Source organism: Patagioenas fasciata, chromosome 7 (genome assembly GCF_037038585.1).
Source record: "Patagioenas fasciata isolate bPatFas1 chromosome 7, bPatFas1.hap1, whole genome shotgun sequence".
NCBI classification, from domain to species: domain Eukaryota; kingdom Metazoa; phylum Chordata; class Aves; order Columbiformes; family Columbidae; genus Patagioenas; species Patagioenas fasciata.
Genome location: NC_092526.1, coordinates 33,972,658 through 34,116,147, shown reverse-complemented (window position 1 = coordinate 34,116,147; position 143,490 = coordinate 33,972,658). Strand labels below are relative to the sequence as shown.

Sequence of the window (143,490 nt, the reverse complement as noted above, 5' to 3'; positions counted from 1 at the left end):
CCAGGACAGCCTCCAGCGGAGTAGACAGAGACAAAGAAGGCATTCAGCAATTCTGCCTTCTCTGTGTCTTCTGCCACCAGGGCACCCACCTCATTCATCAGTGGGCCTACATTGCCTCTGGTATTAGTTTTATCTGCTATGTATTTGAAAAAGTTCTTCTTGCTGTCCTTGACCCCTCTCGCCAGCTGTAATTCTAAGGAGGCCTTGGCTACCCTAGCTGCCTTCCTGCATCCTCTAGCAGCAGCCTTATATTCCTCCCAAGTGGCCAGTCCTTGCTTCCATGACCTGTAAACTCGCCTCTTCTGCTTGAGCATACCCAACAGATCCCTATTCAACCACACAGGCCTCCTGGCTCCCTTCCTCGACTTCCTACGTGTGGGGATGCTCTGATCCTGAGCATGGAAGAAGCAATCTCTGAATGCGATCCAGCTCTCTTGGGCCCCTTTTCCTTCAAGCAGTCTTGCCCATGGGATTTCCCTCAGCAATTGCTTGAAAAGGCCGAAATTAGCCCTGCCAAAATCCAGGGTTGCAATTCTACTTGCTATTCTGTTCCTGCCACACGAGATGCTGAACTCCACCATCTCGTGGTCACTGCAACCCAGGCAGCCCTCAACCTTTACTGCTTCGACCAGACCCTCTTTGTTAGTGAGGATGAGATCCAGCAGTGCACCTCTCCTGGTCGGCTCCTCCACCATCTGCATGAGGAAGTTATCATCAATGCACTGGAGGAACCTCCTGGACTGTGGCTGGCTGGCTGAATGGTCCTTCCAGCAAACATCAGGGAAGTTAAAATCCCCCACAACAACCAGGGCCTGTGACTGCGAGGCCACTCTCAGCTGCGCATAGAAGGCCTCATCAACTTCCTCAGCCTGATCTGGTGGCCTGTAATAGACACCTTAACTGCTCTCCCATGTCTTTCTGCAGCATTATGCCTCTTGTGCAGGGGGTGTCCCCTTCCTTGATTTGTGGGAGATTGCAGACATATGCAATAAATAACACCAGCTACTTAGCTGTTCTTTCAAGGGAACTTCAGGCTTTCTCTTGAATAAACATTACCTTTAAGCAGTGTTTTCTTGGATTTGCAGAGTACATATGCAGACGTTTCAGGGTGGAGATGGGTTATTTTTAAGCTATTCTGAGGCAAGGCATGCACAGCATGGTATGGCAGAGTGATGCAATCTGTGGCTTGCCAAGTTTATTTGTTACCACCTGCTTCCTTTTCAAAGGAGTAGGAGCTAAAGGGTGAGGAAAGGAAGGGTTGGCTGAAGTTAAGATTCTGTGCAGTTGATGAACTGCAGATACTCATGATGGGACAGAAGGTCCTTCCCTCCTGAGTGTTAGAGGTGCTGTTTTATGTTCTCAATGGGAGGTGATAAAGGATGACAAACCTGGGCAACAACACTACTTCTGTTGGAGGGCATCTGGTAACCTTCAGATGTGAGATATCTGCAACCTCACTAAGTTGGTCTAGTTAGTTGATTCATGAGTAAGTTGGCTTAAAAAAAACCCCAAGCAAACAAAGAAGATGACACCAAAACCAACCAAACAAAACCCCTTTGAGTTTTGAGTATTTACCTGAGGATGAGATCAGGGAGTGTTTGCTTGGCTTAGCCTAGTGGCCAAGAGAACAACCAAGTCTAATAGCTGAGTGCAGGATAGAGATCAGGTGTGCTTTATGGGGCTATTCAACTTAGGCAGTGAAGTCTATTGAGAACTTATTTTAGCGGTAGAGCTATAACTGCATGTTGTTCTGTAGGTGTGCTGTGACACAGCTGGTGCTGCTGGACTTGGTGTGGAAAATGGGGCATACCAGAAGAGAGAGACTCTTGGCTTTGTGTGTTTTTGTTTGTTTTTTAACCTCAAGCAGTTTATAGCTACTCAGGATACATACGACTTTTACCTTTGAGATCTGAGTGCAGGTGTTCACATTATCAGAAACCATAGATGAATGGCGAGTGTGTGGGTATGGTGTCTGTGAGTGTTGCTCAGAAAAAAATCTCTGGGTCATAATGTGATCACACCACTGTATTGATAAAACTACTGTCCAGAAGGTCATGCTCTAAATTTGGTTTCTGCAGGTACTGGCTTATTCTAGATGTTTCTGAGTGTAGTCTCAGCACATGTTTGTTTATCCATGTGTTTGTGGAGGTGAGGATATACACTCACTACTCATTTTTTCTTTCCAGATAATGATTAAAGTTATTTTTTCTTTTTTATTATTGCAGTTACTTTCATAGTTAAGTCTTCATTTTTTTTGACAGAAAGTCTAGTGCTTATTGCTGCTTAATGTATGAGCAGGACATAGAGGAAGGTTCTGTGGTGGCTCTTTGTCTCACAAGCAGTGATTTTTGTTTGGACTGAGGGGATTGCTATCAACAGCCCTATTTTCTCTTGTTAAATATCTGTGAAGAAAAGCCGTTTGGGAGTATTGTTGTCCCTTTTTGCACTTTGTTTTTATCTGATAGAACATGTTGGCTGATCATAAGGAGAGTATAAGCACTATAGCAGAGCCTTTTTTAATCTTGTTAGTTCCTAGATGTGCAGACGTGGATGGAAGTGCAGAAAAGGCATGGCTGGGAGTTGTGAGCTTACAAAACTTTTTTCTGGAGCAGCTCCAATGTATAAGAGCCAAGATAGCAAGATTAGAATCAGAAGAAATTTCATGGTGGTAGGGAGTCCATTGTTTCCATCTGGACACTGCTAAAGGAGAAAAGTCATGATACAGTTGGTGAACCTGAAAAAGAAAAACATGGCAAGAATCTCTGTACTCAGGTGGGGCAGGAGTGAATATGATCTGTTTTCTTGTTCAAATTTCTCCCTGTTCCCTCGAGCAGCCCTTTTCAGAGTATTAATGTTCTGCTCAGTGGAGAACAGGTACCTAGATATTTGTCTAGGCAAGAAGTCAGTTCCGAGCCTCAGCTGGATGGTGGTGAGTTTACCACAAGGACCTCACTTACCTTTCCCTGTGAGAAATCTTAGGAGCAGCCAGATCTTTCTGAGTCCTCATCCACCCTACAGCCTGTGCGTTCACACCGCAAGAAGAGATGTTTATATAAAAGAAAACCATGCCCAGCTTGAGGAAACAGAGGGAGATCTGGCCTTGAATGAGAAGTGAAAACATGTTGTTAAGTAGAAAAAGGCTGAACAGCAAATCAGTGGATTATAGCATGATTCTGGGAATGCCATTAATTTATAGAAATAAGACCTAACTTGGCCTCATTCAGAGCATCCTAGTTCTATGTAGAGATTTTCTCCTCTGTGTTAGCATAGGGAACTGTCATATGTTCAGATTCTCCCTGTTCCTGTGCAGATAGGGAGGCAGGATCCTGTGAGAATTTATTATGTGCTTTGTGAGATTCAGCTCAGTAGAGTTAATATGCAATATTTTGGACTTCTTTGGAGAGCAGCTTCACGTGCTTGCCTTGTTTGGAGTTAATATGTCAAACACTAGTTTTTCCTGAGAAGTGAGAAAGATTTGTGTTCTTGGGGCTACACGCTCACATGGCTTTTACTTCCATTTTAGAGATCCCTTAATATTTATTGTACTTGGAGATTTTCTTGTCGCTGTGTTGATGGAAACCCTCATTTTTTTGTTCTTATAAGCTTAGAAGTCTTTCAGTTTTTATGCAGTGAAGATAATTCCCCACAATGTAATGCAAGTGCCAAGTGGATGTTTGAGAGGTTTGAAACCCTTTTTGTGAATAACTGATTCACATAGAGCATTAGAGATTTCATTCCCAGACATTCTGCAAAATACGAGTTTTCATTTCTCCTGTAGTATTAGCTGAAGCTGGAAATACTCTGCAGTGATAGCAAAAAGTCAGTAGGATATTTCAACTGAGCTAATGTCTGGGGGAGGAATGGAAGTCTTTCATTTGCTGTCTTAGATCTATGTTTGTTTTAAATCTTTTGGCCTCAGCAAAAGGCTGAAAAAGAACAATGTGTTTCTGTAGTTTCCTAGGACTGTCTCGCCTCAGGGGCAAGAGGTCTCTCTTTAAAAACCATTTCCCTTTCAGTTTATCTCTTAAGGGTTTCATCCAGTTCCCACTGTAGGCAGTTAAAGTCTTTTGACTTAAGTGCAAGTTGATTTAGATCAAGATATGCGATTTTAACAATGTGGAGGAGTTTAGTAGAACTGACTAATTAACACTTCAAAAGAAGGGTCTTGTGGGCTCTGCTGTGGCAAGTAAAATGGATTTTTAATTCCAGCTGCTGCAAAGATGTGCTGTAATACTGACTCTGAAACTTTTAAGTTTCACTGCTGGCATTTTCTCACAATTGGAAGTGACAGATGATCAGATTCTCAACACTCGTTTAGTCCACTGGGAAGCTAATGATTTTCCCTGTTTTTTTTTCCATAGAAGGGTACAAATTGTTACTACAATGCTTTTTTTTTTTTTTTTTTTTTAATAAGCAACTTCACTGTTTTGCTTTAAGAAAAAAAACATTTCAGGGTGAGCTGAATGATCCCACTATGAGATGCTGCTCCAGAGCTGACAAGCAAGGAAGGATGTGGGACTGGGGTCAAGTTCAGAGAGTTTTTTCCCTTTTAGAAAGTTCTTACTGTAACTTGCACTTCTCCAATTTTCAGGTCTGTCTTTGTATCTGAAGAGCTTTTAATGAAGCCTCAACTGATTCTTCACTAGAACAAGACTCTTTGTAGCATTTGTAAAAGTGTTCTTAGAGTCTCAAGAAAAAGCCATTTAGAGTGAATCTCCAGTTTATTTTAAATTTATCTATGTTCCATATTTAGTACTCAGAATACGTGGCTGTAGAAAAGTCACTGCAGTAGCTGATCAGTCTGAAGAAGGTGGGAGAGCCTTGGAAAGTGCTGTAGGTTGTTGGGTGAATTCCTTTAAGGGTAAGGTGTTTCCCTGTTAGCAGTATCACCAAGGAGGGTCTCAACGACTAGCTAATAATGTACATATCTGAATGTGCATTTGTGTCTGTTTCTTTGTATCAGCACTGAAAACCAGCCTTGGTCTCATTCCCAGCATTCACCTATAAGCTTTGACTCAAACATGCAAAGCTGCCAGATGCCTTTATTGCAGGGTGTCTCTGGATTTGCTCTGAGTTAGCTGGAGGGTACATAGGTCTCAAGCCAGTGTTCTCTGGGTAGTTGGTTCTTGCATCTGGCTCCTTTGTCCTGCTCTTCAGCTGTTGCTGTGATTCTGTCTTGAGACCAGAAAGACACAATTATGGTGGGAGTGCACAGCAGCAAGGGGTTGCGTTTAAAAGAGTTCAAAGATGAAGACTTGCTTGTGAGCTGTGACCCCAAGTGTGCGATAGTGCTTGTCCAGGAAGGCACTGAGGTACCTTGGTTGCGGTGCCTGTACCAGATGCGTGGACATCCCTGCCTGCCCAAGTGGCCCAAGGCTGCTTTGTCACAGTGCCACCCTGGTAAAGAAAAGCAGTGACAGTGGCACCAGTCCTAGCTACGCAGCCTGTCTGCAAGCAGCGAAGTATGCTTATACGTATGCTGAGCTCTTCAGAAAGTGAGGCAAAGCAGATGGGGATCTACAGAACGGGGGGAAAGTACATTAAAGTGATTAGTCTTTGTTACCTAGTTTCTTCCAACATCTTTGCAAATATCGACAATGAGTCATTCTGAAGCCTTGTCATTTTTCCTGTGGTTAAGAGTTCCCAGACTTTTGTAAGATGCGTCCTGTTAAAAGCATGGATCTGCTCCAGGCTCTTTTACAGTGATCTAGGCTATTATAAACAAAAGTCAAGAAACCTTAGCTCACAGCTTTTTTTTTTTTTCGTTGTTTTTAATTAAAAAATGCATGAATACAGTCAAGGTAAGTATAAGCGGCAGTGTTCTCATTTATGCATGGATAGAAATCAAATCCTGGTTTCCTAGACAGGAATTAAAGAATATGTATTTACCTATTTGTATATCCATCTTCAACACTTCAGAAAAACAATTTGATGTTTACTTATACTATGCTGTTTGTGGCATATGTGCTTTATTTATTCTTTTTGGGAAGAAAGCAGGAATTGGGAGTTGGCTTCACCATTTATAATTTGAGACCCAACCAGATAGTAGGAAAAATACATCCTCAAAAGCATGTGACATATAAGATGGAGATCTATTCCCATTGAAACCCACAGGAAGTCTCCCACTGACTTCAGAGAGGACAAGGATTCCCACCTCCAGTCTAGCACAACATCTAGAGAACACATCTGGCCAGATGGCAAGAGGAGAACTGCGGTAAGGAACTTTGCAGGCTCTGCTTGGAAGCCACTGAGAACGAAATTGCGTAAAGCACAGAAAACAGCACAGGGTAAAGGGGAAGCTAAAATAGATGTAGACATGTTTAACATGTTTGTATGAGGGAGAAGGTAGTGTTGCTTTCCCCTATTTCTCTACATTTCATAGTCTTTAGGCACCTAGTAGAGAACTTAATTTTTGCTAAATGAGAAAATTTCCCAGTTATAGACACCAAGAATATTAAGTGAAGGAGGCTGAACTCCGGAAGTCTTGGCATATCGAGAGTCTGATCAATTTAACAGCACACCACAAGACCAGTTTCTTCCCTGTTGTATTGTATCCAACACAGTGACGAATGATGTTTTTCCCAGTAACAGCCTTCCTGGGCAGCAGTCATTCAGTGGGAGGGGTGACCTAAAGAAAAAACTTCTTGACTCCAAGAGAAGTCTTTCTACTCAGGTACTGGAGATAAGACTCTCCTTGTATATCACAGATGCAGTTGTCAAACCCTGTAGCATTTGTAACAGAATTTGACATGCTGCTCTGACATCCTTGAGCATGTGTGTTTGAAACCCAGTGGTTTTTTAGCTGTTTGTATTCTATATCTGTTGGCAGAGCTGGTATCAGCCCTTGCCACTGCAGCATTTGTGTTGTAATGTGTGGAGTAGTCAGTTCCATCAACAAAATCGGTCAGTAGGAGAAATAACTAGGGAAATTCAAGTCATCGCATTTAAAACATTATCATTTTAGCATTCTGACTTGGAAAATTGCTTATTCAGGTAGCCCAAATTCATAAAATGTAATAACAGTTGCAGACAAAGAGATTGGGGCTTCAAGGATGAGCTATGATATTTAGTAGTATATTGACAACACAAGTATGTCACTGGGGAAAGGGAAATGTTAAGAAATCCCACAGTTTGGAGTACCTCCCCCACATACCCCTCCCTCCTGTTTTTTTGATGTGATGTGTCACATTTTTGTGTGCCTAATTGCTCTGGACCCTATGGAGGGATGCACCTGAGATGACAGGTGAGATGAATTTAGCTGGAAGATCCTGGGAAAGGAGCTTAGAATTGGAAAGATAAGACTGTATGGACACAAAAAAAAATTTCTTGGGAAGGTTATTAACTCAACAAAGGCTTATATCAAGTTTGAGATTTGATTTAGAGCTGGTTCCTTTGATTTTTTTTTTAATTATTTTTTTAACTAGGTCGTGAGGATCTTTGCAGTTTTGCAGCCCTCTCAGATGCACGTTGTGAATGAAACAGAAACCCTCACGGTTAGTAGCTCGGGGATACTTTGCCATGTTTGCAACACGTGAAGAAACATGAAAAGCTACCTTCTGTTTAAAACTCTAGATGGTGATTGTGTCCACCTGGACACCTTCCTGTGTAGCCTCATCTAGGTGTTCCTGCTCCAGCAGGGGGATTGGACTGGATGAGCTTTCGAGATCCCTTCCAATCCCTAGCATTCTATGCTTCTATGATTGTGTTCAGGTGCAGAGAGAAGGCTGGCTGTAGCCTGCATGCTGAGTTTTTGATTACTCGTTGCATCCTTGTGTCGGTGTAGCGCGGTAGCACATTGGGGAATGAATCAGTGGGGAGAAGGTTATTGTGAACAATTTTTACCCAATGCAAAACAGAATAACTCTTTCAGCTATTTTGGAGCTGTGTTGACTCATGCCAGGAGGGGACTTTTCTCTAGTTTTTCCCTGTCTCTTGGGCTTATTTGTTTTTGTTATAGTGGTGGTTTATGTTGCCTGGACTGTAAGTAGAGAGCGGTCTGCCTCTGACACATCTCTGCCTTGCAACCCTCCTGCTCCTGGAGACTACCACTGGCACAAACCCCTCCTTGAAGAGGTTAATGAAACGGCTGTGGTGGATTCATTGCAGGATGGGGCTGGTAGGAAACTGAGTGGTGTGCGGTGCCAAACCCATGATGCGTGTGCTCTTTCCATTGGGAACACTGAGTCATAAATGAAATAAAAAGCTGTTACATTTCTGCGTGATTTAAAAAACGGGTCCCAGTCTGGCCTCTGTTATGCACTCACACAATCTCTGTCCAGTGAATGCTTTCCTTGTTATAGGTTATGAAACCTGGCTCCCCTTGGTAGAAATTCAATTTATTTCAGCTGAAAAGAATTGGGTGTCACCTCGGATGGACCTTCTCCCTCACCCCCAGTCAGGGCCAAGCACTAGTCTTGTGACTTTCTAAATACTATCCATGTTACTTACTTGCTGTTATTTTAATTCAGCCGAGAAAAGCTTGGCAGTGTCACCATTTGGTTGTGCTGTCAGCTGGTTGTGTTGCTGATCAGATGTCCAAGGTATGCCTGGTAGAAACTAGAGAAGGAAGCATTTCTAATTCCTGTTTCAAGTGCAGAGTAAGACTGTAAGATGTACAGGAGAAGTGGATCAGATAATTAGAGGCAAGGAAGCTTAGGAGAGAATGTGAATATTCTCACTTTGTCCATCATAAGCTGCAATAGTTAAGTGCCAGGTTTTATTGCGTGATCAGTTAGATAGTGATTGCAATGTAGTGTTAAATCTGTGCAGTTTTCTTCACAGATAAGTAAAGCTTAGGAAAAAACATCTAATTATTGTAGTTATGAACTGAGATACACAGTTAAGTAACAGTTTGTATTACTGTGACCATTGATGAGCCATGGTCTCAAACTTAGATTCCTGCAAATGCCTCTTTATGTTGCCTGAAAAATGAACAAATGGAGTATAATTCAAATTGTGTGACAGAGCTCAGACTACCTTTGGTAGAAGCAGCATAGCACAAGGCGAACAGAATCTGACAAGAAGGAATAAGGAATGTTTTGCTTTATGTTAAGGTTCAGATACAGCTGAAGGAATAATTGCTCCTTGTGCCAACTATAAGAGTTGATCATTGTGTTAGCTGCCCGGAGCCTTAGCTGGAACCTGCTACTTGTGTTTTGTGCAGTCTGGGCATGGCCACTCAGCTACTGTGGTTTTGCTGGTGGGGTGGTAAGTTGTTGGGACAGTGTGACTTGATTGTTTGGACACTGAGTAGTAGGATGTCTGGAGTGATGCCATAGAAGCAAGACCTAGTTATACAGTAGCTGACTAGCTGGAATACTCGGAGTCCAGCCACTGTCTGTCAGAAGTTTTCATGTCAGGAGTAGCTTCATGGATGCGAACTTGCAAAGAAGGTTTTTGTGCTTCAGGGGATGCTGGTTTTGCTTAGCCCCATACTGATGAAGCTTGTGGGTGAGCAGGAATGCCCACTTGACAACCCTATCTCCTTGGCCCATGCAGAAAGTCAAAAGAGCAGCCAGCTGCATAGCTGAGAAGATAATTTGGAAAGCCTGGGTGGTCATGCTGTACCCTGGCTGCTGGCTCATAGGTAGGTGTCACCCATCACACTTGCTTGTATCAGCCACATGATGTGGACATGAGGCATGGCAAAGCCCTTCCTTGGCTGAATCCAAAGTATCAGTGGGAATCAGGTGGCTCCTTCATTTTGTGCTGCTGGTTCTTATCACCAGGAACAATGGCTTTGATGCATTTTGGATATATTGTGAGCTAAGGGGAGTGAAATCTAGGTGATGTAAGGATGGCCTTGCTGTTTTGGTAAGGCTGATTCTTCCAGGCCATGTCTCCTCTGATGTACATGCATAGGGGAAGTTTGGCTGTTCTGCCATCCAGTGGGATGTATGAGCAAGATTACAGTTACTTGGTGATGACTGGATTTCTCTCCGGTGTCCTGCCTGAGCCACTAAATTCACTTCTAGCTAGTTTAAGTTGTGCTAGTGAAAAAAATCTTGTTGCTTTGATTGGACTTTACTTGCTTTAACCAATATGTTTTTTATGTGTTCTGGGAACACATCCTTGCTTTTCAGTTCAGCATTCTGGATAAAACACTGAAGTTATCAGTGCATGTGAATTTCTGGAGGCTGGATGGTTTCCTGCTCACCATGGGAACAGAGTTAAGAGCCGGAAACTCTATTTAAATTCCCTTTGTTATTAGCAGAGTGCACCGTGGCTGTTGGCACTCCCCAGTTCTGCTTCTCCATCTGCAAACTGCAGGTAATTATGGTACCTACCATTTGTGGGAATGTGAAGGATTACTTGAGATGTATACAGCCTCTTTAAAAATGTAAAGTGATACATCTGTTGAGTATTAATGGTTTGTTAAATTTATTGAGCGCTTTGGGACTGTTGAATGAAAGACCTTATATAAACGGCACTTAATTATTGTTATTACTAGAGAAGGACTAGCACAAAAGCAGCAGTTATCTGGGAATCCATGAAACAAAGGTCTGGAGCATACTGCCAACATCTGCTACCACTTAAAACTTCAACCCACTTACAACATGAAGCACTCTAGCTTGGAGACACACACAGTGGAGTAATTTTGTGATCACCGAGTTGTAGCAGTCCTTCTGTCAGGCTGTTGATCTGAATATATTCTGTACACCTTACCCCCTGGGAAGTACTCTGGTAGGATTGTCACAGGGATTCCCCGCAATTCGTACCACAAGTCTGCTTTAAACATTGCTGTTTCCTTCCTCACAGAGTTGAACTGAAATGTGCACTGATGTTTTTCGTGACCTCGAGTGTCCTCACAAACATGGGCAGGACTGTACTGTAGAGCACAGAGCAAAGTTTTCCAAGGCAGGTACTGAAGCTTTCTATTTCTAGGAGGCCTAACAGCTATTTCAAACTGCTGGGTTTCGGCATGCGGAAAAATCGGTTAGTGTGTGGTGTTTGGCTCTGGGTGCACAATCTGCTTTGCTTCTGGAGCAGTGGGAAGCTCTGCCCCTCAGTCTGAAGAGAAACTGGTAAACTTGCAACACCAGTTTACTGCAATGCATCTACCCAGTGGCTTCAGTAGAGGATGAAGCCTTCTGCCCCTCATGTTGATTGCCAATGACTGTGGCAGTCTTACAAGCCCCATTTTCTAGCAAATTAACTGATGAGCTTGCTTTCTTCTAGCCCTTTCTGTGGGGTAAGAACAGCAAAGGAAACAGGGCAGGGCAATGGGATTTTTTTTAATGGTTCTATTTATGTTCATGCTGGGGACCAATAAACGTCAACTGACTGTGAGCAATGGTGTTGGTCATGAGGAGCAGGTAGTGTAAATGACTGGTGGAAAAGTTTTGTATGGTGACTGAACTGAAATAAATTATTTCCAGAACAGCTAAAATGGATCACTTTGCCATTTTGAGAGTATATTCAACTAAAAGAAAGCCCACAATTCATGCAAGAAGATGCCACTGCTCTTTTTAACCTGCTAGTTAGACATAATCCTGGGGCATGGGAGCTTCCAAATCTTGTCCTGATAGCTATTTATGGATTTCTGTATTGGACAGGACCAGGAGCCCAGAATATCATATGTGTGAGCAGCCCTTCTAGAGCACACAAGATCCAACTTGAAGTTTAGTTTTCTATCAGGTTGAGGAGGAGTTTGCATCTTGGAGGTCCCCCATGTCACATGGATTTCCTAATCGCAAGAGGAGGAGAAGGGAGGGCTCCATCTCCTCTCTGGTCTCTCAACCACCCTCAAATGCTTTAGGATGCTTCATTTAGATCCATCTGCTGTTTTGCTGTTGTGTTTGTTTTTCTTCCAGCAATGGTCATAATGACATTTTAACCTCCATTTTATACATAAGTGCTTTATTATTGAGCAAAACCTTTTGTTAGTGGTTGGGAGGAAAGAGGACAGATGCTAAAAATCTGTAATTTATTTTTCTATGAGATATGTCTTCTGGCTTTAGCAGTTTAACTACAAATGGAGGCAACAAATAGCTATGAATAATCTAAGTACTTTTACACCCATTTGATCCTCCCTACTCTTACGACATTTTTTTTGCTCTTTCCACCCTGCATAGATGTAGATGAATGTTTCCTCCCGCGTGTGCCCACCCATGAACCAATACCAGCAAAGGCTTGTGGTTGCTCAGCACACATGCATCAGTAATATTTTGGCTAAGAGTAATGCCAGTCACAGGAGTCTCCTGTGCTCAGGACACATCTGTGATTGTTCTTGCTCTGCCAGTATACTAGGAAGTAAAATTGCTTTAATAGTTGGCAGCATCGTGGCTCAGGAGAGAGAAGTTATCCTTCCCTTTTCCTACACCTGTCTTCTGTGCAGCCTCACTTCACTCTGTGCAACAGAAAGCCTTGCCGGAGTGAAGTATGCCAAAGATTAATTGGTTCCCAGGTAATTTCATGGTGACAGGAGCTTTAATTTCCACAGATAAATCTGTGGGTTCTGGTTTTGAGCGTGAGTCCATGGCTTTCCTGCTTGTGTGCTGGACTGTAAGAGCGCACAGTAGGGGAAATGTTAATTTGGGCATGGAAGGTTAGTCCTTCTGCCAGTGGCTCGGGAGACTGGAACTTGGTATTTGTGCACTGATGTGAACTCTTGTTTTGCAGAAAGATTGTTGCTTTATGGAGCGGTGGATACGTATTCCAAAGGCAAGCAAGAGAACTTTTCACTTACGACTCGTCTCTATTTGACAAGACTTTGAGAACTGACTACACTTCAAATTGTGTTAAGAAATGTATATCATGTGTCACTCACAATTCAGACTGCTTGATTTCACTGCTTCATGATCTACTCTACACAGTTATTGATGTTTAATGAGATAATTCCCTCACTTAATAAGGAACTATTTTTTTTTCATCCTAGTTTTGACGTTTCCCCTTAGGAACAATTGAAACTGACTCCTGATACTTTTTTGACATTGCCTCTGATACTTTTCTGATCAGACAAGGTCTTAAGTAAGCATTGCTGGTCCCTAGTGGTTTAGAAACCATAAGTCAGAACCTCAAAGACTGAAAAATTAAAACAAAATTCCTTTTTCTACATCATCTTCTAAATATTTCAGGGCTTGTTAGTTCCCATTCCCAAGGCCTTCCTGAACTGTAACTGCTAAACTGTATTTATTTTTTTTTCCAAAACATAAGATGACTGCCAGAACAGCATCTTGAATAAAACGTTAGGTATTGCAAAAGTTGACAATGTTGATTGTGTGGAGTGTTGTTGCTTTATTATACAATTCTAAACTATTCAGTATGCTGAATATTGCTCAGACTCTGATTAAAACGTTGATGTGCCCATCCTGAAGTTGTCTACATGAGAGGAGAGTACCTGAGCTGAAGTTCAGGCAGATGGATGACCCTGCCATGAGCTTTCCAATGTTTAAAATGGAGGCTCTACATGTAGCACACTGATCACCCCCCTCCTGTACGCATTCCCTAGCAGGGGAGCTGAGGTCAGGACAAGCAGCAGAGCGCCTGGGAAAGATCATTTCCAGTCTTGTGCCAAGAGCACGTACAGCTACTGTAGCCCATGATGTCAGGGAGAAATAAATCCTGTGCTGCTGCAGCTCAGTTTGTGCTCTAGTTTTTTCAAATGGTTGTGATCTCTCAGGCCCAGCTACTGCTGAATTTGTTCCTTGGGACCATTCAGCATAGCTATATTGGGGATTTTATTTGGAACTGGAGGGAAAGCTGATTCTTCTGCATTTCACGCCCTCTTGGATCAAGGGCTGGATGAATTTTCTATCTTCCTTTGCAGTAGTTTCAGGAAATGTTGTTTTGTTCCTGGTGATGTTCCATCAGAGTTGCTCTGAGGAGACGCTCCGGCTGACACGCAGCTCAAGCTTTGGCACTTGCTCCAGAAACTCTTCTGCCAAATGCCTCACCACTGAGTGATGGCTCCCGAGCGCCAACTGTTTGCTTTTTGCAAGGTGGGGAACGGCTGGGGAAGGGAAGCATTTCGTGAGTCACAACTCCCACGCCTTTGCATACCCACCAATTCCCAGCCAAACTGCTTTCACTCTTACGCTAGATACCTGCAGAAGGCCGCTGTGCATAAAGGAGATGAGAGACTCTAGGGCTTCTCTGAAAAGACACATGACTGACCTGAAGCAAGAAATACAATTTTGCCTGCATCACACGTTTGAGTTACCTTACTTCTGTTCCTGCTGTCAGTCGCCATCACCAACACAGGGGTGACAGCAGAAAGAAGGCTGAATTACCCATCATTTTGGCTGTAGGAAGATCTTGCAGCTTGACAAGAAGCATTAGCAGTTTTTTTGAGTGCTTTTAGAAGATTTCTCAGCTCTGGTAGCTTTCAGTGATACTGTGCTAATCCTTTACTGGATGCATATTCAATAGTAAGCCAGAAAGAACATTTCCTCTGAGTCTTTAGCTGTGTAGTGACAGGCAGTTGTTGCAGTATGGCCTATTTTAAGCACCTTAAAGCATTTGCTGACTGGCAAAAGACACTTTAAAATGGCTTGATTTTAAGATTCATGTGTGTTGGTGCCAGACAGGATCCATTAAATAATTCATCTAAGCTCTTAGACACTAGAAAAATTGTCCTCAGTGTAACAGATTGTATTGTGCTTGTGCTGCTGATGTGAGTGGTTAAAATCAGAATTTCTCAAAGATAGGACAGGTCTAAGAGGAAAGCGCTTCCTGGGTCTGCACAGGGCTGACTATCAGAAGTGAAACTGTGTAGTGCAGAGTAAGCAAGTTGGATAACATCTTCTGTAGCCCCTTAGGCAGTGAAGGAGGTGAGGTGGGTGATGTTTCTACCCCTGAGATTTGAGGCAGAAGTATCAGATCCAGGGTGGAAGTGACATGTGTGGAGACCTGCAATCTGGAGCCACCAAGCCAGAAGCTATAAAGGTTGATCTGAACTCTTCTGCTGGGCTGGGCATGGAGCATCTTCTGGCACAGAGTCGATGTCAGAACATGGCACCAATCTGAATCTATGGTATTTCATGGGATGCAACCTCAGAAAATAGGAAGCATCAAGTCAGATATTTTCTCCATAACTGTTTCAGCTCATTGTATGGAGAAAAGGCAGGTAAAGATGGGCATTTAAAGGACCTACGTGTGTCAGGTAACACCTGAAGCTCTTCTGATCTTATGAGATTAACAGAGGCTGGAAAGGAAAAGATTGTGGGGTTTTTGCTGGTATGAAGTAGTGTAAAAAAAAAAAAACCTATTGTTGCAACATTAATCGTGAAGATATAAGGTCTTGATAGCCCTTTCTGTCTTATGTAGAGGTGGTGAGAGCAGTGTTCTTGCTACAGTCCTCTTCTTTCTTTTCCCATATTTGTGGAATAAAGATGGTCTACTTACTTGTTAATTTTCCTAGATGTAATGGAAAGATATTTGTCCTGTACTTTGAATTGGTATTTGGATACCCAGTGAGGTGAATGGGAATTAACTGGCCAAATCCCACTAGGCATATTTTGTCTCAAAGAGGGTTGAATCTGCTAGCTAAAATAAGTATTACTCAGATACGAATAGAACCATTTCAGTTGGGTTGATGACGTTGGAGGCTGGTAGACATGACTGCAGCTGGCTCATGCTTTGAGGAGGCAATGCCAGGCAGGAGTTTGTCATGAAATAAGTGACTGATACTATTCCCTCCACCCTGCTCCCACCCCTCAAGCTAAAGCTTTCCATGGAAATTTCAGCTGTGCTGGCTCTGGCTGAGATTTCAGGCTTAGCAACATCCTTGCACTTCTGCTCAAATTCAGGTCTTTAATAAAACACTGCAGTGAGCCAACCACTGTAGGCTTACAGTCTGGTTAACGTGGCCTTCCAGTGATTGATGGATAAAATTTTGGCCTTGGCCCCCAAGATGGTGATTATTATTTTCTTTATGATCATGCCTAGTAGTCTGCAGGGTGTTCAGGTTACAGAAAGTGGGTGACTCAGCTATATCAACATCTGAACTGCCTTACAACATTGTCTGACTCTTTATTAACCATGTAAAGAGCTTGAGCAAATTGGGACTGGAGCTCAATGTCTGCAGTTAGCTGGGTTGGGTCTTGGCCATGGTGAGAGGCAGCTTCTTCTCTTCAACTCACTGATAAGCTATTAATAAGTTTGGCTGGCACTGAGGATCAGGAACCTTTGTTTTAGAAATAAATCTGGTGCTAGAAAATAGAGTCAATATGATTATTTTGTTTAGGACTGAGATACAGAGAATTTCAGGATGTGGTTCTGACTTTTTCTCGACCACAGAGTAGCGTTTTATTTTAGTCACAACTTTATTTAATGTGACTGGCTGCTCAGGCTTTAAAGGGTTGGTTCAGCCAGAGTCACATTTTCAAGAATCTGCAGAAGTTCACACAGGTTGTCTGTGGAAGAGGTAGAAATAAAACCCGCATCTCTTGGAGACTTCATTGTCATCACTGTAAGGCAGTCTTGAGGTGCTTTGTTTTTCCTGTGTTACATGAAAAGAAGGCTAGATCAGGGTCTCTGCCTTGGCAAATCTTTTCATTTTTGTGATATTCACTCCTTCCAATGGCAATGAGGTCTGATTTCTGTTCTAGCACCTTCTACTTTCTTACATTTTCATGTCAATGCAGCATTAATATTTTGCAGAAGCTGTGTCTTTGTAATTATTGACATGTAACCTGGAGGAATAATAATGTTGTTATTCAGTGGAAGCAAAGATCCTTTGGAATGCACCTAGCATTTTTTGTATTCTGGCGCGTGGTGCGGTGTTACAGTTGATTACCCTGTGGCTTACGCTGTGCATTTGTGCACTTTGCAGTGCACACCATGAGGGAAGCTGTGTGACCCCAGGTAAGCATGGGATTAAATGATTGAGAGGAGAGAGAGAAACATTACAAATAGTTTAGAGAGCTACTAGAAAATATTCCAGTTCCTTAATTTGGTTTAAACCCCAACTTTAGTAAAAATATTTATGTCAAAAGAGAAGCTATACTACTTTCTTGTCCTAAATTTGTGCTCTGTCACGTATTTGAAACTTGAAGTGCATTGTTGAGGATGTTATTTTCTGATTGTGCCTACATCCTTTGTAGAGAGTGAAAAATTCTGAGTGTGTTTAGCAGGCATGTTTGGAACACAAGTCTGATGAGGAGCAGCTGAGGGAACTGGGGCTGTTCAGCCTGGGGAAAAGGCGGCTGAGGGGAGACCTTATCACTGTCTGCAACTGCCTGAAAGGAGGTTCTAGCATGGAGGGTGTTGGTCTCTTCTCCCAAGTAGCAAGAGATAAGACAAGAGGAAATTACCTCAAGTTGCACCAGGAGAGGTTTAGACTGGATATTAGGAAAAATTTCTTCATGGAAAGGGTTATCAGGCATTGGAACAGGCTGCCCAGGGAAGTGGTGGAGTCACCATCCCTGGAGGGGTTTGAAAGACACATGGATGAGGTTCTCATGGACATGGTTTAGTGACAGTGTTAGGTTATGGTTGAACACAATGATCTTGAGGGTCTCTTCCAACAAAAATGATTAAATTATTCTATGATTATAAATACACAGGAAAAAACACAGTTGTGGCCTTGGCAGCAGCCTGGAACATACGGCAAGTACTTAGGTTGAGTGTGGGGTGTGATGCCATCCCTTATTACCCCTGCAGTAAAGGCTTTCAGTCTGTCTTCCAGTGACTTTCGGAGGCCTCCTGGGAGCAGAGAGCTCCACAAGGCTATGGGGGAATGCTGTGGGATTTCTCTAAACCGAACCAGCTACTCGTTAGCTGTTGGGTTAAATCTCTAAACCTGCTCTGCTACCCAAGCTGAACACGCTCCCCTGCTCCAGGCAAAGTCCTGCAGCTTAAGGCACTTGAATTAGAAAGCAGGAGACACTTTGCCTTTATTTATTTATATTATGTAGTACGACCTTTTTTTTTTCTTTACCCCCCCTCTTCACTCTGTTTTGGGTGGGGAAGAGGTTTTTTAGTAGGAATGAAAAAAAGATGAGTTGTAATTCTTTTTCCAGTTGAAATCTGACGGGGTAGAAATCACACCTCTAATAAAAAAAGGATAAAAGTATGTTATTGGACTTGTTGAGGACATGAAAAATTTCTTACATTTCAGTTCAGCTTCAACAGCTTGGAAAAAAAATCTGTAGAAGAAAGAAACATTGTTTTAAATGAAGCCATTTCAGGCTCTGAACTTGGAACTTTTTCCTTGAAAAATGTTGCAGTGAAACATCTTGAGAAATCTGAAACTTAAGACTTCTCTGGAATAACTCTTTCCTATGAATATTTTCATTTTCTAATAAGGTCTCTATTTGCTCCAATGTTTCAGTGAAATATTCCTAAATAACTCTTATGCCCCTAAAGAAAGTATCTCTTCGCCACATTCAAACCGACTGTTACTTAAATAATGTTTTTGATGAAGGGAGAAGATACGGCAAAGTGTATTTGCATTAGGGACCACTTGAAGTTCAAAGCCCCACTCAGTCACTCTCATTGTTTGGGTGATACTATATACTTGAGGCTGAAGAGACCAGCATGCTGAAAGCTTAGTGCCTTGTGTTTTTCCTTCTGTTTTTACATTTCTGGCTACAAACATCACAGAAATTGCTGCCATGCTTTAAATACTCTTGGGTATCAGAACTTGGTCAAACTTTCCCATCAGTTGCTCTCAGGTACCCAAGGTACTTCAGGCCGGTGTGGAGAAAGGTTCCTGTTGGGGCAATTTGGAGTATCTGGAGTAGGTTTCTGCTGTGCCTTGACCTCTGAAGTGGTCTCTTTCTCTGGTGATTGTAGAGAATCTGGCTGGCTGCACAAGATCCCCGCACAAGCATGATGTGATAATCTTCCTGTTAAATCCTGGCTTGCTGAAGTGGTGAGAAAGTCCCCGTTCACATCTGTGCACCCAGGGTTTCACCTGCAGCCACAGAGCGTGATGTTTTTATTCCATCCAATTCTTTTGGGGGCTCTGTTTGTTAAAAGCGCAACCACAAGGAAGACATCTGGCGTCGTGCCTCCTGGGTGACGTCAGGGACTGTGATTCTTCAAAGGCTGCTACGTGTACGGGAAAGAATTTGATCTTGTACGAACAGAAGAGCCACACGCAGTTATGGCCAACTTGCGTGTTCTGCTCCCCAGTGAACCTATGCTCTTCAGATGAGGTGCGTCCCTCTTGGGTTCACTTGCCAGCACCTTTCAACTGGCATCGCAATCACATGAAGGCAGCACAAAGTAGGAACTGTATTAACCAGTTTCTCTGTTGTTTTTCTTTGATCTTCTGATTTTGTCTTCTTCTATTTCTCTCTGTTTACAGTTTGATAAAAAACACTTCAAATGGTAGCATACTGTTTTTTTCTTGGTTTTGTCATTAGCTGAAGATGGTGTAACGCTCTAAGCATGTGAGCAGAGAGAACAGGACTCTGAAAGGTGGTGCTAGGAATAATGGGACTGTGGCTCTTAGTGTTTAGACCAACTAGGCTGCTGTCATCTGTCTGGCTTTCCCTCAGATTGCCATTGAGCAAGAGGGACAAAGCAGGACCCTGTGTGACACTTGACATATGCTATGTGAACTAACCTCGTCACACAATTAAGGAGGTGACTGTAAAAATCCCTGATGAATTGTGTCCAGAAGAACCTGTGCATGTCTCAGCAACCAGCGAGGGAGCACTGGGTACCAGTGATGGTATACTGATAGACAGCTTGCATATCACAGCTTGGGGAAGGCTAGGTTAAAGCATTTACTTGCAAAGGCTGTATGTGAGCTTCATCAGTCTGACTCAAAAATTAACGTGAGCCACTAATAGGAGAAAGCAGAAACTTTTCTGCATTTAAGAATGTAAGAATGGCTCTGTTAGGTCAGATGACAGGTCTGCCTGGTTTGGTGTCTTGTTCTAGTGTGATCTGGGATTAGAGGTCTGGCAAGAGCATAAAAATGGAGCATGTGTATAGCATTACTTCCCACAGATTTCCTCCAGATCTCCCGCAATTGTGGCTGGGAGGCTTCCTGAGCCAGAGATGCTTTCTTCGTGTTACTTCTCGTCTTGATTTCAGAAAATGCTTACGCTCTTCTCCAGCAGAGAGAATTGCAATTCCTGGGCTATGGAAGCTGTGGCGTAACTACCCTGCCCAGATGCAGCAGCATCTCCTGAGCAGGGCTGCTCAGCAGCTGATCTGCACGCAGGTCTGCTTTGTCCAGTTGCTGTTGTTTGCCTGGCAATCAGATGGTGAGGACAGCTCATGGTCATGGGGTGCAGGAGGTGCCAGGCTGTCTTCCGTTCCTGGTTGTGATGCCAGTCCAGGTTTGAAATCAGTGAGGTCAGTGGAGAGTAGGTGCTTCAGCCTCGCTCAGGAGTATCAGGCAAGGAGAGGGCAGCACTCTCAGCTCTTAAACTGGTAAGTAAGGAAACCCAGGCTGTGGTGTATCTATCACCATAATTGAAAAGACTGCTCTCTGCAGCGGCCAAATTAGCTCTTAAGTTAGGATATCCAGTTTACTACTGCCATGAGCAGCCATGTGTGTGCTGTCTCTTCATGAAGTTACCTTGGATGCCTTGGCTTTGTGTGTCCATAAGATGGAACATGACCAGGCTTTGGCTTTCACCAGGGCAGCAACACCCCAGCAATTTTACAGGCACTTTGCAGTTCAGATTAAGTCTAATTTGCATTAGGCATCACAGGCTGATGAAGTCAACATATGTAGGGATAATGCCAAGCAATAATCCTTGCCATATCCCTGGATTGCACTAGAAGTCACTCTTGTTCTGCAGAGGCCATTCCAGTTAGTTCTGGCAGTTAGTAAAGATACTACTGGCAGTTAGTGGAGAAATATGTCACCATTAAGGATGCCACTAAGCCTAGCCCATTTGTCTGCTGATTGAGACATTCTTTGTCTGGCTTCCTCATGAATCACAGGGAGAGTGAAAACTTACTTGCCAGGCCTCCTACTCAAATTTTTCCTGAGAGTATTAATCTGGGGTCCTGATGCTGTTCTCCAAAAGCCTCCTGGGTAGCCAGGCCAAGAGAACAAAAGGGACTGCAGGAGATGGTCCAAAGTCCTACAGCTTCCAACCTTGTTTGCACGATGAAGTTTCCACTGTGGCTTTGCAAGACCCGAGAGAGTCCAGGCACCAAAGTGACCAGTGTAGAAGCTGCAGCTCGCTAGTTTCAGTGCATCGCAGTTGGGTCAGCGGGATCCTGGTAGAAAGGCACAATTTTCCTCTCTGTTCAAACTGTGATATGATATAAAGAGCTTTAGGTATGATTCCCAGAAACACCATGTACTACTCTTTTTTTTCCCCAGGTAATCGCTGTGAAATCAGCTCTATTTTTTACTCTATCTGCCTCTAAAAGAAGTTCTATAATATTTACTTCCCCCTATGAATTTACAGTTGTTTTATTGCTTAGGAAGAGTGGATGAAGATGCAGAACTGAACGAATAGAAAGGTCTTAGGGTCAGAGTTTGCATCCAGTAGTCCTGAAGGACATGTACATTTTCCAGGGTAGTTTCAGGAAGATTGGAGTAAGTACTTTGCAAATGGGTGACTTAAATCTTTTGGGATTTTTCTGTGTCTTGGTGAGCTACCATGCTAACAGAAGTACTGTTACTTTAATGATTGATGCCTTCCTTTCCTTTTTGTGCACAAAACTAAATGCTAGAGCCTCAGCCACAAGTCTTGCTTTAATTAGGTCTGCTTCAAACAGCAGACATACACACATACTATGAAGAATTATGGGCTGTTGCTGCCAAAGATGCCATCAAATGACTGAGTGAAAGGGAAAATTTACAAACAAATAAAACCTGTTATTAAGGGGATTATTAATGAAAGGCCTTCGAAGAAAATAACCCACTCCTCCTCAAAGTGTTTGAGGTCATTTTTTGTAAGCTCCTCATTTTTTCTTTTTAGTAAGCCTCATAGGAAGATAAATACCATACAGTTCCTCCAAAAGAAGTGACTGAAGAAGCAGCCAGCATCACATGGGTCAGTTCTTTGGGAACTGGAGGTTTTGTAAGAGCTCATGTCATATGTCTGCCCAGTCCTGCCATTTTGCACAGATGTTGCGAACTTCAGTCTGCTCTGATTTGCACCAAGCCTGATGAGGAGCTGTAGAGTAGGAATTCAGGAGTAGGGGGATGGAGAAATATAATTCATTCTGTTATTATTTAGTTTTAGTTAGCGAGGGAAAATGTTCGCAGGACTGGAAAATACGACTTGGCACTTAAGGCGTCATTTAGCCAGTGGGGTGAATAGCTGGGAGACAGGGCAACTGATGTGTTTTCCTGGGTTACAGATCATGTAGGCAAGAGTTACTTGTCAAGTTGTCTTTGCTTGTCTTGCTAGATATTAAAGGCTTGCTGTAGTGAGACTGAGCTGACAAGGTTAGATCAGTGGTTGCTTGCTTTGTTTTGCACCTGGGAGGTCACTGCTCCCAGACAGAGCAGCAGCAGCGGGTGTCCTTCCCCGGCAGCTCCAGTTCCTTATCCAAAGTATAGTGCAATTTCCTAGTGAAAATACCATCAGCAGGTCAGCAACTCCTGGTCTGTGCATCCAAGAGAGCTCTTCAGACACTAGGCTGGATATAGCAGTGCCTGAGGACCAGATGTTTTCTCTTTTGTGCCATCTTTCCTATGGAAAGAGCAGAAAGGAGGAAAGAGAAGACCTGAGAAAGGAGCTGATTCTTTCTGTAAACCTTTTAATCGGGTAAGTGGCAATGTGGAGAAGAGAACCCTCATCCCCTGAGGGTCTATCTGCCTTTACACCTGCTCAGCCAGTTGCTCATAGCCTGGGTTACAAGGTGACTCTAGGGCTGATGGACCAAGTTCAAAGGCACTTTTGCCTGCAGTAAATCCAGTTCATCTACAATAGCTTATGTTGTTGCTGAGGAAAAGGACAGGTCTTGCTGAGCAATTTTGACTCTCCAAGGGTGAGGTGATGCCCTTCCCCATGCTGGTGTGCTGTGGGCAGGGCGAGGGAAGCACATTTCTGAGCTGGAGGGAGACGGGGCTTTGCTGGGAAACTCAGAGCAGTTTGGCAGATACTGGGGGGCTAGAAGAAGTACCTGAAGGAGAATAGCAGGAGCTGATCAGTGTAGAGAAGAAAGAGGGCAAGACCAAAGTACTTGGGAATGGAGGAGGCAGCCTGTACTCCAACAAGGGACCTAACTTGCTTGTGGAGCAAAGGGAGTTGGGGTCCTGCAGCTCCCCAGTACTGCTTATGAACTAACTCCGGTCATGAGCTCAAACAGCTGGTAGAAAATGGATGATGCAGAAGAAGCATCTTTGGAGTTGGAAGCAGTAGAAAGCTTGGCTTCTTCCACGGCAAATGTTTCCGGGAATAAGAATGGAAAAAAAAATTTGGCTGGATTAGGAGTGTGCAGCTGGGAGCAGGGACCCTGCCAGTTCCTCCCTCCTTGCTGTCACTGCAAAGGAAAGCAAGAGAACGCATTTGAAGGGATTTCACATGATGCAATTGCATCTTTCTTGAGGTTTGGGAGACAGAGGCCTTGCTGATGTCTGTCTTGCTTCCATCCGATGCCTGTGCAATCCAGCTACGCTTTGCTCCTGATAAAAACCTCTGGTCCAAGCTAACCAAGGAGCTGAGCTGCTGCTCTGATGATTGAAGCACCTCTCTCATGTGTGGCACTGCACAGCTTAGTGGGACCCTGTGAAAGGGAATAAATGGGATTTGCTCTCTGTTAGTGCTCACCGTTGCTTTTTTCTCATCTCTGTAACCTTGTAGTGCACCCAAGAAGCCTGATTAAATGCGTAGTCCTTTCCACACTTGTGTGCACCCGTGTCCTGTGTCACTGAAGCTGTGCAGCTCCTACAAATGCCTGGAAAATCCCACCTGCTGAATGTTGCTATCTCTCCCTGCCTTTCTACGTATCCTCTTTGGCAGCTTTACATTTGCTTGAACCCCTCTGAGCTGTTTGTACAACTGATGTCTGAGCAGCACACAAATCTTCGTTTGTGACCTTCATATACAGTCAACCGAGGACCATGTGCCTGCAGCACTCTGTGATTGAGGCTCCTTGTAATTCCACTCTTCAGTGCTCCATTGCAGGCTAGAAAAGAAAGCAAGCCTTGATGTAAGGCCATAGAAGAAAACAACATAATCAGATTTATTATTGGTTTTTTTGCCCCACTCTCAGGTTCAACTTGTCCAAACCTGTCCCCTCTTTGTTCTGGTCTGCATGCAAAGAAAAGCCCTTGGTGCCAGTGGGTGCATACAGTGACTCTGTCAAACAGGGTTAAGTTAGTACACAGGAGTTCCATGGGATCCCCTTGCACCTGGGCCTGATTCTGCCACCTCAGGTGACACCATGGTGGGTGCACAGCTGAACAACATTTGTTGAGTTACTGTGTGTTAGTAAGGGTAGCAGAAGAATGGAGGTATAGTAGGTAGTACTGATGGAGAATTTAGGATTTGGGTATTTTTTTTTCCCCAGATATGGTTTCTTAAGAACTGTTCTTTGAAAAACTTTAGATTTAACAAATCAAAGTTAAAAAAACAAACCAACCCACCCAAACCCAAAAAGTAAGGAAATAGGGTTTTGTTTTGTTATGTTCTGTTTTTAAATTTCATCTAATTGATAATCTGACTGCTTTGGAGAAAAATAAGTTTTAATGTGAAAATATCTGTTTTGGTCAGAATAAATATTTTCCACTGGAGTAAAGACAGATGGAATATTTTCACCCATTCCTGCAGCAGTGTCTCACTCCTGACTGCCTGTAGTTAGTTTGGAAGAATAAGCTTCTTTAAGGGTTCAGACTATTAAAAACATCTGCTTTCCCATGTATCCTGAAACACTGCGATATTTGCAAATGGAGAACATGTATCATGCTTGTCCTAGCCACCATAAAACATCGGCTCCACAGTTTAAATTGTGGGATTTTAATTATGGTGTGGATATATTATTCAGTCCTATGTAATGCACTTCTGGTTATGGTGCTGTGATCTCTTTTCCTTGGTTGGAACTGGGCCATCTGACCATACTTGCAGTGTGTGGCCAAACATCAAATGCATCCGAATAAGCAAAGTAACCACTTCCAGACTAAACACAATTCAAATTTGTCTAAAATATTGAACAAGCTTCATCACTGGGAGATGTCTCTCTGTGACATCAAGCCCCTATGATGTGTCACTGCTAGTGCCAATCTCTTTTTCTTGTGTTTAGGTCTGAAAGCACTGGGTTCCCTGAGCTCCACTGAAATCTTCCTTTGACTGCGGTAACTCTTGGCTGAGCGCCAATCTCTGTTTTACATCTGAGCGTCTCCAAGAATTAATAGCTACGTCTTCAGTGGCCCCTGTGGAACAAAGAGTTGTAACAGTTCTCCTTTTCTTTCAGATGGGAAAGCTGGATTGTGAACAGACAATAATCCTCATCTGTTTAGCTTGGAATGACTTGGGGGAAGCTGGTGACAGCACTAGAGGAAAGCAGAGAATTGTCACTAGCTGAGCTCACTGCAAGACCCTTGTTTTTCTAGCAAAACTGTTTGCTGGTGGTCAGGGAGAAAGGGAAGCAAAGGTGCTTCAGCTCTCAGCTGTGCTGGAAGAGCAAGTAGAGCCTATTTATGTGTGTGACTTTTATTCCTTCCTACTGATACACACTTTAACAGTTAGGAATTTTTTAGGTTTTTTTTCTGTTTTATTGTTTAGTCCTGATGCTATCCTGACAGCACGCTCTTCACTTCTTCTTGCTTTCTTTGCCTTTTAATTTAATTCACCAAGGCACTGAGGTAGAAGTCTGTATGTTTATATTGCATTTTGAAGACGGAACAGCGAGCGCTTTATCTGAATCGCAACATATTCTACATGCATTCAGGTGCTGATCTAATCGTGTCTCATCCTGTTATGTGTGGTACCAAAGGCAGTGAGGATGTCCAGTGCTCGCAGAGCCTCTTGTAAGTGGTCCCACAGCAAGAGGGCAGCAGTGCTGCTGTAGATGCTGGCCAGGAGATGTGATGCTTGGCTAAAGCTCTGCTCGTGTTACTGAATAAGGGTAGGACAGTACGGCCCTCCTGCCTACATATATGCTCTTTTGCTAATTTGGCTGTTTTCTTGCTGGCTACGTTTCTGCGGTTGTGGAAAGAGTTTATAATGCATCTGTGGTCCTTAAAAATTCTCTGGCTCCCTGTTTCTCTGAAGTGAAGGGTGCTATTAAATATAACCTCCCACCAAATTCCAGTGACTAATCACACGCAGACCGTAGTCCCAAACCAGCCATGACTCAGACACCAACGACCCTCTGAGTAACGCTGCAGGAAGAGCTAACACACTCCTTCCCTGGTCTAGCACAGGCAATGGGAATGCTGAATAAGAGCAGATCAAATAACAGGGCTGGTTCCTAAACAAAAAAAAAAAAAGGGCGTCTGCAGCCACTAGATATTGCCCAATGTTAACGCTGAGCTTTCACGTGGCCACAGCCGAAGCGTGGTGAAGAAGCTGAACACGGATGATGTAAAGGGCTGGGGCAGACTCACTTTCTCTGAGCAGAGGTGACAGGAGAAGTCTTCATCGTGAAGCTTTCCTTTGAGTTTAACAAGACATTTAGGCAGGACAGAGAGGAGGCCTTGGTCCCAGTGACACCATTTGTGTTTAAAGTCAGGCGTAAGTTTGACCATCCTGCTGGTATCATACTGTGGATGAGAGTTAAAGGATGAGTTCCTGAATGAGCGTATTCCCACCTAGAGATGCAGTTTTCATCTTAGACTTCTTAAGTTCTTTACAACTGAACTCCACCTTCCCTTTTCAAAATAATTTATCTTGAATAGCAATGTGGTCTATCTGCTCCTGTAATGCTCGTGCTTGCTGCAATTATTTTTGTACGCTCCAAAGTGTCATTTTTTTTTCTCTGATTGTACCTAAATAGTAAAGGACACATTGAAGAACATGACACATGATTGTTTCAAAATTGTTTGAATACAAGAATGAAGATAGAGAGTCTGTGGCAAGTTGCTGTGTTTATGAATAAATGGGTTCAAAGAAATTAGCTTCCCAAAGCAAGTGCAGACATTAAAAAGTCCTTCTTAATGTTTCTGGCTTTTCTGAACACATTCTTATCAGTATGCTTAGTTAGAAAAATGCTTTTATATCTACTGAGAAATGTCTATTCTGATTTTTCAGAACCTGAAGTTCTGAAACTTAAAACAGAAAAAAGTGCCACTGTTTATATTCCAAGAGCATTCGAGATTTTCTTTAAGAAGTTGCTTTCCTCAAAGTTTTTATTTTGTTAAGAAGAGGGTGTTCAGAGCTGAGGCTGGATACACAGTTTTGTCATGTTTATGAAGTCTTGAAAGCATCTGGATACAGTATGGAAACCTCAATCAAAAACTTTTTGAAGTCTCTTTTTAATATAATCATCTGGGCTTACTCCATTAAATTATGTATTTATTGGATTTGTATGGAAGATGAGGTAAGAATCAAACTGATATTGTTGAATTTAAGAGCGTTGCTAAGATTACATCGCTTTGAGGATGTTAAATTGTGCATGTTAAGAGTATGCACTTTCAGTGCCTAATTGCTACTTCTACAATTGATTCACAACCATCACAGGTGTCAAACATATCAACTAGAGAGCAATGTCTGTCCAGTGTGCACTTAAACCAACATCGTGGCATGTCCTTTTCTTAAGTATCATGGAGCAAAGAAAGAAAGTAAACTTCGTGCATGTCCCCGAGTTTGCAACACATCACTCATGCTTGACATCATTGGCATCAGTTCCTTAATTACCAAGTGGGAATGTTTGTAAAATGAAATACAAAGTTTCTGTCTTTACCCGGTCTTTGTCTCCTATAAAATTATCAATGATGTTCTAACTGTTCTTCTTAGTCTGTTATAATACTGTTACTTGCAGATGTGATGATACCCACCCTGATAAGAAGAGCTGTATTAGATGGGCCCAAGGGTCCATCTTGCCCAGCATCATGTCTACAGCAGTGACTGTGAGTGGATGGCTGAGAAAGATGAAGCTCAATGTTGGTATATATTATATTTCCCCCTTACACTGTCCCACTCTACAGCAATTTTCAATCCAGGTTCTAACATGCTTTTTTACTATGTCTCTGCCTTAAAATTTTTGAGATTTCACAGATATACCTACAAGAATGTATATTTCCAGGCTGAGCAGAAGAGTTCAATTAAGCTTCTGATTAGTGTGACTTTGAGTTTTTCTACGTAGCAGGGTCAGAGCTGCTTAGTTTGTAATGGGAATTACACCTCTGTGAGTGTTTCCAAAGAAGCCCTTGAAGTAAACTACTTGAAATGATACAGTGAAAAAATAATGTGATAGCTATAACGTTTATTTCTTCCGGCTTGCAAGGCCAAAAGAAACTGGAAAAGAAAGAAGAAATGCAGACAGAAATATACTGGAGTGTGACCATTGTTGACTTTGACTTTGTTCTTCCTGTTGGGAAGTTTTCTGCCATCTGCCCACGCAGACGCCTCGTGTTCCCTCCACACACAAACCCTTCACTGAATATCAAGACTGATAGCAACAAAATGGTGCCAGCTTACACCAACTTATCTTTGGTTCTATGGTTATTCTTTGCTTTTGTTTCTTCTGAGCCAGTGCTGAAATTGCTAATCAGTGAAAGAGCTAATTACTAGGACAAACCACTCGCATGGAGCAATTATTTTCCTGCTGAAATGCTAATGTTGGAGAAGGTCACATTTTCTGTGTGTTATTCAAGTAGCACACAGGTTTGAAGTGCTTCAGTTTCTTGCAATCCAGCTACCCTGTTTCCCTGAAAATAAGACAGGGTCTTATGTTAATTTTTGTTCCAAAACGTATTGCTTTTTCACACGTATAGCTGCCTGGGCACTATGTAAATTGCCGTTTTTAATGAACTGTAACTAGGGCTTATTTTTGGAGTAGGGCTTATATTTCAAGCATCCTCAAAAATCCTGGAAAATCATGCTAGGGCTTATTTTCGGGATAGGGCTTATTCTCGGGGAAACAGGGTACAGCATGGTATAAATAACTTCAGTTGTGCTCTGCAGGGAGAAGAAGTGGTCAAAGAGAATAAATACATTCTGTACTACAAGATGGGAAGTAACCTGGGACTCTTTCCTATGACATATCCTTGGAACTGAAGCCAGCCAACACCTGGAACAGAGCTCCTAGCCTCTTGAAATTCCCAGTCTTAATCCAGGTTTAGGAGGTTGCTGGACTGTAATAGGTAAAGGAGACCAGAGCAAAGTTAACTGCTACCTGCAAAGCTGCTGTGGGAAAATGGCTTGTATCTGCACTGAAAATGGGTCAGGAGCTGGTGGATCAGTGCCCAACAGCAGCCATGGGGATTGTCTGGAGGAAGCGGCTGAAAGCAAACAACCATGGGGTTTGCATTGTGTCCGACAACTGGCTAGGTCACCTGCTTATCTGTGATTTATGTATCTCGTGAACAGGCCACTCAGCTATCTGAATGAGAGGACTCACTGCCTTGGAATTAAAGCTGGGAAATGGTTTTGGAAAAACAGAAGATGTGCTGGATGAGGATAGTGTTGTCCCTCTGGCCTGGCAGGTTCGTAAAGGTTTTTTTTTCCATTAAGAGGAGAAATTAATTGTATTATTTGGAGAGAGTTATTCCTTGGAAAAATGATTATTTAGTTACACAGCATGTACATGGTGTCCTGTTGCTATGATCTCAAAAGAAACAAACACTTTCCTTGTCAGAAATCTCCAGCTCTCCTCAGCAATTTCTGTGCGCTAAAAGCTCTGTCTTCATTCTTATACGTGCCTGCATCCTGCTGCTTCTTGTAGGATTTGTCCTTTGCTGAGGTACTTGAAAGACACATTGCCTTGCCTTTGTTTAGGTCTGTGGTTGTCTGTGGATCTCAGAGTCAGTGATTACCAGCTTCCAAAGCGATAGTGTTTTTATAATATTATGGCAGATGGAGATTTAGCCCTGGAGTACATCAAGAAGACATTTCTACTGACCTTTCTTTCGCATTTGACTCTTTGGACTATGTATAGCTCTTTTCACCAGTTTGTAGATACTTCACCCCTTGTGGACTTCAGTGTAAGAGTGAAAGACAGGCATGATGAAGGATAATTTAATTAAAGCCAGTGTTTGGTTGAGGTAACGTGACACTTCCTTCTGGCCTTAGTCTCTGAATTTATGACTACAGGACATGCAGTGCCTTGTGTCAAAACTGTAGTGGAAAGTGGCTAGGTGTGGAGGACAATAAGTATGTAGCAGCAAATTGCAGGACAGAGACTATCCTGTAGCAAAGTGGGATAATCTGGCCCAGGTGGGAGCACATGTGCCATCCACAGTGTCTCAGAGCACCGCTATTGCATGAACTATGTTACATTACATTATTGCATGAGCAGACTGTGCTCATTCATTTCAGCTCTGTTCTTAGGGCTGATAATAGTGAGTAGTTTTGTGCCAGCCACAGCTCCCTGGGGATTTCTTGGCTGTTTGTGTAATCCCTTATGTGCTGGACCAGATGATCTCCAGCAACATGGATCCTCCCCTTCCTAAGGTGTTTGCTGTTTGCTCTGGGATTTCCCAGCATATCCAGGCAGCAATGAGTCTGCTTCTTGCATGGAAGGCTCAGATCTCCTGTGGATGCACAAATTGATTGTACGGGCACGTGCACAGCTCTCTGAGAGCTAGATTTCACTGAGCTGCTATTCACCATTGTGCAAGGCTGTCAGATACTTGCTGAAATCTTTGGCTAATGGAGAAAATCTTAAGTGCCTTTCAGATGTGGTCTGTGGACAGGAAAAAAGCATAAATGTTAAGAAATACGTCTGTGCCTCTTTAAATCCCACAGACTATACATTGTGACTGATTAATATTCTGTGGTGCCACCTGGCCTTGTCTGAGCTGCAATAGAAGGAAATTCGCCTTCCAATCAAAGTCGTTATATGTGTATCTATTTCTGTGGAAGCAAGCGGGAAAACCTTTGGGTCCCATTCAACAGGTTGAGACAGAGATGAGTCAGTCACCAAACTTAGACTCCCAGCTGAGCTGGTCACCCTGCCCCAGTACATACAGTATTTGACACAAAGACTGATTTCTGCTGGCTCACCTAATGAGAATTTTTATGTTGCATGTTGCAAAATAATGTCATGTTAATCCCCTGACAGCTTCTATTTTCTGCTGTGCACTGTGATGCAAGATAGACCTTCATTACTCTCTAATGTATGATGAGGAATGGGCAGTTTCTAACCTTACCACATCTGAGCCTCTTCCTTGTCGTTCCCAGGTTCCACGGGACATCTTTTGAAACATCTCATCTCTTATGTATAGCCTGTAATGGCAGACAAGATTTTCATAAACCCCTAACAGCTGTGGGATGTAAGATGGGATTTTTCCAAAACACCCTATGAACTCCACTTCTTTTGAAATCAGTGGTGAATGATCTCAATTTCCATGGGTCAGGTTTAGAGCAACAAAAGGAGTTTTGTAAAGTCCTACAGATGCAGCCAAGATTTCAGCAATCACCATCCAGAAGTCTCTTTAAAGATAAGAAAGAAAATCCCATCAAGAGACTCTAAATGAACATTAAGTCTTCTCTATTAATTTCAGCACATAATGTGGGAGGAGAGAGCTGTTGTAAATTTGCCTGAATGTTCCTGCCTCTGTTTATCGTGTAAAAAAGATATAAAAGAAATAATCTGAATGACAGTTGATGAACTTTTCAGATATGTGATCTCGAGTTAAAGGAAACTTTGTCTTGAAGTATCAGGACTTCTTGTGAGAGACATTAGCCCTAAGGAAAATGGGTTTCTGCTAAAATTCCCACCAGTAGCAATGCTGGAACTGAAATCTCTGTCATTAGGCTGCAGAGTTATATACAGAATTCAAGTCGCATCAAGTACGAGGGTACATTCACCAGTTCAGTGGGTGTAGTATCTACAACCTGTGGTCTACACTCCCACCAGAATCCACCGCAGGCTGACCTAGCTGCCTGTGGTTGTCTTCTCCATTGGCTTGAGGAAAGACAGCCCAGAGTATGATGCTACATCACTTGCTAGCCCAGAGGGCCATTAAGCATGTTTGACTGGGCTCAGTTCTTGGAGAAAGACTGAACTTCAGTTTCACTGCTCCTGGAACCAGCTCCTTGAGTTCCAACCAGAAATTGTTGTGCCCCCTCAAAAAGAGGCGATACAACTTTTTCCTGTAGCTGATTAAAATAGTTCAGTGTTCTCAATATCACCTGGCTTGGCAAAAAAAAAGCTTGAATGAAAACTCCACTAAAGCAAACTTTCATTTAAGTTCTCCATCTCCCAGATGTACCACTGTGAAGACTGAAGCTGCCTAAGCAGGCAGAGCAGAGCTGCCGCTCCCTGTCTGTGTGCAGTGTGTGTTCCTGGCTCTGCATGCCTGTGTGGTAAAAATAGCTGTATTTTAAATCTATTGGAAATATTAAGGGCTTAATTATCATCTGCTTTGGAGCTTTTTTCAGCCGAGACTGGGAAGATATAAAGAATTTGGCTGCTGTTCCCCGCTCCTGCACCACCCAGCCATAATGAGAGCAAAAGCAACTCAGTGGCTACTGTATTTTTAGTGGCCCCTCTGGCAGGAAGAGATTAGAGGGAATGCAGCTACTTCAGTGCCCCCTTGTTCCAGGCATATGTCTGTCTGTCCCCAGCAGACCCCTTGGCTGTGAGTAGCTGTTGTAGGAGCTAGCTTTATATGAAAGAGGAAAAGTAAAATATATTTATAGGCAGTCTGAGCAGCACATTATTCAGGGCTAGGTTGTTGACTCATACCCATCTGATATCATTTAAAGGGTTAGGTGTTGCCAGCGAACAAAAATAAGTGCTATTACTGCCTTCTAGTCAATAGAATTAACTATTCTTAAACTGACATTTGCTTTTATGGCAGAAGAAGCAACGTATCTCAAGGGTCCTGTTATAAACTTATACATTGCTCAAAAGGTGCTAATCTGGATTTCCTTGGGATTATGGTGATGGAGACTGAAATATGAGGGCAGCAAAATCAGCTCCTTTGTCTGTCGCTTACGTTCATCTCTATTTAAAGGACCTGCAGAAGTCAAGGGGGAAGGAGACAAAAGGCAGCCCTGTTAACACCAAGGGTTCCTCCTTTTCCACGGCGGAGTCTTGGAAAGGCACTTCCCTCCTCCTCCTCATCCCAGCCTGTCTCAGGAGTATTCTCCTTGTTAAATAGAAACCATTCTGTTTCCTGTCTGTCTTGAGCCATTGGCTTTTGGCACGAGTTTTCAAGCCCTGAATCACTCTCTGGGGATGCATGCTGGAAAGCTGATGGGAACCGATTGCCTATCAGCAGCTGAGATGCGATTCTTGGCTTTGCTCTTCTTGGGAATCACAGTGTGCAGACCTGGACAGCATCATGTGCATAGTGTAAGAGACCAAGCACCTCTTGTGGGCCGAGTGCACGAAATCCTGAGGCAAATGCTTATTGCAAACTTCAGGGCATGAGGGCAGCAGGAGGGAAAAAATGTCAGCTCATAAAGCTTTGCCTCCTGGCTCAGGAGCAGGGAAAGAAATACAAAAAACAATTACAGTAGTTAGTTTTCTTTTTTTAGGTCACAATTGAATTAAACATGAGATATTTAACAGTAAAGTGGAGGAGGAAGCTGAAAAACTAGGAGAGTAACTGCTTGAAAACTGGTGAGCCAAATGCTTCTTTCCAAAGAGAAAGATGCAGGATTTGCTTGGTGTAAGGTCACACTTACCAACAAGATCCTTGTCTTTCTTTCCCACAGCTGAAATAAAGAAATTGAGGCCAAGGCTTGAGGCATCCCGCTTGAAATGTAACTTAGAGAGGAGATGCAACAGGCAGGTGGGGAAAACTGACTGTGAAACAGGCCTCCCAAATACACCTTCCACTGTGGCTCAGGGCAGTGGCAACAGTATTTTGATTGCACTGTTATAATTAAGGCTAATCAACACCAAATGGTGTTTTGCTTGTAGTACAGATTCTCTGTATCATAATTGTAATAGCCTTCTCATAAATATTCCTGAAGAAGTTTTGACTTTCTCCCAAATGAGAATGGGGGCAGAGAATGGCGCTTATAAGAGCGAATACCCTAATAAATCCCAGCATTTCATGGGGTCTGGAAAGCTGCCTTTAAAGTGCTGCTTTGTCTCATCAGACACATAAAGCAAAATTCAGTCTGCTGCTTCCCAGGTTAGCACTGCTGTGCTCCTTACGTCTAACTAGGAAACTTATCCTGGACCCGAAAAAAAACCTTCCCTGATAAAGATAAATAAAAATTTATTTTCTTTTTTTTGACAAAATAAGATTTTCCATGATGTGAGTGGGAGAAAACTGTATCCATAAACACATAGCGAGAAAGCACATCACAATAATATCGGCAAAGTAGTCATCAACAATTAGAATAGTCTCTTGGAGAAGGGCCCGAAATAGAAAAAAAGCTGCTGTATTTGTGATATGTTGATTAATGATGTGCTAATAGCTGAGACATGTCTGTTATAACTAATTGGTTTTAAAAAAAATTAAGTGGAGCCAGGATCCTCTTTGGCTGAAAGGGCATTTATGGTTTGCCAGCAAGGCAGACATTAGGATCATACCCAGCAGATCTGGGAAATCACAGCCATGGATCAGCAAAGCCCAGAAAGCAAATGCCTAGCCCTACCCTTCCTCCAAAAAACTTGTGGTATATATAGACAAGACAGAGTAAAAGAAACATTGCTGCCATTGGAGAAAGAGGGAAAGATTAAGTGAGTAGGCCAAGTCAGGCAGGAGGCGCGTGTCAGAGCCAGGAACTGAAATCACCTCTCCTGAGGACGGTCTTTAATATCATTGCCAAAGGCAGGCTCCTCTCTAATCGAGAGCTGACCTCCCTGAGTGAGATCCCCCTGCTCTGCAGGACCCGCCACTTGGATCCAGCTTCTTGCTTCTATCTTTTCTGCTCTTCTGCCCTCGCTCGGCTTTCCTAGTGGACTGCGCTACAATAACCATCAGCAGTGAAAGGCTGTGAGATGTCTTCTCCTACTGGAAAACAAAAAAACACCACAAAGCTCCTTCTCTGTTCTTTTTAACCCAAACTCCACGAACAGTTTAATACCATGATGGAGAACTAGGTTGTGCAGTGTGGCCCAAAAGGTGGGGAGGAGGGGGAGAGCAGGAATTAACCCTGTGGCACGAAGTGAGCAGAGATCCCAGCACAGGGCAGGGACTGCCAGGATCTGCTCTGCAAAGGCTGGGGAAAGTAGATGAAAGCTCAGCCCTGCCTGCAGGCAGGAGGGAGTTAACTGAGAATTAACAGAATTATCACCTCTTTGCTCTTCTGCTCCTCCCTTTTAGGAAATCCTCAGTCTTGAAGAAAGGAGCTGGTTTTACAGAAGCAGAGGTGACCCTAGGAGCTGGAGAGGCTGCTGGGACGGAATGGCTGCCTGCTGGAAGCCCTGCACCAGAGGCTGAGGCTGCTCCCTGGGGCACAGGAGGTGAGTGAGCAGGTTGAGCCAACGCTGCTGTGCTTGATGGTGATGAGGAGCATGTCAGCAGCAGCAGATTGCAGGGTGGCCATGCCTGAGCAAGCTCCCATCCTGCCACCTCAGATGTGTGCAATAGGAAGGGTGGGCTCATGCCCCTGGCAGAGAAACGGGTGCAAGTCTGCACCCTGTACAAGCAAGCAGTTTTGGTATGTTGGTAACAGACCCCGTTCACAGACCAGGTGAGAGCAAGAGGCATAAGGAGCAGTGTGAGAGGAACTAATCTAAAAATGAACATTTTCAAAGGAGCCAAGCCAGTCCACACTGCCCCAGGATGTTCACCTTGCCTTTCAGTGGGGACGCAGTCCCTGACGAGTTGCATTTGCCCAATCCCTGACCTTTTAGGTCAGTGGGAAGAGTCCCAGGCAGTCAGCAGACTTGGGAAGAAGCCCCGAATGACAGAGAAAATTAGACTTTGGGATCTTTGAACTGTTATTGCTGTTTGACTCATGGCTTTGGGTATTCTCCTCTGTGTGCAGCTGTTGGGAGAACTGGGGGTGGCTACTAGGAGATGATTGAATACATGTGACATCCCTGAGGTAAAAGAGCTCTGTGGTGAGGCCTTAAAATGTTACAGCAATCCTAACAACCAGCAACTCTGGTAGGCGTTGCTGTCCTGCAGGACTGTGTTTGGGGGAGCAGACATTGGCTCTGTTGTGAAATTCCTTGAGTTATTTGCAAAGTGATAACACTCACCACCCCCAGTGTTACATGAGCAAGGTCAAAGGAATGGTCTGTTACCCCCAAGAAATTTACTGCTTATAAAAAAAAAAGAGAAATAAAGGGGCTGTTGTAAGTATGAAATCCTGAAAGGAATACGGGTGGTGAAGGCCAGGCTCCTCTAGCTGCTTTTAGGTGCCTTCTCAAATGGAGCTGGCTCTTTGAGAAGGGTTTTACTGAGGTGAAACAATGAACTCATCTTCTCCAGAAGTTAGGACTGAGTGTACCTGCATCCTTGTGTAGCCACGTCCTTTCTCAGTTGTACAGAGAAAGAGGCACTTCGCCTCTGACTGCTGTCAGGCTGCAGCTAAGGCAGCCGCACGGCTGTGCTGCTCGCAGCTGCTGGATCCTCTCTCTTCCCAACTCCACTTCTAAGAGGGGTCAGAGTCAGGGCAACAAAATGCCAGGGAAAACTTTCAGCAGTGATAGCTGTAGTTTCCCCTCCATCTGCAGAACTGAAAATGGAGAGAGACCAATAAAAAGTCTGCAACCTCACAATGATAATAATAATCCCCAATTCCCTCATAGTCAGTCTCATCACACCCCACCCTTTATTTTCTTCTCCAGCAGGAAAATGTTTCCCCAGTGTTGCTGGCACCCCTAGCAGGACAGATCCGGTGCGGGAGTTGTGCTGGGGGTCAGGCAGAGAGATAGCATGAAGGGCTGGGATGGAGCGCTGGGTTTCTTTCAGGACAGTGATTCAGATCATTGCTTTGCCAGATCTTTTTCCACGTGACCCTAAGACTGCCTTTTAAAGCCCTCTCTGCCTCCATTCTCTGGCAATTAAATAGGATAGTACTTTTGTCTTTGGCTGTTTGGGTTATGAGCTCTTCATGGCAGAGGCTGTTCCTTCTTATGCTTGTGTACATCTCCTGGCGTGCCTGGTCCTGGCTGTAGATGCTACTATGATATCCCTTTTAATGAGAGAGAATAAGCACATGTTCTCTCTCTGCTTAGGATCACCCAGGTCTTGCCCTTAAGCTTTCCTGTCATAGCAGTTGCACCAGGTTCAAGAAGACAGGATTTGATTTTAAATTGTCCACATGTTAAAGCACAGCATGTGTTGTACTGGCCAAAGTGTTCAGCAACCCTGAACTTCACGCAAACCCATTGCCCGAGCTGGAGGTGAACACAGCAACTTCTTCAATATAAGCCTAAATAGAATCGCTGCACAGCACAAATTAGCCAGGTGAATTTGCAAAAAAAAAACCCATGGGGCAGTCTCTGCTCAGAGAGGGAGATCCCTGAAGGTTGTGTCTCAGCCCACAGCATGCTTGGGGACAGGCTGTGCATATGCTGAGCCACTGGGTCCCTCTGGACCGCTGGGCTCTCACTAGCAGAGCTGGCTGTAGAGCTGTGAACAGGTGTTGCAAATTTTGCTTTTTATTTTTTACAATCAAGGCAAGACCATCTGTTATGCTCTGAGGTCATTAATTATTTCCAGGATTGCCAGGAAATAGAAAATACTTCTGCAGTGTACAATGTGTAGGGCAAACAAATAATATACATACATATGCAGGGAAACAGGCCAGGGTGTAGTACTGTATGAAATATGACCGTGGAGTGGGTTCCAGCAGTTTTGCCTTAGGAAGCTGCACAGCTGTTTCAAGCTGTTGAGCACTTGGGGAGATGATCTGTATTTGCATGACAAAGGCAAAAACAACATAGTTGTCTACCTTACCTCCTTTTTCGTGCCACATGCAGGGGTGCCTTCCAGCTCCTTCTTCAGGTAGGGGCCAAGACTGTCCCCACCTGCAACCAAGGATCTCAGAGGTGTTATCTTGTCCCTCACCTCAAACCCATCTCCTATCTGGAGACCTTGGTGTTTTGGGCCGTAGCCCAAAAAACCAAATGAAAGCTTACTGAAGCCAGCAGGAATCTTTCCATGAAATGCTCAAGGGTTTGCCTTGGATTTCAGTTGCTTTCTGCAAATCCAATCCAAAGCCAGTGGAATGACTCTGCTTTGGGATGCTCACACTGTCCCTTTGAGGAATGTTTCAGATGTTAGGAAGAGCTCGTCTCCAGCTGGGAAACAGGGCCCTACCAGGAGCATGTGAGGTCCCACAGACTTAATCACCCCTGAAGCCTTAACGAAGCCCTTGTACAGGGCAAGGCCACTAAATGCTGTCTAAAATCGGGTACAAACCATCCCCTGCTCACGAGGCAGCCTGGCGTGCTGGAGCAGGGCTGTGACGTGCTATGCTCACGCAGTCTTCCAACTGGCCATCAACATCTGTCTCAAGGAAGCCATTGACCTCTCTGGGACAGGCAGGATGAGGCTGTTCTCCTGAAGCAGTTATCAGGAGTCTGACTCAAGTGGGAGGTGAAATGGCTTGTGATAAAAATGTTTGGATGTTTCATTTGCAGCCAAGAAAGGGAGCTTAGTTTTCCTAGGCTGGTGCAGGTCTCCTATGCTTTCACAGTTCGGTTTTTTGTTTTGACACTATCAAGACATTTCATTTTTATTTACTACTTTACTTCTTTGATGGAGATCCGTTTGTTAGAATATTACTTCAGTATGCTATATGCCATGCTATTTTTATAGTATATTAATAGTCTGTTCTATTTTTTTTAGTGTTATTGCAACAAACTATTTCTCCATCATTGAAAAGGAGAAGTTTTATGTTATTGGAAAAAAAATCAGCATTGCTAAAGCAAACTATACTGATTTTTTCTGTTTTGTTTTGTTTTAAGAAACTCACTGATTAATTTCCACAATACATTTTTTATTTAATTTGCCTTATTCCATCTAGGAGTTTATACAAAAACTTTGAGACTTTTCAGAGAACAAAAATTACACCTGCCAACCCACCTGAGTGTGATTTTTATTTTATTTTATTTTTGTCAGAGATCAGGATGCATCCATTTCACTTGTGCAGGAGTCCCTTTGTTAAACCTATTTCTTAATCCATGTGGTTTGGCAATAAGATAATGCAGTAATTTAGCATTACTGCTTTTGCATCAGTTATTAAACATACCTGTTACAACAGCACACAAGGGCTTTAACTGACCCTGAGGCTGGACACTGTACAAAGAGTCCCTGACTAGAGTAATTTCATAAAACAGCCAAGAGAGATGTTATTAATCCTCCTGTTTTACATCTGGGGAGCTTGGGAATGGAGAGAAGAATTACTTTCCAAAAGTTGTGCAGGGAGTCAGAGGGAGATGAAACCCTGAAGTCCCTGGACTTCTATGCAGCAACAGGACTCCCAGCAGCTCCAGCAGGTGCTACCTGTGTTTCCTCCTCTGTCTTGCTGATGGTTTCTCCAGATCCCAACCTTCTCTAGTGAGAGACCTTGTAAAGCTGTTTCAGGAGCAGCCACTCATTCCTGTTTAAAAATTTTCTTTTTCCTTGAGGAAACAGAAGTTTTCCTCCATCTCTTAAAATGTGTGGTATCTTCCTTCTAGCATCACAGGAAAACAGTCATAGAATCATTTCAGCTGGAAAAGACCCTCAGGATCATTGAGTCCAACCATAAATCTATATGATCCTGCATAAATTTGTATTCTCAACAGCTTCATCCCATCCAAAATTCTTTTGCTGAAGGTTATCCCAAGAGTGGATTTGTTCAGAATTAGTGGCTTACCAGAATTATTCCAAACTTACTATAAAAGCCAGATTTGGGAGTAAGAAAGTGCCTGAACAGATTATTGCAGTTTGATGGTCCTGCTCAGGTGGATAAGTCCATCTTTGTACCATTTGTGTGGCCTCTGATCCACTTCATCCGAAGGACAACCTGACTCCACTGCCAGCAAACTTTTTAACTCCATGTGGGTGAAAATGGATGAAATTATGAGGACTGGCCTGTCATATTGCAACACAAAGGTAAGGGTTGCAATATTTGTCTCGTGCTGAAGTAGAAATCTGGTGCAGTGGAGTTTGTCTTGAGGTGGAGACTGTAACTCCTTCCTGCTCTGGATATGGGCCTGTGGCCCCACGTGAGGAATCTGAGGGCACTGTTAGTAGATGCACAGCACTGTTAGTGCTTTAGGACAGATTTACACATAGGGTGACTGGAGACAGACTACCCTGCAGCATGGTTTGTTTGGGTTTACAGATTTCAAAGTGTTCTAATCGCCTTTTAAACAGCTATTTCTTTATTCAAGGAAATCTGCCTCAGGCTTTCTCAGTTTAAATTCCAGATTCCCATGGAAATACTGGAGTCTGGGGACATTTCAGGCTGACATTTTTAAGTTGTGATGTCTTGCCGCTGTTCAGAAGTGCTGGATACTACATGGAAAGCAAATGCTAAAGTAAAAGATCTTAGGAAAGGGTTTGCCTTTAATTTTGTTTACAAGATGAGAAATTCAGTCCAGTCTTTAATCATATTGCAGTTACCCAGGCTTAGAATAAACAGTCTGTTAAGATAGCGTGATAGCATGCAGCTTGCCAGGGGTCTGCTTCATTCAAATCTCACCTACCAAATCTTTGGACCAGGCCAGCTCCATTCTTCATGTATGTTTTTAGCATTCTGTGAGCTTTCTAGGAAAAAAAAGTATCCTATTACAAGGTCCTGCAACCAAATATAGTTCTAACTCCTACACTACAACATTTTTTATGTGCTCTTCAAAGCAAATCCATTGAAGCAGGATACTGTTAATAAAGCTCAGGAGAAACAAGAGGTCAAGTGACATAAGTAAATAGACCTTTCAGTCTCTTTGGAGCTCCTATTCAAAGCCAAGAGGAGTTTATCCCGACAAAAACACTGGTTTTAACTTTGGAGGTTGCTCTTTGAACTGGGAAGAACCACTTCACGCTAGTAGATTGCAAAAAAGACACTTATGTACATCTTTTCAGTGCTCCCAAATGTATCCTGGGACAATTCCTATTGTTTTAATATACTTTTCCATCAAAATAAATAAACCCAAAATGAGTATATTTAAACCTTTGGTGTCCTCTAGGCTTGTGACAGCTTTTTAACATGCCAGTAGTAGAATCACTTGTAACATAAGATGAATTGTCATTGTTTTTATTTATCACGTAATAAAAACTTACATTGGAGAGTTCTTGTGGTAATACAAGCTCTCTCATTTGGGCAGCAAGAAAATTCAGTGAATTTAAAAGAACTTCAGCTGGTAAAAATTGATTCTTCCTGAAATCTGTCCAGTTTCACCTGGCAGCCTTCTGAGAGAGTATGCATTTATCTTCTGTGGCACATGTGGCTTCACATGGAGATGAATGCCAATCAGTATGTAAGTCCTAGACCTTTTTTGTTATTTCTTAGGTTCATACATCACTTCTGAATGGAGTCCAAGGTATTTAATCTGAGGAAGAGTTTACATGGTATGGCAGCTGGCCAGGGCTATGTTTACCTAAGGAACCTCTATTTCTAAAATCTGCTGGTGTGTTGGGCTTTTTGAGCTTTTTTTCTGTTTTGTTGTTGTGGTAGTGGTGGTGGTGCGTTTTGGTATTGTTGTTTTGTTTGGGTTTTTTGTTTGGTTTTGGTGGGTTTTATTTTGTTTTGGTTTTGTTTTTGTTTGTTTGGGTTTTTTCCTCCTGGAGAGAAATCCGTGGTATCACTTTCTTTTGCACATAGCCCTGTGCTTTTAGCTGACTTTCCACTCTCCAAATATCTGTAATAATGCCAGCATGCAAGATACAGCAGAAGTTCTTATCTGGAGGAGCTGGTGCCTGCATTTGGGATGTCTGTTATGTATATTTGGTAGTGGGTAGGGCTGGCTTCCCATCTTCTGCAAGGTTTTCACCAGCTGTATCTTTCAGAGTTTCGGATAGGTGCCACCAAGACGCATGTCTGCCCTAGCTGATGGAGAGCTGCACACAAGGGAAGCCATCTGTACCCAACACCAATGATCCATCACCTTCTGTCTTCATGCAACACATTGTGGGAAGCTGTTTAGTGATGCTATTACACCACTGTTTTCATCAGGATGAGAAACCAGCTGTAAGGAAGATGACTGTGGCTGAAAATTTCATTTCTCATGGCCCACCCAGCTTTGTGGTTTGTCTCTTTACCTCTTTCATTCAATAGCCTTGAACTGCTTGTCAGTATGGGGACTGCCAGCGGTGATGGAGAAGTGTACTCATTTCTTGGCAAAGATGTTTTTCATGCAACCACAAACTCAGAGCACTCCTGTAACACTCGTTGCTCCCCTGCCGCTTCCTGCCTACTCCCAGTGTCCAGAAATGACCTTACAGGGACCACTTGCAGGTTTTTCAGGCCTTCAGCAAGGTTACCCAGAAACAGGAGAACTTTTGTGGAAAAAGCACGCCGCGCTGAATTGGGCATTGTCTCAAAGTCTTATATCTAATTGAAATACCTTGGCATGGGCACTGTGTCAACTGTGGGCTGTCAGCCTTGCAAAATACATATTGTGTGCAAGCCTCTGTGTGCCATGAAACCTCAATCCCACTATTTCCACGTAACCTGAACTTATAATTTCTGCCAAGGAAGATTGAGTTAAGAGAAGCCTATGCTATTCTTCAGGGATGAAAAGGAGTATATGGGAAAACCTGAGCTCGCCCCAGCTTGTTCAGTGTGCAATGAACACTTGTGAAGACAGAATGTGGGATATACTCTGTGGGCACTCTCTCTTTTCCCTCCTTTCGCTTTGTGCCTTTTGCTGTCATTTCCATGGCTGTCATCTTGGTCACAGTCTTGTTTCGTTTCTCCCCCAGCTAATGAACATGGTAGTCAGACTCACAGAGCAAAAATCTTGCCCTGGTTTGGCTCGAAACATCACTGGTCACTGTTCCCAGCCTTCCCCCAGCCCCTGTGTGGATTTCTGTGTCTGTAGACACCTACGGCTCTTCTGGACTTAAGAACAGCCCTGTGAACCAGTTACATCCCCAGCTCCAAGGGGCTTCCCTTTCCTCCAAATGACTCATGGACTATGTGGATAGAGGCTTCTTCTTCCAGAAGGCTCCCAAAGACACTGAGCATGTTGGAAAAAAGGGCAAAAGTCATTTAGAAATTACTGCATTGCTGGGATAAAATGTAAAAGATTGCCAAGTGGGGTTTACCTTCCCAAGGGAACAGCAAGCTGGCTGACTCAAATATGCATCCCTCCCACCTATCTCTGGACAGACTGACTCACCCCAAGTGGCTGCTTATCTCTGTCTCAATCTGCTATGGAGTCCTGCATGCCTAGCTTGGACTGGGCTTCTAACTTCTAGGATCCTTACTGGATGCTATATTGATTTCTCTTTTCAAAGGAGGTTGGTGCTGTTGCTTAACAAGTGAGTAGATGGTATTTCTAAACACTCATTTGATACACTGAGCGTAGCACATACAGCATAGCACAATGCACAGAGAACTAGAGAGCATTAGGAGCTTGCCCAGGACCTTTTTAGGCTCCTGATCTTAGTGGGTGTGGATGGAAAGAAAACAGCCACTTCTGGAGGGGGATGTGTGGGGAGAGAGCAACCAGAGAACACTGGACACCTGTAGTTCCACTCTGAGGGAAGCACAGGTAGAGGCTCCCCTGGTTTGTGAAACTCTAAACTTAGAAGTCTTCAGTTACACTGCAAAAAATCTCAGTTATATCTATGAGAAGTCTCAGAAGTGCAAATATGTTTACCTCTGATCGGTCTCCTCACTGTCAAGGCAGGAGAAAGTGGCCCCATTTCCATGGTGCCTCTGTTGGTCACTAGTAGCCAACCTAGCTGCTGAACAGTTCGTTTCTGCTTTAATGCTGTACAAGAATAGAGTCAAACATCTAAAACTTCTGTTTTTAAGCCAGGCAAAATTATCTGGGTGTGTGTGAACGAGGCTTGCAAATTTTGGTTAATGTTGTGTTTTATCTGAAGGCAGAGTTTGGATTCAAAGGTCAATTCTCCACAATGCTGAGTGAGAGGAGACTGATTTTAACAAATATACTTTTTCCCATAACTTTTCATATTTCTGTGACTGCTCATCCCTATTTACTGAAAGTAAAGCCCTCACCACAGTTATTACATCATAAACTTAATCTCTCTCCTTGGGAAAAGAAACACTTTTTAGGGAAAAAAAAAAAGAAAAGAGAGGGGAAAAAAAGAAAGAAGGAAGTGTTCAAAGAAGTCCAGAAAGCCTCAGATTCCTCTAGGGTCCGCAGCTGTGCTGTATGTTGTCCCAGCTGAACGGCAGATATTTCCGCTCTGCACATTAATGCATTCAAGGAGAAATCAAAGCGGCTGTATTGACTGTGTTCTGGGCCAAGTGTGTATGTCGTATCTCAAAACAGCCCTGATCTTTAACATTACAGCCCCTTATTTTTCCTTCCTTATAGATCTGGGACTGAGCACGAGCTCTCTGAAGCTCATTATGGTTACCTGCCTGTCAGTGCGTGAAGTGATAGACAAGCCTTCAGATGCTTCATGGTCCCAGTGGCCCAGAAGCCACATCCTCTGCTGGACCATTTCTGGGGATGCAACAATCTTCCCTTCCCTGTTGAGGGGAAGAAGAGCAGCATTTCTCTGATGGTCTCATGGCCATCAAATGTCCTGTTGCTATTGCTGTCTACAGAGGTGCTTCCTCTGGACGCCCATGTTGATGGGTGGCCAAGCGCTGATGGCATTGGGGCAGCCCTGGTGTGGTAGGAAGCCTCTACCAGGTATGTTGCCTCATGGCATTGGTTTATTGGTCTAATGTTAGCTGGCCCCAGATGTTAGCACAAAGCCAAGTTCTGGTGAGTCACATCTGCAAGCAGAAACCCTTGTCACAGTCCCCTTTCCTCATGTCTCTGATGAAACTCTGTGGAGTTGTGACCATGCAGCAGAGCAGAGTGGGGCTGTGTGCCACAGCACCCTTGGTCTTGAGAGCTGGATGGGGGCTCTGCAAGGTGGCAAGTTCTGTCCAGTGTTGCTGCAGAAGTATCTCAAAGCAAAGCAGAAGTGCAATAAGCTGAATATCGGACAAAAATCACCTGGTTACTTCCTTGATGAAGTGAAGATGCGGTAAGCTGGGCTGACCTGGACTGGTTATGCACATGGTTTACCTGGTTCATATATCTTTGAGTTTGGAGCTGCTGCAGCTGCCATTCTAACATACCCCTGCCCTTGTGTTGTTTACTGTCCCTCAGCCTTCAGTGGGATGGGTGGGGTCTTTTTGTGTGTCCCTGTTGAAGGACCATTTCTCTGTACACTGTGATTACGTCTTTGGCATTACGTGATGCTGCTCAGATCAAAGCCGTGTCACTTACTGGCTAGTAAATGATTCACAGCAGTATTTCATGTCTTTACAATAATTTTTCACTCTAACTGTTAAGAAGATTGTTCCAAAATCAGTCCTTGCATCTGCCTTTCTCTTTGTAAGCACTCTAAGCAACCATCACTGAGTGCAAAGAGAACGAGGAGATCTACTGAAAATTGGAAGTCCTGTGGACAGTAGTGTTGTGCAAGAACTTCATCCCTCATCTGTGTCAAATTGCATAAATCAACGTTGGCCAGAAGAAGTGAAATAACAGCTCACTTCCTAAAATGGAAATATCCCCATATGTTGTTCCTGGCAGACTACTCTGGGGACAAGATCAGCAAGTGGTGCGTACTGACTGCAGCACATCCCTCACCACCACCAGCCCTCATGGTGCTCAGGGGAAGGAGAATAGCACTCTTTGCCATAGATCTGACAAGTCATGGGGGACACTGCACCCTATAAAATCCCCTTAATTTAACTGTAACTGCCAATAAATTGACTTTAACCTAAATAGTGTATCTTGCTTGAAAAGAAGCTACTCTGGGATCCAGCCTCTGTTGGTTGGTTTGTCACTGCTCACGTTGCTCCGATACTCCCCAGGGCTTAACAACTGTTTCAGGCATGTTGTTAGCACAACAAATTAAAACGGCAACTTGGAAAATTCTGTAGTGGGAGTTTATTTGCACAGTTTAGTGGCAGAAAACTCTTCTTCAGTGGCAGAGAGCAGTCAAGGGCCCATCCATGCAAGGTGGAAAAGTGGCTGGTGGGTGACAGTGGAGGACACTCAAATAACACCAGGGGACAGCTCACCCTGGGGATGTTCTGTCAAGGCCAGGGCAGCAGCTCAGAGCTGCCTCCGGAGCCGCTAGGTCCTCTCTCTGCTTGGGATCCCAAGATTGCTGGTCATCTTTCATTTAGTTTTAAGTACTCTCACCATTTTTAGCCCTGCCTTGAGGCTTTGGGCAACCTGACCTACCTGAAGCCCAAGGTGCTGGTCACAGTTTTTGTATTTTGTTTTTTTTCCTTAGCTGGCTGCAGCAGGATTGTGTCATACAAATAAGATATTTAGCCAGATAGACTATTTGTTTAGCAATAGCTCTGGACGCTATTTCCTACCAGATATCCTTGAAGCTGGCAGAGTATCTTGCCCACAGCTATCTGTCAATTGTGTAGTTGCTGCCTTGTCTGTGGATGACATTTGTTCTGATATTGCTTCCAATATATCTGAGTATTTTTATCCATGTAAGGACTAGGGAACTGAATTGCTTGTCCTTTCTCATGAAGTTCCCCATAATTCAACCATTTGACCAATGCAAGCTGTTACTGTGTCGTTAACTTCTCTCCACATTCATTCTCTTGTTAAGACTTTGCTCAGACCCTCATCTCTCCAGAAGCTTTCCTCCCACACATTTTCTTCCCAGAAGCTCCTTGACGGTATCTGTGGACCTGTTGTCTTGGCTTCCTGGAGCCCTTTGGCAAAACTTGTTTCTTTTGTGATGCATCATGGAGTTTAACTGTTTGCTCCTGCCGTCTAGCTCAGTGTGGTATCTTTATTTGTCACTCCAGCTTTTAGCCCTGAGGTGGACTTCTTTGTATCACCCACCTCTTACATCTCCTGTAGCCTGACCTTCCGCATGGCCTAGTGGAGATCTTCAAGACCTTCAAAGCAGGTATGCAGAAATCCATTTTTCTACATCAATGGAAACTGCAACCAGTCCATAGCTTAGTTTTGGAACTAAATCTGGCACCAGTAAAGCCAACACCACACATCCCGTTCTGTCTCATATCATGCCTCTATGCAGATGTTCCTGCTGGGGTGTTAGGCATGGCTGTTCAACTAAACCAGAGTTAGTTGGCAAGTCACTGACCTTCATCGTTCACATGCACAGTCCTCATTTACTCCTGTCCTGAATGTGTGAGCAAAATATAAGCAAATCAGAAGACATGCAGGTCTAATCCATGTCAGACTGCTACTAGAAGGGGTGGCAGACAAGCAGCAGAACCAGGGACGTTGGTATCAACAGGGAGCATGTGGCTGTTTTCAGGGACTTTTGTTCCAGAAAAAAAAATCAGCAGAACCATTCATTCACATCTGACCCTGATTACTGCAGTTAGTTTGTGGATTAACATGTTATGTGTCTCTAGATATAGATATATACACATATTATATAAAGTTGGGTGGTTCTTCAGCAGAAAAATTCATGCAATGGACATTTGCGGATGTGTCTTCCAGCACAATGACCCAGCCAAGCTGCATATGGAGATGGAGGGTGGAGAAGGGAGGTTTAGTGTTGGGAGGGCTGAATTTCAGCTGCCTTTGCTCCATGGCAGACTTCACTCCAGCACCCTCCTGAGCACTAACTGCAACAGAGAGTGGTTCAGATGGTGCCAGCAGCCAAACTAGAAAAAAACCAAACCAAAGCAAAAACTCAAACAACAAGGGAAGCATTTAATGAGGTTTTCTTTTGATTTGTTTTTTTCTTTCTTTTCTTTCAGAAATAGGAAAAATGAGAGTGAAAACTGTATCAGTGACTAGGATTGTGGAGCTGCCCAATTTTAATATACAGCCCACAGATCTGGGGTCTACACTGAAATCCCAGCTCATAGGGAGTTTCCAGTCCTCCTGGAGAAAGATTCACTGGTAAACTTCAGTATGAAACCCCTAAACTCCACGGGAATAAGTGATATAAAGATGTCACAAACTTTTCTTCAGAAATACTAACTTTTAAGGAAACATCAGGATTTTCCTACCATTTGACTTGTTTTTTTGAAAGGACTGCAACCCGAGATGGAAGCGCAGTTTCCCAAGGGTGGTGGGAAGGCTGAGGGGCAAGAGCAGAGGGAGATGAGGTCTTCAGCATCGGCTGCTGTAGGGAGGGAGCATCTGCCTCAGCTCCAATGTGCTTGGGAAATACTTGATAACATGAACTTCTTTTCAAAATCCTCACCTTGCATCTTTTTCCTCTTTGCTTATTGGCCCGAAAGTTTAAGGCTGTTTTGGAACTGGAGGTTCCTTTCCTTTAAGTATGAAGGTGGCCATGTGGCTAATGCTTGCTTGCCTGGACACCTTACCTAGGGGGTTATTCCCCTTTTTGCTGTACCTCTCTAGCTGGGATTCAGTCCGTCAACAGGCTTCGAATGTGGTTGTTTTTCATTTCTGTCCTCCTTGGCACACGAGGAACATAAGCCATGACTAAACTTTTCTGGCTTCTGTGCCAGCGCAATCGTGTGAGAGGTTCAGGGGCTGAAGAAAACGCTGAAGAATCACATCTAAAATAGGAGAGCTTTTTGCTCGTCAGGCTGCAGATGAAAATGAGCAATCTCAGGCAAAATTCAGGCGAAGGTTATTTCTCGTCAGCTGGCCAAAAACCACCCAGTACTGGTCAGAAGTAGCAGCAAGAGCAAAAGGCAAATGTCCTGCTCCAGCAGCCCTGGATGGTGTATCGCTGGAGAGAGATGCAGATGGGTAGTTGTTTAAGGACTAGCACAATGAGGCCACGTGAGCTCAGGGAAATTTCTGTTATTCCTAAGCTGGCCAGGTCAGCTGAGGGTTATGTCAGAACCACTTGGTCAACAAACTCTGTGAGCTTGATCCAACAGAAGCTGTGAGTCCAGGAGCTCCCAGCTGGTGTCCAGCACAGTGCAGGCTTGCGAGACTTCAGCAGCAACCTGAAAATTAAGAAAAAGGCTGATACTGATAGTGAAATCAGGGAGATAACAAAGTAGATACGTCATTTCTGCATTACTTGATGACTCTAGAAATAGCTGACCAAGACACTGTGTATATCTTTTTTAAAATGCAACACTTATATACGCCCTTTTCAGAAACTGCGGTGCCTGCTGAAGGCGCTGGCAGTAGTCGCTCTGCCCTACCATAATTAGCAAAGGCTTCTCTCAAAGCTGTCAGTGAAGCTGTTTTCTTCTTTGTGTTTCTGTTAATGAGGCTGGTTTTGGCCTTGGGTATAATTTCATTCACTGTGTGTGGTTTCCTTTTCTGTCCCAAGAGGCAACTGGGGAGTTGCTGTTTGGTCTGTACTGGAGCACCCCAAAGCCAATGCAAAACCCACCTGGAGGACAAAGACAGAGTCCTGGTCCCAAAACCTGCAGTCTAAGTTGATTCTTGCAGCCTCGTGATTGACTTAGCTCGGCTGCAACATTTTTAAAAAATATATAAAAACATCCTGCCATCTTGTCTCCCTGGTGATGCACACATGCGAGTTAGGTTACCCTGAGAGGAGCCAAGCTGTTCTCTTTCCTGTGCCCTGAGAGGGATGATGGGCAATGTCAAGGCACTAAGATAAGTGTGTCCTCACACATAACACCCTAATGGCCTTCCTAGGACTGAGTTCCCTATAATTCTTGCAAAGTCTTTTTGGAGATGGCTGGAGGAACATGTGGTGCATGCTAACTGTCCTTGGCACTGGCACAGGACCTGCTGTCAGTCTTCTCTGCCTTTTCTTCATGTTTTACTACAAACCAATGGAAGGCTTGTAAAAACACTGTCCTGAGGCTTTCGCGTTAAACCAGGTCACACGTCTGCTTCTTCCAGAGACTTGACTCCAGCTGAGCTCAGCTCAGGCAACAGCAAAGGCTGCAGAAACCTCCCCAGTTTTGGTGAAAGAAAAGGTAAAACAGGCTGGTGGGGGGCCAGGCGTCACCTCCCCACATCTTAGTCCAGCAAGCTGGTCCTACATAGGGACCCAGAAAATCCATATCAAATCCTGGCTCATGCCCTGCCTCACTGTACAGCTTACTGTCTGCTACCAATCCCTGAGACTGTGGAGGCTGACCTGGGGGAAGGTTTCTTGTGTTGCTTAGATGGTCGCTGCACCATCAGCAGTGCCGTGCTCTTGCTCTGGAGAGAGGTAAATGGTGCCTCTCACCATTCTCCTGCTACACTTTGGTTTCCCCTTCTGTTTTCTACCTGGCTGTCATTCATTTGAAAGAGTTATGTAGCTATCTGTTGTTGCCTGGTCCTCCCTACCATCTCACCTCCACCTCGTTGGCAGAGGGTGGGATTTGTGCTGGTCCTGTGGCCCTGCCAGACACGGGGCTGGACATCCCTGTGTGCACTCAGGGCTGCACGAATCCTGAACAGCAAATAGTCCCCACCCAAGTTGTCTGAAACTGTTATTTTGCAAGACTGGAAAAAGTAAATGTATAAATGGAAGAATTGGGTTTTGTTGTTGTTGTTGGGGGTTTTTTTTGTGTGTGTGTATATTTTGTACTAGGCAAATAAACCACTTAATAAAATCATTGATCCCAAAAGAAGTAAAAAATGCAATTGAACCACAAGGTGCTATAAAGCAGTTAGTACATGAGGTTATTAGTGTTTTAGAACAAGGACTGCACCGGGATGATGGAGTTTTTACACCTCTCCCAAAGGCTCATGACAGATGAGGAGAGAAGAGCATCCTCTGCTGCTGAGAGCACAGAGGCCACCTGTGTGGGTATAGGCGGAGGTACAGAGCCATGTGGAGGAGACACTGTGTGCTTAGATCTATCTGGACTTAGAAATCTTGTTTTTTGCTCTATTCCTTCTCTTTTTGTCCCCTCTCCTGAGCACAAGAGACTGATCCTCCACCACTGGCATAAGCGAAGGTTGTGGTGTCCTGTCCTTGTAGGAGGGCAAACACAGGAATCCCAACACGTGAGCTCTGTTGTTATTGTCTTCTCTTGGTGAGACAAACTGTTAAAAGCCTTAAATGAAAGGCACCTCTAGGGAGACGCTTTCAGCCAGGATATAAATCAAAAGTTCACCTCATTTTTTCCCTCCCATTTGTGCCAGTGTTTTAATTCTGTTTGATTTGGCAACCTGCATTCATTTTCAGAATATTAAATAACTGAATTAAACAATTATATCTTTTCCTTTGCAAACTTTGTTCCCTGGCTCATTGCCAGGTTTGGATCGGGATTGGGAACAGCTACTTCTTTCAGCAACAAAAATATACAGCAAAGAGTGGGCTGGCTTCTTGATAATCAGCCTGGCTGACTGACACATGTGGGATGTGTTCCTGAGGAACAGTTGTTGAGGGCTTTTCTTGAACGGTGGGTGAGCATTCTGTCCCACATCACTGTCCCCTCTGGCGGGGATGTTAGAAAGAAGAGTAGGGAGAGAGACTTCGGGTGGGATTTTTGAGTCAAAGCCTGACGTGTTTCAGTGCCACTTGTCAGCCCTGGCTTTGTTGGCACCCAATGAACGTGGAACTGAGCAGCACTCACATGGTTTCTCCTTTGAGGCTTTTAATGGATTTCAAAGAACTTTGCAGGACTGTTGTGCTCGGTTACACACTTAGTAATATTAAAGCCAGGCTCAGTAAGCTTAAGTCTATCCCAAAATCCAAATAATGCAAACCTAGTTTTGCAGCAGTATGAAACAGGCTCTTTTGTATGGGTGGTGTGTATTTAGGGTGATATTTAGACCTATGGTGATTGTTTCCAGCTTCTGAAGTCCCCTTGCAGTCCCCCAGCATAGCACATTGTTGCAGATGATTTTTTTCCCAAAGAACTCATGTCTCCTCACCACTGGTGCAAGCTGTAGAAAACCTGGCTGCTCCCAGTGTTGCAGATCGCCCTGCTTCCCAACCATGTTCACTATATTGCATTTCACCCATCTGCCAGCTCTCTGCTTTTTCTCCCTCCTTGGGAGATATTAGAATCAGCCTGTGGCTGAGTTTGCACCTTGTAGGGATGAATAAGCCCATCTGTCCCCATGCACCCTTGCAAAAGGCTCTCAGCAATTGCATTTGCCAACTGCACCAAGGGGACGAATCCTCCAAAAAGGTGTGGTTCTGTGCAAGCCTGAACTGTTTTAAAAATTAAGCAAGCATGCAGGAATATCTTTGACTTCTCCACCTGTCAGCCTGGCCTTGTTAATACATCCCTGCACGCTGAGTGCTGGGCTCTACCTGCTTCTTATCTGTGTCTGTGGTGGGGAAGGATCTTGGAAACCTTGCTGCCAGCTTGAAATTGCACCCTCCTCCTTGGGATTTGAGCTTTTTCCTGCCCTTGTGAGAAGCAATTGGGGTATTTAGGCTTTCATTGATTTTTTTACTTTCAAGCGGTTTCATAAAAAATACTTGTTTTCTCCTGTCCAGAGGGCTAAGGGAGGGAGGATTAAGGTTTTCAGCTTTGAATCAGTTCAGAAGTGGGACAGGGACGTTTTTTCCAGCACAGCCCAGCAGCGTGTGGTTCCCTGCCAGCTTCACGCCCCGAGCGGCTGCCAGGAAAGTTGGGCTCTCACGCTTGGCTTTTATTTGCTGCGAAATATCGCCTGTATGTTTCTTCTGAAAAAAAAAAAAGACGGGGAAAGCAGCCAAATAACGAGGGTTTTGAGGACACGTTTTCAGCCCAGCAGTCAACTCTGTGCTGCTGGGAAGTGGAACAGGGATTTTGGATGAGCAAAGGGCTCTGTTGTGTCTTTTCATAGGGCAAAGTCCCCAGGAAAACAGAGGGGGCAAAGTTAAAGTAAAGCTCCAAGTTTTTCCCATATTAAGGTATTGCTAAATTAGGTATTACTAGAAAGCGCTGAGTTTCTTTAAGCCCAGCTTGGGCAGTCGGTCACTGTTTCAAGAAGGTGCTTGGCTGTCTCTGTAAAACTTGAGAAACCGCATGGTACGGTAAAGCTTTCTGCAGAAAATAGTGTAGGTGAAGGAAAAAGATACTAATTGGAGAAAATTACTAGAAATTCTGCCTTGGATCAGCCAGTAGCAACCACTGAATCTCTGGAAAATGGCACAGCCAAGGGCTCAGAGTGCTGGATGGGTTATTGGCTTTTTTTTTGCTGTTTCCTGAGGATTAGCCACGTTGGTAGGACTGCAGTGGGCATCCAGTGTGTAACTGTTTCAAAGCTTGTTTAGCGGCTTTTTTAATGACTGGGATGTTACAAATGCACTGTGAGTTTAAAAAAAAAAAGAGACCATATGTTGTTTTTCAAATAGCTTCCTGAAAGCAGCTCATAGCCAGGAAAACAAGATTGCTGGATAAAATAAGTGGTAGGCATCTGAATCGCTCAGAGTCTAACCTAGTGTATTTTTCTCTTTTCAAAGCAAAGCACCTTGGGGCTGCCCTGTACACGGTGCATCTCCTGGGTGTCCCTGGTGTGCTGGACAGGGAGGGTCTTGCTGCTTATGACTTATGGGGGTTTGAATCTGTCTGGGGCTGCATTGGCCACATTGGGCCTGCAAGGAGGTTTCCTCCCTCCTAAGGACTCATCCCTTCCCCAGCATTTGGACACCTGAGAGCTTCCCCAGCTGCCAAGAGCCCTGCACAAGGATCAGACTGTGTCTGGGATCAAAACAAGCTGGGGCTTTGCTGCTGCACTTTCCCTCCAAAACGTCAGTTTGTGAAAGCTGTAAGGCTGCAATAAGGGTTTGCTTAGTGAGCCTCTGGCAGTGCCTGGCCTTACAAGACGTGGCCATAAAGTATGAAGTATTTTCCATTTTAAACAATATACACATACATATATATATATATATTTATATTTACCCTTGGTCTAGGATATAGCATAGTGTCAGTAAGAATTGGATGAGTTTTGCTCTCTCTTGCTCCCACCCCACCAAAGCTTTGATCTCCCTGCTCTGTGAGGAGATGCTGATGGGGTTCAGCACTGCTTTGTGAGCCCTTGAGCCTCTCCAGAGAGTAAATAACTCAACCTCTCTGTATAAAAAATTATGAAGCCACCAGCTACAAATAAATGGCCCTGAAAATGGTCTACCGTCAACTGGATGTGTTGGCAAGAGGTCCTCACAGCATGGTGGTTCCCCTCCAAAAAAACCCACAAACATTTGACAGCTCTTCCTCCACTTGCCTTGCAGATGACTCCGAAATCAGAGCAGCTGACCTCTCCTGCCAGGAGGGTGAAGGACCACCATCATCATCACCAGCCATGTTTCCTTAAGGCAGGTACTGGCTGGACACAGTGGATGGCTCTACAGTGGAGACAGGTGAGGTGTCCTCCGCAAAGATGGGTTTAATGTATAGAAGCTGCTACATAATCTCTAGTGTCAGCAGGTGGCACTCCTACTACTTGCTCTCTGCACATACAGGGCTGCATGGGAACTGAAACCTGCAGGGTGTCTGGCCCCAGAGCAGGACAGGTGTCTGGGGATGGGCAAGTCTCAGTCCCTGAAGCTGCTGCACTCACTGGAACTTGAACTGTTGAACTATTTCTGCCCTCTGATTCCCAGCAAGGTTGTTAAAATTAGAGACACCCCCCCATCCCCCCAAAAAAAAATATATAACATATATATATATATATATTTTTTTTTATATATATATATTTGCCCTTGGTCTAGGATATAGTATAGTGTCAGTAAGAATTGGATGAGTTTTGCTCTCCAGATTTTCAACACTGATATATAATCCTAAACAGCAAAACAATTATTTTTCAAAGCTCGCCCAACTCCAGGACATCTGAGCACAAAAATAAACAGGCATCTGAGGGGAGCCGAGAAAGGGCAGTCGGCCCCATCAGCGAAGTTGTGCAGCAGCTGGCATGGTGACTCGCAGCACAGACAGCCCACAGGGGCCAGTAAGTCACCAAAGGGATGGGCCCAAGTCTCACAGCAGCCGGGAAAGGACGGCCCAAGTACTGCTAATTGCTTTGTATAGTGGCTGGTTCGTCAGGGAAAGGGCTCTTCACCAAGGACAGGGAGATTCCCATACACCACAGCTCTGCGGGCTGTGTGAGAGGTTGCTCTTGTCCCACTGCTCACTGTCAAATAGATACGCAAAATATTTTAGACTCACAGGTTGGTTTTGTTCTGCTGGACCTTGAAGCACAAAACTGTGACCAGCTCACATGCCCTTCACTGCAGCTGGAGCCTGAGGGGTCCTGCTCTGGGCTGCAAGAGGTTTAGGAGATGCTGGTGCAGCCCTCGACATCTCCCCAGTGTGTGGTTTGGCTCGCTCCTTATTTCCAGCAAAGTGGTAAAAGGCCGAGCCCTGGTCTGTGAATGCAACTCAGGAGGAAGATGAGCCCTGGGTTTCTCTTATATATCTATAAGTACCATGCATGGCCTTGAGGAGGGAAGCACTGCATCCACAGAGCCCAACAGGACCATGTGCACAGCAGCAAAGCTGCTGCCTCTGCTCATACCTGACCTAAAACTCCCTCACTGCAATTTAATTGCAATCTAATCTCCACTCCTATGCAAACAGTAATGTACTGATTTTATACACTAACCAGGAATACCCAGGAGAAAAGGCATTTCCCTGCTCTTTGTCAGGGTTTGTCCTTGATTTCAAGGTAGAAGTATTTTTTAAACTCTTGAAAGCATGGGGTGAGTGCAGGAATGTATGTAATGCTTCCTGTGGTTGCGATACTTGGTGCTCATCACTAGGAGGATTAGGTTCATGTTTTCGATAGGAAATGTGTACTAGTGCTGTAAAACTGAGGACTGGAATTGACGTGTGAGCTCATCACATCTTATTCTGCATCAGCACAAGATGTTCCCTGCAGCCCTTTTCCAGCAGATTTCCAACTTGCCATGCGTGTCCCCACCCTCTCATCTCTTCTTGTGGGTGTCACCGTGCGCAGAGTTTGGCTCCTGTTGGTCCTGGCTCTGGCACATCAGAGGGGCTTCAGGCAGTGGTGCAGTGATGACAATATGCCTGTGAATCCAAATTTTCACCTCCAGCCCAGGGTGATAAGCGGTGAGGTCAGGGTGTCCCTGCCAGACCCGCGGATGTGGGGAAGAAGCTGCGAAGAGAAGGGTCGCTACTGCAGAAGGATGGAAAACCCTGTCCTGGTGAGGCTGGGTGAGCCGGTCACCCCATTTTAGGCTGGGATGCACGTGGGGGATGCACAGAGAAGCATCCGCAGGCTTCCCACGGCATGCCTCTGGTTCCCAGTCTAATGAGTAACAACTTAAAATGTGCTTAAACCTCGCTCACTTTTTGCACATTTTCGAGAGATTATCTGGGCTGTGCTTGCTGTCAGGAGGAAAGCCTCCTCATTTGCTTTGCCTTGCTAATAAAATAATTTCCAGAAAATTGCTACTCAGGTGGGATGGCTTCACCGTTTTTGCACAGTTTTCTGGGTCTGGGGTACAACCCGCCTCTACTGCCATGCTCTGCCCAGCACTGAGGACAAGCCAGCCCACAGATGTCCTCTGAGCTGGCTCCCACAGGGCTGATACAAATAAAATCCTGCCTTATAGCTGCTTTTACAGTTCCCAGAGGATGGTTAAGAGGCTTATCAGTGGTTTGTCATACACTGAGGTGTACTGGAGTACCCAAGGTACAGGTGATGGGCGATGTACCAAAATTAATCATGCTGCTTCTCTCAGGTCATGAATGGGGCCACAAAACATGGCCATCATACAAGACGATCAGAGGAATAGATGTTGTACACAAATGCAATGAGGAGTATGTGGGAGTTTGGCGATAGAGTTCACCTGTGGCTGAAGCATATTTCTGCAGAATTTGTGCAGTTTTTCTGGAAAAAATCTAGTGGTATTTTTCACTGGATGGACCAGCTGTGATGAGAAGAGCTAGGGGATGAACTGCCCCGTAGGCTGTCCTGTGGGATCCTGTCTTCTCGTGGTAGTCCTGGTCATGCAGGAGCCAAAGGAGATGACGGCAATCACACAAATATTAAAGTTCTTGATGTTGTTGACCAAATTCTTCTTTTTTTTTTCCACCAGCCTGGCCCTTAGAGCAAGAGACAGCAACTGTAACGTCAACAAGGGACCTCTTCCAAATCTCATGCAGAGATTCATGGTCACAAATCATCTTGACCGACTCAGAGAGGAGACTGGCCAAGCAAGGTCTTAAAAACACTTGCTTTTCCGAAAAACAGCGGGTTATCTACTTGCATCCCGCGTCGGCTGAGTGTGTGCTGTCACTGTGCCCCCGCCACCAGCCTCGTGCTCATCCCTTCGCTCCTCTCCTGGGCGGACAGGTGGAGTCATCTGCTCACACATCTGAAACACACACAGGGCTCACAGCACTTCCTATGGGCTCAAAAGGCTTGGAAGTTGATCTGAGTTTTTCCCCCATTTCTGGGGTGTTGAGGAGGCTGTTTTCAGCACAAAAGGGGCTCCCTTGGCTCGGTGCCCTCCCCTGCTCCCTCTCTCACCTCTTGTCACCTCCGTGCGTTGCTGTAGACCCATGTGGACTTGTCCTCAATTCTTCCTTTTTTCTCTTTTTTTTTTCTTTTTTTTTCTTTATTCTTATATTTTCCTCTTTTCCTTTTAATTTTCTTTTTTCCCTCTTGTCTCTTTTATTTTTCCTTTTTATTTTTCCCTTTTTCCTTTTTTTTTTTTCCCCTTCTTTTTCTCTTTTGTCTCTTTTCCTTTTATCTTTTCTCTTTCGTTTTTTGATTTGTTTTGGGTTTGGTCTTTTTTTTTTCCTTTTTTCTTTTCTCTTTCCACTTTTCACTTTTCTTTTTCTTTTGTCTCTTTTGTCTTCTTTCCTTTTCCTCTTTTCTCTTTTTTATGTTTTCCTGTCTCTCTTACTTTTCTCTTTTTCCTTTTCCCTTTTCCATTTTCTTTTTTCTTTCTCTTTCCTCTTTCCTCTTTCCTCTTTCCTCTTTTCTCTTTTCTCTTTTCTCTTTTCTCTTTTCTCTTTTCTCTTCTTTCTCTTTTCATCTTTCTTTTTTTCTTCTTTCTGTTTTCTTCTTTCTGTTTTCTGTGTTCTTTTTTCTCTTTTATTTTTCCTTTTTATTTTGTATTTTTCTTTCTTCTTTCTTCTTTTTTCCTTTTTTCTTTTTTCTATTTTCTTTTTTGTCTTTTCTCTTTTTCCTTTTATTTTTTCTCTTTTTTCTATCATTTTTCCCTATTTCCTTTTCTCTCTTTTCTTTTATCTTTTTTGTCTTTTTTTTTAATCATCAACTTTTATTTTTTTAATTTTCTTTTTAGACATATTTTTTCCCTTTTTCCTTTTCTCTTCTTTTTTCTTCCCTTTTTCTTTTTAGTCCACCGTTTTCTCGTGCTGCCTGTTGTCTCTTTCCCTTCCCTCCTTAGCCGGGCTGGCGGCCCCCCAGCGATGAGCTAATGCGGCTCACCGCTGGATCCCGGATCTGCGTGGGAGGCAGCCAGACGATGCTCGGCTGCAGCCCAACCCAGTGCTGGCCACGGTCGGGGTCCGGCCCCAGCCTGGCGAGCGTGGGCCCACCATGTGCCACCGGAGCCCGGGCTGGTGAGGGGCAGATCCAGACAGCCGAGCGCTCATTTTGCTGGTGAGTCTGGGAAGGGATTGCAAAAGTCAGACAAGGTCTGAGGTTGGGGTTGGTCCTCTCTGAGCTGCCTTTTAACTTTGCAAACAAGCATCCCATTGCAAAGACTGTCTCTTCAGCAAAAAAATCAGAGAAAAAGCAAACCAGGGAGGAGCAAACCAGGTTAAGGGAGCGCCTCGTGGCCACCAACGTCTGAGTTGGCCAAACCACTCAGGAAGGGCAGCAGGCAATGAAGGGTCCCAGTGGTTTGTAGGAGGTGCAGAGCATCTCCCAGGAGCAGGAGGATTCACCCACAGTGTAGTGGCTTGTACAATGTTCACCGTAAAAGCTGGGCAGCCTTGGAGGCCCAGGCTTATTGCTTTCTTGGCTGATTGTGTTCTCCTCTGTTTCCAACCTTTCACTCATGTCTGTGGCACATCTGTCATCCTCCAGCTGCTCAGCAGGCTGGACAAGCTTCTCTTATATATTTTAACATTGAATTTCTTTTTTCCTGCTGCCAAGCCCTGAAATAAGGCAACTGGGTGTTATTCCTAGGGGATGCAATCAGTGACAAGTCTGGGATTGCACCATATCCCTTGAAGTAAGCATCTCCATTCATTTGAAAGTGACTTTCCAATACATCCATAGACTTTCAGCAGCAGTGTGTGCTTGTTTTAAAAAAAAATGCAAATTGCACTCCTTTGAGTCAGAGGGGGATTGCCTTGGGTACAAATGTAGAGCTGTACAGAAACACCTACATAAAAAAGGCAAAATCCCCACCTCCTTGGCCCCCTTCCCACTCTATGATCTCTTTCTTGCACATCTTCCTCCGCATTGCATGACCAGCCTGCTACCCTCATCTCTGTGAAATACAAATCTGGTCTGATTTTGTTTTAAAATACTCTAAGAAATGTAATTCCCTGTTGTCATCAAGTGTTGGGAGCTCTTTGAAGTGAAAAAAAAATGACCAGAAGAAGGGCTAAAAGATGCCCTCTCCTTCTCTGTCCAGCCCATAGCATGTTCAACTTCCAGGTTGCCCATCAGAGCAAATTAATGACTGATAGAGAATTATTTGTGGTTTGTACTCTCCAGTACTGAGCTGCCAGAGTCTTGCAATGGTGTTCAATGGTAAACTCCCTGCAAGATGATGCTTGAGCACCTCAGCATTGTCTTTGCAGGTCTTCCAAAGTCCACCATGGTCCACTAACGATATTCCCAGGGCTGTACAGCTGGGAAATAGCAGCGACCTCCTGAGAGAGCCTGATGTCACAAGATTTTTCAACCTGATTTCCAGAGCAGTGGTCTGGATGTGCTTCAAACTTCTGACTGCTTTTTCCGAGCTGAGTTGTTACTTGGGATTTTTGTCTTTTTTATTTTTCTGGACTCTCCCCCAGCACTCAGACCATCTTGTGCAATCGGTGTCCCTTCATAGACACGTCTGTGAAAAATGCAGAGATTTCCTGAGAGCGGTGCAGTGGAAATTCCTGAGATTTCTGATGCAGACAGACACGTAGGGACTAGGAAGGAGGAGGCAGTTTAGGAGATGGCTTTACTGCAGGAACAAATCCTTTCTACTCACCCTTGCCCATCTCCACCTGCAAAAGGGTTATTCACCCCATGTTAAAACAGAATTGCAGACAGACTCAAGCGTTCGCTGCTGCATTGAGTTTTCATAGCTACTTTTGTGCTTCTGGCAGTCTGGGGGCTTGCAAAGTGGTCTTGGAACTCTCCCTGCCATGCAGATGTTGTCCCCAGCTTTCAAACATCCAGGCGATTTCCATGTGTGGCTGAGAAATGCCAAAGGAGCAAGGGTGTGATGAAAGCTCATTGGAGGCTGTGGATTTTGGCGGTGCGTGGCTGCCAGCCCTTGTGCCAGCTCCTCCCGTGCTGCTGCTGCTGAGGCTGGGAAACTCATCACACTCAGCCTCTCACATGTCTGGGAGCGCAGCACCCCAGGGCAGCGAGGGAGGCTTTGCAAACTGAGTCAGGATGAGGCCCTGACTCAGGAGGTGCGTCTGTATGGGGAAACCCACCTGGGAAAAAGTTTGAACCCACACCTGTGAGGAGGGGAACCAGGGACATGGGCACCCGGGAATCAGCACAGCACTGGATCGGTAAATTCTTGAGCCCCCTTGGAAGAAGGCCGAGCTTAACACCTACAGGGCCTGGCTGTCAAAGAGAGTTTGCAAGGAAGTATTTTCTCCTTCCAATCTTTATGTGATCACCAGCATCAGATGGCCCCACGGTGGAACACAGCTGTAGGGACGATGCTCAGGGCTGCCCAGAGTACAGCATGCACTTTTGCAATGAGTTTGGCTCTGGATTAGAGGCAAAAAATGCCTTTTTATTCCCTCCCAGAAAAAGAAAAACAAGGCAGAGTTCCAGCAGCTGCCTCTTGCAGTGGCAGCAGAAGACGAGTGGAAACAAGGTGCCAGCATTTCATTGTGTCGCTTCCTAATTGAGCGATGCTCAAATGCCTGTGGGCAAAACTGAGGTCTCAAAGTGTAGGCTTGAGATGGAGGGGATCAAGTGGATCAGGGACATCTTAGAGGGATTAAAAAGGCTATTGAATGGCACCTAACTGGGGGGAAAACAACCTCTGGAGAGTTAAATAGAGATGTGCAGGTGATGATTACAGGTTCCCAACACCTTAGGGTGCTGAAAGCCCAATATGGAAAGGGTCCCCATCCCTTTCCCTCTCATCACACCCCTTCCCAAGGTGGCTGGAACTGGCCAGGGTTGGAGGCAGAAAACTCAGGCAGCTACAGCTTTGGTAAGATTAGAAAATATTACTAAAATTGGGAGTTAACCCTCAAATCAGGCTCTTTAATCTGGGGTTAAACCCATCCCTCAGTCCACGCAGGCACACCACCTGGCTTGCTCACTTGCCTCCCACTTTCAGGATTAACCTGGCCTCAATACTGAGCACTTCAGAGCTTATCAAGCTCTTCCAAACAGCAGATATTTTTCTTGTACTAGCAAGGCTTTTGCACTTGGCTCCTAAACCTAACTAATCAGCCCTGTCCTGCTGGGAAGTGGGCAAAAAGGGGCTTCTTGGGCTGCATTCTGACTTGGCCTGTTTCAAGAAATAGCCTCAATTGGGAGGAGAAGTATAATGCTCCTTGCTGGGAGAATTAGCATGTGTTTCCTAAGACCATAGGCAATATGCAGATACCACCTAATGCAGCTACCACGAGCTCTGAGGTTCCCAAGCTGCACTTAGTCTGTGTTATCCCAATGTGTAATGAACTATTACTGTTCTCAGAGACCTTGTGGGCTTGTTCACTCAAGTTTTTCAGGGTAACATTTGCATTTTTAGGTTCCACTTTGGACAGTTTGCTGATTTTAATCCCAGATTGGTACCTACGACTTGTTCTGCATCTGCAGGATTTGAGTGTGAAGCAGCTTCCAGGTTGCTCTGGAGATGCCTCTCTACCCTTCTCCCATGGCTCCTTCCATCCCGGGGAGAAATAGCATTAAATAAAGTAGCTAAGCTCAATGGGGAGTCAGTCTGGGACCACTTGCATCCATCGCTGGGTCAGCACAGAGGGCAATGAAGAGTTTTTGCCCACAGTCTGCATCCCAGGGAAGAGGGATGGGGAACACAGAGCAAGAAAGCTCAGAGAAAACGAAGATGCCTTAAAACGCAACTGGGTTTGGTGAGGATTTTGAGCAATTATTTTGGAAACGGCTTCAGGATCTGGTAGCTTTTTGCCATGTGACAAACTGTCAGCTGGTCCATCCAAAATCCACCCCTGCACAGCTCCGAGTGCCACCAGCCCAGGAGCCCAGGGAGCTGGATGTTTCACCCCGTGAGCCCTGTGGGGACCCCACCACCCAGGGCAGGAGCAGCGGGTCGAGCTCACTCGTTTTTCCAAAAGTCATTTTGCATTTCTAACAGCTTTAAAAAAAAAAAAAAAAAAAACAAAAAACGAACTGGGGCCAAATGCAATGCCATGAGAGCAGCAGAGCTGAGGGTTAGTCGGAAATGTCAGGCTCACTATATTTAATCCTCTTGCTGTGAAACGCCTCTTTTAAACCATTGATCATCTTTTACTTGAAAAACCGTTCTTCCCACAAAAATTGCCAGATTTCTGGGGAAAAAAAAATGTGAGTAGTGAGTGAGTGAGTGTATTTAACTTTCCCAAAGGCACTTATTTAAACTTTTAGTTCTAGACAGTAAGTGGTAATGTTTTCATCTGAGATTTAGGTACACTGCAGTTAAATCATTGGTAAATGAAAGGATGCTCTAAGGGCAGGAGGAGGGAAGCAGCAGCAATCCGGGCAGGGGAGCCTGAAACACGTTTGATATAGAGGAGCGGCCGCAGCAGTTTGGTTATTTCCAAAGCGGGTTGTGTCATGCCTTCTGCAATATTCCAGTCAATCTAATGCAATGTTCATTTTTTTTCATTAACCTCCAACACAACCTCCCCATCTGCAGAATTAATCACTGCTGGAAAACTAGACGAGTATTTTAGAAATAACAAACTAGTGCTTTCAACCCTAGCAACTTTTTTTTCAGGCCTTTCAGTTCCAGATCAGTTCACTGACTGTGCTCACAATTTTGCCGATCCCATTTATAAGCTATGTAGTATATATTAATTAAGTACATGATTAAATATTTTCCACCTTTTTTAAAGAATGACAACTTATTTGTCCTTAGCCCACTGGGATATCCTAAAATCAAGACACTTGCATTTTAGATGACATTCCCAGCAGCACACTGGGGTACTTTCACCCCAGATTTGCAAGCTATCTTTTTGTGGGTTTGAGGGGTGGATGCTATTCCCAGGGTACTTCCCTGCCTGTTGAGACACTGAGCTCAGAGAATCTCAGTTTGGAAATCCCTATTGCTTGCACCAGGCTGTGCAATCACTCCAGGTGGTCCCCACTTGGCGGAGCCTTCCCAAAAACTTCTTGTGACAGGTGGCCAGAACAGGCCCCTTTCCCGGGAACGTGGGAGGAACCTGCACAAGGCAGAGTCTGTCTATCCCTCTTCTTTCTTCCACACATCTCACTCCTTGAGTGGCAAAAAATCCCAAAAGATGAGTGCCTTGGCCTTATTCCCCCTATACCCGCTATTCCCCAGGCCCACTTTCCCAAAGACCACAACAAAAGCCATGCCTATGTGCACATCTTCAATTATCTGCACAGATTATAGCTTTATAATATCAGATTTTAATAGAGTAATATGGTGAGGTCATCGCAACCGGCTGCACTTTTATTTCGGTGTGGTCGCTATAGCAGCGAAGGCCGAAACAAAACATATAGTTCACCAAAGCAAAGTTTCCTGGCTGATGGTGTTCATTTTTCTTTATGAGCTGACTTTGGAAGACAGTGGAGCGGCAGCTAATGGAAACTCAAATGTCTTTCTCTCTCCCTTGTCTGCTCCTCTGTCTCCGCAGCAATCGAGATAAAGGTTAGACATCTGGTTCAGATCTGCTCTGTTTAACCAAAGAAAAAAACCCGCTCCTGCTGTCTCGTAAATCATCCTGCAGCTGGAGCGCAGTCCCAGCTATTTGCTGGGGCTGTTTACCCCACCACGTCCAATTTAGCCGGGGGTTTTGCTTTCAGAAAGACTGCTCTTCCAGCAACCTGCCTGCTGCCATTTTGTGAGCAGTCGCAAGCTGCTGGGCTGGGGCTATGGGTACAGGGCAAGAGCTGAGAAATTATCATGGGTTTACAATTATCTCAGGATTCAAAGGCACTGGAGATGCCGTCTGAGTCAGTTCAGCTTGCAGGAGTGGTGCTCACTTGCGGTGAGCTCCCTGCGAGATGCTGCTCTCCAGCAGCGAGTGCCCTGCCCCAAAGAACCTGGGGACACACGGGGGCTGCAAGCAAATGGGCACCCACAAAACCATGTGGATTTAGCATAGCATCTTCTGAATCCACTTAGCTTATCATCTCCTTGTTACTCACAGGTTGAACTATTTTAGGGCTGGGAGATGTATTATTTGTGTCTCGCAAGCAGGAAGATGAAGCAAGGTGGGACCAAAGGGAAGGGCAATGGCGACACAGAAAACCTATGGCCAAGAAAATACCCACTCTTGCCTCTGTTATCTGAAGGTCCTGTTTTCCAGGCTCAGCTGCTTCAAGTTTATCTGCACCTATGCTGAAGCACTTGGATACAGTCCTAATTTCCAGGAATGCCTGGCGTGTAAGACATCCTTTTCCTTAAACTCTTGACCTTGCAATGTCAACACTCGTGGTGTAGAGCATTGCTTTGGCGTGGCATTGCTGGAAAACCCGCTAGGCAGGTACATGTGTACATCTATATACTGGCTTCTTTTACTGATGTAATAAACGTAATACTGGCTAATAAAAATGTGTCAGAGCCACGTTGCCTCTTCCTGTAAAGGTTTCCCAAGAAAGCTGTGATTGAATGCAAAGCTGCAGCATTAAAGAGAACCTAACCAAGCATCAAACACTGGTGCTATCCTAAATTTAAGGGTCTGGCTGCAATGCTTAACTCTGCTACATGTCCTACTCTTCATTTTTATGATACCATCAGTGTCATAAAATGTTGTGTCTCTGCTCTGCTGTTGAACCCTGTGGTTTTCACCGGCAGACTTGTAGCTCAGTTGCACCCAAGGGCAGTGTGTTCATCCAAAACCCTCCAAGTTTCAAGTAGAGCAAGTGAGTTTTGAGACTGGCTATTGCAAAAGTCACGTAATAGTTTGTCCCAGGGACTCTCACCCTTCAGAGCAATTATGGAATTGCTTTAAATCTCTGGAATTTTCTGGGAACAGGTTAAGCAAACTTTTCCAAGGCTGACATAGAATGTATAAATAAGAAGACTGTGTCCTCTGGATTACAGCACATACATCCATCACCTCTGTCTGGAGTTCACCAACACGAAGTCTATATTTCTTTTAGGGTGCTGCTAAGAAATGGATTCAAAAGGGCATGGAAACTCTTTAGAAAGATCTAATTTATCTGCTAAAAAAAACACATCAGGGGAGCAGCCCCCTCCCCTAACACAGGGGGCTTGGCAGCTGGTGGGATGCTAGCTGAACCCGCAGCATGGGGATGCTAATAAATGGCAAAGGCCACCCCAAAAGCAGTGGGGTGCAGATGTCAGGGCGAACCATCGGCCACTGGGAGCGGAGCGTGCTGCTCGGGCACTGCCGGGATGGGCTGAGCTATTTTTATTCTGGTCTGGTCCCGCAGCCACGCTGGCAGATGCGCTCCCAGCTGCAGATGACTTCCATGTGTAACCTCGCGCGGCCGCTGGCCGGGGGCCCGGGCGTAATGTGCTTCCTTAAAAGGCTCAAGAGAGGCGACTGCAACACTCCAGGGATGGGAGGGGATGGGGGGGCCTTCACAAGCTGCCTGCTTCCCCCGGCATGCTGTGAAAGTCTGTGCTGCGCCTTTGCATCCCAGAGCACTGCACGGTCCATGGAAAGCAGATTTTGTGGGAAACGGAGACGGCACTGGAGTTGGGAAAACCTCTCCCGTGATGCAGAGGGGTGGGAGGCTGGAGGGAAGGACAATTCGTGGGGTCACTTTAACCTAGCTGCAACTTTTCTACCCTGTGAGAGCAGAAAAAAAAGAGGATCTTCGGCATATCTGTGCACAGGGAAACACAGGGAGGGGTGGTGTGTCCCCCAAAGAGACCACAGCTGAGTGAGGACATTGCAAGAGCCAATTACAATAACCAATTTTAAAATGTTACCCATTCCCCTCTTTTTTTAATGAAGCCCTTGTGATGTGCTTGTAAATGGTGCCAAATACTTGAGCAACATCCCTGCTGTCCCCAGGCCCTGTGCGAGTGGCTTGGTACTGATGGGAAGTTTGGGGATCTGGGCTGCTCCACGTGTTGGGAATGGCACAGTATCATATAATAGTTTGGGTTGGAAGGGACCTTCAAGGGTCATGCAGTCCACTCCCAGCAATGAGCGTTAAAAAAAAAACCAAACAAACATCAAAGCTGTGACACCTAAAAGTGTAAATTTCCATAGGAAAAAAGGCAGCAGCGTCTCAGTGATGTCCCACTGAACATCCATGCTACATCCATCCTCCGTTTAAGGACCACTGAGATGTCCCCCAAAATAAATGGTTCTCCAACCCTGGAAAATGACTCCATTGATGACCACCATGGCTTTAACAAAGACAAAACGATGAACTTCTCAAAACCTCCATTAGATTTTATTTAAAAGTTCTTTGTATAGACTTCCTGACACAGAATCCACAATAAAAATAAAATCCCCCACCTACCCATAGACCCCCACCCCTCAAATTGCTTTGCTTTGTGTTTTATAAAACATATAACATCAGAAGAATGCCAGAGGCATCCTACACCACAATTTAAAAATTTGTTAACTGAGGCCTTGGTCCCAGCAGTGCATTTGCATTTGGAAACCTTGCTTCCTTTTCCTTGCTAGTTTAGTTGGCCACATATGTTACAAATGCATACAGGAGATCTAGTTTGAAATCTAATCCAGCAAAAGGAGAAAAAAAAAATAAAAAGGAAGAATGAAAAATTGAACCACTTGTTTATCAGGGTTAGCTACTCTCTTACACAAAGTCTTCCCCAGTAAAGTTATGCTCAGTTATGAAAATGATAAAAAGCAAGCATGTAGCAGTTGCAGTGAAATTATTACCTTTTTTTTTCTTTTTGTCTCATTTTTACGGTGCCTTAGATAGGCAAACTGCCGGAATCAAAAAGAAAGGGTAATTTAGATATGTGTTCAGACACAACAACCATCTGCAATTAGGTAAATATTTGGTAGTGTTAAAGCTATGCAATATAACCCGGACACATGTAGCACTCAGTCCACAAACAGTTTAGCACCATATTGATAGGTCATGCAGCAAAACACTTTTTTCAAGGTTTGCTCGGAAGTTAAAAGCATGAAATAGTACAGTGCAAGGTAGTCTATACCCTTAGCTTCTATAGGGGCAAGGTGGCAACGGTTGATGCTCCTGGCTGTCCCAGAGGTATCTGTTGACAGGTCGCTGGCTCTATGTTCCCATCGTCGTCACCATGCCAGGGTTGATGTTACCTGAAAAGGTTTGATGAAAAAGAGAAAAATAAATGAGATTTTTGTGTGTGTGTGCATGGGAAGCTGTGCGGGATATTGAGGGAGGATAAATAGAGTTAATTGTCAGGACTTGCTGCGGCGTCCCGAGCACCACAAGCAAGCTCACCGCAGCCTTGCACCAGACTGGAAATGCCAGGGACCTGCCTGGCCCCTCTCCAGCCACATATGTGCTGCTTACCAGGGACACAAACTTTGTCACATTCTTTCTGCGTTTCAAATCTGTTCTCGTTGCCCCCGCAGCCGCCGTACCAGAACCGCGCACAGCTCTTGGTCTTGGGGTCATAGTACCATTTCAGCACAAAGGCCCTGCAGGTCCCCTCGTCTTTTGGCAGCCAGCAGATATCCATGACTGTGGATAAAAGCAGGAACAAGAAGAGTCATCAATAGCACTCCTGGGTGAAACACAGCCTCTCTGCATGTATTTGCATGGCAGAGAAATGACTGCGAGCAGGGCTGGCATGCAAGCTCAGAAAGGGCAACCACAGCACAGACTGTGCACATCTCCTGCGACTAAATCCCATATCTTAGTTTGCAAAGAGAAGGTCTTTCTTTGGAGGTCACCAGCCCTGATCCACAAGGCCTTGGCCATGTTGCTGTCACTCATCCACGGAGTGATACTGAGATGAAGGAAGAGTGCTGCAAGGCAGCGGTTCTCTGCAAATCCCCGGGATTTGCAGGAAATGAGTTGGCAGGTCTCAGAACTGGGAGATGACTGGCTGGGCTGCAAGGGAAAAAGTATTGGCACCATCATTTTCCCATTAAAAACACTGGCTTCCTCTGAAAAGAGAAATATGTCAAGATGGACCTACCACACACTGCCCCGTAGCATCCTGCAACCCTTGCTGGGTGAGCAGGGGACAAAATAATGAAGTACCTGGATGTGCTAAAGTGAAATTGCCAAATAAATTTTTAAAATAAAGTTAAAAAAATTAAGAAATCTGATATTAGCCACTAATTTACCATCAAGTCACAAGCAAGGCATCCCCTGCAGACAGGGATGCAGGTGGCAGCTCATGCCACCTCTACCAAGCGTGGCACAACCATCAACCACCAACCACCATAGTTAGTCCTGGAAAACCTTGTTACCATAGCCCTGACTCAGGCAGAGCCCCAAAATTTCTGGTATTGCACTCGTCGCTGCTACTTATCGGTGGTATGACTTCAAGCTGCCAGTGTCCAGCCTTGGGTATGAGTAAAAGTCATAAGCCATCACCCAAACAAGTAAATCAGTAAAACGGCCATCACAAAAAAAAAAAAAAAAAAAAAGAATGGGGGCAAAAGGGAGTCTCATAGGCAAAGTGTGGAGTTCCTCTTATTAGAGGGATATTCGCAGTCAGAAAAAAATGTTCTTTACCTTATTTTTTTTTCCAAATTGGTGTATGTAGACTACACCAGCAATGACTGCTGAGCACATTCAGGTCTTGAAGTTATCTTGTGTTAATCTTGTCTTAGGATCTAATTCAGGATTTGGTTTTTTTGTAAACCAGATGCCAGAAATCAAGCTACTTAAAGGACTTGTTTCTTAAATTGTGGTTAATTGTCCCAAATACAGGGGAATATATAGTGAATATAGGAAAGAGTACATGAATATATAAAAAGGTGTATTTGCCAGCACGTTTATTGGAGTCTGATGCATGCTAAAGCCTTCTAGAGTTTTCATGGGAAGAAGGGCACAAAATATTGTCCCTGAAATTCCGACTAGAAAGTAGGTCTGGCAGCAAACCCCAGGCAATAAGAAAGCCCCGGTGATAGGTTTACTTTAGAGGAAATTGCGGCCGGTGCTGGCAGCTGCCCAGAGCCCAGGAACGCGGCAGCGAGGCCGGGATGCTCCTGACATGGACATGGAAATGCCCCGATCAGCGTCACGAACCCTGTACCCCAGCCGTAGTACGCTTCCGGATAGAGTCTGCCAAACAGGTAACACCTTTTTGCCTGCTCATTTTAACTGCATTTTTCCCTCTTCTCCCATTCAAGGGAGTCCCTCCGTGCTGTGAGGGAATGAGCAGATTGCTGCCAGAACAATGCTGTGGTCAAAAGGGTCAGACTCAAGTGGTCAGTTCTGTGGTTCAGACCAAAACTGGGTGGTTTGTTTGTTTGGTTAAGAGGGGCTGGGAATATGTCCTTTCTGAGAGCTGACATGTCAAAAAGGGATGTTCCTGCCCATCATCCTATCCTCAATGCAGGTTTTGATCAGGGTTTCTTTTTTAATCTCCATTTTGCCTTGGAATTTGAAAACAATATTGATCTTCCAGTTCAGCTTTGCTTTTGGGCTCCTATAACCAAAAGCCTTCCCATGCCTTTGGCAGGCTTTTTGCCTTTTTATATCAATATTTTTTTCTTTTCAAAACCCATCTCCCTTATTCCCTGCCTTCCAAAACACTGAAATCCAGCAGATATGAATACAAGAATTACTTTACCCCAAACTCCGCACACCCATTCAGGAATCCAACCAATAATCAAAATATTCAGCTGATGAGAGGTATAGTACAATTTTTCTCTGCAGAATGGGGACCAGGCAACACAGCTTTTCCATTCATCCCCCCTTTGAGTCTGGAATCAGCCTTAAGGATCAGCGAACGCAGAGGGAAATTCAACCAGGACCCTAAAGGCAGACCTAGTTTCAGGAGAGCTACTGAAAATTCATTTGAATCAGGATCCACAGTTTTCCCTGTCCTAATATTCACACCATGGGGGCTTGTGCCCTCTCTCCAGTTTCAGAGAACCATCAAACATCACCTAGTAACAGCTCTTGCTGAAACGCTGGATGGCATTTTAACCAAAACCTCCCCCCGCCTACAAAAAAAAAAACAAAACAAGCCCAAAACACAATAAATGAAATAAACACTTATAAAAAAAATACAAGGAATTGATGGGGAGCAAGAACTAGGGAGCTAAAATGTGTTTTAAGCTGTGACTTACTCTGGCAGGTTCAAAAGATGGGGGTAGCCACAGTAAGTCACAATTTTAATTCATCCTGTGGGTAAAATGTGCCTTGGATCCTCAGTCACAATTACATCCGATTTTGTTACAGTAAAAAAAAAAAAAAAGCAATAATTACAGGTTATCACAGCATTTAAATGGCTTCAAATGGGAGGTGTTTCTGGAGCACATTTTTGCACTCAAAAAGCCCTAACATTTGGGAGATCAACTTATTTTTCAGGGTTGCACCTGACTCCAGTGCCTGGTATGGGCTGAACTGAGAGCCCAACCCAACACCCAGCATTTTATAAGCTGAGCTGCACGTGAACTCCTGTGTGTCTATTTCCATGGTGGATTCAAGCTCTGGTTTTGTAAAAAATGAAAAGAGAATAAAGTGGTGAATAGAGCTGGGGACCCTGGTGGGGCGGGCAGAGATGTGAGCATCCCTCCAGGGCCCCTCGGTTGCTTTTCTTGACTATCTGCCCAGGGCAGAGTGACGCCAAGTTCGTGAAATATCACTTTAGCCTGAACAACAGTTGCTGGAAACATCATCAAGGCATGTGACGATGATCAGAAGGGGCTGGTCTATGGGATGGGGCTAGCAGAAAGACACACCCACTGGAGAAAAATACATCAGGGAGGCTTTCCAACTCTATGAGGATAAAATTCTGGTCTAGATTGTAGCTACAGGTTTCTGCACAAGCCCTGTGCTGCTTCCTGTGGCTGAAAAATCCTCAATCTGCAACCAATAGATCTTTGTCCATGATGCTCGTTTGCAACCCAGAAGAACGTCGCCATTTCCTTTTGCAAGCAGCTGCCACCCCAGTCATCTCCATGGCTGGTGGTGGCCTCCTCCTCATCTGCCTGCACGTCTCAGCAGTGGCACCCACAGCTGGGCTGAGGCTGCAATGCTACCAGTGACGAAAATTCTCAAGTCTGATTTAAAGAGCCTAAAATATATCCAATCTAAAGCTCCCCTGACACAACTTGAGACCATTTCCTCTTGTCCTATCACTTGCTGTTTGATAGCAAGGCTTTGCTAGGCTTGGGATGTCATCCCAAACCCTTTGTTTAACCCACACAGGTGATTGCCAGTCTCTGCTTCAAGAATACAGTCCTGAAGTGCCTGCAAACACAACCCAGTAATCTCAGAAACTCCTTGAGGAGAGGTGGTAATTGCCATTTTCCTGTGGGCTCCTCCCTAAACTTTGACTTTTATCTTTTGGTGCAAAAGGAAAACATCTACACACAAGACCCAAGCCCCATGGAGTAATTTCCCATCAAGTGTTTCAGTTACAGGCAGTGAAAAGTCTGAAATTCTTTGCCTCTCAATGGTGCACCACTGAGTGGTGGCATCAGTTAGTCATGCAGCAACAACTTGGATTGCTTTGGGACCACACCACACTCCAGTTCAGTGACGCCACACTTCTCACGAAATCCAGTGCACGATTTTGCCATATAGCTGTGATTTGCACTCAGGTTGTACAAACACAACATGTCCTGGTGTGACAACATGCATGCAAGGCGGCTTGCTCATGCAAAGCAGGTGGTAGGGCATGGTCATGTCAAGGAGCAGGTTAAAGCCAAGTCTATACTACTGGTGATGTTGTGTTGGACAAGCTTAGACACATGCTATGGAATGGTCAAGGTGAAATAATGGATTTGCTTTGGTTTGTGACTTTCTTGGGGTGTTACCTGATGGTAATCTTTCCTCAAGGGGTGGCTGCTGCATGGATTTCTCAGCTGCTGCTGGAGGAAAAAGTGTGTGGGTTTGTTTTTTAAACAAGGTTTTCTCTCTGATCCAAACATTTGACAATATGATATAACTCAAAAGGATTAATCCCCGTGTGGTACTTACATGGTTTTAAGCATTTGCTAATGCACTCAGCTTCGGCCTCAAATCTATTGGCATTACCACCACAGCCACCATACCAACCCTGGCTGCAGATCTTGTGTTTGGAGTCAAAGAACCACACAATCTGATAGTCCTTGCACTGCATGCCCATGTCAAAGTCCAGCAAGCAAGGGTCTGGCCAATCTGCATGTCAAAAGGTGCAAAGGTCAAGTGACTCTGAAAGGGTTAAAAGCTGAAAAAGCAAAGAGATTGAAAAGAAAAAAAAAAAAAAAAGCGCAATGCAGGATCCTGGCATCTCCTCATTGTGTGATTTCTCTTGCTGAACGCAAACCTTCCCCAGCCTCCGGCTTGCCTCTCCTTGTTCTCATTTTCATCGCACTTCCAAACCCCAAGTCTCTGTACCAAGATGGTGGGAACCCCTTACTCCACACAGGATTGGGCCCTCAGCCCCTCCCCACACCCTGCTGATCTCTTTTCAAAGCTATTTGTCTTGGCAATAACTTCTAATCCTTAAGTGTGTTTATGTTATGTTAAATGCAAGCCGTATGTGGTGTACTGTAAGACCTGATGAGGGTTTAAACATATGTTCCTTTCCTGCCCTGAAATGATAACTTCAGTCCAAATCTCAGAGTTTTTGTAGCAAAGGTAGGCCATCTGTGCTAGCAGCTGCTTTGCCTCTGTAAGGGGGGCAGGATCTGCGACTTCTTCCATGGTCTGTAGGAAGGTTCACACATGGATCTCTCCTGTTGCACAGAGAACTAGAGAAGAGTCAGCTAAACAACCCATCCCAAATCCCCTGCCCTGTTTAACATCTTTAGCCTGTTGAAAAACTTAAGATCAGCATCCTTGGGGAATGTTTACCCCAGATTGCCAGCTGCCATAAATCCTTGGGCAGAGGTGTTTGCTGCAAGTGGGTCAACGAGAGGAGCTGAGATGGAGACATTTGTGTTGAAGGGCAGAGTGAGCACACAGCACATCGATTTTCCTTTGGGCAGACCTGGGCAAGCCTACACACCTTTTTTTCCAAAGAACTGGCACACAGGGAGTTAAACAAAGACATAGGAGTGCGTGTCCGAACAGTGGGAACACATGGGAAGGGTGGGATGATGGGACATGCAGCAAGGCAGAAATGAGCGGGTCCCTGTACAGTACAAGCCCTCGGCCCCTCCGCTGCAGCAAGCTTTGATGGTACCACCAGCCACGCATGAGGTCCATGCTCATTCCTTTCAACGCGAGCAGCCAGACCCCAAGAGGAGCTTTGCAGTTCCTGTTGGCTGAACGCACTGAGCAGCAGCATCTTCCATGCTCTCAAATCACCTCGGGAAGAAAAGGAGCTACAGTGCAAGCAAAATGCTCAAAGAAAAACATGACAGTGATGATTCAGCAATGAGTTGTGGATGCCAGTTCCATAGCTGGTGTCTGCAATAGGGCTGTGTTGCTTTGTGAAGGCTGAGAGCCTTTCCAGACCCTTGGAGGAAGGGTTGCAACATGGTGGCACTTAGGGAACAACTGAATGTAATAGCGCTGATATAACAAGCTTGTTGTCAACAAAAAGATGATGTATTAATAGCTACAGTGATAATGTGTTATTAACACAGGTTAATGGGATTAACAACAGGGTAGAATCTGACAGCTTGCCCATTTAGCACTTTGGTACATATGCCACTGGTGACAGAGAAACGGGGCAAGGGCAGGTGGGTGAAACTGGAGGGAGGCTACCAATTAGCCAATTTTATGCAAATGTTTGACACTAACTGTCCTGGCTGACAGCCAAGCCCTTCTTGAGATCCATTCTTTGCCCCAAATCAGAAACAAGGGAGCAAACGCATCAGGAGATGTTCAATATCTACACCTGCACCTACACATGCTGGAGAGGCCATGGGCCACGCCACAGCCGTTCCTGGAGAACGGCCAGTGCTTGGGCCCTGGCTCATCTCCTGTTCTTGTGATGGAAACAGGACCTTGTTTGGGTCCCCCATGAAGATCACAGCAACTTCAGAGGGCTCTGGATCCAGCATCGGGCAGAGACCCCAATACAGGACTCAGACCCACATGGCCAAAGATGTCATCTAGGTCATGATCTCTTGGCTCTGCAAAGCAAAGGGTTCACAGATCCTTTGATCCTGGCTGGGCACTGAGGAAGCATGGGTTTAGGAACAGTCAAGGCAAAGACCAGTGGCAAATGGCCAAGCTCTCTGTGGGGGTTCTGGCAGAGCACCCCAGCCCAGCACTCCCACCATCACCCATACTCACCGTTCTCAGGCCCTTCCAGTGGTTCAGTGTTGAGCATCATGTTGGTCAAGGATACCTTGGGCTGCGCCGGCATCTCTGGGGGGAAGAAAGAGCAGTGTCATGAAAAAGGAAGGGGATTTGCTGCAGCGCCCTTGATGCAGCCATAAACAAACTCACCAGCCCCAGCTCCAGCACAGAGGATGCACACAAATTGCAGGAGTCAGGTCTGGATCTGTTTACCCTAGTACATACATTTCAGAAATCTTTATTGGATGCAGCTGATGGGATGAGTAATCCACAGCCACCTCGCTCTCCCCAGCCAACAGGTCTGCTGCATGGTTGGGCTCATCCTCAGGGCTGACTGCAAAGGAGCATTCTCACAATCATTTCGGATGGACTCCACTCAACGCACAGCATGTGACTGAGCAAGGGCTCTGAAGGAGCTGGACATGGTCTCTCTGTGGCCAATTTAACTTTGTTCCTCTGGCCTTAGACATGCCAGGAAAAAAAAAAAATGGCATCCTCCAGGTGAGCAAATAGTCCATGATTGATTTTCTCCTGTTCCCCTGCAGCCCTCAAGGACTGTCCATGCATTGCAATCCTCTCCTTGACCACACTCCTCCCACCACAGCCTCACATCCCTCTAGAAACTATGTTGTTGAGGATTGTCACTTGGGAAAGAAGTCCCTTGTGACTGAAAGGAGAACATGGTTCATATTGCATCATACCCCACATGACTGCACCCTATTGTATCATGCCCCTTCCCAGGGCAACCATGGTGCGGGAGGGAAGGACGGGCTGCAGCCACAGGAAGGGTTGGATTTCTTTCTCTGGTGGGAGGGTATGAGTGTAAGGGTTACAGTTCTACCCAGTGTCCAGGTCACAGCTTGTGGGCATAAGTAGCATCACTGCTGCCTGCTCAGTTTGTTCCCCTTCGAGATTTACTGTGTGGGAAATGCAGCTTCCCTGGGCATCAAGAGCTCCAACTCAGCACATGCAAATGTTATTCTACACATTGATGTCTTTTCTCAACATTTTTGTGGGCACATTTATTGCTCACAAAGGTAAGAGACTTCAGATCTGATCCAAACCCACAGAAGCCAATGGAAAGGCTCTCCCTGGGCACTGAAATTGGCTCTGATGTGTCAGAAGCAGCCAGATGCAGCACTGGCAGGACCAGTGCAAACTTCTCCACACCACCAAGCCAAGGCATCTTTGTGCCAAACTGTATTAAAAAAAACATGGCTGTGTCTTACATAGCAAATCTTGGTCATGCCAAAGGGTTTAGTGAGGTTTACATGTGATCTGTACACATGGAGCTTGGATCCCTAAAGGACTAAACACTCCATTCAATCTCTTCTTTATGTTTTTTTTGGGGGGATAGTATGTGAAGCAGATAGGTGGCTGTGGAAATGGCAATTGGAGAAACAGCTTCTGCTTATTTTGCAATCAGGCTGGACTGAATTTACTCTATGTTAACCCAGTTTGACTCTTATTATTTACAGCAATGCCGGCTGAAACCCACCAAGACGCATTGTGCAAAGCCTTCTGCATGCGCAATAACCCCCCTCTGGGACTGGCTTTAATTCTCCCACAATCTGTATTGATTTAACACCACTGAAGTGTGAACTCACATTTGCCAAAGAAGCACATTTGCAGTATTTTGTAAGTGGGTTCTGCTGCTGGACCAGAGGATGCCAGACATGCAGTGACACAACTGAGCATTGCCAAGGCTGGATTGCTGGTACTGACTGACACCCTGTCCCCTGCATGCATTTTTTTTCTCCATTTTTCAGGTCCTTTTTATGAAAAAATAAGAGTTTGTGTGTTTTCCTCAAGAGGTACTTACTTGTGCTGAATGTTCCTGCATAGGTTACTTTGGGTTGGGATTTCTGGTAGCCGGTAACAACTACAAGATATTTCTGTCCACTTCTGAGTCCTTGGACGACATGCTCAGTGCCGGTCACATTTTGCTTCTGCACAAGAGAGTGATCGTGTGCTAAGGTGATGGTGATATCAAAAACGTAGGCATTGTGTGGCTCGGGGCCAGCCCAGCGTAGCCTGGCACTGTTCTCAGTGACATCTGTGATCTGGATGTCATGGGTCTTTGCTGCAATGCAAAAATCAGAAGAAACAATAAGAAAAGACTTGAAGAGGAAAAGTCTCAGGGAAAAGGTGTCTCAGTACTGCAGGATCTCCTTTCTAGTCCACAGCAAATTAATCTGTCTGCAGACAGTTGTGACATGGGCAAACTATGCTGTGACTTTGCCATCTCAGATGCCCAATCCAGCACACTGCAGGGAGTCTTTTTTTTTTCATAGCCTACATGATTTACCAAATAATTTATTTATTTTCTAGCAACCCGCTGCAATCTAGCAAACCAGAGCTTGGTGTTGTTGTTTTCCTTTTTGGTTTTTTGTGTGTTTTTTGTTTTGTTTTTTTTTCCCCACAGGGTTTACATAGCCAGAAATGTGATTCCCAGCACAGCTTCCCCAACAACTGTAAATGGGTCCAGTCAGATCTTTCTCTAGGGTGCAATGTATTCACTGAGCTGCTGAAGACCTTCAAGCAAAGCCTGCAACGGCACCTTAGACAGGTCAAAGAAGCTCTAAGGGAAAGGTTTTCCTGCTTTTGCAGAGTATTGGATGAGACTTTTATAAACACTACTTGGAAGCAACAGTGGAGCAAGAAACGTTCAGAAAAGTTTGTTCCCTGCAACCCAATGAAAGCACTGACCTTGCAAAGCTGATTGCTTTGTTAGTTTTAATTTATTATTTACATGGGGACATGCATTCGTTGACTGGTTAAGCAGCCCTGTGCTTTGACACATGTTCTTTGTTACTTGTTCACCTAGTGCAGAGCTGCCTGCACCCCCTTGCAAAAACACATGGGAAAGCTCCTTCACATGAAGGAAGCTTTAGCATTCCCACAGAGGTTTCCACACTGATTCAGTGATGAACCAGCAGAACTATTTATATTAGCTGATGGAGAATTCAAACACCATTGTATGAATCACCATAAATAGCAAAACTTAGCCAAGTGGTAATGCTACGAGAAAAAAACATAGAAAGCAAACAGGCCATGTTAGAAAGAGAAGTGGGTGCCAGAGCACTGGAACAGGCTGGCCAGGGAGGTTGTGGATTCTCCTTCTCTGGAGACATTCAAACCTGCCTGGACACATTCCTGTGCCATCTGCTCTAGGTGAAGCTGGCTTGGACTAGATGATCTGCAGGGGTCCCTTCCAACCCTAACCATTCTGTGATTCTGTGAAGTGCCTCTGTTGCTGTACTACTGGGCTAGGCACCAAATGATGAATTGCCCCATATTTACATGCCCTGCTTGTGTTTTGCTTAGAGGCAGCCTGCTCCCCACCTGGTTTTGCACAAACGTTTCAACACAAGTCGACAAAACCTCCCCCCTCCCAGTGCAGATTTCCAGTTTTGCACCCAAAAACTTTTTTTCACAAGGACAAAACTTGGTCACTTAGTGACAGTTCCCATAGGAATAACCCTCTCAGGAAGAATAAAAAGCAGCAACCCACTGCAGCACTGAAAACAAGAGGCACTGCTTGCATGAGGAGAGCCTTTCACATACCGCCTTGTCTTCTCCTGCCACCTGTTGCTGTGCCTGTGGTGTTCCCAGTGGTGCGGCCGGTGGCTTTGGTGTGAGCAGCGGTGCTTGCTGTGCTCTGCATGGTGGCATTCACCTGGACCACGGTGCTGGCTGTGGTCTGATCTGTGGCTTTGGTCTGTGCGGTGGTGCTGGTAGTGGTGGTTCTGGCAGTGGTGGTTCTGGCACGGGCATTGGTGCTCGCAACAGACTTGGTGCTCGCAACGGGCTTGATGCTCACACTGACAGTGCTACCAGCACTGAGGGTCTGGCTTATGGTCGCGTTGGGTGCCACATACCTGCCAAAGCAAAAGCAGCTGATATGCCTTTCCACCCCCCCAATATAAGCAGAATATTGGAAGTGGAGAGAAGCTGACACAGAAACCATTGGCAAGAAAGCCCCCAAGGTGAATAGTCTTTGTCAGCTTTATACACTCCCACAGTCAGGCAGTGAAAAGTGCTGCAGGAACACAAGACATCACTGCCTACCACTTGGGGCACAAGTCTGTCTATACACCAACTTCACACACACAGGAGTGAAATCAGTAGGGGGATCTGCAATTTCAAGGTGTTTGACCTCCAGAAGCCAGCACAGTCCTGTACCAGCAATGAGTGGGTGTTGGTGACACACACTTTCACTTCTCTTCAGAAAATATTAGGGTATATTCTATGGCAGATCTTGTATATCAGATAGTCCAGGGCAGCCCAGCCTCTGAAAATAGTTTATTGAGTGGAAAACCCCTATGTAATGTCTGGAATTCCCGAACTTCATGACAGTAACATATGCCTCCTTCGTATCCTTTACACATAGAAATATAAAATTTAACACAAGTTTAAAATTCTATGTGTACTTGTCTACCCTTTTCTAGTAGACAGATCTGTTGTGCCACAGCACTAAACAAACAGGTAGCATTTTGATAATGTGAATTGTCATCATTAAAATTGCTTTTTATTTTTCTTTTTTTTTTCCAAACTTGGACTTCAAAATGAATGCTTCTCCTCCAGACAGGCTGTTAGCAAAGCTCACTGTCTTGCAGACAAACCACTACTTACACTGCTTTCTGCCCCACGTGTCCCGGGCTCTGGCTCTTGGCTTGCTGATCGCTCTGGAACCACTCGCACTGTTTTCTTATCTCTCGAGAGGGGTAGAAAGCAAAGCCGCCTAGAAACAGAAAGAGCCTGGCATTAAACACCGGAGTTGAAGACAGTCGTTGCCTACCAGCAACATATTACATATATTTCTTCTTGATTTAAAATCCACTCTTTTCTTCTTGCTTGCTGTGATAGAAGCTATGGAATATCTCTTGGTGTTTGGTGTGGTTACTGCAGCATCCTGGGCTGGGAGATTTGTTATTTCAATTTACAAACACAAGAACAGTAACTACAAGATACCAGAGGGCTGTATGTCTAGGTCTGTCACATGTAAACAACTTCCTTATAACAAGGCACTTCCAACCACACAGTTAATATTTTTTCAAGAGTTAGGGTTTTTCAGGACTCCGGTACGCAGTAAATGGAAAAAGCAAATAGAGAAAACCTAAACATTTATTTCCAGTGCAAGACATTCCCGAATCAGTGGTTTGTTAGCTCAGTAGACATTTTTTCAGGACTTATTTGATAAAACTGGCTTTCCTAGAAAAGGTCCATTTCTTGTCCTTGCTGGCCAGGTCTGTTTAGGATCTCTGGCAGCTGACTCTAGCTGGAAATCCAGGCTAGGGTCCCTAGTTAAGCTGAGCTGCAGATTTTCAAGGCACAGTCTTCACATCCCAAACACGGCAGCATTATTTATCCCTGAGCAAAGAATCCTGTTCATCTGGTCCTCAGATCTGCATACAGCAGCTCCAGATCTCAGTCTGAGTCAGCCAAATGCCTGCTAGACGTGATATTCATGCTGAAGCTGAGAAGGAAGATTTGCTGTGTATTCAGAAGGCTTGGGGGGAGCCCTAGCCGGCTGCTCAGCCACAGAGGGCCAAGAGACCCAGCAGTATCAAACACTATGGGACATGTTGGAGACGTGACCAGCAAACCAGGTGGCATTAGGTCAGATCCCACAGGTGAGCCCATGGAGACAAAATCAAACCAGGCATAAGTACAGACTCTACTTGACAGGCCAACAGACTGCACAGGATGGGCTGGGGAGGGCAAAGTGAACACAACCCAGACGTATTCAACTAGGCAGACCTATGAGCAGCAACAAAACAGACCAAACAGTTCAGAACATATAGAAACAGACTAATACTTCTGTGGACCTCACTGCCCAAAGCAGTGGTCAGGCTCGAGCCCACCCACCCAACAGGCAGGTGGACCAGACCTGACAGATTAACCCCTCTGAGGTCACTCGTTGCCCCTTCCATAGTACTTTAGCTGCACGATGTTATACTTACTTCTGATAAAAGATGGCAGCAGTCTCCCAAAGCGCAGTAAGGGCTCTTCATGAAGCTCTCCTGGTTTGTCAACCAATTTGAAGAACACATCATTTGGCTCACTAGCTAGGCTATAGATATTCTTGACATTCACCTTCCTGCCAATGCCCAAGACAACAAAGAAGTATCCTTTGCATTTTGCATTAATAACTACCTTCTGCAGGTACTCAAGTTCTTGTTTATTCACTTTTCCAGTCATCATCAGAACTATGACTTTTAGATCCCGAGGGTTTGGTGCATTTTCAAAAACATGAGCCATAGTGTGTTCAATTGCACTTGCTATTGCCCTTGTGCCATGGAGCTGGGTCATTTGGTTGTGAAGGTAATTGATGATGATCTCTTTGGATCCATAATCAGCTAGTGAAAACTCAGTTTTTACAGGTGGGAAGCTTGAGTTGGTTTCATATTCGTAAGGAGCTTGCTGGAGAACTGCCACTCTTGCGTGGTGCTGAGATACTCTTGGCTCAGAGCTGATTTCCAGGTTGCTTACAAGGTGGGAAATGTACTTCTTCATCTCGTTAAACTGCAGAGGGGTGGTAGACTCCGAGCTATCCATGATGAAGGCAATGTCAGTGTCTACATCTGTTGGGGCTGCCCTTTTGTCTCTGAATACAGGTCTCTGACTACCAAAACCACAGACAGGATCAGGGTCGCACACGTCTAAAGAAGAAATACAGTAGGTTTCACCTGGAGGAACTCAAGATGACCCTCCCTTGTCACTGTAAAAATCTCTTGTGTCATATGAAATACTACTATCAAGCCATGAACATTCAGTGGTCCATTATTTGATACCAAAGTAATTTCATCCCAAAACACATTTATGCATTTTTTTGTGTGTGCTCCTTTGTCCAAAGAGATCCCTCAAGTGCTTTGACATAAATGGCAGAAAGCCATGTTTTAGAGTTTTTAGCTATTGGTATTTGGGTTATAAAAATGGGAACTGGCCAAAAAGAGGAGCAAAGTGGAGAACACCCATGTTAAACAGCGAACCTCATCCACAATGCCAACATTTTCTGCTCAGCCTAAGAGTATGAATACCTCGTCTTCAGCAGCAAAAGGGCTCACTCCCAACTGAGCTTCCCTTTTGCACCACTGACAACCGACTGCTGTGCGACCAGAAGGACTTGGCACTGTCTAGAAGAGAAATTGGATGTTTTACCCAGACAAATGTGACAAGTCAAGAGCCTCCGGATAGTTTCATTCAGCTGATTGCCGCTGGCTGGAAGAACAATTGCATGTCCAACCGCTGTGTTGTTGATCTGGTGAGATGCAAACAGAAAAACATGGTGTTAGTAATGTTAGTTATTTGCAGCTCAAAGTAGGGGAGAGCAATTCACAACTCTAAGGTTGTGAACTCTGCTCAGCACACTGATTTTGGTAGAAACCATTGGAGGAGCCTAATGTCCCTGACATCAGATAGTGGGACTATTTTAGAGCTAAACTCCAAGAAAAGGGTCAAGCACTTGAACCAGTGCTCAGTGTGCTTGTCTGGGGTTTTTTTGTTGCTTTAAATCACTGTACTTCCTCTCTCTCTTTCTGCCACTGGTAGTTCTACCTTCCAACCCTTTGCCTTTTTGTCTCAATCAGATCTTTCTCACTCTTGGGACTGTCTTTTCTTCTGTTTCATACCACACCTGGTGTGCTAGGGCCATGTTCTGGGAAACAAATGAGTCATCATAACCTCACAAGCATTTTGCAGCATGCACTGCGTTTTGGATTTCTCTCCTAATAGGTGTGATGGATGAGTTTTGTCAGTAATGCTTTCTCAGTGCTAAGCACTTGAAAGGTCTGTGGAAGCCAGCCACCGCCGGTAGGAGCCAACACCATCAATCTCCCCAGCAAACCAGACTAAGATCATCAGCAGAAAAAGAAAGAAAGGGTGAATGATCCCAACCTCCAGAGCTCTGGTGAGAACCGGGTCCTGACTGCTGGTGAGGAACACAGGCATGACCCCAGCATCATAGAGTTTCAACACAGCGTCGTTGAGCTGTGGGGAGGCTCTTGTTTCCCCATAGCTGAAAAAGACAGCCACTTTCCTCATGAGGAAACCACTTCGGGCACGCTTGAAGGTGTTCCTGGCCACGAAGGACATGGCAGTCTCCAGGCTGCGTGGTTTCGTGGTCAGGGTTGCCTGGAAGTTTTGGATCTGCTGGAGGAGGCTTGATTTCTTCCTGGCATCAGCAAAGCGGATCTCTGTGGTGACCTCGTTGTTGTAGGTGACCAGAGCCACCCGGGCACCCCGAGGACAGTTGCTCTCAGCGATGGTTAAGTTGTTGACCACTCTGAGCACGGTTTGCTTCATCCTGTTAAAAGCATCCCTTTGGACGCCTGAGGAGGTGTCAATAGCAAAGGCCAGCTCAGTTGGGAAGACTGGGCACTCCTTGGGACCTGCCAGAAACATGTGTTGGGAACAAATAGTGCCCCAAATAGTTGTCAGGGTGCAAGGACCATGTCCTCGGCAGGGGTAAATCATTCATACCACATGTGTGGGGAAAGAAACAATTCTGGTGCGTGGCCACAGTGGGGTTTAAAGGGCTGAAGGTGACTTACCATAGCAGCAAGCTGTGGAAAAGATTGGGAGGAAAAAGCAGTTTGGTCAGTGCCATTTGTGTCTCATGATGGGCATACAAGGGTAGTGACAGGGAATTAGTGAAGCACTGATGTACTCACGGCATTTGTCTTTGATGTTCCGCACAAGTGCACATTGCTTTAGAAAATAAAATGAAAAAGAGATATATGACACAGTCAACAAAAGCATATTTCAAAACAAGAGAGAAATGATGCCACACTTACATCTCTGGATTCTCCTTTATCACCTTTAAGTCCCTGTTTAAAAAAGAAAGTAAAATTGAGTGTGATGTTTATTTTCAGGGTGCCCCAAGAACCCAGTTGGAGTGATTATTTAACCACAGGCTGTAGAGAAGCCAGCGGGGAAACCTGCCTGTTTTCATTTGTATTTCCAACAATGGGGGGAAATGTTTTTCCCTGTGAGGAGTAAAATTATCTGAGACCAAACCCAAAAGGGACATTTACAATGCTCTTGGTTCATGTGCAAAGGGAACCAAGACACCTTGGCCTTCCTAGGGTGCTCTGTGCCAGTCAGATTTGGCCATGGACCACATCCTGTGTGTGGAGTGAAAAATGATAAAGAGCTGAGAACTTCCTAGAATGAGCTTTAGGTTGCATGCTACCACGAGAAAATCCTCATGTCTGATAAAAACCTGTCTCTTGACTTTTTAATTCCGCATTGCAGTTTGAGCATGGGTGAACATCAATGGTAAACATTGAGTTAGGACTTTACAGAGACCCATCCAAGGCAAAAGAAGAGGAACTTGCCCAATCTGAAATTAGCAGCAGATGGAGATGGGCATGTTTTTCAACCCCTGGCACCAACAGGGACCACCACATTTCTCAGAGAGTCTCTCTGGGGAGGAGGCCAGAGGCCCCATCAACAATGCAGTGAACACTTACAGATGATCCAGGATATCCAACTTCTCCTTTCTGACCAGGTGTCCCAGGATCTCCAGCATTCCCCTAGAGACGGAGAGAGCAAAGAAATCCTCTCCATGAACATCTGTAGGAGTGTGGGTTAACACTTAGGGGAAAAAGATGCACACATCTTTCAGATAATTCATGCAGAGGGCAAAAATTGTGTCATGGTCTAACTTACTCTGCGACCTCGGTTTCCTTTAGGGCCGGGACCTCCAGCACCACCGCGGTCACCAGGTCCACCCTAGTTGCAGAAAAACAAACCGTAGCTCTAAATCTGCACAGGACCACAGCTAACCGCTACATTGCTTGGAAAACGAATGTGTAGACCATGGGTTGTACTGTACCTTGGGCCCTGGGTAGCCTATGAAGCCACGTTCTCCCTGAAACAACAGAGGAATTTATTTGAGTATAAGGTTTTAGAAAATGAACCTGATTCTGCAGGCGGATCTACAACACCTTAAGGAATTAAATGATGGATGAAAAAGAGAGATACTGCAAATTCATTTTATAATTTTGTTCCTCATACAATTAACAAAAAGGAAACATCTACTCTTTTTAAGGTCTGATTGCTTCTCTAAGGCTATTTTCAACTGTAGAGGAACGATCAGGGCTGCTGGCATATTGTTTTCAAAGCCTTACAGACATCCATAGGGCTTTCTGGCCAGAAGGCACAAAAAGATTATACCTCCTCCTTCAAGAAGCTGATTTATTTAAGGAAACCCAAGACAAAGATAGAGGGGAATGGTCTGAAGAGTCTTGCCTGATTTTCTCACCAGTGTACACATAGGGCTGATTTCTGTCCCTGTGCATGCACCTACCTTTCTACCTTTAGGACCTGGGCCACCAATTCCATCTCGACCATCATCACCCTAAAATTGGAAAGCCAAAGTCGTTAATACGCAGTCATATGTGAATAACTTAAACCCCACAGATTCAGCAAAACCAATAGAAAGAATCCACAGATGCCACAGGCCCTTGAGAAATACTTCTATAGATGAAATTCTTGCCAGAAAAAAACCACAAAAAGGTGGTGTCAAAACTACAGATCTGCATTGAAACCTGACCAGTAGACACATATATTGTGTAATACCCAGGTGGAAGCCAGCAATAGGAAGCAGGTTAGGAGGACAGTCAGTGCTAGGGGTGCACTTATAGCTGTGTCTGACCCAAGCTTGTTCCCCCTTGTTTTGCACAAACAATTTTTTCCTCAGTTGACTCCTCATTATACAGAGTAATGAGAATCAGGCCCCATGAAAGGGTTCATATTGTCCATGCTTCCTTTTAATAGATTACTTTTGATTAGCACACAGGTCAGTTCAGGGTGTCTACCCACCCCTCATACAATGAGCCAAGACAAGGCCAAGAAATTCTGGACAGCCTCAGCTCTGCAGACTGATCTCTGAGATGCTAAAAGTCACTTTTCAAGTGATATAACTGATCTCATCAAAGGGACAACCATCACCAAATATAATCATGCCAGAAAAGGACATAAGGCTGATTTTCCTTTCACATGTGTTGAGGATGCAAAGTCCATAGGGGAGCTAGACTCTCTGCTCTGCTGTGAAGGGCTGTGGCCCATTTGATACAGGAGAGGGTTCAGCCCAACATCATCGATGGGTGAGTGTATGGCCACACTTACCATCTCTCCTCGTGGGCCTGGCTGTCCATTTTGCCCTTTGGGTCCAGGATTTCCAGGTTCACCCTAAAAGCAGGAGCATCTGTTAAAGCATGTGCTGAAAGTCCAGGCAACTCTGAGCCTTTCCCACCCCACTAGCACTGGTTTCTTTACGTAGACCAGTCTGCAGTGGTCCTTGCAACAGAAAGTCATGGCCGGATCTACAGTCCACCAATACTACATGAACACAGACCTTGCTTTGCTCCACACTCTGCAATACAGTGAAGAGGAGCTAATTTTGCTCCAAGTTGTTAATCTCCAGTATTTTTTTAAGCTCACTCCTACCCAGCTTTTCACTGCTGTTTTAGTTGCTGATGGTCCATGGTCATGAAGACATACCTTTCGTCCCAGGGGACCAATCCTGCCCTGCTCTCCTGGGGCTCCTGGTGGTCCACCACCAGCCTGGAACAGAAACATGGAGAGGTATGTTGGCAATGTGTCAATAAACCAGGTGCCCCAGAAACTAGAGACTTGGATAACTGTAGAAATTGAGTATTAACTGCTAGGACTGGTGCCTCTCAGAGCACCTTAGGAAATTCAGAAATCTGATTCACAGTTGGGAAGAGTTGAAGGACCAAGTCAGCTTAATGCAAGTATCAGCAGCAACCTATATAGTCCCCAGAGAAACTCCCCGAGTGAAAGCATAGGCAGGAGGGGCAAAGTCCTGTGCAGGGTGTTGAAATGCAAGATGTTTATGGCTTTATGGCTATGAGAATTGCTGGGGTGGGCAGCAGGGAGGAGAACTAAATGCACAGGGACCTCCAAGCAAGCATGTGAGATTGTCATGTTCTCTCCTCAGAGACTGAAACATCATGGTGGATGCACTGCCAGTCACTCAGGGATGTTCTTTAATTAAGATCGCAAACAGTAATGGTCCAAACACTGAGGTCCTGAATCCTTTGTGGTTGCTTTTAACTTTTTCTCTTCTGTAACTCTTGATCAAGAAATCTTTTGCATAGGTTGAGAGGAGGATTGTACTGGAAGAGTGTGTTATAAGAGAATGAAAGAGAGTTAGAGCCCTAGAGAAGGAAACAGGAAGACACATCTGTTGCATCTTATTAGCTCAATCAGATGTTCTTGCTGAGCACAGTTGGGTCAATGGCTGAGAAGCAGCAGAAGGGTTTACCCTGGGTCCAGGAACGCCCTGCTCTCCTCTTATGCCTGGTGTGCCAAGCTGTCCAGGTGGACCCTGTGCAGGAAAAAAAGAAAGACTGTGTCAAAACACATGAGTAGAAGCACACCAATGATACACAAGAGGATGCAAATGTTACAGTGCCCGGGAGATAATTTTCAAACACATCACAGCTTTGGTAGCATGAATGCAATGGCAGGCTGGATGTCTTGAGGCAGGGCAACAGCGCACCCAAAAATACCCAAATCCCAATAGTCTTCACTGATGAGACTCTTTGATGGAGCAGCTGTGATTAAATAATGATACAGCATCTTAACATAAGACATTCATTTTGCCATTAGCTCACTGACCTGTGGCCCCCTCATGCCTTGTTCTCCAGCTGGCCCTGCTTGACCGAGTGAGCCCTTGGTACCCTTGAAGTGCAAAATGGACAACACAGGTTAGCATGGCGGGACACGGTCAACACCATGGGGAGGGAGAGGAGCTTTCAGGGCATTTAGAGCAGCATAAAGAGCAAGGAAGAACAGTTATTTTAGGGAAGAACAGTTATTTGTTTGCTTGTTGTTGTGTTTTTTTTTTTTTTTTCAGAATATGGTTATAGCAGAGAATGAGCACAGAACTGGTGGGGTAATTTGCCTCCTGTAATCAATGGGTATCAACCTCCTTCAGTCTTTGGGCCCATTGTGCTGCTCCAGCAGCATGCAGAGATGAAGCATCTGAGCAGGGAACTCTGCAGAGGATGGACAGCCCCAGGCATGTGGACACCTGGTTTTGTACAGAGTCCAGCAAGGATCGTACAGGGGGATGAGGTACAGGAGGAGGAGGAGGGAAATCAGGAGAAAGGAGGGAGAGCGGAAGAAGCAAAGCCTGCATATGTCTTCTCTTGGCATATCCCTCTGGGTGCTGGGGCTGCCTGGATGGTGGTGTGGTAGAAGCCCCAGGTGTTGTCCACATCACCACTTACCTTAACACCGATCGGTCCCCTTCGTCCTGCCATACCCTGTGAATGAAGAAACAGTGAGGCTTCTTACGCAAGTATGTTCAGCACACACGTTTCTCTATTGCTTTTAGATCCATGTATCACTGCTTCTCTTAGTCCGAAATTATGTTTGAATAGTTTAAACTACCGGGAAAGGAGAGGGAAATCCACACTCCACAATCTGCAAAACAGCCAGCTTTTGTAAAAAAAACTTTGGGATGTTTCTCCTTCCTCACATCTCTTGACCCTCCACACAGGTGAGTTCCTCGCTCACACATGCAGGAGCATATGTTTTGCCACTGGTTTATGCACTGTCCCTGGGGGACGTGCCCCAAGAGCAGGCAGCAGCAGAGCAGCAGGGAATGCATCCCCAGACATCCCAGCTACACCAGCTCCAGTTTGGATTTTGCCTTTTTAAAACCAGCAGCCAAATGCAGATGCTGGAGTAAACAGGTGTAGCTCCATGATCTCAGTGGAGTTACTCTGGTGGTAATAAAATCAGGATTAAATCTTAAAAGTCTGCACAAGCCAGCAAACCACCAGGCACTTCCCACCCCCCTCCGCAAAGCTGAACTCTTGACACTTGTAGAAACAAAATATGTGGGAAGGCAGGAGGGTAAAAAGTTATTGTCAATCTAAGCTTGTTTCCTGCTGACTGTGGGTCTGGCAGCTCACCCTCCTCCCGACTCCACCTTCTTGGCCTTCCAGTCCTGCTGGTCCTGGCTCTCCCTAAGGGAAAAACAAAACTCACATGAGACCCCCGAGATGAGCAGGAAAATATGTTCAATTCTCAACAAAAAAAAAAAAAAACACAACAGAAAAAGGGTCCTCTCACACAAGCATTGATAGAAATCTTTTTAACAACTCACAGACACTCGCCATCAAGTTTCTAAGCTAGCACAAGCTGACATTATCATTCTTTGGCAAATGACTTCTGACATTGTAAGGTGCATTTTTATTCTGAGACAATATGAAAAGAAATGGGTTTTGAAATTTTCCAAGGAGCGTGTGGGTTTTTTTTCCAAAGATTTCAGGTGAATCAGGATGCTCAGATTTGGTATCATCTAAACAGTTCTCTGCTTTTGAATATGACCCACAAGAACATATGAATTTAATTTCCAAGTACAAAGTTGTTTTCAGTGACAATTTCCCAAAGGGCATTGTAAAATAAAATTATTTAAAAAAAAAAAAAAGGACACTTTTTACACAAAACAGCTTTTAAACTGACGTCTTCCCAGAGAAAGTTTTGGTTGCAAATCAACAACTTTTTCCAGTGGAAAAATATTCCATCTTACAAAGGCACGATGAGTTTAAGAAACTTGCACCTTTTTGGCAGCATACTCTTTTCTTACTTTGTCTGTCCCATCCTATTGTAAAAACCAAAAAACAACAAAAGACAACAAAGAAACTTTACCATTGGTCCAATTTCACCCTTTTGGCCTCTGGAACCCCGTTGAGTATTATCAGCTCCTGAATCTCCCTGAAAACAGTAGAGCAATGAGAAACATCTGTGTAAGTGGGACATGGAAGTCAGACACCATAAACCACTCTGCTATAGCTCAGAATCAACTTTTTTTTTTTTTCTTTTTTCTTTTTTGACTGAATTAGATGAAGTACTGTTGGTGTTTTCAGACAGACAGAGCTTTTCAACTGATAAATATAGTAATACTATTGAAGAAGAAGAGGAAGGGGAATTTTAATAAAACGAAATAGTGATTGACAGGTTGGTATCAAGAGGCATTTGTTACCAACTTTCCACCCCCAAGTCCTTGCCCCTGCCAAGCTGCATTTAATAAGCCTGAGTGCAGGCTTGCTGATGACCCCCAGAATTGGTGGAAAGTCTGTGGAAAATCAAGAAGGTGCCTTAGCGGTATTTACCGGGTCTCCACGAAGCCCACGGTCACCTCTTTCTCCTCGTTCGCCTTTTACTCCCTTATCGCCCTGTAGGAAAGAAATGGAGTTAGAGAGAGCAGCCCTTGCCTGCTGTGCACCTTTGCCCAGGTCCTCAGCCCTGAGGGGAGAGTGATGGCTTTCCAACCTCTCCTGGCTCAAATTCACGTTTTCACCATCATTTAACCCAGCTGTAAATGTGATAAAAGCCTACCCTCCTTCCAGAGTATCCCTTCTCTCCAGAGGAGCCTGGCAAACCCTTGTCTCCCTGCAAAAGATAAGTATTTTAGAAGAATATTTGCCACTTTTGGGGCCCTGCCACTGGAGCATCTTGTTACAAAGGGAAAAGCAATTAAAATGACTGACCTCTTCTCCATCAATGCCATCCAGACCCATTTCTCCCAGTTCACCCTGCAGAAGAGAAGTGAGGGACGGATGCTCACCAAGGGAAAGGGGGATGGGGAGGGGGATACCCATGTGTCCATGTGCTCATGCTCACTGCAGTGACATGAGGAAATAGCTCCATACCTTCTCTCCTGGGAATCCCCGAGAGCCCTAAAAAAATCAGAAAAGGGAGTTACTCCACTTTTGCCTCATTCGTCGCCATAGGAAGCAGTGGGAAAGTGGGGCTGTGCTTGGCAGCAGAGCCAGGACCGGGGCAACCCCAGGGCTTGCTGCACCAGGGTTCAAGTGTCCTTTATTTCTCTTATGCCGATCTTCTTCGGCCGCCTCCTCAATGCTCGTGTCAAGATGAAATATGCAGATTGTGGGTGTCAGCCAGCTGATCCAATAAAATGGCTTGCTCCTTAGCCACAACTCTTTCTCTACTGACTTTCTTTTCTCCCTACCCCCATTTTTATATTAATCCAAATCCAGTCTTGGCAGCTTTGTCCAAGGCTGGACTGCTCTTTAAAGAGACTCCATATCTCAGCTGCAGCTAATGGGCTTGGTTCCTGCCAGAGGATCCTGTGGTCAGAGGAAATGGTAGGAAACGCGCCTTCATATCACTGTATATTTCCCACAAATATTGTGCGATTCACCACCTTTTCTGGCTCGTGGTACGGCTGCTGTCCTGCACTGCTCTAAAGCAGCAACCATGGCTCATTTTTCTCCCTCCTACCCAAAAGCAGATTTTAACCCTCACACCATCCCACTCCTGGGCCAAGACACATACACCCCACTTCTGGGTGTTAAGAACAAATCCACTTCTTCTCACACCTCTCCCCTAGAGCCATCTGCAGAAAATAAATCAGCCCTGTCTACAGATTGAGCCTGGGTCACTGGGCTGCCCTCTTGCTTTTCATAGCAATGCTAAAGCCACGACACCTGCTGAAAGCCTTGGTGCTTGGCCAGGTGGACACCACCACCCAAGTAGGCTTGGCAGCTGTTACGTGACACCCCAGAGCAGCAGAAGTTGCCCTCAGTGGACTCCCAGCAGCTGGACTGTGGGCCTGCTCCATGCAGGCTCCTTCCACACGTACCTTGGTTCCTCTGTGCCCGGGACATCCCTGGAAACCTTGTGTCCCATTCACACCTGGCGGTCCACGCTCGCCCTGTTAATGGAGGTGAAAACATAATGGTCAGAGTTTGTGTGTTGCGTGCATTCCTTTAGCTGAGTGTCAGCAAGCATGGGAGGTGACTTGGAAGCGTACAAGAAAATGGAGCATTGGGTATTGAAAGGTCAGCATCCACCCACCCCACTATCTCTTGCCTGCAACCTTCAATGCCATAGAGGTCAACTGCAACTCTTAATCACTTAGAAACAGCCTTGCCAAACTTTCAGCTATGAAAGAGCTTTGTAAAACTTCTTCAAAATTAAAATGGCAAGACAGAACCCTCAGAGCTCTGCATAGTTCTCTAATCACACCGCGACCTTAAAGCCTCAGAAAAACACAGGATTGCATGCAATGTCTGACAGCAACATTTGGCCCCTGCCTGGGCTATTGGAAAAGTGATGAACCCGTTGGCCTCAGCTTCACCTCCTGGGCGTGATGCGTGGGGGGATGTTTATTCCAGGGGTGACGTGGCATTCATGAAGTAAGGTTTTGGATGAAACAGTGCTAGTAAGAAATCATGGGACTCATGTTGTCTGCCACTGTGATGGATAGAAACACCCCTTCCTGCTCCCAGTCTTGGACTAAATCAAATCTTTCAGCTGCATTTGATATGGATAACTTTGGCATAAGCTGCAGCTTTAATGAAGTTGAGGATTTTATCATGCTCACAGCCACGCTGCCCTGCTCACAGGTGTTTGGAACCAACTGCAAAGAGTCCCACCTGCCTTGGAGGAATAGCACAGAGCTGAGTCACATCAAATAATTGGAGTTATGCCCCGCATCATGCCTTCTCCAGCTCTCAAGGAGCTCCTTACTGAACTTCACCCAGGAACAGCTGGGAACAGAACCAGCAACTCAGGCCATCAGGTGGAGTAGATGCAAAGTTCTACTTGCTCTCTAGTCTAATGCACTCCCACATCCCCAGTAGAAAATATTTAGTGAAAATGCCTCCAAGCACTTCACTATGTTGAGGGCCCTAATTTGAGCAGTATTGTGCAGAGAAGGGGCAATCACTTACCGGTCCTCCTTCATCACCAGGGTAGCCTCCATAGCCAAGATCACCTGTGGCACCCTAGAAGACAACAGAGAGGATTCTGCATTTCTTTCATAGTTCTGTGATCTCCCTCTAAATTGATATTCAATATTTCCCTAGATTTGCAGCTGCTTGGTTATATGTGTAAACAAGTTAATGAGAGAAACCGTCTTCCTCTGATGTCCCCAAACTGTTTCACAAGACACTTCACCCCCTCTTTCCAGCCACTCATCGCTGCTCTCTTGGTTGTTTTACAACACAGAGGCTGTGAGGAAAGGGAGAAAGAGCAGCTTTCAACCACTATACATGGCCCAGGGCCAGTTTTAAAACTGGGGGATAAGTGGAGACCACCTCCCCATTAGGCCCATGCAATACAACCTGAACATCGCCCACCACCACCGTGATGGGCACTGGCCTTGCACAAGAACATTTCATCCCCAGATGAAGTGACCTACCTTTGGTCCTATGGGGCCTGGCACACCTCTGTCCCCTCTCTGCCCTGAGCACTTGCATGGGACCTTGCAGCATGTCCTCTCCGCAATGTTGTCCTGCAGCAAAAATGCACATGACACAACAAGAAGATGTTAGAAACCTGGAAGAGCCCAAACTCTTGCAAGCCCTCGGGTTTGTGCAATTGCTCCTGTACCAAGCGTAAATTGGGTCTGGCAGCATTTTTGGGTCTCTCCTCCTTGAAACAGCCAGAACAGCAGGAGAGGGAGGTGTGTGTTGGCAGACTGGTTCGGTTGCATGGTTAGGATGCAGCAGTCAACATTCTCTTTTGTGAAAGGACATCAGAGGCAAAAGTTTAAATGGGAACTGTGTGGGACAGAATTCATCCCCAAAACAGTGCTGGTCACTGAAGAGAGCAATCTTATCTCAGGCTGTGGAATGGGCCATGAGAAAGTTGTAGTGAGTAGCTCAACAGCAGCCTGCAGGCTGAGAAAAATTTGCAAGCACAGAGCAAAAGAGAAGGAGAGAAGGAGAGAGAGAAGGAGAGAGAGAAGGAGAGAGAGAAGGAGAGAGAGGAGGAGAGAAGGAAGGAAGGAAGGAAGGAAGGAAGGAAGGAAGGAAGGAAGGAAGGAAGGAAGGAAGGAAGGAAGGAAGGAAGAAAGAAAGAAAGAAAGAAAGAAAGAAAGAAAGAAAGAAAGAAAGATCACAGCTTGGTTTTGCATCATCCACCAGAATTTTTTTTAAAAAATCATTTTCTTTGCCAAGTACATTGCTGGCTGCAAACATTTCCTTCCAGCTTTGTGCATTTACATTTTTAAAGGATTTTCCTAGGCAACTGAATTACATGGGGATGGGCTGAAGACTAGCTCTTACCCCAGGAACGAAGGTTCACTCCCAAGTGGCTGCACTTTGATTTATGGAGAAGGGCCCAGCAAGGCTACCACAGGGATCACTGGTTAAGTCCAATCTTATTAAATCTACTGGAAAAGGAGCTTAGCAATTCTGGTAGCAGCCATGAAGTTGTGAGGAACTGGACATACCAACGTTGATGGCAAATTAGCTTAACGAACTCAAGAGGGACCACATATATGAGAGAGAAGTAAATATATGAAGAAGCAAGGATAGCTCCTTCATCTGCTAAAAGCACATATGAAATACAGGCAGTGTGTCGACTTGGGGAAAGAAACCTAGAAAGCAGCGATTCTTCGAGAGATTTAGCACTAACAAGGCATGACACTGCATTACCCGTAAGGTTAAAAATACCAACAGTATAAATGTAGGCGGAGGGCGGGCTTTTTGGCACGGCAGTTTTAATGGAATCCTATCCCACCCCATTTGACCTAATCCCATGCACTGTAGCCTCGGCTGGAGTAGGGCCCTTCCAGGAGTGGTACGAGACCAGACAGTGCCATGATCTGCTCTTAACTTAATTTGCTGTGGCATCAGTGAAAAGAGCTGACGTGAGGTAGGGAGGGGAGAGGAGCAGAGCCAAGAGGGTGTAATTCAGCCATGGTTCAGCCCCGTAGGAGATCCAGCCCTCGGCTGTCCTCCAGCATTACAAGGCAGCGCTGCCTGTGCCAAGTTACTTACGAGCTGCTCTGCCAGCTCGAAATCCAAGTCCAGCAGATTAACTCTGAGTGGTCTGTTGTAAGCGAACCCACGACCAAACTCCAGCTGCATCACTCTATCAAAATTGCTCACTCGGTCCAGCCCAACGAAGATGAGAGCGTTGACACCTGAGAGGCGGAAGCAGAACAGTTGTGTGATGGGGTGAGGTGCTTTGCAGAGCCTGCACACACTTCCTGTTAAGGGTGGGTCATTATCTGCCTCTTTGACTGCAAATGGAAGTTGTTCAATTGACATAAAATACCTTCAAGCACATTTAGTGCGAGTTATCCACATGCTTACTTAGGTGCCAGCAGGAAACTAAATATCACAGGCAGGCAACTAAGAATAGCAAGTGCATTTAGAGATCATTAAATCCTTACTCGTTGCTATCAAAAGTCGGTAGATTCATGACAAATGGTGGTAAAATGGGCCACATATTAACATAGATTATAATCATAGCTTTGAAGAGTAAAAAAGTTACCTTCTGTATGCAAAGCAGACGAAGCAGCCTCCAGCTCATCTATAGAGTCATCTGCACCATCAGTAAAATGGATTATGACCTGGGAGAGAAACAAATTTATGTCAGGACCCAGAATATTTCAGGTGCAAAACACAGCCAACGTGCAACCTGAAGAGCCTTCTTCCGAGAGATGGTTCATCTCAGAGGAGATGGTGGAATTGTTACGTCCACTCCAGGCCATGCAAACATTTCTGTGCCAGATTTCAGTACATCGTACCATGCAGGTGTTTGTTCCTAAAGCACGAACAGGGAAAATCTAGAAAGCAATAGTTTGCAGCCAAGCAGTGCTCATGGGTACTGTCTGCAAGAAAATGTATTTATTTAATGTGTAAATTTATTTCTTTAATTTATTATGAATTTACACCTGCTTTGCCAACTAAAATACATCAGAAGCCAGCTTTCCTGGCCAACACCATCGCAGTGGTCTTGGTTTTGACTTACCTTGGTGCTGCCAGAGGGCGCAGATCGGAATTTGTTTAGGTAGGACCTCAGTGTATCTGCCGTGAGAAAATAGGGCCCACGGGTTCGCATGCCTTGAAACCTCTCGAAGAGCTCAGGCTGGTATTCGGAGAAGTCCAGTCCCTCTACAGGTCCTCCCCGAGCCTGGGCCATGATGGCTACCCTGACATTGGGTGCCTGGTTGCCAGTACAACTGATCTTCTGCATCTGTGTTATTCTCTTCAGCACAGACTCGACTCTGGACTCCAGACCTCTCTGGGAATTAAATATATTTTGGCCGGCCCCAACATCTGTGACATCGAAGCCAAGTATCACATCTAAGTCGCAATCTGAAAGAGAAATGCAGAAAGAGAGGAGAGTGTCATTGTTGAGCAACACAACTGCTTTTTAAGTAATGACTTTCCTAATTATTCTGTTAGTTGTTAGAGAGGACACTGTCTGCATCAAGAGCTGTCACCATTTGATACACGAGTGCCTTCTACTTCCTTTCATCATAGCAATGATAAACTGGGAAAATCTGAATTTCTTTATTTTTTTCTTGTGCAATTGTTGCTTAACATTGTGAGGAGCTGATTAAATCAAGTCCAACAGAAATTTGCATTTTCACCAGGCAGCCAAGACTGCTACTTTCTTTGCTCTGTGTGAAAAACTGTTAGTACTTGCACCGTGTACATGTAACTTCTGTCAGTACTTGCACGTGTGTACATGTACCTTCTACCTGTGTTTGAAGCAACTGTCCTCCAGGCAGGGGGATGGAGAGGGAAGATTCCTTTTTAAGGCAATTTTACCTCAAAATGCAACCACTCTTGCCCTACATTTTTCTCATATAGCTGTCATGACACCAAGTGGGCACCCTGACAAGAGAAATCCCAATTTCCAGCACATCATGCATGCCAGGGACTCAACAGCCAAAGAGTCCAACTGACTTGTTATAAATGCAGCGGTCAAAATAAGGACCATCACTTTTCATTTTGGCACCAATGTTTGTCAGCCAACATGCTACTGGCTAAATAAAAGACCCTTTCTGATGCACTAGTAGAAGGCCAGTGATTTAGTGCCTGCCTGGCATATTTTTCCACCATGACTGCACCTCTGCAGTGATGGTACACCAATCATTCACATGCTAAAGCACAGAAGCAGGCAACTCTTGTACCAAAGGCTTGCAGCCTACCGCCATGCTGATGGAGGAGATCTGAGCCTATGCTGGACCTCAGGCTATAGGCAAAGCACAAGAGCAGGCTAGACAAGTCCATCAAAATGCATTGGATATTAAAAGCCACCCTCAGGAACGAACTGAGAACGTTATGAAAGGATCGTGCTTACCTCTTGTAACATCTGTTAGTGCTGGGCACAATTTCTCCTCCATAGCAGCTTCCAGTGTAACCAGGACCTGCTCATTCAGCTCAGACAGCTCCTGAGCTGTGGATGCTCTGAAACTCGTGGCACTCTCACTGGCCAGTCTGCTCACTTCCTTCAGGTCGATGTTTCTCACACCAACTGCAAATACCTTGACACCTTTCTGTGCGATTTCCAAGGAGGCACCCGGCCCGTCATCTGAGGACACCCCACCTGTGACAATGAAGGCAATCTGGGGAACCCTCTGGTCAATTCGGCTGCCGGCCTCCTTCACAAAGTGTTTTGCTTGGATGTGCCTGATGGCTGCGCCAGTATTTGCCACTCGACCACCTTTGTAGATTACGTTGTTGATGGCATCTAAAATCTGAGGTTTAGTGGAGTAGTCCTTGAGGAAAAACTCATCAGTCACATCTGAGTTGTACTGGGCCAGTCCTACCTGGATAGAATCACCATCCCTATAAATGGCATCCACCACAGAGTAGACAAACTGAAGAACTTCTTGGAAGTTATCTCTCCCCAGATTGATGGAGCCATCCAGCAAAAAAACAATGTCAGCCTGCTTTTTAGCGCCTGAAAAGATCACAAAGAAATCACAGTTATTAATAATTGTTTGTGGCATCTATAATAATTAAGATGCTTAGTGCTTTGTGAATTAGCATTGTGTTTCTCTATCTTTTCAGTTTCATCAGTCTTTGGCATGATTTTACATCTGTACCAGAAGAAAGGTTTTAAGCAACATATTTGTTATACTTCATACAACATTACTTGTTTTTGTGATAGACAACCTCATCTAATTTCAAATTTAATTCTATTCTTTCTTTCACTCAACAAGGTCTTCTTCAAAGTCTTCTTTAAAACAATGCGACTAAACAATTGGGAATCAAAATGTGTTATCATGTTAAGTATAGGAAGAATCATTTTCATGTTATATATATTCTGTGTTGTGTCCAAAAAGTCTACAGGATGAACAGCAGTCTTACCAGGCACTGAAAAACCAGGAGTTTCTGTTGTGGGTATTGGACGTTCTTCAAGAATGTTCTGCACCCTGTTTTCTAAAGTTGGGAGTTCAGTGAAGTCCTGTACCACAAGCATGCGCTCAGGATCATTAGTAATGACCTGCAGCTGGCTCCTGTCCACGTTCCTGGCTCCGACACCCAGAGGTTTAATGCTTGTTGAAGTGATCACGTTAGCAGGTCTGTTCACATCATCCTGAGACCGATCTCCGAGGATGACAACCAGGTGCTGGGGCACTCCATCTTCTATCCTGCTCCCTGCAGACTTGATGAAGTAGTTCTTCACCACATAGTCTAGGGCTTTGCCAGCATTCACAGGGGACCCCCCTCTAAGCCTCAAGCGACGGATGGCTTGCATGACAGCATTTTTAGACTTGTGGGTCTTCAGGAAGAACTCAGGGAAAACGTTGTTGCTGAACTGCACCACACCGATTCGTACTTTGTTTGGCCCAACTTCCAGCTGCTGGACAATTCTGCTGATGAAATCCCGAATGTGAGCAAGCCCATCAGACCTAACGCTGTCGGAGCTGTCGATGAGGAAGACTATGTCCTTTGCGTCAGCAGGAATATCTGCAGGGAAGCAAGGAGAGGGGAAATAACTTGTGTGCCAACCCTTTGCTTAAGCTTTGCTGGAGGATTTCTGTGCTGCCTGCTCTCATGTGATGTAAAATTGCACAGCATATTTTAGCCAACTTTAGGCATGGTGCTACAGGGAGTGTCTCCAGAAGGGCTTGTCTGCAAGTGTGCATGTGTGTGTTAACAGTCTGCCTAATATTCGAAGCATCTATTACTGAGACCCTTGTCTGTTTCGTTCATTAATGTTCTTGTCTGGATTTGTCAGTGTTTCCACTTCATTTTACCTTAGATTTATGTCTCTTTCCTAGAGAGCTGCTAAATGGGAAGAGGTGATATTTGACTTGAAAATCAAAAGTTATAATGTATTTAGGTACTTCGGTAGAATTTCTGTATGTCTAAATTTTTCTTCTAAAATTGTAGATGTGCTGCATCTTTGCTCTTAACTGAGGAAAACTCAGTTTAGAGAGAAAGATGGAAAGTTATTTACAGTTTTGGGCAACATTCACTTGAATAGCAACCCAAAGGCAGCTGGTGTTGACAGAGCCTTACCTCCAGGGGGTTGCACATCTCCCAGCAGCCGTCTGATTTGGTCCTCAGTCAAGGTTTCAATAGGAGTCAGCAGCTTCTGCTCAAGGCTGGGCAGTTCCTGGAAGCTGGAGACTTGAAATACATAATCAGGACTAAGGGAAATCTGTACCATCTCCTCAGGATCTACATTCTTCGCTACCACCATAGGTGCCACCCCCACTTGTTTGACTTGGAGCGATGGGTACTCTAAGTCATCATCAGACTTGCGAGAGGAGAGGATGATCAAAAACTGAGGGACGCCCTCTTCTATGCGGCTCCCGGATGGCCGGGTGAAGATGGTCTTTGCCACAAACTCAAGGGCCTCCCCCACGTTCACCTGCTGCCCTCCCTGTGGCCGCAGCCGTCTCACAGCAGTCTGCACCTCGTCCTTGGTGGAATGGGCGTTGAGCAGAAACTCCACGTGGGGATGCTCGCTGAACTGGACTACTGAAATCCGCGTGGTGTCAAAGCCCACATCCAGGTTGTTCACAATCCTCTCAATGAGATCGCGAATGAGGTAGAACTCCTGGGCAGCGTAACGAGAGCCGTCAACCATGAAGACAACATCCCGCTTCACACCCGCTGCAGGAAAGAAGGCAGCAGTCAGAAGATGCATCAGGCGTTGCTTATAGAGCAATGCTCTACAAGCTAAGCTCATCTTCTATATCACTGGCCCATGCCTTTGGCCATGAGGATAATTATCATTTTCTTTTTCCCTGTGTTCTCTCCTGGAAGCCCCATCAGGCAGCTCTGGGTTCAAGCCAGAGACAGGACTAGTCTCGTATGCACATCCCCAGGCAGTGCAAGAACAGCAGCTTCCAGAGCAAAGGATGCTAGGGAAAGCTGCAACAATAATTCCTTGTGGGATCTCCACCCAAAGAAATGTAGCCTGGTAATGCTTCTTACTCAGGGCAGATTGCCAAGCAGCCTGGGGTTTTTTCACACTCAGTATCACACCTCTTTCTTTGGTTTGGTCCTCTAGCAAAGCTCCTATCCTTTTATTCTCTCAACTTCTGCCTTTCCAGGATGATTTTTTGTTTTTTAATAAAATATTTTCTGCAGTGGTAATTCAGGTCAGAGCCTGAATTATTGCTGAGCATCACACTGAGAAGTGCGGTGGAAGAAAGCAGTCTGACTGTGAAGAGCCAGAGTAGAATGGTGGACTCTAAAGGGATTGATCTGGGGTGGGTACCCTTCATTCCTTCATAACAGGCATACACTGGCTGGATTTCATTCAAAGTGAGACCAGAAATGGAATATGTGATCCTTTTCCTGATGCTAGCTTCCAGTTTCCCTTGCCCCAGAGAATAAGCACGGCAAATGTAGGACACAGCAGCAAGCCTTATATTTAGCAGAAAGGTGATCTTGATTTATAGTGGTGTGAAGGTGTCCCTGTAGCATCTAAATGATGCAATTTCCATTCCAGGAGGAACAGTATGGGCTTAAAATCTGTCAACTTAATACAAGATTAGGGTTGTGTCATACACTTTGTGAGTCTTTCATGTGGATACAATGTGGACCACGTTGATGGACTGGGCTTAAAGGTGGCTCGGCGTAATTACACAACTCCTACCAAGCCTAAGTAGTTCAACAGTGAGACCAAGATGGACTTGGAGTCTTAGTTGTGACCATCTTTGCTTTTCTCAGTTTGTGTTGCAACCATGATGTTACTAAACATCATATTTTGCCACTGGCTCTCGGTGCAGACACAAACATCTTCTCACCTGGGCTGGGTGATGTAAAAATCAGATCAGGGGCAAGTGACTCTATCTCTTTCTTGGTCAGCCGGATGACTCTGTTCGAGACGACCTGCTGCACTGTATCCAGCTGGCTGAAGTCAGGCACAGAGATAGCAAAATCTGGGAGGAAGGAAATAGTCTGCAGCTCTGTCAGGTCAGCATTTCCAATCCCGATGCCAAAAGGCACTGTGCCACTTGTCTTCAGGACCACTGAGGGCCTCCTCACATCATCCTGCGACCGGTCAGCAGTCAGCAGAATCAGGAACTGTGGGACACCTTCTGCTATCCTGCTGCCACTCGACACCGTGAACACGTTCTTGATGAGATAGTCGAGGGCTGCACCAGTGTTCAGAGGAGATCCTCCCATAATCTTCAGCTCCTGGATGGCATTGATGAGATCTGCTTTGTCTTCATGGGTGTCGAGTAAGAACTCGGGTTGTATGACGTTGCTGTACTGTGCGACGGCGACACGGACCTTGTCACGACCGATATCCAGGCTTTCGACAACTCTTTGGACAAAAGTCTTCAGTAGAGGAAAACCTCTTCTGACACCATCCGAGCCATCAATTAGAAACACCACATCCTTCTTCTCACCTCTTTCAACTACTGTTTGAGACAAGTAAGGTAAGGGGGGAATAAGTGAGATTCTCTTTCGCAGTGATTGTTATTCTCCACATACATTGAACCATAGTACAAAAGCTCGGTCAGGGGAAACGGAGGTGTCAGGATGGGTGGTTTGGTTCCTTTGCTATTGGATGCAATCCCTGGTGAAGAGGCAGATGGGTGAAAGTTGGTGGAAACTGCATTGCAACACACGCCAGGCTTTACCCACCAAGTCGTAGAATCATAGGACCCACAGGAAACAGGGTGTCAAGGGACTCTGGGTGCCATCTCCTACCTGAGACTGGACAAAGCCATCTGCTCCAAAGAGGCCTAGAAAGCTGGCACATGGATTTGAATGTGCAACAGGAGTCTGAGGCATCAGAGGATCTCTCAAAGAAAACTGAGTTTCTGAATAAAATGAGATACTGAAGAGAGGGTGCTCACAAGGAGCTGGTGAAGAGAGGAAAAGATTTTCTGAGGAATCACTGAACTTAGAAATGCTAGAGACTGGTTTTTGTTTTGTTTTGTTTTACTAACTTCAAGCCCAAAAAAATGCTAATTGTGACCAAACATTCTTTTTTTTTTAAAAAAAAAAAAAAAAAAGAAAAAAATGAGCATAAAATATCTAAGATCAGAGAACTGTTGACATCTTCTGCTATTGACTAACAGAATTGAAAAGCTTTGGCTCAGCCAAGCAGAAGATATCACTGCCTCTCAAACACAGCTACTGGTGGATGGCATCCCCAAAAGTGTTGTTGGCTTGTTTATATCAGGGTCAAGAGTGCAGAAGCATGATCTGTCCCTCTGAAGAAAATATTAAATATCTGCTTGCAAATGCCAGACATATAAAGAGTTAACAAGGGCAACTGAGGTCTTAATGCAGACTTCAAATCAAGTTTATTATGTAAGAGGTATGCTAGAAACTTGGTGGGTGAATACATGGGACTGGAATATTAATATAGCTTGGGTTGAGCAATACAGGTAGGAAGAGGGAGCAGACATTGCCTGGTGTATGTCAGGTTCATACACTTCTTCTAAAGTTCAGGAGCAGAAAAGAACCCTATCAAAAGTCTCAGGGGAGCACATAAAGAGTTTAAAAAGTATGGGTACTCTTACTAGGTGGCTCTATTTTAGCCAAGAATAATAGGAAAAGTAGATGATGCAGCTACTTGTGAGCAAATAGCACAATTATTCACCATATTTGATGATCAAAGGCATTAAAGATGATCTTGACAAGACAGAAATGGTTTGAAAAGGGAGGATGCAAATCAAGAGCACTAGTTGCACTAGTCTATGTTGAGGCAGAAGCTGCACAAATACGAGAAGGGCAATGACTTCACATGGAAAGGATGGAGTAAGAGATGACCAGGGGACACCATTGTTAAGCTCTGGTCATGTGGAACAGCCTGATGTTGGAGACACAAGGGTGAAAATGTAGAAAACCTACAAGGAAAGATTGAATGAGCTGGTTACACAGCTGGTGACAAGAGGACCAAGACAAGATGTACATGGCAAGCTTAAAGTAACTGAGAGGCTGTCATACAAAACATGGAAATGAATTAACATATGCATCCTTCTTGAGTTGCAGGAAATGCAAAAGGTTTAAACTACGACTAGGAAGGCAGAGGTTTGACATTAAGGAGGGGCATCTACTGATACAGATAAAAGCAATTGAACAGATTTATCATGGAGGCTGGGAAATCTCCACTGAAGGGGTTTCAGAATATGTTAGATCAGTGTCAGCTGGTTCTGGACAAGGAAATCTTTTGGGGACAAGGGTATGTAGCAGATGGCACCCTGAGATCACTTCCAACCTTCTTGCTTCCTTATGTTTCTATGATTCTAAATCCATCTGCCCAGGACTTTTACAGAGAGGTGACATGGATGTTTTTACACTTTTCCTTGTCCCCGCCTGCTGTTGGGAGACAGGCTAATTCTCAAATTAGAGCTTACTCAGGAAATCACGCAGCTGGACATGCACAATTTCCAGTACCGCAGTGTGAATTTATAATTGTGGCTGTGTGATTCTTTTTATGATTTTATTTTTTAATTCCTCAATTATTCCATACTCATCTACTGAGCTTGTAACAGTAAATGAGTCAAGAGCATCTAATTTATTAATGCATAGGTAAAAAATGTAGAAACTTCCATCATAATTTGTAAGAAATAATGGAGCAAGAGTGAATCCAGTGTGCTGCAGTGCTCCTTACTCCCCACCACTCCTCCAAAAAAGGGAGGATGGAAAGAGAAAATGAGACAAGCCTTTATTTTCTTCTCCTAGCCCATTCTAGCACATGAATTTATGCAAGATCTCAGGGGCAACGACTCTCTGTTATTTCAGGTTTGCACCACGTTTTGCACACTCTAAAAGCATCTACTGCAGCTCTAGCAGCCAAACAAAAGGTTTTTCCTTACTCATCTTTAAAAATCAGTTTTGACCTTAATGCTTTGCTGGACCAGGGTCTGACTAGAAGAAAATTCAAGTACAATAGCAGTTTCCACATAATTGTTTTAGACATCACCAGACCCAATTGCCTGTGTTACCAAATTGAGGGGGGCATCTAAGTGATGTCTCTCAGCCTTTTGGAAATCCCAAGGGTCCCTGTACCTGTTGGCTGAAGCTGGATAGTTTTCAACAGGTTCACTATGTCTGGCTGAAGCTCTGAAATTCGAGGGAGGGAGTCAACATTCAGAATGAATTGTGGGGCGTAAACGATCCTTTCCAGCTCTACGAGGTCAGCATTTTTGGCTTTGAGAGCAAAGGTCACAACTCCAGCTTGCTTCAGAGCATCTGACGGTTGCTCCACATCATCGGTTGATCTCCCAGCAGCAAGGAGAACCAAAATCTGAGGAACCCCTTCTTCAATCCTGCTTCCAGCTTCCTTCACAAACAGCCTCCTTATAGCTTCATCTAGAGCAGCTCCAATGTTCAGTTGCTTCCCGGTTTTTATCTTCATCCTTTTTACTTTCACTAGCATGTCTTGCTTAGATGGGAGTTCAGCAAAGTCAAATTCAACTTGAATGGTGTCACTGAATTGAGCTACAGCTACTCGTGTGGCATCAGGACCCACGTTCAGTTCAGAAATGACTTTGTGTACAAAGTCCCGGACTGCAGGAAAGCTACCCAAGAGGTTGGCTGAGCCATCAATCAGGAATAAAATATCTTGCTTGCTTTCTAGAATAAATTCACAAATGAAAAGAGTTGGGAAAAAAACATATGAAGGCATTTTTCTTCTTAAACATCATCCTAGAAACTTCTCTGAAAATTAACGGGGTTTTAATATGCAAAGCAAGTGGTTTTCATTTACCAAAGTATTCAAAGGCTGCAGGAGTAAACAGTAACTTTGATTTATTTATCTGAGAAGGAAAGGGAATCTCCTAAGACTCAATAAATTCAGGCACCAGATAGTCATTTCATACACTGTATTGTATCAGGTTAGTCATATCATAAATTCGCTGTTTCATATTAGGCCAGTGGTGTTTATGCTCTTGCAATCTGCTGATAACACCGGCATGAAGTACAGCACCAGGGAGGTTTATTTTTTGTTCTTTAGAGGCTTGGTGGATAATGAGACATTAGTTCACACATACACAAAGCACTTTCTGTATTCTCTTAAAGTTCTTCTCCTAGTTGCAATATAAAGAGGCATCAAAATCCATAGGTGAGTTATGACTTTGACAGGAGAAATATCCTTTTACCTGTTTATGTTTGATGCCCCTTTAATCTCATTAGATATCCAAGGCAAAACTGAATACCTCATATATTTGTGTCTTAGCATCTTTCATATTCATCTTAATGGTCTCCTTACCATACTAAGCACTCGTGGTTGCTTTTATAACTTCATATACACTTAGCCACAATAAGAGAATTAGCAAGCAAATACATGTTTAAACAAGGTTAATCTTGCCAAAAGCTTTGGAGTTTAGTATTGGAGGACAGCTTTGAATATCTGGAGCCAAATTCAACCTCCGTGGCAGCCTGATCAAAGGACTTTGACAGAGTGGCTCTGGGGAAGGATTTGGCTCCATGTACCTGGCTAGACCTCTTCTTCTCTGTGCTCTTTGGTGCTAATTTAACCTACCCAAACTACTCCTTGTGGCCAAAGGAGTATGTGTGCACGCTTCCATTGCCTGATAGTACATTTACAGGTTGTGACATTATCACAGCAACAGAAAGGGAATACCTGAGTAACTAGTGGGAATAAACTTACTCAGATCCTCCCTCAGCCCTGACCTGCCGAAAGACTTAAGATTGTGCTGTCTTTAAAGTGTACTAGCAATAACTTGAACAAAATTAAGAGGTGACTGTGTCAAGCCATGTGCTTAAGGTTAAGCACAGCCCTAACTCCTTTGGTGACTCAAAGCCTTGGACAGATGTGAAGATGTACACTAGGAACAAAAACAGGCAAGAAATATAAGATTAATTTAATGCATTCAACATTAAGGAAGGTAGGTATTACCTGTTGGGGCGAGTGGAACCTCTTCCACACCTCCACTAACATATGTTGTTATAGGCTTAATTAACTCCTGAGGTAAAGCTGCCAGAGCACTGAAATCATCCATAAAATACACCATTCTTGGATTAAAGGCAATCTGTTCAAGTTCTGCCTTATCCGCACTCCTAACTCCAACAGCAAAAGTCAGCACTCCAGCCCGAGCTAATTCATTGGAAACTTGCAAGAAGGGGTCGGCAGATCTCCCTGCCATCACCAGGACTAGGACCTGCGGCACTTGTTCATTTATTCTGCTCCCACCAGCTTCCGTGAAGTGATTCGAAAGCACAAAGTTCAGTGCAGAGCCAGTGTTCAGCACTGACCCCCCCTTTGGCCTCAGCTGCCCCATACGTTGAATTATGTCTGACTTGGTTTGGTACGAGTATAGAAAGAACTCGGTTTTAGGAGTGTCGCTAAATTGCACTAAGCCAACTCGGATTTTGTCACTGCCGACATCAAGGTAGTTAACTAGGGTGGCAACAAAGTCACGCACAAAGGGGAAGTTGGCATTTCCGACGTTGAGTGATCCATCCAAAAGAAAGATGATATCCCTTTTGGTTACTTGAACTGCAGTAGAGCACAGAAAATAACATGAGACATCACAGAACACAAAAATAGAAATTTCTTTTCATGTGTGCATACAGCATACACTGTACACGCATGTAAATATTGTTAGGAGGAAGGGGGAAGAAAGAGAGAAGAGAAAGTGCAATAGGCACGTAAGTAACAAGGACCTTGCTGGAAAGTTCTAAACCAGGCATGGGAGATTTCTGAATTTTATTGAAAAGTCTTTTAAATGTCAGATTTATCAACAAGGTTCAGCCTCTGGCATGGCAGAGGTTTTCAGTGGCTGCTAATGCCAGAGTTGCATGCTCTGGCCAAATCCTTAGCCAGCAACAGGCACCTTCATTAATTTTGGTGGAGCAACACTGAATTATGCCTTCAGAAACCTTGCTTATCTGCAAGTCACCATGCATTTACTTTCCAACAAATCTTTAGCCAATGTTTCTCCTTTCTGGCATCTAAAGTGTGATTTGACGCCCAGTACTATCACCTCTTTATTAAGCATTCCCCAGTTCCACGGGAGTGCTCCCAGGCATTTCTAGGTGTAGAGAGCCATGTCCTGCCCTACAGAGGCTTTCCATGGTCATGCTGTGCAGCCAGCAGCTGCTGGGCCACGGTGCAGAGTTAGGCTCCACTTGCATGGGAAAACTCTTCTGCCAAGTAACCAATTTGGTTGGTATTTTGAGTAAGTATTAAAAGTAGTTTTTACTAATAGGCTTAGAAAAGCTGGTCCAGATGAGGCTGCAAGAGCTGCCTGAAACATTTGCCTTTGGACGTCTGCATTTGAGGCAGAAAACTGCATTTTTATGTCAGACGTACATTTTGCAGGCTGCTGAAGGAGAGAAAAATTTCCCACTTCTGGTAGTAAACAGCCAGTTCTATGCTCCTTTTTTGAGGTTAAAATCATCTTGGGGTGTCTCCCAGCATCTGAGACCTGAGACATAAATCTGCAACATCACAGCCTCATCCTCCTGTGATTTTTGCTCTAAACATATCATGTCTGGACAATAGATCAGAGTGCTAGAACTTTAAATAAGATCTCAGAGAACTAAAGAGAGGGCTCATCCAGTGCATCACCCCTGGATGCCTTCCTCCAAATAAGTTATTTGAGAATATACTTATGCCAGTTGCTAATTCTGTTCAATATATTTCTGTTTAAAGCATTTACCCATGTGTATATGGTTATATTCACCCACTTCTCTAGGTTACCTTGTCCCTGTAAGCTTGTTTTTATATATATAAAATATACAAATACTGAGATATTAAAACAAGAAATGAGAAAAGAGCTCTTTGAAACACAGGCCTTGCTCTCAGATTTCACAGATTGTCTCAGTTTCCTATATTTTTAATTTTTCCAAGAAAAGAGCCATTCAGGGTTCAGGGTGAGACACTATCTAGTTGAAATGTAGCAGACCACCCAGTGTCAAAATCTGTTATGCTATTAATAATTGTCATTTTATGGAGTAGGATATAATTACTTGTTTATTATGTATGTGAATAGCTGTGAGTACAGCAGAGCAGAAGGACTGGGAAAACAGAGAAGCTGCATGAATGAGCTTTGAAGAGCATGGAAGTTTAGGAACATTTTTAATTTATACTGAAAAATAAAAATGTCAGGTTTGGTGTATAGCCATGCAAAACTGTATTAGCAGGAAATACATTCTGAAAAAAGCTTATGAAATGATAATCCTGTGATATTCATCTTAATTAAGGACAGGTATTGGCAAACTGATTGAAAATGTCTGCTCTTCATGTAAATCAGTTATAGGCTCTAATTTTTTGAAGACTCTTTCCAGAAAGTCAATTTATGTTGTGCTGCAGTTTATAATTGTAAGTCGCTTGGAGAAGCTAGAAAAAATATGGATATGGTTTAACACCCACTTAAGCCAAAGTGAACCTCACTGGTAGCTGGATGAAGTCCTGTTTTTCCAATGCTTATGTGCCATGGGACAGAAATACAAAACTCAAATATGATCTAGCACAACAATAATTCAACCTCAAACATCACTGTCAGGAAGAAATCCTGAGAAATTTGGTATAAAATCTCTATGTAGCTGGTACCTCTCCTGAAATACAGGCAAAACTGCCTCGAAAGACATAACTCTAGTGACTGGATTGCTTCCAAAGCCTACCGATGTCAATGGCAAGACCAAGTGAAAAGAATCCTCTGGATTCCCAGGCTTTGGATCACCTTCTAAACAGGTTAAATTAAAATCAACACTGCAATAGTCTCATATGCCTCTTAGGGTTTGAGCTGAGTAAATTATAAGAAAACTATAAACATGTTCTTAAAGGGTGAGTTTCAGTCCAACAGTGTCTGGCTAGCTTTCTCTGAATGTCTCTATGAAAAACTCGCTTGTTTTCTTTACACTCAGAAGAAACTTTAAAGCTTTCTTGAGCAAATATCCACTACAGGTGATTTTCAAACTGGGGAAGAGATTAAAGTATTCACAGTGTGACTTGTTCATAGGCTACATAAACCCCAAGTGAGAGAAAAAGCCTCCACTGAACAACTTCAGTACCTAACTACTAAAGCACATCTTTGATATCCAGGTCTTTAAAAGTTGGTGACAAATATGGAATGGGACAAAATCTCCAGGAAGCAATAACAAAGCTGTAACCACAACCTCACTATGAAATTCACCAATCTGTTCATGCACATTTTGCAAATCAAAGAGACACCATTTATCTATGCTGAAACATGTGCTTGAAGCTTTTTTCCCCCTTTTCTCTACCTATCATAGAATAAGAGTTGACAAACATATAAACCATATGACCTTAACTAAAGAAAGTGGTTAATTACCTGACGGTGGTTCTTCAACAATCAGTCCTCCAGAGAGTGTCCGGATAGGCGACAGCACTTCAGGAAGAATGGCTTGCATGAACTGAACGCGGAAATCATTCGGGTTGAATACAAAATCTCTCTCATGGGCAATTTCTTGAAGTTCTGCCAGGTCAGCATTTCTCGACCCAATAGCAAGGATCACTATGCGGTTCCTTTTCATCTCCGCTGCAGCTTGGTCAACAGCATCCATGGACTTACCACCAGTGATGAGCACCAGCATGGGGAGCACCCCTTCCTCCATCCTGCACCCAGCAGCACTGGTGAAGAAGTTATTCCTCACAAAGTCCAGTGCCGACCCAGTGTTGAGAGCGGTACCACCCATGAGCTTCATTCTCCTCACGTTAGCCATTACATCCTTTCTGGTCTGGTGGGTGTTAAAATAAAACTCTGGCTTCACAGTGTCTGCATACTGCGCCACCGCGACTTGGATCAGGTCAGGTCCAACCTCCAGCCTTTGAACGATTTTGGCAACGAAATCGCGAATTGAGTTAAAGGGTGCAGTCCCCAGGGCAGTTGAGCCATCTATGAGGAAGACTATATCCTTCTTGTTCACTTCAATAACTGCAAGTAACATATGAACAAAATGTTAGCAGAAGCCTTTACGACACTCTGCACACCAGTTCTGTGTCAACGGTTCAGCAACATTTAGGATTTCTTGTTTTCTTGAAGTACTGTTACTCTCAACAGCTTTTAAAGGGTCCTGCTTTCAAAACAGAATAATTTTTTAGGTTCTAGCAGAGGGCTAGTAAGAAACCTGATTGAATGTTTCCCCTTTCTAAAATGCAGAAGAGTTGAAGAGTTGCAAGAATTGCCTTGTTTATAACACTTAATATTAAAATGCGTATAGACATCAAAACGAGAAAGAAAAGCAAACAGTTAGAATAAATCTTCACACTCAGCTGGTATGTGAGACAAAATAAACAGCTGATGCTCCCTCTGTCTTCAGATCAGCCATCTGAACCATGCCAAAGCATGCTTTGGTCTCAGGAGGGTTAGATTCCCAAGAGCAATGACACAAGCAAAGAACAATCTTCACTTAACATACCTGCACTTCAGGTCTTCACATCCTACATCTTATTCCTTATCTAACAAAAAACAAGTTATGATTTTTCTTGGTACAGCTTGCCCAGCCATGGAAGAGCTGAGTTACATTCTGGTTGTCATATCTTTAACAAAACAGGTCCCCTAGGTTGTAATCTCTGAAACTATGTTATTGACAGTGGCATAGGACACAGAAAGAGCACAATTAGCTTTCCGGTTCCCTGGCTAAGTTTGAAGGAAGAGAGTTAGGGAGGAAAAAATCCTGTTGTGCAGCATTGGAATCAAAGTACTATCATATTTAATACAGCAAATGTACAAGAAAAACCAGTAAATATTAACAAGATCAATACCATTATGATAAAAGCATTATACATTATCGTCGTGGAAGATGATCTTAATATCATCTTTTAGACAACCCCACTCACATCATCATCTCCCTGATTTCATGTCATTGAAGTGAGTAAAGGAAACCTTGTGTTTCTTCCAAGTTATGCTGGAGCATTATGGATCATCGTGTTATGTTGGACTTGAGATGTCCTTAAATCACCTGCCCACCTAAGAGCTCCTGACATGCGGTCAATATTCAAGGTGGCAGGTCCACCATGACTTGGACTCACAGTGCGCAGCCTGGGGGGAAGAGGAGACCCAGCATCATTGGGATCTCACACCCCTTAGGGCAAGCGGTGGCAAACGCTCTCTTGTCCTGCCCTGGTGGAAAAGGGCAGCTCTTCAGCCCATCAGGATTCCTCTGCATGGAGGTTATTTACTTTGGATTCGAACAAAGAACAAAGCTTTGGCTGCAGTCCTTCTTGGCCGTACACCAGCTGGCCATGGAAACCAATGCTCCCAAAGGCTGGTCTCCATCAGGTTTCTCATTATGAGTGAGTCCCATGAGATTGGGCTACCCTCAGGAGTGATTTAGAGCTGAAGATGACATCCGTGACTTGGCTGCCCCCTTTGTCCTCAGACCCCAAGAGACCTGCCTCTGTCAGCAAGCGTGATCCTTTGCAAATACCTCTCACAGAGTCTTGCTGGAAGTCTTTAATTAAAAGACCTGTTGTCAAACTTTGAATCTTAAAATAGCCTGCTGTGGTGCTGTTGGGCACAAAATTATGAGAACCTACGTGGAGTGAATGTGGTTGCACCCTCCCCAAGCCTCAGCCTCACATGAACTGCCGGTGGCTTGAAGTTGCCTGCCCAGGCTGTCAAAACAGAGTTATTGACAAAGCAACGGGGATTTGTTTAAATGATCCCTTTCCCAGAGCCGTAATTTTCAGCATTCATCCCCCCAGCCAGGTTTTTTTCCTCATCAGTTACTCCAAGGAAGAGACAGCTGGAAACAGGAAACTTTTCAAAAGGAGAAGAAAGGCTGAAATTTCTGCTTTGTATCATGCAGGAGAGATGTTCAAAGAGCTTCCTTAGCTTGCCAGCAGCTAGATACCCAAAAATGGAGGCCCTGGAAACTTCTGACTTTATATAGAAGTTTATGGGAAACATCAAAGGGGCTTTACAAAGATGAGGGAGGCTGGGAAGGAATAGCTCCCTCCACTAGTCATTCCTCTTGCAGCTCTCAAAATCTGCGATATGTTTCCTTAGAGAAGAGAAATGCAAGAACCGAAACTAAAACCCACAGGAAGAAACACCCCGTTGTGCTAATTTCAATGGATGCAATTAAAGCAAAAGCATTTTCAGCAAGGCTGTAGACATCTCATGGGGTCTGATCTAGAGCCCAGCAAAACTGATGGCAACTCTCCCAAGAATTTAAAAGTATTTGGGATCAAAGCATTGTATCTTTGACTCTAAAAGCTAGGAATTTGGAAGGTGTCAGCATTGAACCCAGCCCTGTACAGTTCCCTCCTCGTTGCCATGTCAGCTACCTTTAGTGAAGTACTTCATCTAATTTAAACATCCAGTAGCTAAAGGAGAGGGGAGAAGAGATGCAGAAAGGCACTTTGAGGCATCCATTCATCCCAGGAGGAACAGCATACAGCCAGAGAGCTAAAGTGAAGCAAGGAGACTTCAGTATTTCACAGGAACACTTGGCATCTCAATGTGTTTGGCAACCCTTTCAGGCTGCGATGTGTCTCCCAAATAAGTGCTTTACTCTGCACGCTTCCAAGGCACTGATGTGAATTGAGTAGACCAGCAAAAATTAATTTCCATGAACAATAAGGAAAGTAAACTCCCTAAAACTCCTTTGAAAATACCCTACTTCTCCATGTAGTATATCCGTCCAAATGTAATTGCACAGGCTGATCCAACCGTAGTACCTTCTACAGATGAGCTGGGATTTTAAGTTGAAAATATGCAAGTGCAGATGAAACCAAATGTACCAACACTTTCAATCTTTCCATTCAAATGGTTAAAAAAATCAGAGGGGCAGAAAGAGAGGTTTTCCATTTACTTGCATGGGTCCTGGCATGCAGATTTTAGCTAGACATGCAGACTTCAGCTTATTTAGTTAAATATGGTTCTCGTGGGGTGTGACAAGCAGAAATTCTTATGTTCTTTCCTGGAATAATCAGGGCAAGATCGTCAAATAATTATTTAGGCAAATTCCTCCCTTTGATTTGAACCACGGGATAGCAATCATATTTAGACACAGATCAGTAAAGACATCTGGAATGCAGTTTTATATGTCAACATACATCATGAGTTGAACAGTATGTACAGAACTCCAGGCTGGCACTTGGATCCCAAAAATATTGTTTGCATTAAGCGTCCTGGTAATTAAGTGCAGCAACTCCAGCCTGGCCCTTTCCAGGGGCCTCTGAAGTAGGACATACTTTGTCTTTCATAAAGCCTCTCTGTCAGTAGATTTAACTTAACAATAAAAACCATTGGGTGAGAAACTTTTAATCACCCCTTTGCTTCGTAAATCCAGATATTCATTTTTCTCCTGCACCCAAGATAATGCTAGTCCAGAAATAATGTCAGTGAAGACTTGAAAGTGACAAAGTGACAATAGTGGAATATTGACACCTACATTTTCATGTCCCATGGCCTCATAGAAATCTATAAAATTTCTCATCTTACAGATTAAAGGAAAACATTTGTTAGCGGGGCAGAGATTTCACTTCAGAAGAACTGAGGGTTGTTTTGCTTTTAAGTTCAACACAACAGGAATTTCACCCTTTTACCCAGGATAGTGCATAGTTTCAATGAGGTACAGAATTTTACTGTTTTAGCAAGCTGACAGCTTCAAGCCTGTGAAACAAGGATCCATTTAACATCCCTGTTAATTTCCTCAGTCAAATTTCATTCTCATGACACTTTGGCATATAATGTAAACTTATGTGATATAAATGTTTTCAAAATTGACAGTGCTGCAGTATTTAACTCCAGGGTGCTCAGATACCCCAATACGGATTATGTGAGCTTTTTTATACTCTGTATGTGTCCTTTAAAATCCCATGCCATGCCAGTTATTGACACAAAACCTCATGGTATTCAAAAGATAACCCACTGGGCAAATGAGTTTCTGCACATTAGCTGCAGGACTATTTGTGTTTCCCATTGTTTCTCCATGACCAGACCAGAGAGATGCATTGCAAAAATTAAAAAAAATAAATTAGAAAATTAAATAGTTTTTAGAGCATGCAAAAGCTCATTCATTCATCGATATGCAACAGTCTAGAAAGGCATACATACCTTCAGTCACAATGGTTGGGGCCTCTAACAAAATGAGTCTTTGGGCCACTCCAACAATGTTGGGCAGTAATAATTCTCGAAGAGCATCAAGGTTACGGATATCCAGGGCAGTAAATGCGAAGTTTCCATCAGTAGCGATCTGCTGCAGCTCTGCACTGTCAGCATTCAGGACCCCAATGCTAAACGAAAATATACTAGCTTGCTTCACTGCTAACAAGCCCTCTCGGATATCATCACTAGACTCTCCACCACTTATCAGCACTAAAATCTGAGGCACCGCTTCCTCTATCCTGCTGCCTCCCGCCTGGGTGAAGAGGTTCTCCACCACGAACTCCAGTGCCGCACCGGTGTTCGCTTCCTCGCCACCACGGAAACTAAGTGCCTTCACGGCATCCAGAACATCCGCTTTTGTGGAGTAGCTGTTCAAAGCGAACTCGGTTCTGGGTTGATCACTATACTGCACCACCCCAATGTGTATTTGCTGAGCTCCAACTCTGAGGCTTTCAATCAAATTTACAAGGAAATCACGTATGGCTTGAAAATTGACACTTCCGATGTTGTTTGATCCATCAATAAGGAAAATAAGGTCAGCGGACTCTTGAGCTTTAAAAAAAGAAATGCAAAAGGTGAAAGCATTAAAATGAGTGATTACATGCAGTTGTACAGTGTTCTGACATGTTTATTGGAAAACCAGTAAGAAACACGAAAATGAGAAAACAAAACACATGTTCAATGAGGAGGTGATGTTTTGTTTGCCTCTTAGTTCTGCATTCTGATTGAATATGAGCTCCCAGCCCCATCCCAGTAGCATCCACTGCCCATCAAGAGACGGCTCAAGCAGACACAACCTGAGCTGGTGGCTGCAGTTACACAGGGGTCACCATTATTTGCACATATAGAAAACTCGGCACAGTACTGTCCAAGTATTTAGACAGAGTCAGAAGAAAAAGGTAGATTACGGTGGCATTTCATCCTGAAGATAGCAGAGGGGAGCAGTAATATTCATAGGACATTTTCCTCATCACAGTCTCTTTTTTTTTTTTTTTTTTAAGAACAAAAGCCACCATTTACTGGATGCCTGGAAAGTTTCAACCTCTCTGGCTGAATATATTGGCTTCTCCCACTATAAATTATTAATATTTGAAATGCATTTGTTAGAAATAATTGAAAAAGTTTTGGTTATTATTCTTGCACTGTAACTGTTTTACCAGCTGCCCAGGATGTACACAGTGGTATTTGTCCAGCAAGCTGACCTACAGAATTTCAACCTGTGCCACTCAAAAATTGGCTTGCATTAATTATTTTGCACAAAGATTCATTAATTATTGATAGAGCAGTCTGGTCTGTATTTTTCATATGGACTCTGGATATTCAATCAAGGAATGCAGAATCAGGTTAAAACAGGGTGATGAAATCAGTCATGACACAATTATCCAACTCTATTTGTTGTGACTATACCCACAAGATCACATGCATCTGCTGAGAATATACACACACCAAACATGGCATGAACATGGTTATTGAGTGGGAAGCATTTTTGCTGTAAGACTTACCAAAGCAGACCCAAAATGCCCTGGTGTCTGCTCTTGCTGCTTTTGCTCAACTAATTTTACCAGCAACATCACCAAGAGCTGTATGCATGCAAAACAAGGTGGGGGGTGAAGATGACCCCAAAGCATGCTCAGATATTTCTGAGCTATTACTCTCCAACCTCGTTAAGAAATAAAATTCCAGATTATTTCCAAATGAATGACAAGCAACATTTGGAAATCCCACCCAGCTCTCAACTTTTGAAAGCTGAACATGAAACAAATAGCTAAGCTGGCATGTAGTTGAACAAGGCCAGGAATAAACCCGTGGTCTTTGCTATCAACCAGCAGTGTTAGCCATTATTTTGTCTTTGCCTGTTTACTTGTTTTTCTAGTAAATGTTCTCATACATCACAATCCCACCAAGAGATTGAAATTATGCCACAATTCCAGTGACAAAGAAGAAGGTCTCCAGGGCATCATCGCTTCCCTGAGCCGACACAATAGCCAGTGTGGGCATGGAAAACATCAACGTGGTTCAGAATTGCAAAGGTTTCCAGGTTTTATTTTTCCATTGAGACAAAATTTATTAGGGATGCTTAGACTTGTCCTTACCATGCCATTTTCAGCTGCAATGTACACATTCTACTTTTTCATATAAATGAAAAGGAAATCTCAAAGCAGTTGTGCCCAGCACTGCTTTAGATACCCTAGACATCTTTTTGAGGAATAAGATTTCACACACTATTGAGTGTCATCACAGCATCATGGGCCACTTCCACAGGAGAGAAAATTCGTGTGAAACAGATGTGTTGGATAATTTGTCATCACTGTAAAAAATCCTTGTATTTCAGTGCACATTTATGGAACAAGTTTGTGCTGGAGAACAAATAAAAGCATGCTTGTTACACAACTAAGCAAGGAGGGTCAGATGAGACAGACAGTTAGGATTTAACAAACACTTCAGGGCAAACTTGGGGCTGACTTTCATACTTACACTAGTCAGCTCTGGGGACTGCCACAGATCATCAGCTTTGGTACTCTATCCTGTAAATCCTATGGGACTGTGCAATTTTTTACATTTCTGTTTCATATTAGGGCTCATTTTTGGCATAACATCCACAAAACTTTTTGTGCATTTTAATACTACATGGAGTTATCAGCTGAATAAATAACTTTTTAAACTCTTATGCAAACAGTTACTTGTACCATGCTTTGCACACTGTCATCCAAAGTTTAGGACCTGTAACATCTTTTTTCCATGTTTAATGATCCTCTGTAGATCACCCATGCAAGTCACACAGGGGCAAAAGTACAATAGTAGGATTAGCTTGAGTTTGTATTATAGGCAGGAAACAAAATGCTTGCAAAAAATATTTTTAAGTAGAAATGAACTTGGAAAGGCGTGATGCATGTGGAGTGGGAATTTGCCTTTACAGCTTTAAAGAAGTGTCTGTGGCTCCAGATGTTTGTGTACTATGGAGTTACTTGCTGGCATTGCCCAGAGGAGGACAGCCAGCCGCCAAAAACCAATTCCCCTATTGATTTCAACAGAGAAAAACTGGGGTCCTGCATGGCGCAGATACTGAACAGCCACTCCAGTGGGTATAGCATTCCTTTTCCACATATATTGACATTATTTTCTTCCAATTGACAAACCTTATGTTGTCTTTCTGGGGGAGCTGCTTTTCTTCCCTGTGGCTTTCATGTGATCTGAATATTTGCCCTGTTAAGCACTTTGCACAATAAAAATACACATGAGCACAGTTTTTGGTGTTGCTCGGTGTCATGCAGTGGTGGAGAGCACTCAGTGGGGCTGGCGTGAGGGTTAATCAGGCAAGACAACACAGGGGGATTAATGTTACACTGCCTCATTACACTGCCATTGCCTTACATCACCCCACAAGCTATTGACCTTCAGATGGAGTCTCAGGAATAAAAAGAAAGGTTTGATCTCTGGGACTTCTGTTTTGAAACACAACAAATCTGCTCAGAAAGCCTTTTCCACGCTGAAATTTCATAAGCAAGGAAGGGACGGAGGAAGAGTCTTATTTTTTTTCCAGGAAAATCAGGCCCCCGGCTTGCAGTCAGCACAGATCCATTGAAGCCAACGTGGTTTGCAGAGAGGTTTTGGTTACAGGAAGGGTCCAGCACTCCGGCAGGTGGAAGGTGTCGGCTTGTAAAGGCAGCATTTGAGTGGCATCGCAAAAGGGATTCTCCAACCATACACCTTCTCCAAGTGAGTGAGAAGAGAGGCTAAGGGTCAGCTCAGGGATGGGGTTTCAGTGGAGAAGCTCTCCACTAAACTGCTTTTGCTGTCTTCAGCCAAGAATGTGACTTACTGGCATAGCACATTGCCTATCTCCCCCGCTAGTCGCAAGTGGACATCCCACATGGTGTTCCCATAGCCAGGAGCAACATTCTTGGTCTCCAGAAGGTTTTTGGTCAGGGCCTCAAAGAGTCACCATCATAGTTGGCGTGTTCACCTCTAGTTCCCTTCCTTGGGAGCGGATGGAATGGGGCAATTTAATAACTCTACAGGGCTTCCTACGTTTGCATTTCCATGCCATGGCTACAACATGCTGTTGCCCGTCCAAGAGCTCCTGTGCTACCTCCTGGCAGACCTGGCAGGAATGCCAGCTCAGTCTGCAAACAACGGCATGCTCAATAGCTACAAACAAGGGGCCACATGCTTCAAACCTTTGTTTTTAAACCACTGAACGTCCATCTCAGTCTTGCCGTTACAAAGGCTTTAAATAGCGTGATGTCAGCAGATACCATGCTGATGGGAGCCATCAGCAGTCAGCCATTACCTGTAATGTCTTTAACCAGTCCTCTGGCCCCAGCCTTTTCTGGAGTCATGGATGAACGGACATTCGCCACTAAGTCTCCAACTATGCCATGGAGAGCGGTAAAATTCTCTAGGTTGAAAAGGTGCGTATCGAAGGGTTTGCTTGCTATTTCCTTTAACTCCCCTTCCACTGCATCCTGCACGCCGACCGCAAACATGTTTACACGGGCCGATTTAAGGACAGATGATGGCAGAGCCACATCATCCTGGGATCGTCCGTCCGTTAACACTATAATAATCTGGGGCACGCCTTCACTGGCTCTGCTTCCAGCAGCTTTAGTGAGATGGTTCTCGATTAGGTACTCTAATCCTTTTCCAGTCTTGGTGCCTCCCCCCATGTAAGGCATGTTGGCAATATGGGACAAGACGTCTCGAGTAGAGGGGTAGGTATTTAACTGGAACTCTGTGTGGGGGTTTCCGCTGAACTGGACCAGGGCAAAGCGAAAATCATTTCCTCCCACATCTAAAGCTTTTACAACATCATACAGAAACTCTCGAACGAGTTGGAAATGCTCCTTCCCAATGCTCCAAGAGGAATCCACTAGAAATATTATATCAGCCACAGCAACGGTTTTGACAGCTTTAAAAAAACAGATGGGGGTTTAGGATTTTCTATCGGTCAGCACAAGCACACCTCCTCACCCAAACGATCGACAGCCTCTTTTGCATGATGAAAGTGAAGCTTAGCTTCCCCTTATCACCCACAGCAAAACAAGAAGAGCTGGAGGAAAGCCAAGCAGCCATCAGCGCCCTGACACCACAGGCGTTGGGGGACAGGAGGGGACTGCATGCGACCTACCCTTCCCAGGGAGGGGGAGGTGAGATGCTTCTCCCCTCCCAGACCCTCACCGCACAGGTTTGGACACCAGCCCTGAGCCAGACAAAGACACCTGCAGCTTCACATGTGAATTCAGGCTTGCTCAGCTTCCAGCTGCCCATGGTCTCCTGCACATTTTTGCTGACTCAGGGCTTTACTGGCTCCACAACAGTGCTTGAGGAAGGAAAGGCTGCTTGGTTTATGCAGCCTGGGTTCTGGCATGCTGGTTCCATGTTTGTCTTGCTGCTAACACCCCTCCTCGTTACACCAGCTCTGGTCCCAAAGGCACCAGTTTCTCCTCTTAAAAAACACAAACAGCCTTTCTTCAGGTCAGTGACAGTGCTCCTCTCAGGGCAAAAAAGCCCCTCTACACATGCAAGGAGGGCAAAACAGCTCTGCTCAGAAGAAAACCTGCTTGAGGTCACCCTGGGTGCACATCCCGCACCCCTGTCCCCGCAGAGCATCCTTGAAGGCCACCAGCCAGCAACATGCTCGGGAAGGCATCACACACGTTGGCTAAGGTCTGAAAGGACCCTGAGCCAAATGGGAGCTGAGGAGCAGAAGGTAAACCACAATATATCATCATGCATATTAAAAACCAAATGGTGTGAACTAGCAACATGTTTGTATGGGCGCAAAGTCGGGTAAAGCAGTCTGGTCTTACCTGCTTGCTGCTGGGCATGAACCGAGCAAAAGCCTGAGAGTAGGAGGCAGAACATTGCCGCAAAGGGCAAATGTCGATGTTTCCTCATTTTGGCCTTTTATCTGAGTTTTCCTTTTATTTGCTTTGTTTCAAAGCACCCAATGTGAGACCTAAGGGAGAAAAAGAGGAGTGTGAGAAACAGCGACAGTGCTGGCCAGGCACAGATGAGGCATGAGACAGAAATGCCAAACCATGTGGTTTTGCAATACTTTTGTGGCACTTCAGCAGGAAAAAATATGTTAATGTTGGACAGAGTCTGCTTCATAGCAAGCATTTATTTGCAAGAGGAATAATTGCTTACATAATTGGCATATAATCAGCCCTGTGGACTTAGACGGCTTTCTTCTTGCCTATGCCATCCCAGGTAATACCTAATATGTAGGAAAAAGGTCAGCCTGGATTTCTACCACCAACTCTCAAAATATATGATGGTCTCTCACCTGTTCTCACCCACACATGACCAGCTGAAACATCTTAGTCAATGCATCTCATCTTGTACACTGCTTTCTTATTTTTTACAGATACCACAATAATAATGGTCCTGAACATTTCTCTTTACCTCAGCTCACCTTTTCAGCTGTCCCAAGCATATAAATGAAAATTTAATTACTCTAGACTCAAATGAGCTGCATGACTTGGTTGTACAGTATAAAGCCCTTGGACTCTTCCAAGCTCACAGCCCCAGCAGTGGAATAGCCTGCTCCAGCTGATCACATTTTGGAACAGCACCAAGAATAATATTTCACATGTTGGAGCCAAAAAAATAATTTATGCAAGTTTCTTATCTATGATCCACCTGGCAAGCCTTCTGAAACAATGTCTCCTTCAGGAAAGTTGTGTATCTGTTGTCATAGAGATGGTCAATTTATTATTTAATCTTCATTTCCAGGCCCACAGAGTAGAAACCAGCAAGGCTTGCTTAACTGAGAAAATATCCTCCCAAAAGGGAATGCAGTGATTCAATACTTTTCATTCCCCAAAAGGAGCTCAATTACACAAATGAGTCAAAAGTGATTCAAATACTTTAAGCTATAAAGCAGGTTACTGTAAAACTAAAAGAAAAAAAAAAAAACACAAAAACAAAACTTAAATAAAAAAAAAAAAATTCTTATTATCATCCTTGCCAGCTCCATCAACCCAGAAAGCTATGCCCAATACAAAAGCCTGAGAGAGCTAGGGGAACACTAACCCACTTTTTAAGGAAAGCCCTGATAGTTACACCAGTGGCCATCGTTGGCACAGAAAGACACAGAAGCAGGCACTGGGAATTAGGGAAAATTTGGAAATAAACATCTGAACAGTTGATTCCTCTTCCACTGAAGACATACTCCCTAGGGCTATCAGAGTGGAGTTCAGTGGAAAGGAGGGGACAATGTCCACCCTGTTTCCCAAAACCTGATGCAATCTTGACACTTTCACTCACTCCCTGCATGTCAAAGCTGGGCTGAGGTCTAGTCCTTCTTGGGAGACGGGGTTTGTAACGTTTACCCTTCCATGTGCTCCAGATCGCATTTATAAATGCTGTATAGCGTGAGTCAGGGAAAATATAACTTCTACCTTTTCTCCCATGTTTGTATATAAAAGTAATAATAACACCAGGTGGAGAGACATTTAATAGGCACCCAGAGCCAGCAGTTAACACACAGCATTAATTAAGACGTGACAAGTCTTTCCTGTTATTGGCAGCTCCTTGATTTCTAGAGGCAGCTGCTGCAGCCCACGGCTATCACTATTCATAAAAAGACCAGAAAATCATCCTTTTTAGTTGGCAGCCATCCATCCCCCAGCTATCAGACTCCAGGCCAAACCTCCCAGTGCCTGTAGCAGGAGTGAACCTGCTTTGCTGGACCATGTCCCTGATTTACAGCTTATTCCCAGAAAATCTGGTTTCACCCAAAGGACACAAGCGGAGGGAAAATCTGGGCTCTGCTTCCCAATGGTGCATGATTAGCCATGGGCATTGCTGCAGGTTTCTTCCCCTGAGCACATAAATACAGAAAGGTCTGTAGGTCCCAGAGCTGAGGTTTGCAAAAAGCACTGAGCTCACGACAACCACCTGTTAAACCACACCAGAGCATCTCCTCTCTGGGCAGAAGAGGTTTACGGAAGACCTGCACATTTTTTGAGACAGGCTTCCCTTGAAGCATCCATTGGGAGTAAAAATGTGGCTAGCAATGAATGAAAACTGTGAAATAAAATGCACGCTGCAGAAAAACAGCCCATTAAAATAATGTATGCTGTAAAAGTGCTAGTATTTCTTTTCTGAAACACAGGAAGTTATGTTATCATCCTGTTTATTAGCTGCTGGCATCCAATCCCTATGCAGTCACAACAGCTGGGGGTGAACGGAGCATCAAGATAAACCAGTGAAAATTTATGTCTTGTCAGCTAGTAAATGACAAGATCGAAGCAAACATTTGGGGGTTTTTTGGTTTTAATCTTGAGCAGCTGCAGAGAACCTCACAGGGCTGTTTACAGCCATGAAACAGAGCAGAAGGGAAAAGCAAATCTCCCCGGTGCTATGAAAGCTCTCCTACCAGCAATATCCCCCACAACCCTCCTGCAGGGGTGGGCAACGGGGCTTTAGATGGAATGGGATTTCTAAACTCAATGGTGGATCTACACCTACATCTTTAGGGCTGCTTTGGCTTGTAACCCCTTGAAGAACTGCTTTGCCCACATTCAAACAAGGAGCCCAGGCTGAGCCCAGCTCCATTAGATGCCTTTTGGTCATAGTTCAGCTCTGGGGCCTTCTGGTAGAGAATCCACCAGCTGTATTTTATGTACCCCCATCCTGGCAAACCCAAATGACTGGAAACCATGAGTCAGCCCTTGGGGCACCATGAGATTAAACCTGGATATCACAATGTATTAAAACAACACTCAGTCTTAGTTCTGGTTTATTTGCTCTGGCCAGCTGGGAAGTATAATGCTTTTTTCAAGCAATAATAAGTTGGCTGGGTTTATTTTTTAATCAACTTATTTTCTATTTTAGTCTTTAGGATGCCTCCAAGTCTATTTTCAGCTTCTTTGTAACCTCCATCTCAGTATTTTCAGTTATATGAAAGACAATGAACTTGTTCACCAATAAGAGATGAGTTTTAGCATTATGCTTCCCTAAAACCATCCTAAAATCACAGTAACTGAGATCTGTTATTAAAAGCAAAAAAAATAACAGCCTTGCAAGAAGAGGTGACTGATGTCTCTTAGAGACTGACTGACAATTTATGGAAAAAAAGGAGCGTTTAAGCACAGATGTTCCTGATCAGGGTTTTCCCTTATATTCTTCCCTCCACAGCACCCTTGTTAGTACAGGTTGAAGAGTTGGGTGTTTGTGAGAAGGGGTGAGTGAGGAACTGATCTTCCTGCAAGGGACGGTCCTTAAGAAGAAACAGACAAGGGCAGCAGCTTTTTTTGTAGAGGTAATGTACCTCTTGGAAGGGTTTTGGAGCGTTTGAATCAAAGCTCTTCTTAGATTTGGTTTCATTGAGCCAAAGTCTCTAGCTCAGTGAGAAAGGTGAGTTTCAGAGAGTAAATGATGTGGTTTTTATTGCTGGGAGTTAGGTCTTTCTTGGTTTGCCTTAATGAGGCACAACAAGTAACTTTGCTCAATATGTTCTTGCTTTGTGCCCTAAATCACTGCTAATTACAGAAGCCAGAGGTGGTACCAGCTTGCAGAGGGTAGAGGATAAGCCCAGGAATGTGAACTTGTGCTTATTCACTTTAATTCTTGATTATGACAAACATTTGTTTTGCAACTTTATTTTCCTGGTTTGTTATCTTCCATAAGGCAATTTAATCCTCTATTTTTCTCATTATTTTATTATTTTTTTAATGAGAAGATCTTTGCAGTCCTGGAGGGGTGAAAGCTCTGGTGGAGCTTTTGATATAACACCTGCAAGCTGGAAAAAAATGCTAAAAACATTTACTGCTGAGTGTCTTTAGAAAAGGAAAGCATTTTCCTGAACTGTTAAGAATTAGCACCAGAACCTGGTCTCTCAACAATTCATGTGTTAAAAGATTAACTCATGTGGTCTTCAATAATCTGAAAGTTTTATGTCTGTTGAGAGTTTATGTAGTGTGTGGTGGCCTCTTCATATTACAGTATGTCCTTCTTTTCATCGGAAGATATACATCTGTTACTAATAATGCTTTCAAAAGGCAAGCATTTCTACCACTAAAGCAATGAAGTGATTTCCTTAAATATTTTTCCCAGCAGCTATTTTTTGCTTATTGCATGCTTCTCTGTGCATAAAATCTGACATCTTACATATCCTTTTTATTTGAGTGTATATTTCAAGTTCATTTCCTAAGCAATCATTTGCATGTGGTTTTTTTTCACTCCAATGTAGCTAAAATGAAATGTGTGGAAGTGCAAAGCAGATCAGTAGACTTACAGGCAAAACAAAAAAAGAGCTGCTACAGCTGTTAAATATCACCTTGATTCACTATATGTGCCTCTCATCTGGGATGCCTGACTTTGACAGGGAGGGGAAGTATCTATGATGTAAGTAGAAATCTGATGTGTACAATGCACAGATATGGATGGGTGCTATGGTGGGTAGAGGGAATAACTAATGTTACTGCAAAATACTTCTTAAATCTGAACTCCCAGCTGAGTAATGCTATAGGTACTGATGCTTTCTGTCTTGCTGGACTGCACAGCTTCAGCTGTCAGAAGGGTTTTCTGTACTAGTGTTTTGTAGCTGCCTGGTGCTTTCTTTAAAGGCTAAAGTACTAAACTGGGCAGAACTTACTTTTGGGGTATGATAACCAGGAAATCCAAAACTAGTGACTTATTTCTGAAACCCATTCTTATTAGTTCTCCCTCCCCATGATAGTGGTGTTGCTCTGGGGAGATGAGCAGCCTTTGGGAGAGGACAGAGGATCCAAAGCAATCGTGGTAGGCAGAGTTATGACTTAAGTGCTCTTATGGGGACAAAAGGCTTGGATTTGGGTTTAGCCTTGGGCAGCCTGTGCAGCTTTGCTGGCTGGTACAGCCAGGGACCTTTGAGATGCCTCACTGTCCTCAAACAAAGTACATAATGTTCAATTTTCCTGCCCAGCCCCAGGGGAATCTCCTGAAAACAGCTTGAATATAGGGCAGAAAAAAAAAGTTGTGACCCTAAATTCCCTTTGTATGTGGGATGGGTCATCTTGCACTAGGAGAAAGGTGTGTATTTGCACCTGGATCCCAACAGCTTCTCTGTAAGGGGAACAGGCAGGGCCAGAGGGAGGGCAAAGCATTGTCCTGCAGATGCAGTGTGAGACTAAATGCTGTGAGCATCCTTGGAGCTCTCTAAAAGTCTGTTCCATGGGAATGTCAGGGTCAAAACCAAGAGGCCTCTGCCTTCATCTGTGTTTGCTTTGTGGGGATCTTCCCATGCCTTATTGTAATCTTGTTTCACAATCAAGATGCTGAGCCTGAAATCCCCTTGTCTTGGCTGTTCTCTGCTATATGCACATCCCTGGGAGGCAGCAGCAGGACCATGAGGCTGCTGTAAGCCTTGCCAGCATTCACCGAGAACAACTATTTGCAGTACCAGTAGTGGGATATACATCCAGTTGTGGCTGTGGAGCAAGCAGAGAGCAGGAACAGCTCCCAGTATCCTGATGTGGAACCGTGATAGCACAGATTGTCCTCTAGAGGTGATTCATGCTCCTCTCTTGGCTGGAAAAAGCATCAGCCAAAAACCACTCCTAGAGTGATTTGGACACCTAGGAGGCTAAATGCCATGATTTTTTTTTTTTTCCCCTGTGAAATAGCTCAGTCACCTCTGAAAAGGGACATAAGCCTCTAAGCACCTGGCAACCCCTTTATCATATGGCACCAAATATCACCTGGCCACACAGCCTCCAGAGAAGCAAGACTATTTTGAGAGACATGGGATGAGCTGTATGGGACAGATTTTGAATTTATTCACAGCTCTGAGGAGTTGAGTGGAGCCATTTCAATTCGCACCAGCTCTTTTGAAGGGTTTTCATTAACATTGCTGTCATCTGGCACTGGGAAGGTGAGAGCTGCTCCTGAAAACATTTCTTCCCACAAATATAGATCTGAGCATTAAATACAAACAGGCCTAAAAGGGTGGAAAGTTTTCCTGCTTTTGCAAACCACTTGAGCTCCAATTTTTTTGAAAACCAGTATTTAGCAAAGCGACAGAGTTATGTTGCGTTTATATCCTATCAGGGCAAGTTCCCCAGTGCTAGCATTTAATATGAATCACATTCATTTTTGTTTTTATAAGCATGCTAGTGTCTTAATCTGGTTGTTTTCTTCATCTGAAGACTGAGACTAAAATAGAGTCTTTAATAAGAAGAAAGGGAGTATTTACTAAAAAAAAAAAAATAAAATAAAATAGAGGAAACTCCCTCAAAGATCAATGACTCTTTATGTATAGTAACCTAAGCCTCCCAGTGCCTCTCCACCCAAACAAATTGGGTCCTTAATGTGGAACACAGGTCACTTAAGAAGGTGGAAAAAGTGATGGGCAGGCAGAGCGCTGGGTCTGGCTGTGATTCACAGCGGGGAGCAGGCATGCCATGCCACCCGCAGCCAGCTCTGCTGCTGTGCACGCCCAGCGCGGGGACAACTTCATCCCTCTGCTGCAGATCAAATGCAACCAGGCTGGGGAAACAGTGCAAGGCTGGTGACAACGTGTAGTTACCAGAGCTTGCACTGATGGAAGAAATAAGATGTTCCCTTCCTTCCTGTTCCCAGACAGGCACGTAGCAAGAGTTACAGAAAGAACTTCTTTTTCCTTGACGTGTGAGGAATACAGTACAGCGGGGACTGGTTTAGCTCACCCTGAAATCAGGGAAGTTAATGCATTTGAATGGAAAATTGTAAAGATACCTGAAAACCAGGAAGGGAACCCAGGAGGCTGCTGGAAAATGGCAAGGGAATGAATGAATGATGAGGGGTAGCAGCAAGCATGCAGCCCTGCACTCCTGTCTTAAAAATGCCATTGCATCCCAGTCATAGTCAGCTTCTCTGCAATGTCCGGAGTGGCACAAGAGTGTAAGGTTGAGGATGGAAAGCCTCTTTTTCCTGAGCTCTGGATGCTATGTTGGTTATTTCTGGTACTGCTGAGTTAAGGGATAGCACCAGGGAGATACATATCTGTCTCTGCTTCACCACTGCATCCATACACAACCTTGGAGGAGTCCCCCAGCTCCTGGCAACAGCTGCCAGCTGCAGACATATCTCTAGCCTCCAGAAAGCTCCCAAACCAGATGGTTGTGCCCCAGAAACAGCACTATATAAGCTCAGTAATTATCCAGTCACAGATACTGATTATTTTATTTTTTTTAACCAGTAAGTAAGGGGGTAAAGCCAGAAGTTTGGGAAAAAAAAAAAATAAATAATGCAATATTCCTACCCTGAGAGCATACATGAGTCATTGCAGCAACCAGAAATGAACTGAGAGTTTCCCATTGCACCCACTGGAACCAGAATGGCGTTGTCCACCTCCATTCCAGGCAGTTTTGGCCCCTGTGCATGGTCAGGAAACCAACTTGGCTACAACTCCTTCTCACTCTGAGCTCTGGTTGGAAAGGGAGGGCTTTGCTGAGCCAGGAGGGATGGCGGTGGGGTGTCTCCAGGATTAGTCATAGCCGCCCCCTCAGCAAGAGCATTTCTGTGTGCAAAGCCCTGAGGAGCCAAGGGCGATTGGGGCTACGGGGGGAAAGGGCTGGGAAAAAAAGGCCAGAGGGAGCGGGATGGGGGCTGTGGAGAGAGGAGGTGGCTGCTTGCAACACTGGAGAGCCCTTGGAGGGAAAAATATCTGATGTGTGGCCAATTTCCCTCTCTGTGGATGACCATGAGAGGATGAGGATTGTTCCTGGAGCCACAATGGTGCTGGCCCACCCTGGAGCAGTGAGGACATGTCCAGCAGCAGGACTCGTGTGGGGTGGATGGGCTGATGATGGGATGAGCATCTCTGGCTAGTTCATCCTACCTCACTTTGAGGCAGGAGAGATGAGGGCTGCTGTCAATTCCCCTGGCCCTGGGGACATGCCTCAGGAATGGGAAAGGGGCAATGAGACAACCCTCTTGTCACACTCCTTACAGGGTCCCATTCATGCACTTATTTCCTTATCTCCAAGCAGCTCCCCAAACCATTATGTGCCCTCCTTGGAGCAATCACCCCACTGCTTCCCAGGGACATCCCACTCCCATCCCACCAAGCTGTTGCTGCAGTGATTTCAAGGTATCAAAGGCAAACACTGTCCTGCAGCAGCCAGGAGGCAAAAAAAGAAAAAAACAAAACCTGCTTGGTGCTTTTGAATTAAATTCACCTGCACTGGTGGGGCCAGGAGCGTCCCTGTGCACCTGTGGTGCATCACCTTGGGGAGGAGGCTGCTGGTGTGAGCAAGCTGGCTGCATCACTCCACTTTTTCAAGCCGGATAGAAGCCTGGGAATAGCTTTCCTCTGATGACACCGGTCTGTGCATGGGATGGGTTTTGTCCAAAATTCCTTGAAAACTCCCCAAAAGACTAACACCCCACCAAGGAGAGGGAACGCAGCACAGCAGCTGCTGCACCCAGGCTAAAGGATCCCATGTGGAAAGCAACACTTACCCCTGAGCGAACCTCCAGAAATGTTGCTTATTCCAGGATTTTCCACTCTGAAGCGCCGCTCACCCTTGCTTCATGGTGTGTTGGTGTTGCTCAGCCTTCCCAGTCCCCACTCGCCTTGCTTGATGGGGTGTGAGCACTGGCAGGGCAAGGGAAATGGGGGTGCGCTGGTCCCCGCCAGACGGCCACTGCGGGTCTGAGCGAGGCTGGAGGAGGCAGCTGGCTCGGGAGTGCCGGGGGGCCGAGCGATTCGATGCTACAAATGGGATCCAGATGGTTGGTGCTGGCGTTCCTGGGGCTGAGGTCAGAGCTGCTCATCACACGCAGTCCCCCCCCCTGCAATGGGGGACGCCTCTGCTCTGTGTGGCTTTCCCTTCCTGCGCTGGCCCCGCCGTCTCCAAAATACTTCTCCCTGTTATAATTGAGAAGAAATATGTATAAAACCAGGAAAAAAAGCCCTGCAGGGTTGCAGGATCTGATTTAACCATGCCTTTTTGTCAGGAAGGGCTGGACTTGGATGTTTGCAGGAGCCAAGATGTGCCAAGGACCATACCAAGTTACACAGGGCTCAGCAAAGTGACTTTTGGGGATGCCTGAGGCTGCAGAAAGCTCAGCCTCTCCTCCTGAACAGCACAGGGGGAGAGTGTCTCTTCAATGTAGTTTCCTATTTAGATGTAACAGGGTTTTCTTTCTTTAACCTGCCCAGATGGGGAGTGAGAAGTGTGCGGAGTTATGTTTTACATAACTTATAAACAGCCCCTTAGCAGAAGGATAAATATTTTAAAATGCATATAACCTAGTCAAAGGCTTAAAGTAAAAGTTTGAAAGGCAACAAATCAAGTCAGTAAGTTCCCGAGTGGTAAATTTTTTTTAATCTATTTGCTGTGAAAAAATATATTTAACCTTTTATTAGGCAGATGCAAGCAGGCAGGTTTGCGGGCTAAAATTATTCTTGTGCCTCAAATGACAGCATGTCACTGGCTTAAGTTAAACATTTTGGTCTGAAGTGGATTATGTTTTGTAAGAAATAATGGTATGGAAACATTAATTCTTATCTCTTGCCCTTGTTTGGGTCCATATAAGGCTGGAACTGAGATGGCGTCCCTAGAATCAAGTAGTCAAATTATCTTCATTTCAAATGGGGATTTATGATGTTTGTTCTAGGTTTTGTGCTGTTTGCAAGACCAGCCACATAAAGAAATAGCTGGAATGCTTTAGGAAAGTGCTGAGCCCTTGAACTGATGCAATAGCTCATTTTAGAAATAGTGCTTGGCTTGGTGCTTGCAGAGGCTGAGCACTGACCTCGCAGAGGGATCCAGCACAACCATCCCCAGCTGCGTGCCTGAAAGCAAACAGGGTGTTGTGTCCCCCTCCCCAAATCTGGTGAGCTGGAGTTCACAGGCAGGGTGTTCCCAAATAATAAATGTGCCTGGCAAAAGGGAGCTGCAGCTCCTTGCTGGGTGTTGGCGGGCAGCTGAACAAGGGATGAAGGGAACAGGGTCTGCTAGAAAGCGGTGGCAAACATGTAACAGCAGCCAAGGTTGGTGAAGGACAGCTGCTGAAGGATGAAGTACGTATAGTGGAGGTTCACTATGCTGGCAGAAGCATACAAGCCAAATTATTTTCCCTCTTAATTCAGCTGCCAGGCGGGGAAGCCCAATAGGGCTGCTGTGGTGGCACCAGGACAACCCCATAATGCAGCAGCATGTGGTCATGCTCATTCTCACCCCGTTGCCAGTCTCCTGCTGAAGAGGCAGGTGATGTGCTGTCCTGTGTCTCCTCCTGCATTTGAGCTTTCAGGCTACCACCTCTCCTGTACAGGTGGCAGCAGGGCTGAGAGGCACAAGAATTGCATCCTTCCAGTTTGCTACCACCAGTGGAAACCAGTATGGTTCAATCATATGAGCTCAATGGCAACTGGGATCTGTGTTCCCATTAGTCCAGATAATCTTCAAAAACCAGAGTTTTCTGTGTGCCAACGAAGGAATGAAAGCAAACAGTTTTAAGTCACTGGCAAAAACAAAATAATAAAGCATGGAAAAGCTTCAGCCACTCCAGAAGAGTTGTGAAAAACAGCTAAGATAGAGATTTGGAGATAAATAATGTAATGTTATTGGCAAAATGTATAGGACCTGAATTGTATACCTATCCCAGCTTGACTGAGAACATATTTAACTTGGAAGTTAGTATTATTCTTTTTGCTATGCAGAATTTGTCTTAATATGGTTTTAATATTGAAGTGACTTTTACCAAGTGCTCCAATAATTAAATGAGACTACAAGAGGTCTTAGATTCCCATCTGCTTGCCTTTATGACTGTAATAACCAAGCTGAAAGATTTTCCTTTCCAAAAAGGGGCTTTGTAGCTGGCGCACTGCGGGGGGAACAGCCAGCCAGGATGCTGAGGGCGTTTTGGGGTGGGGTTATTTTTTTTTTCTTTTCCCCTTCCACTCATGATCCTTTACAATCCTTCTTTTACTAGTTAGTTCCCTCCATGTTTGTGTTGGTGACCCCCTGAAAAGCAATTCCCATTCACCATGGCAGCAACAGGGAACCCAGGCATGTCCCCAGTGACGTTCTGGGGGTGAGCAAAACCCCTGGGGAAGGGGTGACGTCTGCAGGGACAGACTTCTTTCCATCCTCAGACATCAAGCAAACCCTCTCTGATAATTAGGAAAAGACTGAATCACACCACGTTGGTAGTTTCTAGAGACAGCTGGGGCTAAGTTTAGAAAGATTTTTCTCCCTGATGTATTAATAACTAGACATGATTAATGCTATGAGTCAGGAAGAGGGTTTTGAGGAATTCTCTTTCCACCCACGACAAAAAAAAAAAAAAGCCCTGTGTGCTACATCCTTGCTTGAATGCAAAGGGGACTTTGATGTCTTCCCCTCCCCAGAATAAGGGTCTCAGCTTCAGAACCTTAAACATTCAGTGAAACCAGCAGAGAGTGGTGAAATCGTGCAGTTCTTTTCTGTGTGTAGATGTGCTTCAGCTGAGCCATTTCTACCCCTGATTTAAGAAAATACTCCATGGATTTCCCACACATGATTCACACAAGCACAGGATGTCCCGCTCTGGGTCACGTATGGTGGGGACACCCAGGAGAATCCTGCCTTGGCTCCATCCTTGAGCACCATCTGCTGGCTTTTCCTCCAGGGACTCTTCAGGCATCCGCCAAACCCAAGGTCACCCTCTTCCCTCAAATAAAACCTGCCCTGATAGCGGGTTCAAGGCAGGCTGCACTAGGAGGGGGCTTGGAAAAGCCTTGGGGATGTTATGAGCATCCCAAAAAACTGGGTGCAACCCGGGCTTACTTGCAATCAGGGCACATCTCCTAATCGTCACCAGGGGAGGGAGGTTTGTGCCCCAGCACGGGATGGTGGAGTGTACCTTAGCGTGTTCCAAGGGCTCCTTGGGGTAGTGCTGGGGGAACTGGAATCTTGGGATCTCTCTGCCAGCTGTTTTTTACAGGTAATTTGTCTGCTCTAAGCTCCTTAGCCACCATTCAGTGGGTTTTCTCTCCCTTGCTTAATGAAGGACAAAATATGGGGGTCAGTGTGACTGCTGTAGGAGAAAGAGCTGTCATATGGAGTCAGGCAAAGGCTGGAGTCTTGTGGTTGTAGTTCCCACAATTTTGAAAAGCAGCAGCAGGAAAAGCCTTAAGAATGAAACTAAAAATGTCAGTGTCTCCCATGCAATGGGAGGAAAAACCTTCCTGGGAGGAGAAATGGTTTAGGCCTAATTGAAAAGTGGTTTCCTTCCTTTCTTCCCTCTTCTTAAGTGTTAGCATTTAAAAAGCTTCACCTAGTGGGGCTTATTAGGAGGTATTTTAATCGATGTTATTAATATATATTATTATCGGAGTCACTGAAATGCAGTGTGCTATGCGTCTCTTTTTTTCTTACCCCACAATTTGAAGCTTTTAAAAATCTTTGCATATGCTAGAAAGCATTTTTCTTTTGATAAATCATTGATTTATTAAAAGGATGCCTGTTTTGTTGTAACATTTCTGAGGCTAATACTGCTAATGAATCATGGCAACAGGCGAGTCCCAGAAGAATTAGCAAAACCTACATCAGGGCTACATGCATTATCTGAGTGTATATATAGCCTTAATCTATGGCCTATAGGAGAGATTGTGACTCAAAGAAACCTGGAGCCCTGATCAACTGCATCTTACAGAAAGCCCTCCTGCAAGACAAGCTTTTTAGTGTCTGAGACGACAAGGAATGCTCTACTCACAAATATGTAAATAATGTGAATATCTTCCCTTCTAACACACTGTGCATTTTGTACATCAGGAAGTTGTAATATGAACAGTGGTGTGTGACTTCTAGGAAACACGCTAGTTGAGCTCTTTATCAGAATAAAAGGCAGTTTGGGAAGCATGTGCGATATACCTTATGGCCAGACATTGCTTTGGGTTGCTCCTGTTTTCTTGAATTAGATGCTTCCAGGTGATGCCTTGCACAGGGGAGTCAAAAAAGCCTTGGAAAGTCTCTGCCTCTGTGTCCTGTAGCAGCTTCAAATTGCTGTGCTGCATAAAAAATGTTTCAAACCACCTCACTCCTCTCCAAGGTAATTAGTAACAGTCATTTCCATCACAAAATTGAAAGGTTCATTGAACCATTGAGAGAAGTGAGGTGGTTTGAAAAGAGCTGTAGTCAGGGAGAAGGCAGAAATACTGCCCATGCAGATGGGATGATGTAGTGGCAGACAGGCTGAAGAGGAATTATAGGGAATTATTCATGCCCATGAATGTTATGTTAGCTGGGAAGATACGGGGGGAAATAATTGAGGGATTGCTGTAGCTGGTTCATTGGAAATCTGTGGTTATTGTGCACCATCAGTAAAGAGAGAAAAAATGTCTCCAGGGTGTATGTTCTTCTCAGGATTCTCTATTCAAGGAATAAAACCATATATTTTTATCTTGTCCATGTGGGTTTTTCCACAATAACTGTTTTTTTCCATGAGCACCTCTTGTGGGTAGGGTGATAACAAAGCTGGGAAACGGCATTGCTTGAGTCTGAAGCAGCCCATAGGGATCATGACCCATACCCCAACCTTGCCAGGGTTGCTGCTTTGCCCCTGGGGCACCAGGTCCTTAATCAGCCCTCACCATGCTTTCCTGTGCGGTGATCTGCCAGAAGCACTGCTTCTTTTTCATTTTTGGAGCTGATGCTCTGTTGAACAGACTTAATTCAGTTGTGAAAATTGGGCTGTTCCCCTGAATTGAAGAGAGCTGTGAATCAAGGGGAGAAAAACACTGGATTTGAGCAGGGTTTAATCCCCACTCCCCTCTCCATCTCCCACATCATTCAGCTTCTTGGCTTCCTCTCTGGACTTAATTTCTTTGGCCTCATTCAACACCTGATGGTCCCTCTCTAGTCTCTTAGGCCTTACTATAGGACACATATTTTCTTTTCTGAGAGTCTGGGGAGGGTTGTGGTGGGCAGTGGTGTCACAGATCTGCTGCAACATGGAAGGTGACACCATATTTCCCAGTGACACTGAAAAGTGGGGCTAGTTACTGAGCATCTTTGTGTTGCATTGCATCCTGGCATTGCTGTTGCTAAAGGTAGCCCAGGGTGGGATGAGCTTGTTTCTCCTTCGTGGTGGGGGGTTCTTGCTGTCCCCAACTGGATGGTAAGGGGCTCTTCATACCAGGGAGTCCTGCTGGGTGGGCACAAGGGTCCAGGCTGTGTAATCTTGCTCTCTTACTTGTAAACATCCTGCCACTTATTGGGGAGCTGATATAAACAGCCTTCGCACATTGTAGCTTTTTTGTTTGGAGTTAGTGTTAAAAAAAACCTCAGGAAATAGCATGTATGCAGTCAGTATGTATGTATGTATTCCTCAGGGGCTTGTCTGTGATTTGCACTGAGCTTATGGAACAACTTGTGCTTGAGATGTTTGTCCGAGGTATCTGCAGATGCTGAGTTTCTAACAAGTAGGTAAGACTATGTTGTTTCCACTGTGCTGTTTGCTGCTTTGGGTTAAGCTCATGAGGCATCTTTTGGGAGATTTTTGCCCTGTAAATGGCTGGAGCTCCTTTGGAAGCTAAAAAGCCAAGGGTTTTGCTCAAATCCATTTAGAAACTCACTCAAAGTATGGGTGCACTTCTGGCTAGTCTAGGCAATTTTCAGAGCAATGTATTTTTCTGCATAAGAGCTGCATCAGAGATGCAGACACAACCTCAATCTTTCATTGGAGAGTTTTTCCTTAAGAAAATACTCGTTCCTCAGCACTGCAAGGTTATTCACACACAATCAAATTCAAACTAGTAAGAAAGTAAAATTAGCTTCAATACCAAATTCTGGTCTTACAGGTGTGGAAAAAAAACAAACAAACAAAAATGAAACCAGTATTCTGATAAAGCTGCACAAATGACCAGATGTAAACTCCTACTTAAAACTTGGGTACAAGGGGCTAAAAAAAAAAAAATAAAATAAAATAAAAAGACATTAGCAAGTTATTTGCTTGAGGAGAAAAACGCTGTTTGGCTGAAGTTTGTAACTTTGTCAAGTGCATTTGTTGTTTGTTGGGGTTTTGGCGGGTTTGTTGTTGTTGGGTCTGATTGGTGTTCGTTGGTTGGTTTTTTGCTAAGGAAGCCAACCTGGTTTTACAGAGCCAAAGGATAAGCTGAGTCTTTTTGTCCTGTAGCTCAGTTTCAGGGAGCAAACATTGTCTGCAGAGGCTCAGGAGGCGGTTATCCTCCTTGCTGTAGCTGGAAACATCTCCCAGTTACTGGGCAACCTCTGCAGCAATGAGCCTTTCTCCAAATTCAGGCATCCCTTTGAGCAACACCATCTTCCTGCAGGCGTCTGCAGCCCTGTGCTGGAGATGTCCCTGGATGTGAAAGATCAATCTGTCCTGGGGCAGGAAGAGGTGGGGATGGCTTTGCATGGTTACCGTTGCTGTTTATTGCCCTTTCTGACTGCTAATGGCAGAAAAGAGTGGAAAAAAAGCTTTCAGCGCTCCTTATAAAACCTGAAGCCAGCAGGCTTGCCAGCCTTACTAATGTGTCCTCCATCAAACGACTCATTCATTCATTCTGCAGCAGGGACACGTGAAGATCACATCATTTCCTCAAGGCAGAACAACAGCATGCTTGTCCCTAAAAAAAACCCTGTGCTACCTAGCAGCGAGGCACCTGTCAACTATGAGCAAGCTGGAGTAGGGCTGATCTTTATGGGAATGAGCATCTATGTGAGTAAAACTCAGGAGGAGCAAGCCTGAGTGCCATTAAAGCCTGATGGAGTTGTTCTGGGTCCCTGTGGTCCATAAATAATATGGCCAGCCATGCTGTCCTTTCCCTCTGGGGTGGCACATCACCCCTCCTATGGAGGAGGCGTGTGGAGAGGGTGTCTGTGACCAATGATTTCTCTGTCCTAACTTCTTGCTCTCAAACCAGTTGTGAACAGGCACTTTGTGCCATCACACTAAGGGCTTGCCCACAAAGCTGAGATTTCCCCTGGCAATGGCAGGGTCCAGTCTATTCCTTTCATGTGAACCTGCTCTCCAAAGTGCAGATGCTGGAGTTTTCAAGCTTATTGGCCCTGATCAGCATTCACAGGTGATGTTTTCTCCTCTTGAGAGAAAACAGGTGTCCTCTTGAGAGAAACTAGTTTAACTCAACCCCCTCCAAATATACGTAACCTCCATCAGCCTGTCCCAATCTCAGGCTGTCTATAGGCTGAGATGGTTTTAGTGTGAATTTTTGAAGTGGGGAGCTGGATTAAAGGTGAAGATGCTGAGAACTGTCTGCCTTCCACCAGGTAAGGAGTAATTTCAGCAAAGAGATGGAGCAGTCAAAATTCTGCTTTATCCAGTCTGATAAACAAGGTGGGTTAGCAAATGTGCTCCATCTTAAACAACTGTTCTCCATCAAACCTTCTGGTAAAAGTTCTGTGTCAGAAAAGCCTTGCTGGGCACACAAGAAACACAATTTCAGACCATTTCTGGACTTTGTAAAGATGCAAAAATGCAGCCCAGCAGCTTTGACAGAGTGCTACTACCCAGCAAGACAAGTCATGTGCCAGGGCAAGGTCTTGTATCTGAGATAACTGATGCTCGACCTCAGAGCCCAGATCTACCTCCACTGGATGCACCAGTGTGCAGCCACCTTTGTGAGACTACATACCAGTGGGCTTCTCTTCCTCTCTGGGGATGGATCTCAAAGTTTGGATCTTCTTGCTTTACATTGTGTGTGTGAATTTTCCTGCTTTATCTAATATTTAGAGGTCTCTAGTGCCCCCCAACAGAGTGGAGGTGCATGCCAAGTGGCCATCCACAGACATGAGCATTTCTGTCATTGGTTTTCTCTCCCAAATAGCAGTTAATCTGTGTTAAGCTTCCTCCCTGCCTTTGCTTTTTTTGTCCTCTGGCACTAGGAGCTCTTATTCCTCAATCCATTTCTAGAATTAGAAAGACTCACGTCCATCCTGGCTACTGCTGACATGTGTTTTTCTTTGTGGGGGTCTCATGCCAGTAGCATCTTGTGCGGAGGATGGGTTTTCTCTTGCTGCCTGCTGTCTGTCAGCATTGGAGCAGCTCTAGTAGAGAGATGTTGTGGGGAGATGGATCTCCCCAGGTTCTGCTTCATTTGAAAGGAAAAAGTAGAGGTAGAAAAGTAGATGGGCATTTGGTGAGCTTGTGTATTGGTCAGTCCTTCCAGCAAAGTGAAATGCCAGTAGGTTGCCAGCTGTCCCAAAATCACTCCTAAGGTGATTCAGACATGAAGGTAAAAGCTAAATGAGTTTATTGCCCTCAAACACAAAGTTCCAGAGATGCATTACTCTACCTGGGATGGAAACCAAGACATTAAAGAGGAAATCACCTACATTCTTGCCCTCAGCTCCAAACAAAAATCTTGTGCTCTATTGAAACCTACCAGCATATCATCAGCTGTGACCTGGTCCTCTGGCTAAACTCATCCTCTAGCCTCTCCCCACAGAAATGGCTTTGGAGATGAAACAGGGCTTATCCTTATGCCTGGCTTTGAGGAAGCCTCACAGCAGGACCATCTTGCTACTCACACAAAGCGTTTTTGCTCTGCTGATTCAAGGTGAAGTTATCACCAACCAGAAAATAATTGTGCTATGTATCTTTTTGCCTGTAAGAGAAGCATTATCTGCTATGAACAAAATGCTGCTGGCAGGCTGGGTCTTAAGCCTTAATGTATGGTCTTGTCTAATCCATACACCCACAATCATGTTGAGCACAAACACGGACAGATGAAAGGAGCTCTTGGGGAGGTGATGAGATGATCACCCTGCCAAATGGCTGTTGAGGCATGGGGTTAAATTGCCCTATATTCCTCATCTGCTCCAGCTCCTGGTGCTGGTCTCATTACAACCTCTACTGGGCTGCCCCTAACCTTCTGCCTTGGTGAGGGCAACTTCTCTGGTGACAACAGCATTTTGGCTGCTAATGATGTAAGTAATGACCCAGTGACAGCTGCCCAATGCCAGCACCCTCCTGGGGGTGAATGTGTTATTAAACTGCAATTCATAACCTGTCTTTTGCTGCAAATCCCTTCAGTGCAAGGCATGTACCTTGATGGCTCAACCCTGATGGAAAAGGCCACATCCTGCAAAAGCACAGCCTAGGCTACAGCATCAGGGTCAAAGGCTGTCCATCAGCTTCTCCAAATTGTCACTCTTCCCCCAGTTTGTGCACACACACCACAAGATGAGCTCTGGCAGGACATTTATGTAATGTCCAGACTAAGGAGGAGACACTGCTGTGTGGCAGCTTGTGGTCTAGTCTTTGGTTCATGGTAAACCAGAGTGCCACAACAGTCTTGCAAAGCATCCTGCATCCTCTTCACTTCCAAAACCTGGCACACAGCATGCATAAAAATACCAGCCCAGTGCCCCCAGTTCAAGAGAGAGTGCTGGGGCAGGGAGCAATGCACTGCAAAACTAACGACAAAGGATTTTTGTGGATCTGAAGCACCAGTTCAGTAATCTGACCTCCTCTGCTCTGCAGCAGGGAGACTTTGGCGGAGCAGGAACGTGCAGTGATGTACAGAGTACAACATGTACATCGCTCGTGCTGACAGCAGCATGTTCTCACTAATTTATCTGTTGATCTATATTCTTGAGCAGGCTGCCACTAACATCCTTCTCACTGTGCCACAGAGGAGTGCAAACCTCCTCAGAAAACATCTGGTCATCTAGTTTCGCCAGTTCTCTGTTCTACGAGTCTCTGGATCAAATTAGACACTCGTAGGCTGAATGAAAAGCCATTGTACATGAAATAAACCCCTGCTGAGACGTGTGTCTCAGAGCAGGCAGCAGGGATGTCTGCAGGATGCTGACACTTCATTTCCCTGGAAGGGTGGACCTGGCTGATGTCTTAACAGCAGGAAGACCATTTTGGGTAAGATTTTACCATAACTGGATCCCTGGTGAAGGGATGCTCTCCCTGCACCTCTGGCATCATCCTGGCAGCTGGACAAATCCCCCATGGGAGGGAACAAGCTCAGAGGGTGCTCAAGGACCACCTCTGTGTCCAATATCTCCTAAGGGTTGCTGACTCTAGCGACGTTTTGGAGTCTTGGAGTACACTACATGTCTTTAAGCTGACGTATATGGCTATAGAGATACAAGGTCCTGTACAAAGGAGTGCCTCAGAGGCAGTGGTTTCCTTCAGCTTTGTTGTGGTGGAGCCAAGAAGCACTGTTTTGGGTCAAGGCTGTGCTAGGTGCTGTAAAAACACAGGGTGGGAAATGACCCTTGTCCCCGGGAGCTCTTGGTCCAAAGGACAAGACCAAATAGGTCAGTGGCACAAAGAGAAGGAGAAAACACTACTTTTCCTCCCAAAGTGAGTACTTCCATATCACAAACAGGTAGCCCACAGGCATCACAACAAAGTTGCCCACAAGGTTTTTAATTGGGGTGGGGTATGGTGTATTTAAAGGAGGATGCTGTGGGGGGGTCTGGAAGTACAGCAAACAAGGGTCAAATCTTCTTTGGTATTTAACAGGAGGAGTGATTTTCACATAAATGACCTGAAACTCTTCACAGAAATGCCAATTTGGCCTGTATTCAACTAGGATGAGGAATACCAGAGAGAGAGAGGAGGAGATTTGTTTTTTTTCCCCCTGTAAGAGGCCAGTCCTGGCTGGACTTCTCTGGTCATGGGATAGCAGTTGGGATTTTCCTTCTCTACCAAGAGGAGGAACAAGGACGAGAAAAAAGCAATTGTGAGCCCTCCGCAGAGGCTGGGACAGCTTCCCAAAGGTAAAAAAAAAAATAAGAGGGACTCTCAGAGATGGTGTTTGTTTCTTTTCCATGGTTTAAGCTTTTGGGAAGGTGGGGAAGATACCTCTCCCTTGGCAGTACCTGGCAAGAGAGCTGTGAAAAACTTGTTTATGAAAGAGAAATATGCAGTGTGTTCAGTTATAGACAAAAATCAGTGTTTTGTCTCTATGACTGGCTCCAAGCCGAGGCAATGGAGCACACAGAACGTGTCTGAGCTCAGGAGGCTGGGCTGAGCTGCTCCTGGGTGTCACATCGCTGGAGATCATGATTGCCTGATGACATTGCAAAGGGGGTTTTCTAGAGAGACCCTGTAGAAATGAGGTCCTGGGTCTGGTTGATAGGAAGAAGGCAAGCAGAGCTTTTTGGTGCTGTCTGATTTTGTGCATAAGCACTGGGGTCCTGGCCCAGAGCTCGTCTGAGTGACGCTTTGGATGCTTCCACCTTTAGGTCATGGCCCAGACTTGCACTCTCTAAAGAGACTAAGGGACTAGCTTCAACATACAGAGCTCAGGTGAACAACTCCAGCCCTGAAGTATCATTTGAGGTGATGGGGGGATTAATATACTCTACAGATAGCTATTTTTCACTTCTGGGCTGGCAACCAGGAGACAGTGAATGGGGAGGCATCAAGATGTGCATCAGGGATGGGGATTTCCTTCGAGGTTAATGTACAGACCAGAAATCGGAGCATCAGGTTTGGAAGCAGCAAAACGAGAGCTGCTTCTTGCAAAGCAACAAAATCTTTTTAATACAAAAAGTCCCTTCTCTTGTGCTGTATTCCAATGCTTGCTGCCTGTATTTTTTCCCGGAGTCCACAAGGTGGCACAAGGAAACTGTTGTCTCCAGAGGCGCATCCTGGGGGTGCTCGGGCTCCCCAAACTGCACTGTTTCTGCACCAAAAACTGATTGGGATGCTTCAGCTCTAGCCTCCAGCAGAACTGGAAAAATCCTACATGGGGTTTATTCCTTCTCATCTCAAGCAGTATTTTGCTGGGTGCCCAGAAAGGACAGGCTGAGAGAGGTGATATCTGGCTCAATCCTGTTGTTGTTGGGAGCTTGCAAAACAAGAAAGGATTGGGGGCTGGTCGTATTGACTGCTGCACCCATATGGTGATACCTCCCCTTCCCCGTAGCTGTTCACTGGGGCCCTTCTGAGGTTGCTGTACCCCAGAATGAAATCTAGATTACAAAAGGAAAAGCTGCAAGAAAGTGAGCCTGGCTCTGGCTGGAGCTTTATCAGAAATGCCAGCAAAGGAGGAAACCACAGCTACAGATGCAAAGGAGGTTGTTGTTCTTTTATGAAGCGGAACGTGTTTTTTGGCTGAGTTGGGCTAAAAAGTTTCCCTTTTCCTATCAGCCCAAGCACCTCTGCAAGGCAGCTCTGCCTTTCCCATTGCTCACTGCCTTGATGCTGCTTCGCATGTCTGAAGCCATCCATGTTGTAGCCTGCCAACTCCACTGTGTCCTGCAGACCATCCTTTACCCCTCCAGCCAGAATATTTCTGGGTGGTGGCTACCCTCTCCAGACCAAGCAAGTCATGCCTGCTTCAAGCTACCGGAACTCAGATGTTTCAATTTTGCATCTCTTTAAAAAAAAAAAAAAGCTGCCATTTCAAATCATGCCACAAATGGCTGTCGTGCGCCAGCCCGCTCTTATTGTTGCTATTATTCCCGGGTGAAGCGGGCTTGGCAGCTTGGATGGTGGGGACAGGACTCATATGACTCACCCAAAACCGCACAAACACAGCCAGGCTTCTGGTTTCCCATCCTGCTTGCTTGTTTGGCCTGCCTCAGTGGCTGGAGGAAAAGAAAAGCAGCTTATGTCCATTTATTACCGGGTGTAACAAGAGGACGTTGATAAGCAGATGATTTATCCAAGCATCTCCAGTGGCCAAGTGAGATGAGCTGTACCCTGCAGAGCCAGCGTGTCACGGATAGTTTGTGTGGTTTAGAGAGCTTTGCTGGGGGGTGTTCCATGCCACCTCGCTTCCATCGCCTGCTTGGTGCTGTTGCAAGTCACTGGATCTGTGTTTATGTCTGCAGAGCCAAGGCCTCATGTTACTGTTTGGTTTGGGGTTTTTTAGGTATGGGGAGGTCATGAGGCTTGCGGAGGCTTTGGAGAGGCAGTTGGCATTTCACAGACTAGGAGACACCTAAAATCTAGCAGAGAAAAAGGCCTCTTGCCCTGCTCATGTGGCTGGGATAGCAAAGGTGCTACAGAGGATGTAGACTGGGATCTGAGCTGGGGGATCTTGACAGGAAGTGTCAGGGGCAAAGCTGAGTTCACAGATGCAGGAGGTTTTAGGGGTAAAGCTGAGCTCACAGACACAGGAGGGGCGGGCAGAACCCGGCTTTGCCCCAGATACCTCCTGCAGCCCCTCTGTGCTCTGCTCAGGTCTGCCCAGGCACAGCCATCCCTGCCCCAGTGGGAAAGCCCTGCAGGATGGAGCCTCAGGACCAGGTAAGTCTCCAAGGATGCTAGGTTGAACTGTCACTGCACCGTATGTATAATATACATGTCATAGTATATAACATGTGCATCCCTCAGTGACAGAAGTGGCTCTGGCTCCATCCAGGTGAGCAGCACCCCAGTGGGGGTGGGATGTAAGTGATGCAAAAAGGATGAGGGCTGATGTTGCCTCTGTGGCCTGGAGCAGCAGACAAGCAGAAATAGTGACAAGAAGCACAGGAACTGGATCCTAGCTTGAACCTGCCCATCGGGCACTTGTTAGATCAGCAAGGAGCAGCCCTCTGGGCTGTTGCATCCCCAGGGATGGCAGGTGCCTGGGCTCTGGAATGTGCCTTGCCTTCCCTACTTTGCCTCAGACAGCAATGCCAAGTCAGGGTAATGCAAGGAGTGCAGGCATTCCAGATTGAAGAAGCAGATAATTACAAGAAGGATGCTTTCCTCACCCTTCCACCTCTGCAGCCTCTTCATATTTGGAAGAACAACTCTACCTTCCCTACTCCTGCCCACTCCGAGCCCTGGCAAGTGGCCACCTCATCCCAGCAAGGCAATGGGAGCCAGCAGCACATTAAAAAGAGGACAGGAATAATGGTGTTCACTGGCAGTACAAAGCAGAGACGGATGCATGGAAACTCATTAGAGAGTAGATCGACTGGCAAGGCTCTCCTCAGGCAACCTTGCTGGGAGGCTTGCACAGCACCGAGGCTGCTGGCTGCCTCCCACTGGTCCTTCCCATCCCTCCAGGGTCACGTCTGATGTGGAGAAAAGCAACATGATCTGTCTCTTTCAGGTGGAAGGCATCTTCTATCTTGAACAAAGAGAGCAATGAAGCACTGGGACAGCTTCAGGAGGGACCAGAGAGCCTCCTGGAAGCTGGAGCTTCAAAATAGGGCTGCAGGCAGGTCAGTGGGCTGAAAACAAGCTGCAGCTCAAAACAAATCCTGTGGCTGGTGCCCCAGCCACACAGTTTGAGAGCAAAGAAGGGTGCTGCCAAAGACCAGGGGAAGACTGGCATGGGAATAGCCAGGAGGTGCCCAGGGTTGAGTGGCAAGAGTTGAGCATGTCTTCTTTGAGGGCAAAGCATCACAGGGAGCTTCTTCAGGCTCTCTGCTGGTTGGTCCAAACCCAAACCACAGCAGGTAGCATGGACAACGGTAAAAAAGCCATGTGGTTATGGAGGGGTTGGACAACCATGGAGCTGCAGGCCATAGGACTAAGCCAAAGGCACTGCTCATCTGCTTGTCCTTAGCATCAAGGCTCATCTCTTGGGCTTCTCATCTTTTTTCCCATGCCTGCATCTGCCACATCAAACACCTGCCCAAACTTTCTCCAGCTGTCACATGCCTTCCTGCTTCACACCCTCGCTTGGAGTAAAGGCAGAGACACTTCTGAGCAAGATGGACCTGGGCAGGTCTGGGAGTGCCAAAGCATTGCCTCACATCACAGCGGGTTACTGGGAGGTAACAGAAGAAAAGATAATTATTTGTTTCAATGTTTATTGAAAATAAATAGAGCAATAGTATGAAAATATCCCCAGT

The 143,490-nt window shown here is 44.8% G+C and overlaps 1 protein-coding gene and 1 long non-coding RNA gene across 12 annotated transcripts; one reads left to right on the top strand and one right to left on the bottom strand.

The window, feature by feature from the left end:
* The first annotated feature begins 34,922 nt into the window (after positions 1-34,922).
* On the top strand, positions 34,923-57,430 carry LOC139828370 (uncharacterized). Its single transcript, XR_011739887.1, has 4 exons — positions 34,923-35,008; positions 35,210-35,349; positions 54,065-54,193; positions 56,897-57,430. It is a non-coding gene; the product is annotated as an uncharacterized lncRNA (long non-coding RNA).
* Positions 57,431-66,533: 9,103 nt separating this feature from the next.
* COL6A3 (collagen type VI alpha 3 chain) lies at positions 66,534-128,655 on the bottom strand. 11 transcript variants are annotated; one of them, XM_065840509.2, is made up of 46 exons: positions 128,216-128,655; positions 119,593-119,741; positions 118,074-118,691; positions 113,732-114,334; positions 108,998-109,600; positions 105,598-106,197; positions 103,746-104,312; positions 100,520-101,140; positions 98,778-99,377; positions 97,620-98,222; positions 96,607-97,209; positions 95,266-95,612; positions 94,786-94,864; positions 94,287-94,432; positions 92,702-92,794; positions 92,232-92,285; positions 91,139-91,210; positions 90,186-90,212; positions 90,024-90,068; positions 89,872-89,925; positions 89,646-89,708; positions 89,182-89,247; positions 88,443-88,496; positions 87,753-87,788; positions 87,139-87,201; positions 86,783-86,845; positions 85,996-86,058; positions 85,621-85,683; positions 84,800-84,850; positions 84,326-84,361; positions 84,160-84,222; positions 83,961-84,023; positions 83,283-83,315; positions 83,160-83,196; positions 83,040-83,051; positions 82,384-82,877; positions 81,649-81,748; positions 80,451-81,149; positions 79,120-79,228; positions 78,052-78,365; positions 76,307-76,567; positions 74,479-74,553; positions 72,229-72,408; positions 72,066-72,119; positions 67,630-67,800; positions 66,534-67,412 (listed from the first exon to the last, which is right to left on the bottom strand). In XM_065840509.2, the coding sequence occupies exons 2-46, from the start codon at positions 119,678-119,680 to the stop codon at positions 67,372-67,374; spliced, it is 9,687 nt and encodes a 3,228-aa protein (XP_065696581.1). In that variant the 5' UTR covers positions 119,681-119,741; positions 128,216-128,655; the 3' UTR covers positions 66,534-67,371. The 11 variants fall into 11 exon arrangements, with proteins under 11 accessions (XP_065696581.1, XP_065696582.1, XP_065696584.1 ...); XM_065840510.2 differs by having other exon boundaries at positions 72,066-72,116; XM_065840512.2 differs by lacking the exon at positions 72,229-72,408.
* Positions 128,656-143,490: the final 14,835 nt, after the last annotated feature.

What these genes read in the sequence shown, in the direction of transcription:
- COL6A3 (XM_065840509.2), bottom strand. Translation starts at nt 119,680, where the DNA reads ATGAGGAAACATCGACATTTGCCCTTTGCGGCAATGTTCTGCCTCCTA. An exon ending in TCGAGCTGGCAGAGCAGCTC is followed by an intron (nt 92,795 to 94,286) that starts GTAAGTAACTTG and finishes TTTTTGCTGCAG; the next exon opens with GACAACATTGCGGAGAGGAC. An exon ending in AGGGTGAAATTGGACCAATG is followed by an intron (nt 88,497 to 89,181) that starts GTAAAGTTTCTT and finishes TTTTTCCCTTAG; the next exon opens with GGAGAGCCAGGACCAGCAGG.